Raw genomic sequence first — 134,532 nt, 5'->3', positions numbered from 1 at the left:
AAGGTTTCCCATCTTTGTGTACCCATCACTGTGACTTTTGTAAGGGGGTGGGCATATCCACCAAATTGCTCTTAGTCCTAGGACAAACCTTACGAGTGTATTAATGATATCGAATCCTTGCGGAGAATGTCCCACTTCTCCAGCTTCAGCATCGCTCGGCACAAGCTAAACTTTGTGAATTATTAAAGCAGATAGATAGATATAAAGAAGCAAACCACCGGAAGAGATCTGATGATAATGAACATCGCATTTACAACATGTCATTTTACAGTTCACAAACCACATGCATATTAACACAAAAAAGAAATCAACATACCGTTGTATCTTATTTATGAACAGACATAAGACATTTTAATTCCACCACTCTCTCTACACAAAGCCGCATCAGCTTTTTTTACGGGGTTCCTCGGTAGTCTGCAACGACAAAAAAGTTGGTGTGAGAGTTGATCACAGCCGAGTCATGTCCAATTCCCGAATTATATTACTTATTTGCTCCTTGATCACACCTTACAGTATTAGCCATGACCACAGTTATCGGAATCGAACTGGGCGATTCAGTTTTGGTTCTATTTTTGGGAAATCGGAACCAGCGATTTCAAACCGATGGTTTCGATTTCAAACCAACTAAATATAATAAAATATAAAAATAAAATATAAATTGGATCTATGTTATGATGATTAAATTCTTAAGCTTAGAACTAATAAACCTATGTTATTAAAAATTTTATAATTTTATTCTTCTTTATATCAACTTTTTTTATGTTGTTATTATACTCTTTACAGTTAGTAATACATCTATTTTTCTTTAAAATTTTAAATTATTTTTAAATTAAAACTAATAAAAAAAATTGACAATTCGAACCAGAACCGTCCGAACCGCAACCAGAACCAGAATTCCAGAACCGGTCCTGGTTTTGGGAAACCGGAACCGTTCTCGAACGGAAACTGGTGCCGCGGTCCGGCCTACCTATATAGTAGAACTATGATCCGATACCACAAGATTCTAACACGTATTTCTTGAACGAGACAAGAATCACAAACACACATAAAGAACCAAACCCTAAAGAATCGAGACGATTCGCAACCCAAGAAACAAATGAACCCTAATGATTTGAGAAGAACCGAATCAGCAAAAAAAAAGGGCGAAGAATCAATCGCAAACGAAAAAGAAAGGAACCCTAAGGAGGATGATTTGCTTACTTTCTCGGACTCGGCCTTCCCGGCTTCCAGCCTCTCCTTCTCTGCCTTCCGCCTCAGCGTCTCCATCCGCTCCCTCTCCATTTTCTACACACAAAACCCGTCTCAGTCGAACACCAAAAGAATCAAGATCGAAAGAGAGAAAGGTAAAGGCTGTTTACCTGGATGTAGACGTTCTCGGCGGCTCTCCCCTCCTCGCTGAGGACCCGACCCTTGCCGTCGCCGAAGTAACGGGGGGTTCTACGAGCCGTTCCCTCCATCGCGTTGGCCTCCACTAGCGAGCGATGCGCGCCGTCGCGGATCTTATCGCCATACGTGACTTGCTTCGCAAGAAGCGATGACGTCATTCCGGCGTCAAGTCCATCCAATTATACGCTTTACAAAACCGTCCTAAGATTCTGGAATATTCTAGAAGAGGCCAGGATTCAAGTGATTTATTACATAATTACTCGACAATTGTCCTTAAAATTATATCTCTCTCTTTTCTTTTCTTTTTTTCTTTTTTCATCCCTCAAAACCATCATTATGATTAGTTTTGGTGTAAACAACCTTAAGCCGTGGCCACGAGGCCGACGCGACTGGGTTCGGGTATGAATGATTGGGATCTTCCTGAGACGGCCTTCGAGTCCGCTGTGGTGGTCGAGATGGTGTCGTCGTCTCCTCCTGGCAAGAACTCCTCGCCTTCGCGTCCCGCGGGAACCCTCGGCCTCGGACCTGCACCAAGGTCGGGTCGGGGTTCTCGACCCGACCCCTCCGACGATCAAGTTAGTTTATGGCGAAGGGGGTTTCAGATGAAGTCTTTTTGTGTGTCTAATTTTTTTCTCCCCCTTTCCGTTCAGAATGCGAGGGTATTTATAGGGAGGTCTATTGTTTCCTGATGTGCCCGCTTGCAGGGGGCAGGCGAGTAACGTCCGACACTAGTGTTGGCGTAGCGTGAGGAACCGAACTTGAGCAGGCGTTAATGCGCCTCGGCCGACGTTCTGGTCCGTTTGACCAGGTGCTGTCGCATCGATCGAGGCGTGAGGCGTCATCTAACGTCAGTCGAGTCTTATCATAATTACTATTCTCATCATATTCCCCCCCCCCCGGAAAGAAGCTATGCGTCGGCCGTTGAGAGTCCGAGGCATGGCTTCAGCTTTCAGGTGGGCTGGCCGCGCAAGCGCGGTCTCGGGGAGCATGGAACCGAGGAGCACGACGCGGGCGGGCAGGCCGTGCAGGTGTGGTCTTGGGCATCATGCGGCCGAGGAGCACGACGCAGGCGGGCAGGCCGCACAGGTGCGTCTCGTGCATCATGCGGCCGAGGAGCACGATGCGGGCGGGCAGGCCGCGCAGGTGTGTCTCGGGCATTCGGCAATCGAGGTACATGCTCAGGGAGGCAGGCTGTGCATGGCGTACTCGGGCAGTCGGCAGCCGAGATACATGCTCAGGGAGGCAGGCTGCGTAGAGGCGTACTCGGGCAGTCGGCAGCTGAGATACATGCTCAGGGAGGTAGGCTGCGCAGAGGCGTACTCGGGCAGTCTGCAGCCGAGATACGTGCTCAAGGAGGCAGGCTGCGCAGAGGCGTACTCGGGCAGTCGGCAGCCGAGATACGTGCTCAGGCAGGTGGGCTACGCGAAGGCGTACTCGGGCAGTCGGTAGCCGAGGTACATGGGGCCGAGGAGCACGACACAGGCGGGCAGGCCGCGCAGGTGTGTCTCGTGCATCATGCGGTCGAGGAGCACGACGCGGGCGGGTAGGCCGCGCAGGTGTGTCTCGGGCAGTCAAGTAGGTACTTGTCATACCAATTTACCCATGGTGGGGGGTTGGGGACTCCTTTGCCTTGTGAGTCCTTGGGTGCCGGCTCTTTACGTCAGCAACGTGCTTTTAGGCGTCAAGATCGAGGCGCCAGGGCTCCGCCGTTTGCTTAGCTTGCCCTTGAGCTGCTGCGTCATTTATGGCGGGACATCCTTTGGCCTCCCTGACGCGACGTGGTGGGCAGGCAGGCACGTGAGTGGGCTGTCGCCCACTTTTGGGAGGTGAAGAGACGTTGGCTTCGGCGGGATCTCTCCCTTAAATAGGGTGTTTCCGGCTTCGTTCCCATCCCTCGCTGCTGAGTCTTCTTCTCCGGATCTCGCCATCCCCTTTCCAATTGTTCTCCTCGCTTCCAGCGCCGCCTCTCTTTCCCAAGTAGCCCCTTCCTGTTTACCATTAAGGTCAGTGAGGATGACCTCTTCTTCTTCTTCCTCCTCTTCATCTTCCCATAGAGCTAGGGAGAGACCTCTTCCGCCGTACCCCGTCCAGTCCTTTGATGGGGAAGCGACGCGGGCCCTTGAGGCCTTAATGTGGCCGCACGACCTCGACTCCACCGTGAGCGGGTCATCGCTGAGGAGACTCCAGGCACGCTATAGTATCCCGGAGGATTATATCCTCAGCGCCCCCCGAACCGAGGTAACGGGCCTATGACCCGATTCCGAAGGGCTTCGCGCTAACCCTGGACGCCCTAGAGGCGGGTCTGTGCCTTCCCCTTCACCCCTTCACCCCCTCATTGTCTCCTGTATCTCTTTGTGGCGAATCTCGCCATCCCAGTTGGCGCCGAACTCTTGACGCTACCTAGTGGCATTCCTGGGGGAATGCCACTACGCCAATATCAACCCCACCCTCAACCTTCTCCTTTCATGCTATCGACTTTCCAAGGGATTGGGGGGTTATTTCTTATAAGCCTGAGCGGGTTTTCGAGTCGGGGGCGCCCCTTCCAGTAACAAAGGTTGGAAGGGGAGATTTTTTTATGTAAGTTGTGCGAGAGATTGGGGCTCTGGGGTCCGGTGGTCCGCTAGAGTGATCGATAACACCACCCCGAGTCTGAGCGACGAAGAGCGCCGGGATCTGGGGAGGCTCCGGGAGGTTCTCCCCAGCTCCCAGGCCATCCGGAACATGACCGAGCGGTGGCTAGTCGAGGCGGGTCTCAGTCCGGCACCTCGGGGTATGTCAATAGTGCCCGGTTCGAGTATTCTGTGGCTCGCCCTTGGTCCTAACTTTTGTCTGTCCTCTTGCAGAAATGGTGAACCTTCGATCCCTTCTACGCAATCGGGCGTCGTCAGCTCCTTCTCCCTGCCCATCGGCCGACCCGAAGCCCGGCTCGAAGGATGCCCCGTTGGAGATCGAGGTCGGGCGTCCTCAGAAGAAGACAAAGGTCACTGACTCCAAAGGAGCTAAGGCGGCCCCGGGACTGGTGGACCGAGCAAATGCGGACGCTCCTCGAGGTGCGGCGGGGCCCAATCGGGAGGCGACAGGGAAGGACCTACGCCCTCCCTCGGTGCGCGACCTGTGTCGACTACCCGCGGGCGACGACGAGCCGTTTTTGTCGTGGATGGTGGGTGAGATCCCGATGGGGGAGGCAAGCGACCCCCTGGTCGCACGCTGGGGAGGCCTGTCACGGGGTGACAGAGTGTGGGCCGAAGAGGATTCCTCCGTCGCATTCCTCCGGGGTGCGCTTCACCCCGACATGGCTCGGGATATATATACCCTGCCCTCGGAGGCTCTGCTTGGCAAGTCGGCCAAGTCCCTGACATTGGTAAGTGTTGCGCCTACTATTCCTAATTATACATTTGACGGTGTTCCTCCTACTAGTCATAGGTGCCCAGCAAGTCAATCACGTGAGTGATGGCACGTGTGACTTGATACAGAATCTTTTTGCTTATTATATTTTGGCGTATATCACTTTATAACTATTGCATAAATGCATATATATATTGTGATGTCCTTGGATTTATGCAATGGGAATCGGATCGTGATAAGATCATGATAATGAGATCGATTCACCTTTAAACACATATCCTAAATAATCCCGGTCATAGGTTACTCGAGAGAGACATCGTGATAACCGGACAGACTGGTGTGCTGTATACTCGTCCATATGATAGATGCAGCTGGTCTCATAGCTGCTCGTGTAGGGACACTAGGGATACAGTACAGGTGCTCATTGGAAAATGAGTTCACTGATTGATCCGCTTACGGAATGTTGGATGGTTGATGATGCCTTATTGTCAGACAGTGATTCCGTAGTCCTAGTGGTGTATCTGGTCCTTAGACTTGAGACACCAAGGATGTCTTGTATGAGTGCTCCACTCTTTGATACCAGACTTATAGGTTTGGCTGTCCTAGATCTAGTACAGCTAGTCATTTGGAGTGGTAGTCGACCTGACGAGGGCTATTGAGTGTCGATAGAGGATCATCCACTCTTGGCGTCATGAGAGGAATATCCCATGTGTTCTTGCTCAGACAAATCCCTAGCCAGGGTCATTCGGGTTGAGAGAGAAAGAGTTCTCCGGGAGAATCCGATTAGAGCGAGACTCGAGTAGAAACCGTATGGGCCTGACAACACCATGCTCGATATACGGTCTCTGCGATATTAGATGGATGAGGGACTATAGGTACACGATAACTGAGGACAAACATGTCCAATGGATTGGATTCCCCTGTATCGTCTGGGGATTACGGCGTAGTGGCCTAGTACGTCCGTAGTCGATGAGTCAAGTGAATTATTGCAGAGATAATAATTCACTGAGTTAGAAGGAGTTCTGATAGGTATGACTCACGGCCAGCTCGATATTGGGCCTAGAGGGTCACACACATATGGTAGGCATTGCGATGAGTAGAGGTTCGAATCTGAGATATCCGACGGAGCCCTTGTCTTATTGGATACAAATCCAATACCCACTAGGGGAGGACCCATTAGGGTTTGACAGGGGACCTCTATAAATAGGAGGGATTCAGAGCCTCATAAGCTAGATCCTTTGCTTGCCTCTCATATCCTCCTCCCCCTCTCCACCTCAAAGTAGGCCTGGAGTTTTGTGGAGCGTCGTCGCAGTCCTGCTGTGTGGATCACCGCTAGAGAGGAGGACGCTTGACCTCCTTCACCCTCTCTTAAGGATCTGCAAGGAAACAGGGATATACGATCTCCCTAGGTAACACAATCGACTCTATATGCTGTTTTAAGTTTCACGGATTTTGCGCACCAATCTTTGTACGACGACGAACATCTCTTTGGGAATCGGGGATTTTGTTTTCTTGTTCTTCCGCTGCGCATATGATGTCGCCCCCAAGATTTCCCAATAGTGGTATCAGAGCCAGGTTGTTCGTGTGAATGATTGGTTTTGAACTGTGTGTGTTGTGTTTAGGAAGAATTTTGACGTCAAAATCGTTGACGCAAAAACAAGGAAGGGCAGCAACAGTTGTTGCCCTCGATCTGTGTGCGTGTAGCGCAGCCGAAGGCGGGCAGCACAGGGGCTGCGTTTGCAACAGCCGGTCGGCGGCCTGCTTACAGCAGGCTTGCGTTCGGTGGGGCTGGCAGCCCGCGGGCAGAGGCGCCTGCCGCCGCTTCTCCCACGGGGTGAGGCACCGCTGGGCAGCGGCGCTTGCCGCCACTGCTCCCGCGGGCGAAACCCCCCCCCCCCCCCACAGGGGCAGTCGCCTGGCGGGACAGCACTGCCGGTAGAATCGCCCATGGGCGTTGCCCCGCCGGCAGAACCACCCGCGGAGGCGACGGCGCCCACACGGGCGCCCACCTGCAGCAGCAGCGCCGCCAGCGGGCGTGCCGCCTACAAGCGAGGGCAGCGCCCTCGCCCCGCCGCACAAACGGCAGCAGTAAGAGGGAATTAGGGTTTTGGGCAAAAAGATAGTTTTGCCCCAGTGAATTTGAGAAATTTCAATTTCTGTCTTTTATCTAAATTATGAAAATACCCTTAGGAATTGAGAAATTCCCTATATGTTCCTGATTTCAGAAAATATTAATTAATTAAAAGGTTTAATTGATTATTATTTTTATTATTATCTAGTAGTCCTACATGATGATGATTATTTATACATGTGATGTATGATGTGTGGACGGATGATCATGGACCGTGTGATATGTGTACTTGTGATTATTATTATTGAGGTCTGCGAGCCTCCATTATATTTCTCGTTTATTGTTGGGCCTGCATGCCTATGATTAAGTTTTAATCACATGAGGAGGCGTAGCGGGAGCGTGGATGCGATAGCTGCTAGTCATAGGTGCCCAGCAAGCCAATCACGTGAGTGATGGCACGTGTGACTTGATACATAATTTTTTTGCTTATTATATTTTGGCGTATATCACTTTATAACTATTGCATATGTGCATATATATATTGTGATGTCCTTGGATTTGTGCAATGAGAATCGGATCGTGATGAGATCACGATAATGAGATCGATTCACCTTTAAACACATATCCTAAATAATCCCGGTCATAGGTTACTCGAGAGGGACATCGTGATAACCGGACAGACTGGTATGCTATATACCCGTCCATATGATGGATGTAGTTGGTCTCATAGCTGCTCGTGTAGGGACACTAGAGATATAGTACAGGTGCTCATTGGAGAATGAGTTCACTAATTGATCCGCTTACGGAATACTGGATGGTTGATGATGCCTTATTGTCAGACAGCGATTCCGTAGTCATAGTGGTGTATCTGGTCCTTAAACTTGAGACACCAAGGATGTCCTGTATGAGTGCTCCACTCTTTGATACCAGACTTATAGGTTTGGCTGTCCCAGATCTAGTACAGCTGGTCATTGAGAGTGGTAGTCGACCTTACGAGGGCTATTGAGTGTCGATAGAGGATCATCCACTCTCGGCGTCACGAGAGGAATATCCCATGTGTTCTTGCTCAGACAAATCCCTGGCCAGGGTCATTCGGGTTGAGAGAGAAAGAGTTCTCCGGGAGAATCCGATTAGAGCGAGACTCGAGTAGAAACCGTATGGGCCTGACAACACCATCTCGATATACGGTCTCTGGGATATTAGATGGATGAGGGACTATAGGTACATGGTAACTGAGAACAGACAGGTCCAATGGATTGGATTCCCCTGTATCGTCTAGGGACTACGACGTAGTGGCCTAGTACGTCCGTAGTCGATGAGTCAAGTGAATTATTACAGAGATAATAATTTACTGAGTTAGAAGGTGTTCTGATAGGTATGACTCACGGCTAGCTCGATATTGGGCCTAGAGGGTCACACACATATGGTAGGCATTGCGATGAGTAGAGGTTCGGATATGAGATATCCGACGGAGCCCTTGTCTTATTGGATGCAGATCCAATACCCACTAGGGGAGGACCCATTAGGGTTTGACAGGGGACCTCTATAAATAGGAGGGATTCAAAGCCTCATAGGCTAGAGCCTTTGCTTGTCTTTCCTATTCTCCTCTCCCTCTCCACCTCAGAGTATGCCTGGAGTTTTGAGGAGCGTCGTCGCAACCCTGCTGTGTGGATCACCGCTAGAGAGGAGGACGCTTGACCTCCTTCACCCTTTCCTAAGGATCTGCAAGGAAATAGGGATATACGATCTCCCTAGGTAAGACAATCTACTCTATACACAGTTTTAAGTTTCGCGGATTTTGCGCACCAATCTTCGCACAACGACAAACATCTCTTTGGGAATTGGGGATTTTATTTTTTTGTTCTTCCGCTGCGCATATGATGTCGCCCCCAAGATTACCCAACAATAGCGGGACCCACGAGACGGACGATCGTGATGCATGAAGATGCATCAAGATGTCGACGGAACCGACGAGGACGAGATGGACAATCACAGGGCATGGAGATGCACCGTTGCACACATAGATCTTGATGTGAGTGATTAGGCCTACTGGCTCGGGCCTAATCATATTAGGTTGTGGTCCATGATCATCTGGTGTGATTGCTTATACACATACTAGATATGTATATATATTTGCATACGATGTAGATATATATTAAATATGTATATGTGTGACATGTCATATTAGGAGACCAAATCATAGAGACATCTCTCGATAATATTAAGTCGGTAAACGTGAGGCAATTAGATTGACCCACGTGGCCTTCCATCGTTATAAGTAGGAACCGATTCCCGGTGTAGGTTGAGTTGGTCGAGTCCCTCGAGACTCACCTATATCGCGATTCGCTATCTTGCTTACGACATAGAGATGTCACCGGTGACCTGAGGGCATGGTATGCTTGGTCGAGTCCCTCGAGGGTATATCATCAAATCAGACTCATCTTGTAACGAAGGTGTTGACTTAACCGAGCATCATGGTTGGTCGAGTCCCTCGAGGCCATGGTGATTCGGAGGCCGAACAGGACGGGAATCACAAGGAGTTGTGATCGGCAAGAGTTGCCTACCTTTTAGGTTTAGTGTGATTGGTCGAGTCCCTCGAGGTTACACTAAGACGCTGATTGGATCCTGATCCCCACTAGAAGTCTGCCGGAGACTTCCGTTTCACGTGCTCAGGGTGTCGCGTGACTCGTTAGTAAAATAGTGGGAGCATATTAAGATAGAAGTCAATATCTTGATAGTTTATTTCTTGCAAAATCTACATGTTATTCATTTCTGCTGCATCTTTATTTTCAGAAAATGCGCTTTCAAATCCCTTACGTATTATACTTGATGTCAACCGCCTTGTTGGTCCTAATTATACGGATTGGCTCCGTAACTTGAGAATTGTTCTCACATCGAAGAAAATCGTATACGTCCTTGATACAGTGATGCCTACGCCTGAAGAAGGGGCAAGCGAGGATGAGATTGCTCGCTACGTGAAGTACATTGATGACTCTACTCTTGCTCAGTGCTATATGTTGGGCTCTATGACTCCTGAGTTACAAAGACAACATGAAAAGATGGATGCCAGATCCATTCTCCTACATGTCCGTAAATTGTTTGAGGAACAGGGAAGGACTCAACGATATGAGATATCCAAGAGCCTCTTCCGCGCTAGGATGACTGAGGGGATACCGGTTCAGAACCATGTCCTAAAGATGATTGAGTGGATAGAGAAACTCATAGGTCTAGGAATGGTCCTAGAGGATAACTTGTGTGTGGACATTGTGCTTCAGTCCCTACCAGATTCCTTTTCACAGTTCATATTGAATTTTAATATGAACAAGCTTGAGGTGACTCTCCCAGAGCTCCTCAATATGTTGAGGGAGGCAGAGAGTACTATTAAGAAAGAGAAGCCAGTTCTCTACACTAGTGAGACCAGAAAGAAAAGGAAAGCAGAAAGGTCCCTTAAGAAGGGAAAGGGCAAGGGCAAACTAGGTAAAGCAAAGGTTGCTAAGAAAGACACAGCAAAGGACAAAGGCCAGTGCTTCCACTGTGGTAAAGATGGGCACTGGAAGAAAAACTATAAAGAGTACCTTGCAGAAAGGGCAAAACAAAAGTTTGATGAAGCTTTAGGTACATTCATGATCAGTCTCCATTTGTCAGACTCTTATGATAACACATGGGTATTGGATACCGGTAGTGCTTATCATATATGTAATTCATTGTAGGTTCTGGCAAGGCCTAGGAGACTAGAGAGAGGCGAGATGGACCTCAAGATGGGTAATGGAGCAAAAGTTGCTGTAGTAGCTGTTGGCGAGGTCGCCCTACATCTGCCTAGTGGAGCTTTTATTGCATTAGATGCATGTTATTTTGTTCCTTCTATTATCAAAAACATTATCTCCATTTCATGTTTAACAGTTAGTGGATATAAATTTGTTTTTGAGAATAATGGTTGTTCGATATTATTAGATGATAAGATCATCACGAAAGGAACATTGCATAATGGTTTATTTATGTTAGACACTACTTCACATATCATGAATGTAAATGTGTCCAAAAGGAAACGAGATGAGATGAACAGTGCATACCTGTGGCATTGTAGGCTAGGTCACATCCATGAAAGAAGAATTCAAAAGTTGCTAAATGATGGATATCTATATCCATTCGATTATGTGTCATATGCAACTTGTGAGCCTTGCATTCATGGAAAACTGACCAACTCTCCATTTAGTGGAACTGGAGAGAGAGCCACTGAGCTGTTGGAACTCATACATAGTGATGTATGTAGACCCATGTCAACTCATGCCATTGGAGGTTACTCCTACTTCATTACATTTACTGATGATTTCTCAAGGTATGGATATGTGTACTTAATGATGTACAAGTCCGAGGCCTTTGAGAAATTCAGAGAGTATAAGAATGAGGTGTAGAACCAGACTGGAAAGAGTATCAAAACTCTTCGATCAGATCGAGGAGGTGAGTACTTAAGTACAGAGTTTACTCAGTTCCTCAAGGACTATGGGATATTATCCCAATGGACACCTCCTTATGCACCTCAGCTCAATGGTGTCTCTGAAAGGAGAAATCGTACGTTATTAGACATGATACGGTCTATGATGAGTTTCGCTGACCTACCCATCTCATTCTGGGGATATGCCATAGAAACCGTAGCTTACCTTCTGAACAGAGTTTCAACTAAGTCGGTAGTGTCTACACCATATGAGATATGGAAAGGGAAGAAGCCTGATCTTAAGGTTGTTAAGATTTGGGGCTGCCTTGCCCACGTTAAAAGACACAACCCCGATAAGTTAGAATCAAGGACAGAGCGATGCAAATTTGTGGGATACCCCAAGGAAACTTGTGGGTATTATTTCTATCATCTCGAGGACCAAAAGATCTTTGTAGCTAAGAGAGTAGTGTTCCTTGAGAAGGAACACATTCTTGGCGGAGACAGTGGGAGAATGATAGAGTTGAGCGAGGTTGGAGAACCAAGCTCAAGCACCACTCTACAACCCGAGTCTATTCAGGTACCTAATACACAAGTTTCAACTTTATGCAGGTCTGATAGAGTATCCCATCCTCCTGAGAGATATGTGGGACATATTAGAGGAGAGGATATTGAGGATATTGATCCTCAGACCTACGAGGAGGCTATTATGAGTATAGACTCCGGGAAGTGGCAAGAAACCATGAATTCTGAGATGGATTCTATGTACTCCAATAAGGTTTGGAACCTAGTTGATGCACCCGAAGGTATTGTACCCATCGGTTGCAAGTGGATCTTTAAGAAAAAGATCGGAGTAGATGGAAAGGTAGAGACCTATAAAGCAAGGCTAGTGGCTAAGGGGTATCGTCAAAGGCAAGGTATTGACTACGACGAAACCTTCTCACTCGTAGCAATGCTAAAATCCATCAGAATTCTATTGGCTATTGCAGCACACTATGATTATGAGATCTGGCAGATGGATGTGAAAATCACATTCCTTAATGGGAACCTCGAGGAGGAGGTGTATATGATGCAACCTGAGGGATTCGTGTTCAAGAACTGCCCAGATAAGGTGTGTAGGTTGCTTAGATCCATTTATGGACTAAAGCAAGCTTCCCGAAGTTGGAACATAAGATTTGATGAGGCAATCGGATCTTATGACTTCGTTAAGAACGAAGATGAGCCTTGTGTGTATAGGAAGGTAAGTGGGAGTGCTATCACCTTTTTGGTGTTATATGTGGATGACATCCTGATCATTGGGAATGACGTAGGAATGCTATCCACAGTAAAGGCTTGGTTATCTAGACACTTCTTCATTAAGGACTTAAGGGAAGCATTCTATATCTTGGGGATTAGAATCTATAGAGATAGATCCAAAAGGATGCTTGGCTTGTCCCAGTCCAAGTACATAGAAACCATTGTCAAATAGTTTGGCATGGAAAATTCTAAGAGAGGTCTCATACCGATGAGACATGGGATATCGTTTTCTACGAGTATGTCCCCAAAGACTCCAAAAGAAAGGGCAAACATGGATATGATACCTTATGCCTCAGCAATAGGGTCTATCATGTATGCCATGCTATGTACTAGGCCTGATATAGCGCATGCTTTGAGTGTCACGAGCAGGTATTAGGCGGATCCAAGCTTGGAGCACTGGAAAGTAGTAAAGTGTATCCTTAAGTACTTGAGAAGAACTAAGGATCTTTTACTAGTATATGGAGGTAATAGCCTTAAGGTTGAAGGCTACACAGACTCAAGTTTTCAGTCTGATGTCGATGATAGCAAGTCGAATTCAGGGTATGTGTACACATTGAATGGAGGAGTAGTGTGCTGGAAGAGTTCCAAGCAAGATACCACTGCTGACTCGACCACAGAGGCGGAGTACATTGCTGCATCAGATGTAGCAAAGGAGGGAGTCTAGTTGAAGAAGTTCATTACAGATTTAGGAGTCGTGCCGGGTAGCGAGGAGCCGATCTCCCTATATTGCGACAACAACGGGGCGATTGCTCAAGCAAAGGAACCTAGGTCTCATCAGAAATCTAAGCATGTTCTGAAGAGGTTCCACCTTATCAGAGAGATGTAACCCGAGGAGATGTAGCAGTGGAAAGAGTTCCATCCGCAGATAACATTGCAGATCCACTGACAAAGTCGTTGTCTCAGATTGTCTTTGAGAGTCACAGGGGTCTGATGGGGATCAGACATATAGGTGATTGGCTTTAGGTCAAGTGGGAGATTGCTAGTCATAGGTGCCCAGCAAGCCAATCACGTGAGTGATGACACGTGTGAATTGATACAGAATCTTTTTGCTTATTATATTTTGGCATATATCACTTTATATATATATATATATATATATATATATATATATATATATATATATATATATATATATATATATATATATATATATATATATATATATATATATTGTGATGTCCTTGGATTTGTGCAATGGGAATCGGATCGTGATGAGATCATGATAATGAGATCGATTCACCTTTAAACGCATTTCCTAAATAATCCCGGTCATAGGTTACTCGAGAGGGACATCGTGATAACCAAACAGACTTGTGTGCTGTATACCCGTCCATATGATGGATGCAGTTGGTCTCATAGCTGCTCGTGTAGGGACACTAGAGATATAGTACAGGTGCTCATTGGAGAATGAGTTCACTGATTGATCCGCTTACGGAATGTTGGATGGTTGATGATGCCTTATTGTCAGACAATGATTCCGTAGTCCTAGTGGTGTATCTGGTCCTTAGACTTGAGACACCAAGGATGTCCTGTATGAGTGCTCCACTCTTTGATACCAGACTTATAGGTTTGGCTATCCCAGATCTAGTACAGTTGGTCATTGGGAGTGGTAGTCGACCTTACGAGGGCTATTGAGTGTCGATAGAGGATCATCCACTCTCGACATCATGAGAGGAATATCCAATGTGTTCTTGCTCAGACAAATCCCTGGCTAGGGTCATTCGGGTTGAGAGAGAAAGAGTTCTCCGGGAGAATCCGATTAGAGCGAGACTCGAGTAGAAACCGTATGGGTCTGACAGCACCATGCTCGATATACGGTCTCTACGATATTAGATGGATGAGGGACTATAGATACACGGTAACTGAGGACAAACAGGTCCAATGGATTGGATTCCCCTGTATCGTCTGGGGACTACGGCGTAGTGGCCTAGTACGTCCGTAGTTGATGAGTCGAGTGAATTATTATAGAGATAATAATTCACTGAGTTAGAAGGAGTTCTGATAGGTATGACTCACGGCCAGCTCGATATTGGGCCTAGAGGGTCACACACATATGGTAGGCATTGCGATGAGTAGAGGTTCGAATCTGAGACATCCGACGGAGCCCTTGTCTTATTGGATGCAAATCCAATATCCACTAGGGGAGGACCCATTAGGGTTTGACAGGGGACCTCTATAAATAGGAAGGATTCAGAGCCTCATAGGCTAGAGCCTTTGCTTGCCTCTCCTATTCTCCTCCCCCTCTCCACCTCAGAGTAGGCCTAGAGTTTTGAGGAGCGTCGTCGCAACCCTGCTGTGTGGATCACCGCTAGAGAGGAGGACACTTGACCTCCTTCACCCTCTCCTAAGGATCTGCAAGGAAACAGGGATATACGATCTACCTAGGTAACACAATCTACTCTATATGCTGTTTTAAGTTTCGCGGATTTTGCACACCAATATTCGCACGACGACGAACATCTCTTTGGGAATCGGAGATTTTGTTTTCTTGTTCTTTCGCTGCGCATATGATGTCGCCCCCAAGATTTCCCAACACCTCCTGACCTCTCCTCTCTCTTACAGAGCCTCCACTACGCGACGGCCCTGATGGATCGGGTGTATGACGTTGGCCGGATTATCGGGGGCCTCAGCGAGCGCAACGCTGAGCTGCGCCGCCAAGTGGAGGAGGTCAGAGTCGGGGCGAGCCTGGAAGCCGTGGCGGCCGCCGAGAAGCGCACGACGGATTCAGAGGCGGAGGTGGCTCGTGTCAAATCGGATCTCCAGATATCCGAAAATTCGAATAAGGAGCTCCAGAAAACTTTGCGGATAGATCGAACCGAGCTCCGCTTGATAAAGACAGAGGCATGCACCCACAGCAAGAAACTGAGGGAGGTGAAGGCAGAGACGAGAGCAGCTTCCGATGCACTCGCCGAGGAGGCACGCCTCCGATCGGACAAGGACAAGGAGCTGCTCGAGGCTTACAAGAAGTCCGAGGGGTTTGAACTCGGGCTGACATGGATGGGGTAGGTTTCCTACGAATATGGATACCATATCACCCTGGCTCGTTTCCGTGCGCGCTACCCCGGCCTCGAGGTGGAGGAAGATCCTTTCGCCTCCCATCCCGAAGACCTAGAGGTGGACATGTCCGAGGACATCCCCTTCGACGATCGCCTGGAGGTCTCGAAGGAATAAAAAGGGTCCTGTAATTTTGTAGTTTAGGGGTTGGTTGGTCTGTAAGTCATGGTCGAGTCTTGTAGTCCTAGTTTTTCTTAAATAAAAAAAAATTTTGTTCTCTTGCATATTGCCAATCTTTTGCTTTCTCACACGTAAAACTTTTTAAGGTTTTGGACGTTCAATGTTGTTGACAAAGAACCGCCAGCCATCGTCGCGAGCCGATACATGCTCGGTTGGACAATCTCGATGACCCGATAAGGTCCTTCCCATTTGGGAGTGAGTTTACCATGCATTCGGGTCGGATTACTTACCTCGGCCCTGTGCAGCACTAGGTCGTCCAACTTGATAGGTCAGGGGCGGACCCTTCTGTTGTAAATCCTAGCGAAGGCTCTTTTGTACGACAGGTCCTTCAGGTGCACTTCGGCTCGCCTTTCCTCGAGCAAGTCCAATCTGGCTCGGAGTCCTTCGGCCGACGTCCCTTCGTCATAAGATTCCGTGCATGGGGTGGTAATTTCTACCTCAGCAGGTAGGACGACCTCGGCGCCGAAGGCTAAGCTGTAAGGGGATTCCCCTGTCATGGTCTTAGGCATGGTCCGCAAAGACCATAAGACTCTCGGGAGTTCGTCAACTCAAGCGGATCTGGCCGCGAGCGTCCTTCTCCTGAGTCCGCCCAGGATGGCTCGGTTGGTTACCTCAGCCAGCCCGTTCGTTTGGGGGTGCACGACCGAGCTGAACCTCAGTTGTATCCCATAGGTCGCGCAAAACTCCTTGAACCGGGCACTGGCGAACTGCGTTCCATTGTCAGTGACGATGACTCTAGGTATACCGAACTGAGTAACAATGTTCCTCCACACGAACCTCTCCACCTGACGCTCCGTGATCGATGCCAGCGGTTCGGCCTCGACCCATTTGGTGAAGTAGTCTATCCCGACAATAATATATCTTTGTTGCCTCGAAGCTGGGGGGAAAGGGCCGAGAAGGTCCATTCCCCACTGCGCGAAAGGCCACGCGCCGTCCATGGGCGTCAGCGGTACCGTCGGCTGCCGGGGGGTTGGTGCATGCCTTTGGCACGCATCGCACTTCTGCACATACGAACTCGCGTCTCGGCACATAGTGGGCCAGTAGTACCCTTGACGGAGCACCTTGAATGCCAGGGTATGCCCACCTATGTGCTTCCCGCAAATACCGTCATGGACTTCGGCAAGAACCGACTGAGCCTCTTCGGGCTCTAGGCAGCGTAGTAGGGGACGTGAATACGACTTCATGTATAACCGTCTACCGATTTCACAATACCAGGCTTGGGCTCGGCGCAGGCGCCGAGCCGCAACTTCATCCTCGGGAAGCATCCCGTGACGGTTGAACTGCAACATCTCCTACATCCATGTTGTCGGCAAGCCGACGGTGGCCACCGCTGCGACCGCGATGGCTCGGGTGGGGAGTTCCTCCACGTCGGACTCGCCCTTGGGACCCGATCCAGAGGCCAGTTTAGCCAAGGTGTTCGCCCGATTGTTCTGGCGTCTCGGCACCCTGGATATTGTGAAGCGGGAAAAGCGGGCGGCGAGAGCTCTTAATTCCGCTAGATACTTCGACATGATTGGGTCCCGGGCCTCGTACCCGCCGGAGAGCTGCTCGGCTACCAGCTGCGCGTCGGTGAAGATGCGTATGTCGCCGACCTGCATTTCGACGACTAGCCTGAGCCCCGCTAGTAGTGCCTCGTGCTCTGCCTCATTGTTGGTGGCCTTGAATCTGAAGCGAAGGGAGCGCTCGAACGAGCGCCTGTCGGGGGCTTCTAGCACCAGCCCGACCCCCACGCCTTTTAGGCCGGATGATCCGTCGACGCGGAGGAGCCATTTCGTCTTCACACTTTTGGGCTGTTCGACCTCAGGCTGAGTTAGTTCGGAGATGAAGTCGGCCACCGCTTGTGCTTTGATGGTGGTCCTCCGGATGTACTGAATATCGAACTCATCGAGCTCTACTGACCACTTGAGGAGGCGACCTGCAAGGTCAAATTTAGACAAAATCTACCGGAGCGGCTGGTCGGTGATTACCTCGATCGGATGAGCTTGGAAGTAGGGGCGCAGCTTTCGGGCGGTCAATACGAGCACCAGCGCCAACTTCTCGATCAGAGGGTATTGCTCCTCGGGTCCGTTAAGGACATGGCTAGTGTAGTAAATCGGTAACTACTCTCCAGAAGCCTCCTTGATCAAGACAGAACTTACTGCATGCCGAGAGGCGGCTAGGTAGACACCCAGCTTTTCCCAAGGGGACACCGAAGCGAGGCTAGGGAGGGACGCCAGATGCTCTTTCACGTGGGTGAAAGCCTTCTCGCATTCCGTCGTCCACGCGAAGTCCTTAGGGTCCTTCAGAGCCCAAAAGAAGGGGAGGCACCGGTCGCCCGATCGGGACAGGAACCTTGACATGGCGGCGAGCCTCCCGTTCAGGCGCTGCAACTCCTTAATTGTCCGAGGGGCCTACATGTCGACGATTGCCCATACCTTTTCGGGGTTCACATCGATTCCCCTTTCATGTATGATAAACCCTAGGAATCTGCCCGAGTTGACACCGAAGGCGCACTTGGCGGGGTTAAGCCGCATGTTGTACCTTCGTAATGTGTCGAAGGTCTCGGCCAAGTCGGATAAGTGAGTCGCAGTCACGCGACTTTTCACAATCATATCGTCGACGTAAACCTCCATGTTTCTCCCGATCTGGTGAGCAAACATTTTGTTCATGGTCCTTTGATACGTAGCCCCCGCGTTCTTTAGCCCAAATGGCATGACCTTGTAGAAATATACCCCTTGGTTGGTGAGGAACGTGGTGTGCTGCTGATCCTCGGGTGCCATCTTGATCTAGTTGTAGCCGGAGAAGGCGTCCATGAAAGAAAGGCGGGCGTGACTAGCCGTTGCGTCGACCAGCTGGTCGATCCGTGGGAGGGGGTAGCAATCCTTCGGACAAGCACGATTAAGATCGGTGTAGTCAACGCACATCCTCCAGCTTCCATTGGATTTTTTGCACGAGAACTACATTGGATAACCAGCGCGGGTACTTGGCCTCTTCAATGAAACATGCCACCAGAAGTCGCTCTACTTCTCCTCGAACGGCCTGCTGGCGTTCGGGAGCAAGACGTCGGGGCTTCTGTTTTACCGGCCGCACGTCGGGAGAGATGCACAGGTGGTGCTGAGATACCTCAGGGTTGATGCCTGGCATGTCAGCGAGTGACCAGGCGAAGACATCCACATTCTCCTGTAGAAGATTGATGAGCTAGGCTCGCTCCCGCTCAGGGAGCTCTGACCCGATCTTCACCGTTCGATCTGGGCGTCCCTCATGTAGTGGCACATCCACTGTAGGCTCGGTTGGCTCGGGGTGCTGGGATGACCTTTTTGCTTCTCGGGGGTCCTCGAGGGGCGGTTCATCCCTCCTCCTCTTGTGTAGGGAGACCGCGGTCAGGTAGCACCGCCTTGATTCGCGGGGGCTCCCGCTGACTTCCCCGACCCTCGCATGGGTCGAGAACTTCACGATCTAGTGGTAGGTGGAGATAACCGCTCTGAACTTATTGAGGGTGGGGCATCCCAGAATTGCATTGTAAGCGGTAGGGAGGTCGACTACCAAGAAGGTTGCCATTACCGTCCTTGTCCTCGGTACTTCCCCGAGGGTTAAGGGTAGGGTGATCGCGCCCAATGGTGAAATTGACTCGCTGGTGAACCCGGTGAGCACTGAGCTCATAGGCTCCAGGGCGTCGCGGAGGAGTCCGAGCTTCTGGAAAGCTTCCAGATAAAGGATGTCGGCCGAGCTTCCAATGTCGACCATGATTCTTTTTACTCGGGCATTGGCGACCCTGGCGGTCACCGCCAACGCGTCATCGTGTTCGGGTTGCTCGACTTTCTCCGCGGGAAAAGTGACCTCAGGCCCAGGCTCGTTCCCATAGTCTTCCGCTGCGGCCACGCGGGCATACGCTTTCCGCCCAGACATACTGTTTCCCCCATACGTCGGGCCGTCCGTGATCACGTCGATCTGCCTTTCAATGGGGCCCTCGGGGCGTGGGGAACGTTCTTTATCCTGCCGTAGATAGCGACCGAGGTGCCCTCTTCGAATCAATTCCTCGATCTGTCGCTTCAACTCGCGGTACTCCTCCGTGTCATGCCCGTTTTGTCGGTGGAAACGACAATACCGTGTCTGGTCCGCGAGCTCCCGTGGGTTTCTCATCAGGTTGGGGGTTCGGAGTAGCCCCTTCTCCTTTATCTGGAGAAATATTTACGTATGGGACGTTCCCAAGGCGGGGAGGGGCGGTCTTGGCATAGGCGGGTCAGACCGGTCCGACCTGTGCCTCGACGGGTCGGGTAGCTACCCTCACGGTTGCTCCGTCCGAGGCCTTTTGTGTTCCTCTCGCCTCCCTGACATCCAGGCTTCGGCTGCAACATACTGGTTGGCTCTCTGAAGCATTTTTGAAACTACGGTGGGAGGCCGTTCCATGAGGGACCAGAAAAACATAGGGGGACGGAGACCCGCCATGAATACTTGCATCAACAGGGAGGGGTGGGCATCCGATAAACTTTGGATTTCCGTGGCGAATCGATTTACATAATGGGAGAGGGGTTCATCCTCTTTCTGGTTTAGCCCAAGGAGTAGGGCGACGGATGGCTTCGGTCGGGCCAAAGCTAGGAAGTTGAGCTCGAACTCCCTGGCGAGCTGATCGAAGGAGCCGATTCCACCGGTCTTCAGGCTGTTGTACCATGCGCGAGCAGGCCCCCTTAGAGTTGTAGGAAACGCCCTGCACATCAGAGCGTCAGAAGTTCCGTACAGCACCATTTGAGCCCAAAATGCGGACACATGGTCCGCCGGGTCGGTGGTGTCGTCGTAAGCGTCCAGGGAGGGGAGTCGAAAGTTCGTAGGCACTGGTTGGTCCCGTATTTCAACCGCGAACGGCGACCCCCCGTGCGGATTGTCCCCTAGCTCTCCCTTTGAGGTACGGACCTCCCTCTGTACTTCATCGAGCCGTTGGCCGAGAAGGCGTAGTTGGGCCCGTAGGGAACCCGCCGAGCCCGAGGATATCGTCTCCTGCTCGGGTTGGCCGGCAGGGTTTCCCACTGCTTGATCCCCAAAGGAAAACGCCTGGGTCTGTGGTGAGCCAGGGAGTTCCGGGGTGGTTACGTGCGTAGGCGCAGATGGCTCCAGTCGATGTGCGGGTTGGGCCGCTGACGGGTTTGCTGATTGGGAAATGAGCGGAATGACGATCTGCACCATTCCCGTCAAAGCTCGGCCCTGGTGGGCAAGGTCCTGGAAGGCCTCGGTTGACGTGAGTGAAGGGACGCTAGGAGTGCCTTCCGACGGAAGCAGACCCGGATCGTTGAACAAATGCCAGTAGCGTTTTGAAGTCGCGGCGAGGTCGTCTGCCCGTGGCCCTTCACGCGGGGGGCGCACTATTGGCGCCCCAGTTAAGAACGACCCCTCGGCTGGGGGCTCATTGGTGTCGGTTTGTGGATCCCTCGACATTGGGGCCCTCCTTCTAGCGCCAAAAATATTGGTGTAAACAACCTTAAGCCGTGGCCTCGGGGCCGACGCGGCTGGGTTCGGGTCCGAATGATGGGGATCTTCTTGAGACGGCCTTCGAGTCGGGTGTGGTGGTCGGGATGGTGTCGTCGTCTCCTCTTGGCAAACTCCTCACCTTCGCGTCCCGCGGGAACCCTCGGCCTCGGACCTGCACCAAGGTCGGGTCGGGGTTCTCGGCCCGACCCCTCCGATGATCAAGTTAGTTTATGGCGAAGGGGGTTTCAGATGAAGTCTTTTTGTGTGTCTGTTTTTTTTCTCCCCCTTTCCATTCGGAATGCGAGGGTATTTATAGGGAGGTCTACTGTTTCCTGATGTGCCCGCTTGTAGGGGGCAAGCGGGTAACGTCCGACACTGGTGTTGGCGTGGCGTGAGGAACCGAACCTGAGCAAGCATTAATGCGCCTCGACCGGTGTTCTGATCCGTTTGACCAGGTGTTGTCGCGTCGATCGAGGCGTGAGGCGTCATCTGACGTTAGCCGAGTCTTATCATAATTACTATCCTCATCAATTAGTTTAGGAAAAATTCCTAAAAATAGATATTATTATTATTTTGAAAATTATCCTTATTTCCAAAATTTTCTAATGACATTTTTTTTAACCTAATATATGATTTTTTTTTCATTTTCCTATGCACCAAGGTGAACTAGTCCAGTTAACTATTTTTATATTTATGTTAAAATATTTTTAATAATAAAAATATTATAATATAATATAAAAAAAAACTATATTATAATATTTCAGTATAAATTGTATACAAAAATTTATCTGTAATATTTTTGTATTGTGTCATGGTGTTTTCGACAATACTAAAAAAAATACTATAATGTAATATAAAAATATAGTTTAGGGCAAACTTCTAAAAATATTTTTTTATTTTTTGAAAGGTATCATTATTTCCAAAATTTTCTAACAAAGTTCTTTTTTTTTTAACCTAATATATGAAATTTTTGTTCTTCATTTTTCAATAGACCAGTTCTAGGGTGAACTAGTCCAGTTATAATATTTTTATATTATGTTAAAATAATTTTAATACAAAATATAATATAAACATATTATATTATAATATTTCTGTACAAATTTTATTTAAAAAATAGATGCGTAATATTTTTATATTGTGTTATAGTGTTTATGACAATACTAAAAAAAAAAAACTATAACGTAATACAAAAAGACTATAATCTAATAGGAATAATATTCATTGTCCTAAAAAGATACAACACGAACCAACGATGCAAAAAAAAAAAAAAAAAGACAAAATAAGTTTATCAATTATATTATATCAGTACCAACCAAAATATATCAAAAAATATTTTTCTAACCAAAAACATGGGCAATAACTCAAGTTCTTCGCTCGAGAATTTCGTCTCTTACAATAATATTTAATTATACGCTCAATGCATATGAAAATTCACAGTTCAGACTGAAGAATGAGCAGATTCTTAATTAGTAAGAGCAATATGGTGATGTAAGCCAATGAGCAGAAACATTCCACCAGGAGCTTAACAGTACTCCCTTTCATTCATGCATCTGTCATGACAGTCATTCATGGGTCATGCAGATAAAAGTTGAGGAACATGCAGGTTTGGCAAGAACATATCTCGGCATGAACTTGGCTAAGCAAGAATCCTAAGCAAACAATCATGTAGACTCTGCTGTTTATTACAAGTTTTCGGTTCCTCAGATGAACAAGAAAACAAGCACATTTTGATCACTCAAAATTTCAAGTTACCAGAAACCAAAAAACATGTTCCAAACAGTACGAAACATCGAAAGACCGAAAGCAAATTCACAGTAAATCAACCGATGCCTACCATCAGATACGAGTTAGAAGGAACAGGTTTCACCTCCATGCCTCTACAAGCTCAACCTTTGAATTTATACGACTTGCGATACTGGCCCCCCTTGACTTCTCAGCTGACAAGGAAGCTCGACTGGTAGACTTCCCCTTTGCCTTTCTGCCCTTCCAATGATTTTGATTGTTTGACTGGCCTGTCTTTTTCTTATGCGAATTTGTATGAACTGCGTTAGAACAATTAGCTGCTGATTCCTGGCAACCGGATGAACCATCGGGGCATGCTGAATTCTCAGAGAAGAGTTCATGAGTTGAATGTTGCACTGCAGTCCCTTCAGAGGCAGCATTGTCATGAGAGGTCTGAGGTGGTCCATCAGCTTCCTCATCTTTTGTTGGCCTTTCTTCAGGAACTCCAGCAAGATTGTCCACAACAGGTTCCTCGATAACACAAACATCTTCAGTTGCCTCTTTAAGACGAGCTTCAAGATGAAGCTGAGGGCTATGATGGCCATTCTCATCAGATGGATCTGCATTAGAAAGTGAAGCATCCTCTAGAGTAGATTCTTGTCTCTCTTTAAGTGTCTTTAAGATCAGCATCCTAAGAAAATTCATCACTTGCACCGCATACATCAAAGCAGTCAAAGGATCTGCCATCTAAAATTATGATAGAAATTAGGTATAATTGTGTTAATTTGAATGGTAAGCTGTAAGTTCTCTACAGGAAAAGGCCATGACGAAAGATAGAGGAATTATTGATTAGGCTACGTGAAGGAACACGGTTGGATGTATAAGTGCCATGCATTTACCATTAGATACCTGAGTCATGTTTGGAGCAAACACTGTTGCAACATTGCGTGCATTCATCTTGTTTTGTTGTTCTTCTTGGACAACATCAGCCATCAAATTGATAGCCCAATCCAATAAAGCAGCCTCTGTTGGTGGTAGCAATCTAGCAAGCCAAGAACATTCTTCTTCTGTCTGGCATTGCATCACCTGCTCAAACGAAAGAGAGTCCAGCAACCCAGTAGGAAGTTCTCTAAACCAGGCCTGTAGAAGCATCAAAATAATGAAAACGAAAACATGCAGAAGGTAATATTTTCAGGAAGATCAACTTTTCTGTGGAAATTGTTCTCGGCATATGTTTAATGTATTGAATTTTAGTTCAAAATCAAGAGTGCATAAAGAAGTATCTATTAGAAGATCGTATGATAAAATTAGACAAAGTGCAATGGCATGAATTAACTAGTAAAGAAGACTTCTGCAATGGTTTCATTTCCAAAATATGATATTGCTTCTGTCTCCATATTCCCATTATATAGATAACTGTTACATCAAATATTTACAGAATGAGTTAGAGAACAACGAAACAAGACGCGATTGGTTCCACAAGTGTGAACATATATTTCCACGAAATTTATGACCAACCTCCAGAAACGAAATCTGACTACATTTCAAATAAAGGTTCTTAGTTTATTGTGCATTATCCATCACATATAAAAAGTCAACAGAAGCACGAGACATCCACCAAAAAAAAAAAGTGAACTGTTTGCAGTATGTTATCTATCATCAGCGAGAAGGCCCAACCATTTGGTGTCGGCTAAACTACTGGCGTAGTACACTAGCAAACAGGACTGTATCATCATAATTATAATAACAAAGAAAAGGTAACTAGAATATACCAAATATGATAAAAGAATTTAAAATTTTGACACAAGAATCAACAAACTCATCCATTCTAATTCTCCAAACTAACATCTAATTTAATGAACTTTTATTGAAAGATTGTAGTAATCTAGCGAACAGACAGTAACACAGAACATGCAGAATACACAGACCATAGGTGTTCTGCCTTGAAACAAGCTTTATACCTTTAAAGGGTGTATGCATTTAGTATATACATGTGCGGCAACAGGAAAAAATTTGTAGGCATACCTTTATTAAACCAGCCAGACAGTGCACATCAACACCCTCCGGCACTATTCCATTATTTAGCTGATCTCTCACATATTCCTCTTGGCCATTTTCAGCATTAATTCTGAAGATTCCTTCTGTCTGTTCAGTTTAAATAGCATCAAATATTAGGGATCTAAAAATTACTACAAAGTCTATTAAGAATCAGCAAATATACCCAAAGGCCGCCTTGCTCATAAAGACGTCTTTGCATCAGCAAGAGTATGGTCGGAACACTATTGCCTCTAGAATCATATGAACATTGCATAGATTCAGTGGAAACACCAAAGACAGTTGCACTGCAGCAGAAATTTAGCATGTTACATAAAATAAAAGAAAGGGTGAAAACACAAAACCCAGAATTAGTCGATCCTCAACACAATCAAGAATCAACCAATTCCAACCAGTTTGGCCAATTTGTATTTAAGTTCCAGATGTTTAGAAGGCAGTCATAATTAGTAGTCTGGTAGGCATGTTTCTTAAATGGGTACATGTTAACGTTCAGGCAGCTCATCGTCGATGAGATATTAAGACCAGCTATAATCAAAATCCCGCATTCCTTATCAGAGATATTACGATGTGGCTCGCTGAATAGTCAGGTCATTGAAAAGTGATACAAATGGACTCAAAAGGCATCGTCAGTTCACCTGATAGCAAGAAGGCCATAAAATTGTTCGGTGAAGGATAACAAAAGATGAAATTTTGTGCTGATGAAAATAGATCAACATCTTTAACAAAGATGTTTCAAACAAGCTTGCGATTATAAGCATGAAACATGATATTGTAAGTCACGCAACATGCTTCCTGAGGGTGTGCATGATTAGCACTTCAAAGTTCCGACCTACTTAATCGACCGGTTCTTCCAAATAATCAGCATCCAAAATTTTCTATTCCTCACAACAAGCAATGACAATTTCCATAACACACACCAGAACTAGAAAGAAAAATTAGAGACAAAGAGCGCAGTTAAATTCTGCTAATTAAGAATTTATAAATCTATCTATAAACTGGAAAAGAATATTTTTGTTAAGAAATAAGAATTTAAATGTAAAGTTTCAACTGTAATATCTCATGAAATTTAGAGGCTTCGAATTCATGATAATTATTCCATTTAAAGAACATGAAGTTGTCCGCAAGTCAAAGAGTCAACCAAAAGCTCACGCTTTTTTCCCAACAAGAACACAATCTAAGCAGGAAAAGCAAGTGATTTCAGACCTTGCGCTGGGGGCTCTGCAGGGGACCTCCGGCTCGAACTCGACAGGCAGCCCGAGAAATCCATGGAACCGGTCGAAGGTGACGTGTGCGACGTGCTGCACCTCAGTGGGGCACCCGATTTCCATGGAGCCGAAATCCTCGTCGTCGACTCCCTCCGGCTTGCACCCCAGCAGCGACTTCCGGAACAACGTCAGCAGCAGTGCCAACACAGACAGCTGCTGCTCCTCAACTCCTTCCCCTCTCCTCGTTTCCCTCTTCCTCTCTATCGCGCCGCCAGCACCACGCCTTTCATTCTCCTCCTCCTCTCCGCCCCCTCGAATGCCATTGGAAGGGTTTAAAAGGCCATTCGAGCCATCATTCGGGTCGCAAGAAAGGGTGCGTCTGGGAGACGAGGCGAAGTGGGAAGGGGACCGGAGCACTTCAGCCATAGCTTGGTATTATGAGGATTAAAAGTGGAGGAGGTTGGGGTGGGCCGAACAGCAAGTTCCAGTATTAAGAAAACAAGATCAACAAAAAGGAAAGGTTGGATTTTCAGAACAGTGTCTGGGTGAAAATTGGATTTTTAGAACAATGTCTGGGTAAAGATTGGGTTTTTAGAACAACGGCTGGAAAAAGATTGTACTTGTACAACACGAGCACTTCTGCTCCTTCTCCAACATGGAAAAAAGGCATGGATTTGGAGGGGGCCTAAGGACTGTTCTCGAATGGAGTTGGATTGAAGGAAGGTTGAAGTGGTGGGACGTGAGAAGCATCACTTTAGATATGTATTTTTCTTCTTCCCCTTCACGGCCGGCTCTGTCTCTGCTTCTGGCTTCGTTTGTCCTTAGCTTTGTGCGCTTCTGGAGACGGAAAAGGCATGGTAATAGTGGAAGGGAACGTGGATGGAAGCAATAGAAGATAGGGTGAGGAGGGACGGCTTCAGAACTGCTCTCTTCCTCTTTCTTGTGCTGATTAATTGCTTGAAGAATGGATGAATCGTGTTTAGAGACACTAAATACACCAAAAATCGGAGGAGAGAGAGAGAGAGAGAGAGGGAGGGAGGGGGGGAGGGGTGGTGGTGGTTTTGGATTGACGACCACTTTTTTGTCCTGGGACTTGGTGATTGGTTTTTGTGTGGCAGGGGGACCAAGAGCTTCTTTTGGACTTGGTAGAAGCATTTATTATGATGTACTGGGATCAGAGTAAAACAACTCGGGTTTCAAGAACTCAGAATTAAAACAGTGTTGATTTGGATGGACAAATGCTTATTATGCTGATTGATTCGAGGTCAAGAACAAGATCAGATTTCCCAAGTCAGCAAAATGAAGCCTCTCTTACAGGTGAAGCTCAATTTGATTTTGATTCAGTTCAAAATCTCAAAAAGGTGTCTTTTGGAGAGATATTGTTTGCGAAGACACATTACGTCTTGAGAGCAACACAGCAAATAATACAAGAAGTCGAACAGGGGGTTGGCTTCACAATCTAAACAATAGTTTAGCTTGCAACTTGCATCTTAGATTTATCCCAACATGGAAACCCAATCAGAGTCTTGCCTTCCTGGCTTGTTGTTCATCATATATCCTGAGCTTACAGAGTAGCTTATGGAGACGAGGCCTGAGAGCAGCTCATTCATGTGCCTTCTTCACTTGCAGGTGCAGTTGCGAGGAAGAAGAATGGTGGGTCCAAAAAGAGTTGAATAAAGAGGGGGAAAGAGATATGGTCTAACAAGTAGCTAGCTTAATGATCCAACCATTGTAGCTGGTTGGCTGCAAAAGGAGAAAAAGAGGATGAAACTAGTGAAGCTTTTTGTTCATAGTGGAGGTTTCTTGCAAGGGACATTCTTCTCTAGTGCTTGTGAAGGAAGCTACTGCCAAAGAGGAGAGGCAGCAGACAGCTGAGGCCCAGACAGCAATTCATAAACAAGAGTCTTTGTTTGATTGTTTCTATCCCAATCACAACAGTTGTATGATTCGGATTTGTGGTCATGATCCCCACAATTCCAGTGCAACAATCACAATCAGATGGGTGCGGACACTTGTCCAACTTTGTTGTGTTGTGTGATTCATGCATGATATGTTGTTGTTCATGAATGTAGGATTGTCTTGACTGAGTATAAGATTTCTCACTAGTACAGTGATATAGTTAGGTTTGCTTCACTTTTTATTCACATTGGACCATTCAACATGATGGTTCTTCAAATGTTTCAACAAAAAAAATAATCTCCTTCCATTACATTAAATGATGTACAAGTCAAACTTAAACTTGACACCTTCATGATTGTCTAGATAGAAGACACATGTAGCCAAGCTATTTGTACAAAGGATAGATACATCATTAAACATGCATTCTTTGATGCAGAGATATCCCATTGCTTCTTGTCAACAGTCTTCTTTTAGCTGGAGATTCCTTCTTTGTATAGGATCCATGTCAAAATTGACATATATCAATTTCTTCTTCTAAATTTACCACTTAGGAAATCATGATTTGAGTCATTGTATGCATATTGATGGTATATCCTTTATATCCATATCGAGATAAGGAGGAGGGGATAACTCTAGCAATTAGTCAGTTTATGTGGATGTCCATCCCATTCCTGTTTCTGTAGATCCAATCTTGTCACACTTGTTACTGATCTCCTCCCTGCTTCCATCAGTGATGTCCAACATTAAAATAAACACTGCAGCTTTCCTGCATCTCAAAGCAGAGAAATTAGAAGAGAACGTCCCCAAACTTTTCTCCTCTGCTTGCTGGTACAGAGTTATATAGTAAAGAAAAGGATGCTGCAGCCCATGATGGAAACAAGGAAGGAATTCAAATTCAAATGCTGGAAGAGCAACCTGAGGACAGCATGGAAATCCTCAAGAACTGAGATCAGAATGCTAATGTTAAAGCCAGTTGTTGGTAGATCTATGTCAGCCACAAAACATATATTAAATCAAACAAACAACGGATCAAGTCACTTGCTCTGATCCAGAGAACGCTGTGCAAAGGTGTAAAATATAGCACTGCATAATCTCCTGTAGTACCAAATACATTTCCACTCGGAAATCCTACCGCAAGATATCAGAATCAGATGAGACTCTATCAGGAACCATTCACCTACTCATTCTGATTCTTCAGGCTGAAGGATGAATGGTTGTAAACATTATTGAGGTTGATAGAATACAATATTAGGAGTTTGTACACCACCAATGCCCAATAATTGGATTCCATCACTCACCAGAATAAAGAGCAGAAGCCAACAAGATGCAAAGCAAATCTGTTAATCTTAATCCGGTTCAATGCCCTTCTCTGACACGTACATGTTCCATTTCTATGTGCAGTAGGCATCCCTTCCATTTACATTTGCAAGAGAACACCTCCCATCCTCTTGCTGCTGGTGTTGTCAGGCCATGGGGAACTGTGATTGCACCAATCACTTTGTTTGAAGGGCAATGGAGGACAGGAGGTGTCCAGAATGTAAACACTGTAATGATTCAGTCACTGTAATTTAATCAAACAACTACAGATCTCCCCGCAAACAACCAAATGCGCTTCCAAGAGGTAGTCAAGCCATGAAAAATGGTGTCACATGTTCTGCCAATAGGATTTTGTTGTCGCATCCTCTGAAGAATGAGAAATGAGAGAGTTATTTGTTGTAGAGTGCATAGGGGAAGTTAAAAGAGACTGAAAAGGGAATACATACTTTGATATTTTGTTCTCATAAAAGCAAAAGGTAGCATTCTTGCTTGCAACCTTAGATGATATTTTGACTGAATCAAAAGCACGAATTCGACGTGCAAACAGAAGGCACACCAAGCTGCAGAAGTGAGCATCTTCAGAAATGTAACCAAGAACAATTGGTAAAAATATGTATTTTTATCAACTAGATCCCAATGTCTTTAATATTTAGCACTCGTAGGCTAACAGTAAGTTGAAATATTTATATAAGATTGAGCATGGAAAAAAATGAGATCACTCAACAAGCACACCTAGAAAATAATAACATTCAAATTCCTGGTAGAAGGAAAAAGAATTAACATGCGATAATTCAAAAACAGCTCCACCGGATAAGAACCATAGCTAAATTTAGTAAAGAATCCAAAGTCTCGACTGCCTATTTGGAAATTGGACATGTACATTGTAACATCCCAGATTTATTTCCAAATCGAAAGTGAGCTAAGACTTAGATTGACATCTAATGAGTATACTACTATAGGCTCGGCATTAAACATTTTATGTCAGAGGTTCAGGCTTAACAAAATCATTAGACCGACCGAGTAGGAAGGAACTACTCGTAGGCGGGGCCAAAGAGGACCAACTCATAAGGGTTTGATGAGTATATAACTGTTAAATTAGACTTTAAGCATCTTGGGCCAGTGGTTCGAACTCAATCAAGTTATCTAAAAGCTTGATACCATGTCATCAGATAATGACATACTAGGTTGATACCATGTCAAGCATTCAACTACACGGGTTATCTATCTATAAAATAAACTAAACAAGAATAGAGTAGCAAACAAATTAAAAAGATGCTAATTTATAACCAATTTCATCGCCAAATCATGGGAAGAAACCTCAGAAGAGAGTGATGCAATAACTTGAGTTCAAAACCAAGTGCTAAATTTCACTATACCTTTACCAACCATGGAAAAGGAGGTAAAAAAGGGATTATTTATAAGATCGAAAGAAATCGAAAGAAAAACAAATCCCATTTTTCCCAGGAGAGGTAGTAGAGAGACCTATGAGATCTCTGCTCGAAACAAGAAAGGTGATCTGACTGCATTCGCTTTAACTAGGTATGTTTTCCGACCCAAATAGCTGCGACATCACGCCAAATTGATGTAGTTTTTATTAGCCAAAATGTACAATTCCAATCAAATCCTCTATTCATGATGGCCACGGATTACAAACCCTGAACGGAATCCCACAAATAAATGAGGTAGAAACACAAGAGAGACGACAACCGCACGAGGGTTCTTCAGCTCTTACCACCGTCGCCGTGGGAGAAGAAGGGGAAGACAACCCTAATCGCGGCCGGTTAATATGTATCGTCGTGCAATAACTTCTCCCACTTTAGCGTTTCCTCAGTTATATACCCGAGCAGAGATTGGACGGACATTTACACGTCACCACTATTAAATCATGGCTATTACGTGGACAGTTCCGTAAAAGAAAATATTAGATTACTTTTTAGTCCCCTTCATTAAATAATAAGAATCGGGGTAAGACTGTAATTTTGTTGCAGACGCGGTGATGTGGCGCTGCTCGGCTGATCTGTTACCCTCAGGCCTCCGGCCTCCATTCCATCCCTCTCGACGAGGAAGAGATACAACGAGGTACTCCTGCAGCCGGACGAGATAACCCTTGTATTTTTTTATTATGTTATTTGTGGCGTATTTTTCTTTTGTTTCTCGGCTATTCGACGAGTATTTCTGGCGAAAATGTTGCTTCTTGAGCATGGTGTGATGAGAGTCGTCAGGAGGATGGAAGATTGGGTTTTGACAGGGAGGGAAGCGTGCTGGGGCGGAAGCAATCGGATGGTTGGCGGCTTTGTGCCGATAAAGGATTGCTTTGGATGACCTTAATATAGAAAAAGATGATTAGAATCTTCGAAGACAGTCAGGTATGTGAGAAGGTTGCATAGTATGTGAGAGTCTTTTATGAGAATTTTGAGTGAAAAAGAATATTGGGAACGACTAAATACTATGTAGTTGAAATCTAAAAAAAGAATAAAGAATCTCTTGTTTTTTCTTTTTATTTAAATTTACAGTAGATTATTATGCCTCCATTCTTGCTCCATTGATTCTTTTGATGGATGTTGAGACCTATATATGTGTGTATATGTATAATATGTAGCAGAAGAAGAAGGGTTAGCCTTGGATTATCTTGGATTGATCATAATCCATATATACATATATATGTATGTGTGTGTATATATATATATATATATATTTATTTATTTATTTATTTATTTATGGCATAACTGATTTCAATTGCGTAAGCTCATTATTGTAATTGATTATTTCTAATATGAAGCTTGTGAAATGTTTTCCATTTGGTTTTGAAGGCCAAATATTTGGCTTGTCACAGGTCTATGAAGAAAACATGGAGATTCAGGTGTTTGATGAAATGTACGACCATTCTATACATATTTATTCCTAGAATACAGGAAACAATTTCACAATTCGATGATCATTTATGTATAGTGCAATTGTCAGTGAAAAACTCCTTAATATTATGGTTTATGCAGAACCTATTAATTTTCTGAAGCAAATTGTGCTACTAATACACCTTGAATTGGGTCTATTTACCATCATGATAATCTTTACAACTCACTTGTTGATCCACTTAGGATTACAGTTGGCGCATGCCTTGGATGTATCAGTCTTTGAGAGAAAAGCTTTGCAGTCCATTACTGTCCGTTAACAACTTATCACTTTTCCTTTTTCTCTTGGATGTATAAAATGGAAACTTAAGTTGAGTAATAGGGTATATTTTTGCAGTGAATTTGGTCATAACTTTCTCTTTAGATTATTTAGAATGGTTAGGATTTTTTTTTTCATTTTGTCTATCTCCACATAACATTTGGTCAATTTGACGATGGCTGTTCTTTCCCGTTTGACACTTCTTTCCCTTGTAGAGAAACATTGGTAAGAACAAAGTCAAAGCTGCCATTAGAGCTCATCAAGGCCAGCAGATTGACAAAGTAATACTGCTGCACACTTAGAGTTCTGCTGCAGAGTAAGACACATGTTGCGATAGTCATTCCTTTTATTTTCCTTTACAGATTATGCAAGGACATTGAAATCTGTTCAAATGCTCAGTAAATATATCTATTGCATTCAATTAGTGACTGTAAGTACTCCTAAAATTTGAGTAATAATGAGTGAGCTTGCCGGTTGTCCTCAGTCCAATCACATATCAACGATAAAAGACAATCTGTGAGTCTGTCCCTTAATGTAATCCGTAGAAGTCCATCCACAGTTTATATTTGATCTCATATTTATGTTTAGCAAAAGAATTCACTGGTATATCTTAGAGGAAGGAAATATATATTGTTAGATTGAGAAATGGCAACATTGCTATCTTGAAGCTTATATTTTAGACTCAACGTATTAATGTTAGATAATTTTTTTTAAAATATGACAGGCTTTTTAGTCATACTTTTATGTTCTTGATTAGTATGACAAACATCTTACTTCGTTACTCTTCTTTTGCTGTCAGCTCTGTTGAAATGATGATTTCTTCTGTCTTTATTCATCTGCACCTTCCTCTACTTATTCTGACTTTTTATTTAGCTTCAAAAGTGAGTCTCATGGTGGCTAGGCACAGTGCTTCTTTGGAAGGAAGCTCCTGTTCGTAAAAATTTGTTCACTTCATTCTTCAGTTTTGATTACTAACTTTTACGATCTTTTAATTTATCATCCAGATATTTTAGATGTTGGCCCCTATTTCCTCTTTTGATGAGCTGATCATTTGCCTTCATGAAGGAGATAAATTACTGTGTGAGAGGACAATCAAAAGTTGTGCACCCTTCTGCAGAAGTTTTGCCACCCTGTCAGACCATTTCAATGTGAAACTAGGATCCTCTTTCACAATTAGGTAAACAACCAAGCTAACAGAGTCCCCAATTATATTAAGCTCAGGATGTTATGTGGGTTTCTAAGCCATCTTTTTCCATCTGAGTTGGACTAACATTGACTATCTTATATGTAGAACAGGCAAGAATCTTAAATTTGTGACTTTTGTATCTCAAGTATGATGTTTATGCAGATGTAATTTATTGATCTACATGAGCTACATCTTTTGTGACCAATGAAGTTAGGGAATCAGGATTGCCAACCGAGCCCTGGATATACGTAGCGTGTTTCAACATGGTTCCAGTGTCCTGACTACTACATGTTTGCAACATTGGAAATGTAGCACAGTGGAGCATTTTTCCATGATCCATTGCCTTGAAATATTGGCATTATTGGAGGCACTTATAGTTTTCACTGTGATCTTGAATTAACAGAAGGAAATTTGAGTAGTTGGGTGATGGAAGCTTCATGGGTTGAACATCTAAGAACCAAGGAGAAGTTAAAACAGTGTCCTTCATTAGGAGACTCTTCCATGTGTCACGCAGAAGCATCATCCTCTGTGACAATTGAGTCCCTCCAGAATCTATTTGTACTAATATTGAAGTTTAAATGCACAATCTTTTGTTTGTTCATGATTGAAAGCCCATTGGTCTCTTTAGTAGGATTGGGCTGATGGCATTCTGTCAGACGATAGTGATGAGGCATTATTGCCTGAGATGGTATATATGGGTTTCATCTACATGCAGGTCACTGAAGCATACACTATCTAAGATCTGCTACCGGCTGGAGATGCCTACACCTGTCGTCAGGAATAGGGGCATTCATATTGGACGAAAGAAGCCTCTGTTTTCCATCTCTACTATGGAGTTAAACCATGTGAAGAGCATCAGTGTGCTGCTGAATATATCATCATATAACACTTGTTTCTTCCTCGTACTAGTAGAAAAACATCTGTAGAAGATGAAATGGATTCGCCAGAGGAGGTCATTTTATCATATAGTGTCTGTTTTGCTTAATGGCTAAGCTTAAATGACCATAATTTTGTTTCTTTGTCATTGCAGGAATATGATTTCAGGAGCTGTCAAAAAATGATGTCCATCTGAAGCCACAGACAGCTCTTTGAATACGGTATTTTCCTCTCCCTTTGTGTGTTTATCATTCGATGCCCTGCACTCGAGAGATTTTATTGATCAAACTAATCATGTTCAGGTATCAATCAATCAATCCAGAGCCATCAACGAATGCTGGCCTGCACATGGCTCACCTGGTCATCATCCGACATGATATCTTCCTGATGATACGGGGAGGATTGCTAGTCCTGAAAACTCGATCATGCTTGCCCTGTAATTGTGAGCTTCCTACAGGTGAACCTTGCATGACTCCTTTTATATGGAAAAGCTCATCCTTTCATCTCCTCCTTTATGTTATTTTACTGCCTGGTGATGTGTAAAGTTTTGGATGTTGCAGGCAGCTCGTCATCTAAAAGCCATCCTATCCTATCCTTCGCAGCCCAAGTTAAAACACTCGAAGAAGATTAGCACTACTGGGGAAGAGAGAGAATCTAGCTTATTTTTCCTGGAACTTGTGATCTTTTTATGGAGCTTATAGTTTGCTGTTTCCGGTGCAGCCCCACTCGCTGATACAACTCTTCTTTCTTCCCCGGAGAACAAAAGGAGGAGACCGACTGTTCTGGTAGAATAAAAGCCGCATGGCCCGAGTCACATCATATGACTGTCGTCGTCTTCACTTCACTGCCTTCCCTTCATTCATGCGCTTCGACTTGAGGTACTTCCAAAAGGTCGTACGTTCGACGTCGAGACTTCCAATTTCATTTATAGTTCGAATTTATGACAATTATTGTATTCGAATCGATGGCCGATAGTGGGTGGTATTCGCATCTATTCACATCGTCCACTTCATGCGTGAAGATTCTCATTATCATGTTGATCTATAATCAAATGTGTTTTTTTATTGATTAGTTAACTCGTCCGTAATCATCGGTGGTTGTCTACAAAGACTGCTGCTATAGAAGTAAGATCACAAATCTAATATAATAAGGGATAGTTTTCGGATAATTTTTTAAGCCAGTTTATTCATAGATTTCTTTCCCAAGACTTCATATTTTGATTGAGAAAGGAAATTTAGTTCTTCCATCAACACATCAAAGACTGGAGTCAACTCCCTCACACCCTTTCATTCAAGAGAAGGATACAGAAATCTCGGTTTAACTCTCATTACTATGAGACCCTTTCCGGAAGACCAGGGAAACTTGTTCTCTCTCTCTCTCTCTCTCTCTCTCTCTCTCTCTCTCTCTCTCTCTCGCTCGCTCGGCTTCCCTTTTTTTTTTCTTGGATTTAAGAAAGAGCGGATGCTTGAAGAAAAAAAGAGCAAAAACAACATCTTGAACAGATGAGACAGCAGCAGCGTGCAATTAATTCCATCTGCTCGAAATATGAGCTCTAGCTTTCTTGTTCACCATAATGTACAAGCTTGATCGACCGCTGACGTTGCTGAGAGCTGGAGGCAATGGCATGGCGGCGATGGAGCAGTGTGCGGAGTCTGGACCTCAGTTCAAGTTCACGCCGAACAATCTCAGCCGCTTCGAGTTAGCCGGTGCTTCCGCCGTGTTCTTCGCTGCTTCTTCCTCGCGATCGCCTGAACACGAACGCGAGGTTGAGAATTGTAGCGATTTAGTTCGGTTTCCAGGTCGCAGAAACATACCGAGACATGAGTGGTTGCGACTGGGGCGCGCAGGCGGCGCGCCGGGCGCCGGAGGGCTCTCCTCCCGACCTTGGCGCCTGCACCCGATGTAGAGGCGGTCGCCGCCCGCTCGGAGGCGCTCGAAGAGAACGACGTCGCCAGCGTCGAGCTTCTTCTCCTTGACGAAGCGGCTCCAGCCTTTGGTGAGCACGTAGCTCTGGCTGCTGCTCCAGTAGGAGTAGCGGAACATCCACGGCTTGCCGGCCTCGTCCTCGAAGTTCAGCAACAGGTCCTTCTCGCCCGAGTCGCCGGCGAGTGGGAAGTACTTCTCCGCCTGCTGCTTCGGGATCACCAGCCTGTTGAGCTTCCCCACGTCGCTTGGGGTAAGAGACTTCTCGAACATGTGCTCCCGCTGACGACGGGGTTCGATCTGCTCTCCTCGGTAGGGATGGTGGCGGTAGTGCTGGTGGAGATTCACGGGTGGCTCCCAAGACCATGCTTCATGGTGATGGTCTGACACAGGATCCATGGTCACGTTCAGAAAGGCACAAAAGCTTGGGGATATGTGGAGACTGTTGCTAAGAACTTATAGCCTTACGAGGAAAGATTGCAGCAAAAGATACACAGATATATGCAGTTGGTATTGTGAGCATAGAGTTCCCAAATCTAAAATATTCTATTAAGCTAAGGAGATGAAGAATGATGACAGTGTGATGGTTCAGATGTGAGTGCCATCACTGTGTCCTCATCTCAACCATCTCCAGCGAGATCCAGGTAATGACATTCCATGTGGTATGTTGGGTCCGGTAAACTCCTGTGTTGCACCCTTTTATTGGTACATCTGCTACAATAAAAAAACCAGGTTTGTTTTCTGTGTGTGTGTGTGTGTGTTGTGTTGGAAGACATTATTTGTCTCAGGTATCTTACTGTTTGAATCGAAGCATTTGTGTTGGAACACACAGTATTTATCTTCAGTTGCATGTCAAAAATATCAAACGTCAAGAGACCACAAATGTGAGAAACGAACAGCTTCCAATACAATATAATGACTCTTCTCTTCACCATTTTCCAAAGGAGAAGCATTTCTTTGTCCCATCCTATTGATCCTGCATGCTGCGCTTCCACCATGGGCATCTGAGGTCCCGCACACCGACTCTTACATGCACATGCATGAATCGAGTAGTATCTTAGTATCTCTTGTAGTTTAGTCTGCAGGATATCGATGCTTGTGTGTGTCAGTGATCGGATGAGAGAAGGCTTGGAAATATTATTACTTTATCAGAGTTCATGGAAGTGTGAGGGACTCTGTTGGCTTTTCTTTGAGTGGTGGCTCAAGATGCATGAACTTGAACTATACTGTGTTCTTGTTTGTTTCTCTGTGTAATAAGGATTGGAGAGAAGGACTAGATGAGATGATAAAGATGACAAGGAGTGTTCATGGGCTTTTGTACCTTAGAGTTTTAGCCGCCACCTCTTTCTTTTGTCCTTCTCTTTCTCTCACATGCTAATACAACTACTGTTCTTGCCAGAGTCAGGTTATGATTGAGATTCGAATGCTCATCATCTGTTTTTATTTTGAGGGAAAATGAGCTACAGAAAAGATAAGCATGTTTACAACTTTGAGTCTGCATAAAACTGGTTGGTCCATCCGGCTATGATGTTGATCTCTTTCCTCCTCACATTCTGTAGCCACATAGGGTCTTCCTTTGTGGAGTATCTGAGGTCCACATGGTGTGCCCCTGCCAAGGAACACAAACAGAGTCACATGTTAGGCTATTTAGAAAAGGGATGGAGATCAAAAGGAAGCATACCTTGAGGTACAACCATGGCTTTAAGGCTTGGGTTAAGAGACTTCAGCACGCTGCACGTAGCGTACACCGTTTCAGTCCATCGACAGAGACAAAAAGGATGGATTGTGTTCTTACCCTCCACCGCTCCATGGATCCCTTAGCCCGTTGAAGAATATGATGTTGCTCCCGAACCTTTTCAACACCCTTGTGATGTCCTACGAGAGGCAACAAAAGGATTCAGATGTGAAGATTAGCAGCAGGAAATCGACAGTGATTGCATGTGTGGTGGTGGCGTCACGGTGGACTTACATGGCCACCGAACTCTGTGGTGATCCAGTGTGGCCTTGGAGCTACACCGTAGTATGATTCGCAGAACCCAGCGTTGTCGTCGTAACTATATTTGTTCGCTGGAAACATGCTCTCCTCTGATCTCCCCCCTGTTGGAAGAATCATCTCTGTGCATGACTGCGAAAAAGAGATGGGATATCAGCAGACCTAGACAGTGGAAAGACGAGAATTGCCCATCACCTGCCAATTCCATCCATCCGTGCCAACAGTATCATCCAACGAATCGGTGTTGACATCGAAGCATGTCGCTTTTCCAGTGTAGTTGTAGTATATGTTCATGGCCCCATATAATCTAGCAAAGGTATCGTTACCAGATATCGGATCGTCGATGGCCTTGCACATCTGCAACAGTTTGAATCAGTAGAGAGAGCTGGAGGTTTAGAGGAAAGGTTTTACTGCAGATTCGGATGACCTGTTTCACGGGGTAAGCTGGGAGAGGGGTGAGGAAGTCTGAAACAGTGGGGTAATCCGTCATGGCGCCGTAAACTAAAGCCTCTTCGATCCATTGAGGCAAGTTTGAGACTTCATCACTGTGGAAGAAGAAGAAGATGATGATGATGATGAAGTCGTCGACTTAGCTCAGAATAATTAAGCCCAATGGCATCAAACTGGAGATGTGACAATGTATCATCCAGCTCCTTACGAGCATGTCTTGAATGCCTTGGCGAGCTTCTTAGGTCCTCCTGGTCGTGACAAGGTATCATCCAACTCCTTCCATGAACTCTTTATCGTTCTGTAGCAGCTTTCACTTTCACTCTGATATCATAGCACACAACTCATCACCAGAGAGAGAGAGAGAGAGAGAGAGAGAGAGAGAAACAGACCCTGAAGTCATTGGTGACGATGTTGTAGAAGGTGTAAGGGGAGACGAGGTCATCGAACTGGAGAAGAGGAGCAGAAGATGCCAAGGCTCCAAGAACAACGTGCGGGTACTTCAACCTAAACCATGCAGCCAACACTGTGTGCATCATCAAAGATAAGTATGAGCTGTTGAATCCTCCCAACGCCCACAAGAAAAAGGAAGAAGATGATGTCAGACTCTTACTTCCTCCATAGGAGCCTCCGAACGCTACAACCGGAGAGTCTTCTGACGTCAGGTTCTTCTTCAGATCAATGATCAGCATCGCGAAGTCCGCAATCGCCTGCGTGACGCACAAGTAACCGAGAGTGCTAGCGTTGCTGTAAGCCACATCTTCGCCGCCGAAAGGAATGGATTCCCCATAGTACCGATGCTGCGTTTGCCAGAAACTGATCAGACCATTCGATGCATCGATGACCAGCGTCGTCCTACAAAATGGTACTGACCTCGATGAAGACCAATAGGGCCTTAAACGACGGCGCGATATCAAACATGAAGCCAGTGTTCTTGGCGAACAGCTCGATGCCGCCTTCGTTGCCGGTGTAGACGAAGATGGGCGACCCCTTGCCGCCCCAGTAGGTGTGGTTCACCAGGTACCTCTGCTGGAACTTGGCGTAGCTCTGCGGGTTGAAGTTGAAGTGATCCAGCGTCTGCGTGAAGTACCTCGTCTCGTACAGGCCGCTGCCGGAATACGTTTCCAACTCTCTTCGCCACTTGGGTTGACGAAGGCCGGCCGCCGTCGCATTACAGGCATGGAAGAAGGGTGGAAGAAAGAAGAGGAAGAGAAGGGCGGCCCTGTTGGTGTCCATCTCGGACCTTGGAGGGATTACAGTGAAGACTAAGAAGCTTCCTCGATCATGGTGGTGGGCGAGAAAAGTTTATAGAGATGACGAGAACCGGTGCATGGGATTTCAAAGAGGCCATGACGACGACGTGATCATGCAGTCGTGGGTTGTTCAGCGGACGGAGATCTTCTTTGGTTAAGGAGATGGTAGATGAGAAACGGAGAATATATATATATATATATATAGCTTAATAAGAAATATTATGAATTCAAAGAATGGAGTTTAGAGATAAATTTTACTACAACATTAAAATTATTATTTTTACAATCCTCATAATTTTATACTTTAAATAAATATAATTAATAAAAATTATAACTAATTCAATTGATAATGGTTTAACTAACTGACTCAATGATGTGAGACTTAATTAGATCGATGTCCGATCTTGTTCTAATAAATTACAATTTATTACTCTGCCATCTTCCTCAATCAAAATCATATTTACGTTAACTTGTTTCGGCAGTGAAGTTTCAGTAGGTTAGAAGGTACGAAGAACATTTTGCACCTATTGCTTAATGAAGCTTTGGAACTCAAAATCCTGCAAATACCATTGAATATTTCCTTACGATAAGTACTTTTTAATTATATTAGATAAAAACCATAGTAATAGATTCTATTGTAAAGAAAACGTAGTATTTTTAGTAAGTAATTTCATAATCACGGTAAATTCAACGTTCAAGTATTATCTTTATATACAAATCCCAAACAAGACTAATCTCTACAACTTTTATCATAATAAAATATCATCAAAATATTATATAACTAATTCATCCTTCACTCCTCTCAATATGCAATACCCACATCGAGTAAATAATGATATTAGATATATATATGGATATACTTTGCATGGAGAAGCAAGCATATGCACTTCTCTCGGAAGCCATGAAGTCTTCTCCCATTGAATGCCCACATAAATATGTTGCTTGCAAGTCCATGAGAAATGAAGCCCTGGTCGTCCACCTTTAAATTTTGTTGCCTTTGGGCCATCAATACCACCGCATCCCTATCATCTCTCCATGGACTTGCCTTGGCATCAAAGACGTGCACATGGAGCTTCCCCCCATCACTCATCTAATCACACCAAGCCGCATAAAATATATGACCCATTCTACCTCAACTCACCTTAGTGCTCGAGTAATGTGACCACTCCCAAGTCAGTACTGGATTTTGTAATCCCCCATTCCTGCTCTTTGGGATTGGCTTGGGATGTGGAATCCATCAACTGTTCCACCACAGTACCTCCATCTCCATTAGAATACAAGCCCTACAAATATTTAGTGCATGGCCAATAACCTGCATGAGCTCTGCATGTCTACTATCTGGGCATGGAGATGATGAATTTTGACTGGAGATATATTTAGCCAAATCCCATTACAAGGTTCTGAAGAGGACGGTTTGTTTATGTTTCCTCGCTTGCATCAAACAAAGTACATTAATGGATTCTCATCACTTAGTCGCCAAGAGAAGACAACTATGTTTAATTGGCAGTAAATGCCCATTTGCTTAGGACGCTATATTTTAAGATCCATGCGTTAAGATCACCCTACACTTCGATGCCATATCGCACCAAATTGTAGGCTCCTCTTCTTCGCCCTTCCCGACAAGAAGAAGAAGAAGAAATAGAACTGATATGTGGAGTGCGAGGAGGAGGAGGAGGAGGAGGAGGAGGATGCGTACATAACAACATTGGGGTTTTGCTTGATTGATGATTGCAATTAATGTTCATTATCGAGTAAAGTTTGCAAGCTTAATGTAGTGCAATTATGTCTCCAATGCTAAACCCTGCAATCTTTATCTCAGTACTGAGAAGATGACAGTGAGTGAGCGGAAATAAACTAGTTTGTTGTTTTGTATTGAAGACGACCCTTTTGACCCCCTCGACTAGTCTATAAAATGGCATGGGAAGCTCATGGTGGTGTAGGTTCCATAGAAGGCTCTCTTCTGCTTCTGGCCTCGTTGAGCCCCGCCGCGAAAGGTTGGTGCTTCCTGCAGCTCTTCGAGGTGTCCTGTATCGGTAACTCACGGTGGTAGTGTTGCTACTCGTGGGCTGTTTCTGCCATAGGAGGAGGAGGAGGAGGAGGAGGATGAGCAGGCGCAGCGGCCACGGGGAGAGCCAGAATCTGGACCTGAAGCTGAACCTGGCGTTGCCGTCGAGGGGGGACACCTCGAGAAGGATGGCTACCACCGGCGGCGACGACTCCCCTCGTGGATCGTCCTCCCCCAGCTCCTGCCTGTCGTCGGAGGCAGACAGCCCCGAGGGGCCGTCGATGGTGCTCGCCGGCTGTCCACGCTGCCTCATGTACGTCATGCTCCCCGGGGATGATCCCAAGTGCCCCAAGTGCAAGAGCGCCGTCCTCCTCGACTTCCTCCATGACACCACCACCACCACCACCACCACCAAGAAGTCCAGGAAGACCTGAGTCCCCCCTGCACCTGCTACCGTTCCTTCCATGAGAAAGATTATCTTCTCTATTCTCCCTCCTAGCTTTCCTTCTCTTTTTGCTTCAGCTGATGTAAGATGTGCTAATCTTCTCCATATCATGCATCTAATCCAAGTCGCGTGTTGTTTCTCATGAGGCAAATACTTGCTTGATTTAGAGAGAGAGAGAGAGAGAGAAACGGTGGGCTATTTTGGAACGCAAGACAATAAAAATCAAATAAATGCAACAGTAATTGAGACGGTTGAGAATAATGGGGAAGAATTACGTCAGATGATAAATACCATTTAATTCCACCCTCACCTCTTCCTCTTCCTTCTTCAACCTTTACTTCCTCCCTTTGAATACATACAAAGGGAACATAATTGCACCACTTCAGTTCGAGCCCCGTGAGGGTCTTATCCCACCACCACCACCACCACCACCATCACAATACAATAATACTCTTACCGCCCCTCAAGGAGCAATGACTACTTCTCTTGGCCACATCACGTCACCCCCCATAAAGAACAAACCCTCATGCTTCCCAAACGAAGTGGAGAAGACACTCATCTATAGCATATTAATTAAATACGCCAAACAAATATCACATACAACATTAAATCCCTAATTATCATTTTTTTTTTCAAAAGATAAATAAATAACGAAGATGTAAATTCGAGTCCAAAATCTTATGACCGAATTTTTGTTAAAAGAATATATTATCTAAAAAAACATTTGAAAGATTAGTTACATATAATAAATGAAGATCGTTGCATTTAAAAATTTATGTGTGTGTTTAAAAGAGGTATAATATTAATTTATATTTGTAATGTTCTCCATATAATATAATATAATATTTATATTTGTAATGTCATCACTTTCTTTAGCTCTTTAGCAAGTTACATGTTGGTCATACAAGTAATAACAATATGATTGATTATTCAGTGAATCAAAATCCATAACATACATAAAATACAATTCAAAATTTAAAAGGTTCGTATATCTTAACATACAAACTTTTTCTTCACGAATAATTAAATATAATTTCGATATGTGATATAATAATAACTTTATTTAAGATGGTATAAGCATGTGCTTAAGGAGACATATAGATGTTATAATTAAATGATATGAAATAATTACTATTAGTGATAAAACTATATTAGAAACTATAAATAAAATTTAAAAATACTCTTAGTCTATTTAAGAATATGATTATTTACAAATCGATCCCAAATATCTTAGATATTATTTGATATTATTATTGTTGTCTCATAATTGTTGGGGGTAAATACAATTTATATCCTAAATCACATAAAAAGAAACATAATCTACTCCTCGCCATCGTCCCCCCAAGAGAGAGAGAGAGAGACGGATTACAGTATGACTTACGTTAACATTCACAGACATAAACAAATAAACCTATTTAAGAAAAAGCTACATAAACCACGCCATAACTATTCTCGAATTCTAATAAAGTTGAATCCGATATTTCAATTAGAAATATATAAAATGTAGATCGAGATGGATCATCTGATCATGGTGATGTGGAGGCTAACTACTCTAAAATCCTACTAAGAACAAAGAATACCTGAGACGAAGCTGGTCTTCATGAATCAATCATACTGTGAACGGGTGTGAATGCATGTTCTATCTTTTGACATATCCACATATTATATACATATATATATATATATATATATATATATATATATATATATATATATATATATATATATATATATATATATATATATATATATATATATATATATATATATATATATATATATATATGTTTGTGGAAATGAGTGATGTTCAAGCATGAAGCCTTATCTATGATGGATTGGATTAAATATTCTGAGATGCCAACGAGTGAGTATTACGAGATCTCAACAACACAAGTCTATGATTGATGGGTTGATGAATAGTTCATCCGGCTATCCTTGAGAGATAAAATAAAAGAAAAAAAACACCAAAAATATCCTTTAATAATCAAGTCAGTTTTCGAGTGTCGACAACTCAAAGATGATAGTATTCGTTCAATAAGTTCAGAATAAAAATGAACATGAGACTGCTGCTTGCTATATGTAGTATTAGTCTTATGAGTAATTATCAATTTAATGAAAAAAAATATTCTAAGTGTAATTAATGCTACTATAGCATATTCAGCAGATTCTCTATCATCCATTATGTCTAGTAGTAGGGGTTGAATGAACTTTTGATAAAAAAAATAATTATTATTATATCAATATGTTTAAGAAAAAAAGTTTAAGGATGATATTGAAATGAGCAAAATATATTTGTTACCAATTGTGTGATTTCTTGGAAAACGCTCTTGGTTTAGTGTTTTTCAAATAATATCTCAAGAAATTCTCGAAGTCACATTGTTAAAAATCGGGTTATTTATCGGAAAAAGCGATTATACTTTTTTTTACCCAAAAAAAGGTATCATTTCATGTTCTATTCTCGAACTTATCTTTATAGTGGTTTTTCCATTGGTCTGATTCAATAAGTTAAGAATAGTTCAATGAAATAAAGTAAACCAAAGCAACAATAAAAAAATACATTTACATTATATTGAAATTGAAAAATTAGAACATATTCTGGAAAACATAAAAAATGCATACCCAAGTCTCTATTTTTAAATAATATTTAATTTTATATAGATATTAAAATATGTGAAAAATAAGAAAAAAATTATTCTAGAATTGTATTTGAAAGTATAAATGTGTCAATGAAATGTATGTTGAATGTGTCTAAGTTATTTTTGTAATTTTGTATTATTATTGTGCTTAAATTTGAATATGTATATATGTATATATATGTGTGTGTGTATATATACATATATGTATATATATAAATATGTATATATTTATGTATATATGAATGAATGAACGAACGTATTGAATGAATAGGGCATAGAAAGATGTGAAAGAGTGTATTGATATTGAATGGCGTATATATGACAGTAATATACATTTGTTTGGGTAGATTCATATCCAAAGAAGACATTAAGAGCAGAAATGCTGATGCCAATCAAGTATATCTTGACAACAAATAGGAATGGAGGCAAGGAGAGTCCTTCCACACCCCAGAGTGCAACCTAAGAACCAACCTCGCCTTCTCCTTCACGGAGTCTGGGCAGTTTGCTTGGAGAACTAAGCACAGCTTGGAGACAGCCCCCAGACTCATCATCTCCTGCAGCACCTCGGTGGTGGCGGAGTACCTGCACAGCGACCACAGAATCCTGACCCCTTGATCGTCGGCCAGCGACGAGACACGGAGGATCCTCTTCGAGACAGTCGCGATGCTGGCGGCATGGCCCACGAGCTCAGCCCTTCCGTCTGCGGTTGTGCACAGTTGATTCAGTAACCCCAGGTTGATCTCCGTCGTCCTCTTGTCCGGCGCCGTCAGCTCAAGCTCCACGATCTCCTTCACTCCGCCGGCCTCTACTATCTTGATCCGATTCCTTCCCCATGCGGCAGCATGTAGCAGGACCTGCAGCGCGGCTTTGGTTCCTCGCTGCGAGATCCGATCGCGGACGAGGGATAACACAGCTTGGAAGAAATCGGGCGTCAGTTGCTCTAACACTCTCGAATCTGCAGCCTCGATCACGGACTTCAAGACGACAATTGCCGTCGATCTAACGTCGCGGTCGTCGCCCGCTCCATGATGCAGGATCCATGTCATCGAGTCGATGATGCGGCGATCGCCGTCGACAATGGGTTTCAAGTCATCAGGAGATGCTCGTAGGGAGTCGAGGACACCGAGAGCTACGTCGATCCGATCCATCTGTTTCCGCTCGGTGCATGTATTGATCACGTCCACCATCGCACCGGCGACGCCATACTGCAGCATGCACCGGCGGTTGCTCTCGTTCTCACGAGCAAGCGCAGCGATCAGATTCAGGGAGTCGAGCTGCAGCCGAGGGGCGGAGAGGCCGTGGACGAGCTTGCGGATGCCGGGTCCGTCGACCGGGGCTCTCGGCGTGGGGATCCGCTCCACCCCACGGGAGGCATTGACGACGCACCAGGCCTGGATGAGTCGGCGAAGGGTGTGGTTGGGTGTGAGGTCGGAGTCTCTCGGTAGTGGCTGCTTCGTCACCGGGCACATCGGATGGTCATCGACGAGGAGCCACCGCTCGATGCTCTCGCGGTCGTACGTGATGCCGGTGATGGTGGTGACGGGGTCCTTCATGATCTGAAGCGATATAGGGCAGGTGAAGTATTGAGGGACTTCCACGGAATCCATGCTTTCTTCCCTTCTTCCTTCCTTCCTTGGAGATGATAGAGAGAAGGAAGCCTATATCTAAGACCACAGAAAAGGAGATGAGCGGAGAAAATTCCACGAGGCGACTTTAATTCGGTCATAGAATGGAACTCCCGCTTTTAATACCTTTGACCGGAGGAACATGCCGTCTGAATTCATTGACACGTAGTAAATTTACAGTTTCTAATAGAATCAAGCCGTATGAATTCATATAAGGAGTCAAAGTCCGCAATGGGTAGCTGTCAGTAGCCGTCTCCTTCTCTCCATCCCTGCATTCAATAGCAGCCAACTCGTTGTCTCTTCTCGTCACGGTCATGGCTCTTCCAACCGCGCGAGGCGCCGTCTTTCCAACGCAGACTGCGGTGTCATCGTTCCCATTCCCTTCTTGGACCGGTCAAACCCTCCACGCCTACCTCATCTTTCTCCGACTGCTCGTGTTCATTGCTCGAGTCATATGTTTTAGCGGGTGCAGTTTCTCTAACTTTTGCTTGTTCATGAAGGCATGCCATCGTCTTCGGCAGAGTGAAGAAGGAAGCTGTTAGCTTTATCCCACCGCGTTCTGTCGCTCGTTTCGAGGAATCCACACACCTTTAGTGTAATTATCGTGGATTCGAGTTGGTCGGATCAAACCCGATAACGCCCGTCGGACGTGTTTCTTTCTATTTGTGATCACTATTTTTGTGCTTATGTGTGTCTCTTTAAAGAGTTAGGTTAGGCTTACAAGTTGGCTAATTACATAATATTATATGTAGTTACTTATTTTTAATGTCTCCATTCCTATACTTTATCTTTATAGTTACAAAAGTAAAATATTTAGGTCTATTTATCTTAACGATATTAGTTTTACCAAAGAAAACACGAGAACAAAAGACAAAAAAATAATTTTAACATTCGGTGACGGACGGTATCGATAGTGGCGAATGACGGCGTCGATGCTAATGTAGTTGCCTGGTCACTTCTAACGACGATAAGGATTGCTCTCACCACGGTGCCACCCACTTCCACAAGGAGTGCATCGTCCGCCCCACGCCGCATTGCATTTGCATCAACACTGACGTAGTTGTCGAGCGGCTACTATGTTGGCATTGATGCAGCTGGTGGTGGTCATTGTGGTGTCTACGACGAAGATGGTGGTTGCTTCATTGCTATCCCATTGGGTGGATCCATCTCATTGGCATTGTTGGCATTGACATTAATGCAGTTACTTGGCTACCTATGACGACGATAAGATCTGGTCTCACCGTGATGCCACCTGTCTCCATGAGGAGCGTGTCGTAGGCCTCATCGTTACCTGCCTTGCATCGCATTGCATCTGTGTGAACACTGACATAGTTGTCGCTCGACAATTGCATCGACATAAATGCAATGCGGCGCGATGTAGTTAGTAGCGGGGGGAGCGATAGGAGCTTTGGCAACCCCAGCTTTGGGTTGAGGCTGGGATCCACCCAACTAGTCAATAGCGAGATAGCTATCATTTTCACTATAGACACCACAACGACCAGCACTATCTGCATCGACATTGACACAATCGTCACTTAGCAACTACGTTAGTGTTGACGCAGATGCAGTGCGACACAATGTAGGCGGGTAGTAAGGGGGAGTGGTAGGAGCTCCGACGACCACAACTTCGAGTTGAGGTTGGGATCTATCTAACGAGTTAGCGGTGAGGTGGCTACCATCTTTATCGTAAACGTCGTTGCGACCACAACCATCTACATCGATGTCGACACAATTGCCACTTGACAACTGCCTCAACGTCGATGTAGATGTAGAACGATACGGGATGGGCAACGATGAGGTCGACAGTGCACTCCTCGTGGATGCAGGTGGCGTCGGAGGCAACCGGGCAATTGTGTCGGTGTCGACGCGACACTCTCATCCACCACTATCATCGTTGTTTACCACCAAATATTAAAATTATTATTTTATCTTTTATTTTCATATTTTGATGATAAAACTAATATGATTAAGATAAATGGACATAACTATTTCACTTTCATAATCATATGAATGTCAATATAATTTTTTAAAAATATAGGGACCGAAACATTAAAGATAACTAATTACAATCGATAATATGTAATTAGCCCCTATTAAGTATGTTAAATATTATGGGTCCTATCATTTGCCAAATGAACGGGACCACCCAACGAGTTCATTCTCTTCGGGCCTCATCCTAAATGGGGTCAGACAATTGGTCGTATTTTGGTCACAAATGCTTATATATATATATATATATATATATATATATAACGTGGCATCAAAACTAAAGATTCAACATTACATGTAATGTAATTTTTCCATCCAATTACTAGTGCAACAAAATGATAGTTCTTTCTCATGATTTTGAGAAGATAATATTTTAGCCTAAACAAATTCAATAATGATCCAATAGAAAACTCTCCAACATCCAACGTGCAGTAAGAGCTGTCTTGTTGAAAAGGTCAGTGCATATCCTAACTTTAATATCCTTTTCATTTTCATGGTTGGGAATATTCTGATTCGTGTGATCATCTATTCATCTCCTTCATCACATCATTCATGTGATTTATGGTCATCAACTCTTTCACAACTTCAAGCACAACAAAATATAATTGAATTGATTTATAGATTCGAACCGAACTATTATTATTAAATTGAATTTAATCACTTTGAATTATTTGTTCAGATCTATCAGGTTTTATAATCTAATTTTATTACTAGAATGACCATTATAATCTATAGTATCATTACTATATTAAATTGCTTGATTCTAGTATCGGAGTCATTTAATGATACGGGCCCAACCTGTCAGTGAAGAAGAGGATCCGATCACAATGATCCCTACAGAATCAACGGACAAGATCCCGAACCGGGAAAAGAGGAGGAGTTGGTCGGAAGCCGAATGAGCCGAGCCGAGCCGAAGGAACGTGTGAGTCTCGGCTAACTGCCAGCGATGCATGAGCGGTGGACGGGTTGGCGTGGGCGCACGCCAAAACCCACCTCCTGCGCCCACTGCACGTTATGCGCCGGGCCCACCGTCCCATGTCTCATCGGACGGCCATCTTTTCCAAATCTTATTCGATCCGACGGTCAAAATCGTCGCAAGACAGCTCACTTCCGTCCGCCTCATCCATTTCTTTTAACAAAATTATTTCACGTACTAATTTTTACGTCACCCGCCTCATACCCTCCTTTTTTATTGGACAAAGTAAACGAGCCCACAGAATTCTCGCGATAGATAGTGCCGCGAGTGCAACGGAGCGTGCCCTTTCTTTAATCTCGCGGACACCGCACAACTTTGGTGGAAAAGAAGAAAAAGAAACGGAATAATTAGCCATTCTCTCTCTCTCTCTCTCTCTCTCTGTGTTTGAAACTTTTAGTGTACTATATAAAACCCCTCGCCCTCGCACCTCCCTTTCGTCCCCCGTTTCCTTCCCTCCAGAGAGCACCGCGCCTTCGGCCGCCGTCCGATCGCCTCCCCTCCGCCATCACTAAGGTTCGTGGATCTACTCTTGTCTTCCGATAGTCTGTTGTTTCTATATATATTCCTCATTGAAGACCGATCTCAGCAGTTGTCAAGTCTTGAAGTGTGAAAGTTCTCTGTTTTTTCGTGTCGTGATCTGTAAGTAGCATCTCGGTCAAAAATCATTTGCAATTTGAGGTTTTATTTTGTTCTTAGGGCGATCTGCGGTAAGATCTTGAGGGGGGTTGTATAAGGATTGCGAGTGATTGTTGTGCCCAAGCATCTGGCTCCTGTTTTCATGATTCATCTGCTTCTTTCAAGTCTTTGTATGCGCTATGTATATGACGACATATTTATAGAGTGTACCTGGAATTTACTGGATTAGATACTGGCAAAATCATTGATCAACCATATCCTGAGAAATGTGATAGCCCCTTGTTTAAATGGATTACCAAAAACGTGAGTTTGAGATTTATGGACATTGTGATATGTCTAATGATCGGAGATTGTTGTTCCATGAATTTGTTCTTGAAGGGAAATGGCTTTTAGATCGTTATATTAGCCATCGGTGTTGTTGCGTACTGACATCAGTTGGATGATTGGACTGTTAGCCTGTGACCTGTGATGTTCATATCATCTGTGCAATTTCTGAGCATACCATATTAGTTATTATGGTTTAGAAGTTTGAGCTGAAACATAATCTTGCTTGGAAGCTTTTATGAGTTCAAATTTTGTTGCTCCTTGGATGTGTCGGAAACATCTTTAGTTGCTCCTTTTGAGTAATCAATGTTTTGCTAAATCTGTAATTACTAATGAATAAAAAAGACAGGACAGTGGTAATAAGATTATCTACAAAATATGCAGACAAAAAGACTGTCAATAATATGTTTGAAAATTTGATCCTTCTCACAGCAACATATTTTTGCAGTTCATAAAGAAATGGCTGATTCTGAAGAAATCCAGCCTCTAGTCTGTGATAATGGTACTGGAATGGTCAAGGTCAGATATTCTGTCCAGATTCTATTTTTTTCCTGTATGCTCAGACAGGATAGTATACAAGTGTATAATGTTCATCATGCAGGCTGGTTTTGCTGGAGATGATGCCCCTAGGGCTGTGTTTCCTAGCATTGTAGGTCGGCCTCGGCACACCGGTGTCATGGTTGGGATGGGCCAGAAGGATGCCTATGTTGGTGATGAGGCACAGTCGAAGAGAGGTATCCTTACTTTGAAGTATCCAATCGAGCATGGTATAGTTAGCAATTGGGATGACATGGAGAAAATCTGGCATCACACCTTCTTCAATGAGCTCCGTGTTGCTCCGGAGGAACACCCTATATTGCTTACGGAAGCTCCTCTCAATCCCAAGGCCAACAGAGAGAAAATGACACAAATCATGTTTGAAACTTTCAATGTACCTGCCATGTATGTCGCAATTCAGGCTGTTCTTTCCCTATATGCCAGTGGTCGTACAACTGGTATGTGCTGCTTTGTTTATCATCGTCTCTGATATAATTCGACAGCTAATGTGTTGCATTTGTTCCATAAAAGGTATTGTGCTGGATTCTGGTGACGGGGTCAGCCACACCGTCCCAATTTATGAAGGCTATGCTCTCCCACATGCCATCCTTCGTCTAGATCTGGCTGGTCGTGATCTGACTGATGCTTTGATGAAGATCCTTACCGAGAGAGGCTATTCATTCACGACCACTGCCGAACGGGAAATTGTCAGGGACATTAAGGAGAAACTTGCTTATGTTGCCTTAGATTATGAACAGGAGCTGGAGACTGCCAAGAGCAGCTCCACTGTGGAAAAGAACTACGAGCTTCCTGATGGACAAGTGATTACAATTGGTGCTGAGAGATTCAGGTGTCCAGAAGTTCTCTTCCAGCCATCCATGATAGGTATGGAAGCTGCTGGCATCCATGAGACCACTTACAACTCTATTATGAAGTGTGACGTGGATATTAGGAAGGACCTGTACGGAAATATAGTTCTCAGTGGTGGTTCCACAATGTTCTCTGGAATTGCTGATCGAATGAGCAAAGAAATCACGGCCCTTGCCCCAAGCAGCATGAAGATTAAGGTGGTAGCCCCACCTGAGCGGAAGTACAGTGTCTGGATTGGAGGCTCTATTCTTGCCTCACTTAGCACTTTTCAACAGGTAGTTCGATACTTGCATCTTTTTAATGTTCAATGGCAGTTGTCTCTATGGACCGATTTCTTCTTTTTATATTGCAACTTGTTCTGACACTGAATGTTTGCATTTTGATGCAACAGATGTGGATTTCCAAGCAGGAGTATGAAGAATCTGGCCCCTCTATTGTTCACAGGAAGTGCTTCTGAGTTTCTTGGTTCAATTCCTCTTTTTTTTTTGGTTGAGGCAGTTTATTGGTGTTGGTATGGTAATGTTTGGGGTTATGTTGGATTTGCTTGAGATGTGTATGCGTAAGATCATAATAATTATATTCATGGGCTGCCATAAGATGAGTACTCAGTGGTTCTTTGTTCCCACCTTCTTCCAGCAAATTAGGCTGTTAAATTCTGGCAGCAGTAATACTAGAGTATACAACGATACGGCCTGGTTTGTTTGTGCCTTTTTGTTTTGTCTCGAGTAACTTGATTGTAGTCTTGATCATTCAATTGGTTGATTGTATATTGTATGCCGAAGTTTAAGAGGGCTTCATCATGTGGATTTTGTGGTTCTTGTCACCCAATTTGATCATGTAGTGCATTTAAATCCATCAAAGAATGTTGAAGAGCGATCATTCAAATGGTTCAGCTTGTTCAGCCTTGTGAATGCTTGTACAGATGAACTGAACTGGTTTGTGCCATAGAGTCATGATCATGGGCTAAGGTGACACTTGACAGGTCATCATCATGTGGATTTTGTGGTTCTTGTGACCCAATTTGATCATGCAGTGCATTTAAATCCATCAAAGAATGTTGAAGAGCAATCATTCAAATGATTCAGCTTGTTCAGCCTTGTGAATGCTTGTCCAGATGAACTGAACTGGTTTGTGCCATAGAGTCATGATCATGGGCTAAGGTGACACTTGAGAGGGCATCATGGCCCGCTGGTGCAACTGGGTCTTGGGTCAATACAAACTCAAAATCTGTTGATGGATAGACTTGGCCTTGAGTCAAATAAAAATTCCCAAATTTGTAGGAGATCAGATGTGGACTTGACCTGAATGTTTAATATGCTCAGAATGCCACTAATGGTGCCACTCCTATGTAATCATCAGCAATGAAATCAGTCCTATGTATTCGCCAGCCAGATTACAGATGTCCAGTGCAAGTATTCCGCTACTCTACAGCCCTCAATGACGTGATCTCCTCCTGCTTCCCCTAAACATATACCCATGGCTTGCATAGTCATAGATGCAATCCGAGTAACTAAGAGGAGATCCTTCCCTGGAGCGACGGGAGGGAGAGACTGGAAGGAGGTGGCGCAAGGGTTGAAACCGCCTGTCATGATTCTGGTGTTGTTTGCCGGATTGAACAGACTCTACAATCTGGCCTCGAACGATGGCACGAACGCCAGCATCCTCGTCGCCGTCGCCAACCGATATCTCTTCGCCGCCACCTTCATCGGCCCTCTCGCCTGCTTCATAGAAAGGTCTGTGCAGTGCATCCAGTCTTCCCAATTTACACACCGATCAAGTACGAGATTGATCACAGTCCTTTACGCTGTAATAACCCTTCTCCATGTCTTCTGCATGTTAAAGATGCTATGCTGTGGCACTACAGCGATAGCCTTCACACTGCTGGGATGGTGCATCAACAAGTGTTACAAAGAGAGCAGTAGAAGAAATTAGGAGTGAAATCAATTCAATCTACAGTATTTTAGATTAATCCAAAGAGTACTTATTTATATTGACTAGAAGATAGAGTATAATTTTTTTTTAAAAAAAATTATCATATCATAATAAATCTTTCACCCTCATCTATTTATTTAAATCTAATTTTTTTATCTTTTATTTTATCAAATCTTAACTATTTGAATTAATCTTAACAGATCCTCTTAATTCAAACAGTTGCAACTTGAAGTTATCTTTGGAATAAAATTTTTTTTCGCCAAAGCTTTTGTGAAGATATCGATAAGCTAATTTTTGGTATAGCATCTACTATTTTTGTATCTTTAACCTTCTTCCAAGTGGTTGCTCATATTCACTTTTCTCATAAGACTCATCAAAACTACTATTGTGTTTTTTATGCTTGAAACTCTCTTTTGAATGTTCATCATCAAAACTTTCTTCAAAACTGTCCTCCATATCTTTATCAGGTGCTCTCTTTTTGGCAGTTTTTATAACAAATTTACTAGTGATAGATGGAACAAAATCAGAAAATTTTCGCTTCTTGAATTGTGACTCCTGATCGCTCTTATCATAACTTTTCATCAACTTTAATTTTGTTTTGAGGTATTTTCTTATCAATTTAAATTTTATAGAATTTATCATTTAAGATAAATGAGATAGTTTGTATAGATCCACAAAAATTCAAATGATGATAGCTTTTATGCCATAATATCGATTCATCATTAACAGTAGCATGAAATGAGAAATCCAAAAATAATAAGAGAAACACTTTATTTTTTGTCATCCTCACAATCGTTATCAATTTTTTTATTTTCTTATTATAAATCGAGTATTTTTTATCATAAAAAATAGCATAATATTTTTTTCTCATTAATTGCTCTATACTAATGAGATTTTATTTTAAATCAGAAATAAAAATCATATGATCAATAAATTTTTTACTAGATTTGATGTTCATAACAACTGATCCTTTACCTTCTATTTGAACCTTATTTTTATTTTCTATCTACACTAAAAATCTGATTGAATCATTAAATATTTGGAATAAACTTTTATCCTATGTCACGTGATTGTTATGTAGAATATTTTTCATCAGATGCTATAAAGAAATTATTTTATTCATCCTTTATTATTATTATTTTTCTCATGATAATTTATTTAATTTTTATTCTAATAATCTTTTTTAAGATGATCATATTTTTTTTATAATAAAAGCAATGAGAAACATTTAGATTTTTTTTATTTTTTTTTACAAATAATCTTTTTCAATATGTTCCATTTTTTTGCAATGAAAACATTCATGAGTTTCTCTTACTCTTATTTGATTGATCTCATCTTTTGTCTTGAGCGTTAGATTGTTCACAGCCTCCACTATTTTGATCTTTCCCTTGAGATCTAATTTTTGAATTTTTTTTATTTTTTTATCTATCAGAACATGTTCTAAAGTTTCATGTGAAAATCTGTTTACTTATTTTCATTAATTAAAAAGGAGTCAATTAATTCATCAATAAATAATATACTTGTATCTTTAGCTTCTTCGATAATGATATAAATCATATCTAATTTTAGAGATAAACTTTGTAAAATCTTTTTTACTACAATTTGATCATTTAGATTTTCATCATAAAATCTCACTTGGTTCACAATAGAAAAAACTTTTAAGAAGAAATCAATAATAGATTTAGAATATTTCATTATAAGAGTTTTGAATTCATGTCAAAAAATTTGAAGTTTTAAAAATTTTACATTTTTTCAGTGGCTCCAAATATTTTTTTTTAATATTTTTAAGTTTTTATTAATGTTGATGCCATCATGATTAAGGAAATAGGGAATCATCAATTGCTTGTTATAGCATATAGAGAGCTCTTGTATTTATTTGATTTTTTTATCTGTAGTAATATTAGGATCCTATAGATTATACTTAATAAAACCATATTCTATTAAATTCCATAATCCTTGTGAGATAAATAAAGTTATAATCTTAACAGCCTAAAATTGATAATTTTCACTCTTAAAAATAGGAAGAAGTTGATTAGCAACACTCACTCCAATGCTTACCATCTTCTTGCTTTTTTTTTTTTTTGATCTGCTAGTCTTTTCTTTTTAATCGATGTACTCATTTTGACCTTCTTCAAACCATGACTTTTCTATAGAACTTAGTGAGAATGAGAAAGGAATAATAGAAATAATTAGGAGTACATTCAATTTGCAATGATTTTGATTAATCCAAAGCACTTATTTATATTGACTAAAAAATAAAAATATATATATTTTTTTAAAAATAATAAGAAAATCTATCATATCCCAATAAATCTTTTACCTCATATATTTATTTAAATATAAATATAAATCTTTTTATTTTATCTAATTTCAACTATTTGACGAAAGGTCCGCTGCATGCCTCCGTCTTCAATCCTTTGATGCTTCTGCTTGTTGCCTTGTTGTGTTCGCTTCTCCTCTGTGAGAAGTTGTACATGGGATAGTAGGCTCAAACCTTTTCCGCTAGCAGAGTTGGGCACCTCAACTGATGCAAGTGATGGTTCTGTTCGCCATAGCGTTGTTAGCGATTGGACTCAGCACAAGAAACCATGGAGGTAGTAATCGTTCAAGAAACCACACTATATCTATATATTGAGTTGATTGCATCATTTCGAGCGTGGCAACAAATTGATTCATTTAATTGAGCTTCTTTAATTATGTTAGATTTTAGGTATTCTGTAATGAAGTGAAAATAATAATAAAAAAAACTAAGAGTTTTTTGGAAAAAAAATTCGTCCATATAATTCTCGGTAAGTAATGATGAAGGTGGGATTGCATGGTAAGAGGTTGACGTTACTTAGCGTAGACTAACCGCAGAAACATGCATACTGAAGGCCCCTCTTTTATTACTAGTACGTACCAAGGAGGAGGCCACTCGACGCCTATCGGCGGCTTACCATGCATGAACGCGGGCGATCACCAAACACAAACTTACACATACGTGGTAGATTGATGAAGCGATAAAGTAGGTAGCTCGCGCAGGGCCGACTCAGACACCGCTCGCTCCCGAATTCGAGTCGATTCGCGATTTGAGCGGGTAAATCCGGAGCTCGCCGGTGTCCAAGAGTGCAGCGATGAACCCCGTGGGCTGGACGGTCGTCACACCAGTGCCAAACACACGATGCCACACCGGATCTATGCCGTACTTCTCGGAGTTCACGGTGTAGAGTGCCGTAAGCAGCTCGCCTTCGGGCGTCAGCTTAACCTCGCAGGTGGTGGTGCTGTCTCTGGTCGTCTGAACTCGGTTCACCACCTTCAGGTGGTGGGGACGGCTCTCCTCGTTGATGACGCTGAGGTCGCAGTCGCTGGAGTCTAGGATCAGCCTGTACTTGTCGTTCTTGAGCAACGTCCCCGATTCCGGGACATCGATGGAACGGTCTGACGAGTATAAGATGTAGCCCGGGTCGGCTTCGGAACCCAGCCTGCTGCAATGGTAGGGTGCGGAGGTGGCGGCGGTGGCTGTAAGATCACCGGCCCAGATGGTGGGGCCGAATGTTTTGAGATGGCCTTCGGGGGTGAGGACGAGGGCGTAGCTCCCAACATCCCCCACGTCGCCGAGCACGTCGACGACCCGGCCGTCCTCAGTTCTAATGATCACCTCCCCCCTCTTATTGATCCGGGCGTTGCATTTGGTGTTGGCCTCGCGTCGCATCGACGTCCACCTCGAGCCATCGGCGCATCTCAGGTCAAGCTGACAGTCATTGTTTACTGTCACCCTGTTTTCGCCGTTCGCCAGAATTTGGCCGGTGGAGAGTGTGGCTTGGCCATCAGAGAAGAGGGCGACGTCGGTGTCTGAGAAGGCTGGGAGGAAGACGAGGAAGAGGAGCAGGAGGAGCAAGGAAGTCATGACAAGAGTTGGCGTTGCCATTGATCGAGCACGTAAAGATGGCTCAAAACCTTTGTGCTTCTTAGTTCAACACTTGCCACCCCCAAATCTCTCTCTATATATGGGCATCTTCTTCCTTCTTGGCTCCGGTTTGAATGTTCCAGTACGATAAGGATGGTTCTCTGTTCACTGTCACTATGACTGTCTTCTCTCTGCTTTTATTTTCGGACGGCGTGCATTTGTTTACTTGTCATATCTCTTGTCCCTCTGATATCCGAACCCAAAACATCATATCTGAATTCTGGAGTGGAAAAGACATCAATTAATATTGACGGCTGTGAATATTTTGTAGACACTGCACTGGTCTTGGTTTCATATTGATCATCCTCTTCCTCTCTCATTACAATCTTCTCAGTTCCTCCGCTCATTCTGTATTCTGTCACTGCAAACTCAATGCTTCGAGAATATGCGAGACTCGTTTCATCCAGATCAGTTTGTAGTGACGATAAGTAACACGTATTCATGTGATGCGTCCTTGCCTATGATGCCAGCCAAAATCATAGGGACATGGATATGACGAGTAAACAAATGCATGACCGTCCGAGGAGGAGTAATAGTCTTTCTCTTTCATGTTGTTGCTTTGGAATGAAAACCTAGGAATCTTATTAGTGATGATATGGTTCCTTACGGATATCAAGACTTTTAAGGACACGTAATTTGTCATGCATGCAAGTTAGCGGTCGCCATTTTCTTGCTCGTCAAATTCATCTTTTATGGTTTCGGTGAGGCAGACAGTAAAAGAATGAGTCGCATATAAAAGGATCAGCAATGGGGAAGACAGACCGCCGCAAGGCAAGCTGAGAACACAGACGGCAAGAATCAACTCACCCCAATGGCCCATCTCCTCCCCCTCTTCTTCTCCACATTCGGCCTCCTACTCCTCCTCCACAGCCCGGCAGTATGGGGCTACGTGAACTCCATCTACTCCGAACCGTCGCCGCAGGGCATGTGGAGCGGCCATCATCTCAACGACGGCGCAAACGACTTGTCACTGGGAGCCAACTGCAGCATACTCCTTGACCTTCGTCACTCAAGAAACCCTGAAACCATATACGGTGGTGTGCCCCATACGAGCTCCCAATCTTGCGTGCTCTGGGTGGACAACAGGGGAACCATCAACGTGTGGCCGGCCGGATTCCCCAGCAACGTCGGAAACGTCACATCCATGCCCACACCCATGGGCCGCTACGCCTTGGCAGTCGCCAATGAGTTCGCTAACATCTACGGCCCGGCGATGTTCTCCTCGACCGGAGGTCTGACGCCGACCGAGCGAGGGAAGCTCCATGGCACTGAAACGGTCAAAGGAGGCGACGCCGTCGGCTTGAGAACCTACACCCATAATGGTAACATGAACATGAACATCCTGCAGTACGGGGAACACAGGCTGGTCCTCGAGAACAAGTGCAACCTCAAAATAGTGGGTGGCAATAATCAGGTCATGTGGGAGACGCAAACAGAGATGCCATCGGACGCCATCTGCATGGCGGAGCTGAGGAAGGACGGGGAACTCTACCTCGGCTACGTGGTTAACAACATCAAACACCGGCTCTTTGGCTCCGGTTACTTCTCTACTCAGAAGAAGTACATCATGGCTCTCCGCCATGACGGCGATCTGGTCATCTACCCCCTGAAGCCCTGGGCCGGATCCAGCTCGGCGGCGAAGATAAGGATGGTGCTTAACAGCATGTAAGGTTGAGCTCGCAAGTGCCGCCGGCCGGCCACCGCGTAGCAAAGCATGCTTGCTCTTCTCTCTGTACGCGGTGCTTCTAAGTAGCACATCCTATCGTACCCGTGGTTGTCCTTTGTTCAGTCCGGTCTTCTTCTACCTTGTTCTGCGTCCTTTCTGCTTATCGTCTGTCTTGAAGTGAATAAAGAGAAGGGCTTAGACAAAATCTATTTCCACGTGAGAGACACTGTTGCTTTATTTATCTATACAAATGCTTCTTATCTCTTGAATTAATTTTGTGATTTTTTTGGTATCTTCTGTGAGTGTTTCCTTGGACTATATATATATATATATATATATATAGAGGAGGAAAAATTAAACCTCTAATCACAAAATTAATCCTTCTTTATCTTAATATGTGCAATTGATAGTAGTTTAATAAGTTTGACAAAATTCCTTCAGAAAGGCAAAAAAATGGGAAGCATCAGATCAGATGAAACTGCATACATTAGCAAAATAGCCGAGATTGTGCTGTTTTACATGTGTTTCAGGGTTCATCAATTTCACTTTCAAACAGTAATTCTAATCACGAGAAATAATCAAATCAGTAGGAATTCTTAAATCACATCAAATTACAAGTTCTTCAGGGAACTCAAAATACAAGCCTTGTTTTCATCTAGTATCCTAGCAAAAATTGAAACACCAATAGCTTATTATGCTTCTCCTTTTGTTCTCGCTTGAATGTTGCTAGGGAAGTATAAGAATACATTACTACATACAAACAAATAAATCCAGCTTGAGCTATGCATCTTTGCATTCCTCAGTGAGATAACAACTGCTCAATTGCTTCCACATACAGAGACTTGGGCATTGTACCAGTTAAACTCTTCAGCTTCTCCCCATTCTTGAACAGCAGAACTGTGGGGACTCGATCGATGCCTTCAAAATCTGCAATTTGTGGATAGTCATCTGCATCCAGCTTGTAAATTTTGATTCTTCCAGCGTAGTCTCGTGCTATTTCGTCGAGCAAGCGGTCGACCATCTTGCACGGTCCACACCATGATGCCCAAAATTCGACGAGAACAGGCAAACCGTTTTGAAGAACAGTGACGTCCCAGGCAGATGCAGTGATTGTTTCAGCTATTAAAACGAACGAGATAAATCAATTATTAGAAATGCCAACTGAAAGGTGGTAGCATTGTCATTGAAAACACTTGCTAATTATAAACCAAAACAAATGACCTTTGACTTATAGGTGTCGGCAATAATGGTCACAGCGACGCTAAAAAGTTCGACAGCATCAGCTTCATAAAATGAATAGGAATTTGCTAGTTAAGCCGGTGTATGATGCCTCATTGGAGCATCCTATAAGATGTACAAGAACACATTGGTTCCCAACATTTTAATACTATTATTAATTTTCCCTTTTTGCTCCTTCCATGTCATGACGATTACTGAGAAAGCTAAATAGACAGCCAGTATTGTTCAATCAGCTCACATTTAGCAGTCAAATCATCTTTAGTAGGCAAATTTATTATAGGGTTGTCAATAGTAAGACGATAACAATACACCCCAAGTGTAGATGCAAAGAAAATCAAATTGAATATACCTATCCGGGTATCACAGGGGTGTATCATAAGACAAAGGAAAGCTGTCCATATATGAAAGACCTATGTTTTCTAAAACATTGGAAGAAATAAGAAGTGATAAATCATCCATGACATAAAGTAACTTAAGGATGGGGAGGACAAAGGTAAAGACAGAGGCCTAAGTAGGTCGATTAAATTACTTAAGCAATTGAAAACAAAAATATCCAAAAATAGGAAAGGAGCACTAGATATGCAGGTGTTAATAGTGATGACAAAGAAATTTGACCTAAAAAGAGGCACTTCTCATGTGAACACATTAGGTCAGATGAACTCAGGGGAAGGAAACAATAGGTTCATAGCAGCTTTGATCACAGAAATGTCAAGTTGTGCAAACTCTTCCGGTGCTATGATATGTATGGAAACTACCGGGTGAAAGATGGTAACCATTTCTGACTTGCAATACAGATAACAACACCAACTCTAATGCCAGTTATTGGTTTACATATGCTTACCTATGTCCTCTGATCCTATCCCGGGTATACCAGGTACAGCAGGTCATATGTAGTTACAGCATTCAAAATCTGAAGATAGTTCAAGTGTAAACTGAATTAATTTTTCTTGTATTTCGACCACGATTTATAGTAAACTAGCAAAAATATAAACCTGCAAATACAAATGTTTTCTCCAATCAATGTGAGTGCCTCCAAGATAGTAAATTAAAATAGAACATAATAACACCAACAACAAAGAAAAGGGTAGCATTTCAAAATGATCTTTCATCATATGATGGTTAATGTCTGTTCCAATTATAGCAACATGATTTTCCAATCAACTAATATCAAAACAAAAAAGTTGGTACCCAATTACATCTTCATTGATGGGATACGAGGTGGAGCATATGAAATGTTCTTCAGTTCATACAAAGCTCTCACTTGAGGATCTTAGCAACACCATGGGTGGAAAAAAAATGGATTTTCCTTGAACATAGTGCAAGCTAATAATTTTTTATTTCTTTCAAATACGAGATTTACTAAATCACAGAAATTCAATTTGGCCTTGTCCCCTCAAGATGTGATAAATGTTCAACTCTTCTATTTTAGCATTTCCTAGTTATCAATCCTTTGCCTATATACATCCCAGTTCTACCGCCTTTGTTGGTTCTGTCTCTAAACAGCTCGGTTACGTTCTGGACAAGAAAGCAAAGATGGTTGTCATCAACCACATCCAATACAGCGGCTTCCAATTCCCTTTTCCGACCTTGTGCATCCATCAGCTTCCCACCCAGATGATGATGCCAACTCTGGTTCACAACTTCTAATGCATCAAATTGACAATGCATTCCAAAATTGTGATGGCATGCAGCCATATCTTTGCATTTCCCCCCAAAACAAAATTATGGGAAACCCTAATTATAAAAAAAAGATCAACTTTCGAATTCCATATACTACAGAAACTGAAACTTAAAAGAATACAGCCAATACCATCTCGAACTCGCACGAAAAAAAGCATGTAAACCATCACCATTATATGTCTACTAATGATCACAACAAAGAACGAATTTTTTAAGCGGGGGTGCAGAGCTTACGAGCATCCCGCCTTCTTGCTACAGAGACCGAGGAAAAGCTCGAGGGGGTTCGAATCCCCGGACCACGAAGCCCGTGTGGAAACGAATTCCGGAGGCGGAACGGCGGAACGGAGGCCACCGTCCCCCTTGCCGCGGGAGCGGGGCACGCTAAGCAGGGCGGCGGAGCACGATACGCGGCGGCCATCTTGGAGAGGAAGACGGAGGGGAGGGGAGGGAAGATGAAGGACGGAGAATAGAACCGGCCGCGCGTGCTTTAAAAATAGCGCAACGTGATCCTGCGGAGCATTTAATTTAACGTAGTCAACTGACAAGACAAGAGACTCGGCGTGTTTTAATTGGGTGAAACAGAGTTATCTCACAATGTTAAAGAGTACTCGAGGAGTAGTATATACGAGCAAATCAGGATCATCCGGAAGTCAGAAATAAATAACATACCCTATAATTATATACCCACGATCGTACCTGCTTTGTAATCGCATGGGCTCCAACGACGCGTGATAACCCGGGCGGCTTCTTCCATAAAACCCCAAGGAGGAACCCTAAAAGCCCTCGAACTGCTCTCTGCTACGACATCTGCTATGGGCGGACCGGAATCCCCTCCAAACTCTAACCCTAAAAGTTCCTCTCTCTGCGTGGAGTGTGGCTCGAATCCATGGAAGTACCGTTGCCCCGGTTGCTCGATCCTTACTTGCAGCCTTCCCTGCGTCAAGTCTCACAAGGAGCGCACCAGCTGCACCGGAAAGCGGAATCGAACCGAGTTCGTGCCCCTCTCCCAATTCGATGACAAGCTCCTATTCTCCGGTCGATGCCTCTTCTCTGATTCGGTTCTGATTCTTCTGTAACCTTTCCTTTCATCGCTAACTTGGTCTCTATTCCCTTTTCGATTTGCCTGGGTGAGTAAAGATTACGACTTGTTGGAGGAGACGAAGAGGGTGACGGAATCGGCTCATCGGTTGATTACTGGGTTCGGGAGCAATTACAGATTTCATCTGCCAACGAGGCTTCGGATGTTAAGGAATGCGGCAAATCGACGGAGGACTCGGCTGCTGAGCCTCCCACTTGGCATGTCCAAGAGAGACAAAAACCAGTCCCGCTACAATCAGAAGTAAGTATATTATATGCATTAATCTACGCCTATTCATGGCTTAGGACATGATTGTTTAGACTAACAGGAGAGGGAGTTAAAGTTATCAGCTGGCATAAAGAATAGGAATTATACTGTAAGTAGTGATATAGTTCCTCAGAGAATGATAGTGGCTGAAAGTTTTAATTTCAGTTTGGTTATGCATCTTATGGAGTCTATGATTGTTGTCCTTGTTTGCATAACTGAGATGGTAAATTATATATTTGCTTACCTTTGTTTCCTTTACATATACCATGTGGGGAATGAATTATTGGTCAAATAAGTGACTCTTAGTATGGCTATTTGATTTGATTTTTTTTGTTATTTATAAATGATCTTTTGAAGTATGTTAGTCCTTTGCATGTCTTGGATAATTATCTACTGGAATTTTCTATCAGAATCTGAATTTACTAGCTGATATTGGAATTGCACCATAATTTTCCAATTTCTTTTTTGTTCAGGAATAATTGTATTTATTGGACTGTGGAGTGGAGATTTCATTCGACGGATGTTGTCTTATTTGACCATGGGTGAGTTCAACATTTTTTTTGTTTTGTTTTTGATTGATTAGGGCCATCAGGGTCTTCTTGGATCCAAAGAGGAGTCTCTTTAGTTGGTAGTATCTGCAAATTTTCAGATGGCATCAATGGAACAACAATTTTTGGATATCATATTGAGTCATGATTGCTTTACTTTGGGATTTTAACTTCCATGCTCTAATATTTCTTAAAAATTGTAAACTGAGACTTAATGTTTTTTTTCAGTGTAGATGAATATGGAAGCATTTCTTCTGTAATTGAGAAACATCTAGCACCTAGCCCATGGAATAATCAGCTGAGGCAATTTTGTGATATAAGTTTGGATGATTTGAGTTTTTTCATTCGGAAGAATGCAAAGGTATTGCAATCTCAGATTCTCAGTGCTGTGATCAGTGATGGTAATTCTTAACCAATATGTGAAAGTTTTATCTTTTTTTTGTTTGTTCTTCTTCACAGGGAACCAAGTCACCATACCGTAAGCTGAACATCAGAGCTCCCATAGGTCAACAATTGCAGAACACTGTGATTGTGGAGTACCCTGTGATTTATGTTTTTCTTCCTTCACATAAGTATGATTTTGAAGTTGAGAAAGATGCAAAGTCGATTTCTAGGAGTGAAGAAGCTCCAGTTTCTGCCAGTGGTATCCCAAGCCCAAAGGGTATTTTGTTCAGGGAAGAGAAATTTGAAGAGGGTGAGATGCCTTTGGACACGCAGGTTATGGATCTTAAGCATTGCAGAACTTCTCAGTCTTCCCATCATTCTCAGATTAATAAGGATGATATTACATCTGCGGAAGAAGGTTATCACCAAGATAGGTCAATGCAAGTGGTAGCAACCAAAACTTTAGAACCTTTTCCTACTGAGAAGCATCAGGCTGCTAGTGCAGAAACCAAGGACCATCCGACTGATGTAATTCCAGAGAATCTTTCTCAGGATGATAAATTTGATTTCCAGCAGGAAATCAAAGATGCATATTTGGACCTTATGGGGGAAATAGATCCTGATGATTTTCTGTGTTTGGATGGTGTTTATAGTGGAGGGAATGAAGTAGTAACAGATAATCCCCCATATTTTGGTGATAACTTCTTGATAGACGAGGAATTAGAGGAAGGGGAAATCCCAGGTTACTGAAGATAAGTATTGTCACTTAAGACAGCAGGCATTTCGGAAGTAGACCAAAACTGTCAATATTTGAGATTGAATGAAAATCATCCTCTTTTTGGGTTAAACTAAACTAATTTTATGGGGCTGTCATGGCAAGAACAAAGTCTGGGTAAGATCACTATAATTTGAAAGAAAACATTGCCAACTCTAATTCGTGTGAAGATCCCTATCCCTGGAAGGAGATATAACCTCATATTTCAATTTGTGTCTGATGGTCGATTCCTTCTTTTGAAGTGATATGAGATATGTTGTTCTAAATCTGCTTCTTCTGTTTTCTTTTACAGTTTTGGGAATTTAAGTTAGTGAATATGAGCATGAGCATGAGCATGAGCTTGAGCATGTTTATCTTCGATTATTTCATTGGTGGATTCAGTGATTTCTAGAGATATGACTACTTGTTTCTTGTGCCGTCTTCCAGTGTCACAACTTACGTTGTTTCCTTCATCAAGGGATCTTCTAGTAATTCTATTTTTTTGTGGAGACAGCTAAAACCTTATTTAGGAATTTTTTTCTTGGTATTAGTCTAGTCCTGGCTTTAATTAGTTTTTAGTTTGCTTGATATGCTGACCTATGTTTAGTTAAATGTGAGTTTTCAAAGTATTTAGTTTATCCACTGTCATATTAATCTGTTACTATTTACTACTTTTTTTACATGAGATAAAATGTCTATCAGTTCGAATGTAGTATATTTTGGTCAATGCCATATATATATATATATGTATATATATATATGTATATACATATACATATATATACATATATATATATATATATATATTATAGATTAATCAAAACAACTATTTTCCTACTCATATCCTTCATTTAATGTGTAATATTCAGTATTACATAATCTTTAAATGGGTTAATTATGTATTATATTTTTTAGTTAGTTATCTTTACTATTTGGATTCTTATAGGTTGAAAAGTTATCTTGACATTTTTATTAGTTACGAAAGAAAAATATATAGATCTATTTATCTTAATGTCATTGATTTTATTAATAGAAACATAAAAATAAAAAAAATAAAAGATAAATTTTATATTTATTCTAATTGCGTCGTTGGTTGGTGGTGATAGACGACATCGATGGTGACGCATGATAGTGTCACTATGAGTCGCAGGTGGTTATTGTAGATGTGAAGAGTAACGACGAGTGATGAGAGTTGCTTATATGACAATGCATTGAACGTTGAATTTTGGGATTTATAATTTTTTTTACCATCTCAATTAGGATATTGGTAATCGCTCTCCCATTAGCTTTCCAAAGCTTTCTTTCTCGATCGACGATAATTGTGATAAATAAAACTCATTCGATTAGTTTTCCATCTCTCGTTTTTTATACCCATGTCGAAATTAACATGGTAGTAAGGGGAGTGGCAAGAGCTCCGACGACCCTAGCTTCAGATCGAGCGATCCACCTAACGGATCAATAGCGGGTGACCACCATGTGTTGACGTTGATGTAGTCGTCGAGTGATAAAATAGTCACTCAGCATCTACATTATCCCTTCGTTACTCGACATCTATATTGGTATTGATGTAGATCTAAATGTTACGCTTTCGTAATTATAAGAATATCAATATAATTTTTTAAAATATAAGAATCCAAATAGTAAAAATAGCTAACTATAATTAGCTCTCTTCAAATAAATTCATATCAAATTTCCAAAATTTTCTTTGCGGAGAAAACCTTAATGTTCAACCATCTAATCATTTTTTGAAGGTGTGAACAAATACAAATAATCTTCCACTAAGAAATCAATGATCACTGCATAAATAAATTCTGAAATAAATAAAAGAAACGAAATCCTCAATCTTTAATTTGTCGGCAATCCACGCGAGGCGCACGTGATCGATACCATTTTGTTTGGGGCCCAGCGTGCAACCCCGATCAAGGTCGAAGGGGAGCGACCGAATCGCCCACCGCCGCACCCCCGATGCAGGTCGCCGCCGGCTCCCCCTCCTCATCCACCACCACCACCACCATCGCCTCGATCGCCGTCGCGGACCCCGACGATGACTGCATCTCTGGCTCTAACATAGGCGGCAGTGGCGGCGCCCCTGGGGGGACCGCGATCCAGTCGTGGTGGGAATCCATCTCCAAGGCTCGGTCACGGATCCTCTCCCTAGCCTCCCTCCTCTCCTCGCCGGACCTCGCCTTGATCGCCGACTCCGATGGCCCCGCCCGCTCCCTCCTCGATTCTCCCGCCGCCTCCGCCGCGATCTCCGCCGCACTCTCTGCCCCTTCCTCCGGCACCGGCGACGACCCCCTGTGCCACTGGCTCTACGACACCTTCCAGTCCTCTGACCCCGACCTCCGCCTCGTTGCGTTCTCTTTCCTCCCGCTCCTCTCCGGCCTGTACCTTTCCCGCGTTGTTGTCTCCTCCACCACCGCCGCCATCAACCCGCCGTCCTTCGCCGGGTTCGAGGCCGTCCTACTCGCCGTCTACGCCGCCGAAGTCAAAGCCCGCGGTGGAAAGCCGGTACTCGTCTCCGTCCCCGACCTTTCCCTCCCTTCCCTCTACCATTACCCTCGCCAACCCACCGCCTCCTCCGCCCGGACGCCGCCACGGCCCTCCGTTGGCGTTCTCTCGCCTCCTCTCGAGCCCCAGATCGCCGTCAAGTCCACCAAGCGTGCTTGCGTTGTAGCCGTGGCACTTGATTCCTACTACAAGAACATCTCCTCCATGCCCAGCCGCTCAAAGATTGATCTGTGCGAGTTCGTCGCGGCATGGGCTGGCCAGGATTGCCCTTGTCGCCACGAGTTCGATGATGAGGATGCGAATCCATCCGCCCTCTCTTCCTCCCCCGCAGTCTCTGCCTCCTCATGGCCCCATATTAGGATCTCTTCACAGGAAAACAGAGAAATTGGAGGCACTGCAGAGGAGATGCAGAAATTAGCAATCCGTGAGGGACCAAATGGCAATCACTGTAATGGGAAGGAGGAAGGGAGCAGAGTTCTGAGGAGGGGGTCAAGGGTTCCCCTTCCTTGGGAGCTCTTGCAGCCGGTGCTGAGGATCTTGGGGCACTGTCTTCTTGCACCTTTGAATCCCCAGGAGGTGAAGGACTCGGCATCCATGGCAGTGCGATGTGTCTACGCCCGGGCATTGCATGATCTGATGCCACAGGCTATCTTGGCCTCTCACAGCTTGATTAAGCTGGATAGGAGTTCCAGGAAGGTGGCAAAACCCAAAACAACCTCGGCCGATGCTTCAACACTCAACACTCCAAGCAAGCTGAAGAAGCCAGGAGTTTTCTTGGTCTCAAGGTGATTGGTTGGTACGTAGACGATCTGTTTACCAAAACAAACTGTGGTTATATTATCGTTGAAAATAAGTTACATAGTTGCTTTGAGTGCTTTTGCAAGCTTTTTGAAACTACTAATGGTGGTAGCACCGGATGCATTTTACGTTCTATTTCTTGTGAGATTATTGTTAGTAGATGCAGTTAACAAATATTTTCTGGCTTTTCATCGAGTTATAGTGTTCTGTTTCATGATAGTTTGTATCTATAAGGAGATTATAGTATGATATGTAGATCTGTCCTCCTTGACTAAATTCATTGGTTCGTCAACTTCAAGGAGATAGAACCTCCTTGAATAAATTCAATGATCTTAGGCTGTAATTTATTTTACCAAAATAAAACTTTAGATAGGTTTAGGTTTACTTACTAGATTCTCTATCATTTACTCAACAATAAGCTGATTAATCCTGTCATGCTATAGCAATTGCATTGGAGTTTTACAAATTGTTTTCTTGGATTAATTCATGTTTAGATTCAACTTCATCTTTCCTGTAAAAATTATTATCTTTGTCTGATCATTCAGGAATGTCCTTGAATGTCTTATTGCATGCATTAATGAATCCAAGCACAGGAGTTGATAGATGTTGATATATAAGTATCAATGCTATGTGGAATGGTACACGCTTGGCCCAAGTTGATAACCTGCATGATAACTCTTTATCAATGACACAAGTTATCATGCACTGAGTTATAAATGACACGAGTTATTAAGTTACCTCATAACATTGTACTAATGAATCCAAGCACAGATATAAGCTCTTAATTGTTTTTCTACTTATTAAAGAATGGAGATATTTTTTGATAACTCTTCATCAATGGCACAAGTTATCATGTACCTAGTTATAAACCACACGAGTTATTAAGTTACCTCAGGGATATCCGTGTATACCTGATAAGGTTGTACTAACAAATCCAAGCACGAACATAAGTCTTAACCCTTTTTCTAGTTACCATTAGATGGGAGATGTTTTATTGGGGGGGCTGTACAGGAGCTTATTGCCAGATGTCTATAACCTACTTGTGAATTGTGGCAGTGGATGGTATCATGTAAATTTTACCAACACAACATGGTGTTGGGTGGGCAGGGTTGTAGAAAACCAATTAGGAATAGAACTATCATGATGTAGGTTTCTTTCAAAGAGCTATATCTTGTCATGCCTAATTTTGTATTTATATATTTGAATGTGTACACATATATATGTCCCATGTACAGATATGAAATAAAAAATTTAAACGATTGAAATTAATCTTTTTTATGACGCATCCCCATAATAAAAAAGAATTTAAAAGTTTCCATCAATTAACTTTGTCCAAGAACAAATAATCTATGTACGGTTGATTAAACATGCAGATTTGAAATGAGAAGTAAAACCTTTGAGATTGATCTATGCCATAAAGTATCCCCATATTGATGAGGAAGAATTTTGTTCAATCAACTTGTCCAAGAACAATTAATGTATGCACTTATAAAAAAATTTGAAATCTAATGGTGTCGGATATTGGGATATTTAGCGTATGACCACAATCCATTTTTGGGTTGATGATTTGCAAACTGTTGATAAGCTCTTGAAATATGAATTCACTTTTGGATCCATACAAACTTACCATAGCTCATCTCTGTCTCCATGTTCATATGAACTTATGTTTATAAAATTTATTCTTTGCTGGTCATATATGAGTAACTAAGATTCAAACCACAAAGCAACCTCTTTGCTTCGTGGAGTAAGGCTGCATAAATTGATGGGAGCCTCATGCAATAGGTTGCTCTAAAAATTAGTTCTTTGCAGTCATGTGCCTTACCTGGGCTATTGGCTACAAGAGGATGGGGTCCTGCTCACAACAAAATAGCATGTCTTGCCTTATCAACCATTGACCTGCCTCGCATGTGATTTTTACGATGGACCATCCACCTTTTTACTAATCATCATTACTTCACTGTTACTCTTCTGTTCATTCCATAAGATTCTTCTAGGAACAAATCTGTCAAAGAGTTTTTCACTTATTTGGATGGCATGCTATTATGACATTTCATGACTTGATTCGGATTTTGTGTGTATGGTGGAGCTTCATGAAACTACTAAATTGTCCTATTGCAAATATCTACACTGGGTACTATTCTCCAGTTTGCATGACTTCTTATCCATGCAGCTACAGCTACCCTATTTTTTTTCAAAGCTTCTTTCGACAACAGACTCAGAATTGGACTATGTATCTTCCAGATATGCAAGCAAAAAAAAAAAAAAAATCATAAAATTGAATTTGAATAATATACAAACACAGATTTAGTCTAAGTTTGCTTGTTTGATTTGGCTTGCAGTTGGCATCCACTATTTAGCATCTCCCTTAACCTCTATACTAAATATACCATCCATTAACCAGTCCAAGGCAGCAGTTGATAATTTTTTAATTTTCTCTTGAGTTTTTGTAAGTATTACTCCATTATAAAGCTTACGTGTTTTACAAACAATAAAATGAGATTTGGTTATAGTGCGACTAGTGATGTTTCCTTAATCAGAGTTCATGTGGCTGACCTAAATAATATGTCGTATTATGCATATTCATACATACGGCAGATTTTTGAGGTGAACAGGTTTCTATTTTATTTTTCTTTGGTACTGTGAAGTCTATTATTTTCCCTTTCATGTAAGCGATCATCAGCGTTGCATATATCATGATTGATTCATAATGTTTTGTAATTTCAGAGAATATACTGGAGTGCCACTCTTTTCTTCTAACCGTCATGCTGTACGGACATGCTAATTTTATATCTTCCATTCAAGTATTACTTAATATGCCGACTAATGGCAGAATTCCAACATCATCTCCTATACATAGTCTTCTGATCCACACTCTTTATTTACTTTTGTAAGTTTCAGTAATTAGTTAATTTCTGTTGATATGATTCACTAAATGTCATTTTGGATTCTTAATCTAGAATTACATAATATGCCGACTGACAGCAGAATTCGAACATCACCTCCTATACATGGTCTGAGCCACACCGTTTATTTACTTTTTATAAGTTTCGGTAATTAGTTAATTTCTCTTGATATGATACACCAGATGTCATTTTGAGTTCTTAATATAGTATTACATAATACATGGCAGAATTCGAACAACTTCTCTTGTACATAGTCTTAATCCAGTGTTTTTACTGGATGCAGGAACTGCTGAAGCAATCAATTGTGATGGATTTATCCACATTTGACAAGGGAAAGACGACGCGGATATGCATACATGCATCGACCAATTTACCTATGACAACCTTGGGATATGAATGGTTCGAGTTCTTTGTGTTGTTATCGGACACGGTGAACAAATTTTTTTTTGCATGTATGTAGATGACTTACTGACTGCCATGTAAAAAAAAGAAGTCTGAGCCAAAACAAAGCATTGTGCTAATCACACAAGTCATTAGTAGAACTATGGATGGGAAAAGGTTGTGACTGTGAGAAAGAAGAGAGATCTGAATCCGCATTGTGAACTTGCCATTATTGCCAAATTGAATCCCTCGAAGGTGTAAATGGTTGCCCTAAACACATTCCTTTTTGACCCTCGTAAGCGTTCATCAAGAAATCATATAAAAAATGGAAGAATCAGAAAAGTCAAACGACGGTATGAATTGGAAGCAGCCGTGAAGTCAACAGTGACGCTGCGAGTGGAAGTTAGGATACGATCGGTACTGCTTGAGAAGTACCGATTGTAAGATGCAATCGCTACTGGATGAGGAAAGAAAGTGAAGGTAATGAAAAATGGAATGGGTGAGGACACAGTCGGTGCCGGTCGAGAAAGACAAATGAAATGAAATGAAATGAAAAATTAGGTTGGAAGAAAGGAAAGCAAGGCGCATCCCCCCCTCCCCCCATCCAAGCGAGACGACTCTATTAGGTTAGGTTGTGTAGTGTGGTCGACCCTCCTAAGACAAGCAAGCGGTGGGCTCTCTCTCATCAGCGAGGGGTAAAAGAAGAGCGGGAGAAATCAAATTTTTAAAAAATCGTGTTCTTTTTCTCCCCCCAAATAGTTTCAACAAATAAAATACCTCACAAAATTTAAAATTTTCAAATCATTGAACAACCAAATAGATAAATAAATATATAATAGAATGTTTGTGAACCTCAGTATTAATCTGACAAGAGAACAAAAAGGACACAGATATTTATTAAATTTTATAATCAACAATTTTCTCATATAATCACTCAGTATAATACAATTCACAATATAAATATAGTTGATTAGAGCATCGAAGGTCGCAGGTTCGAAACCTATAGAGGCTTACTAATTTAAATATTTTAAAATTTTCATAATTATGACAAATTCCATAAATTAATTATTTTAATATTTAAAAAGATATCATCATTAATTCAACATAAGGGACTCATGCACGGTAATTTTCAACTTTTTTTCCAAAAAAAAGGATTGAAAGAAATTATAAAGGGCCACGATTATTATAATTATTAAAAAAATTATCTTATATATTGTTTAAAGATTTCATAATCATGATGAGTCCCATAAATTATTTTTTCTTTTACAAGTCCAAATAGACATCGTGAGACTCACCCATCATTAAAACAATTCTAATCATTTCTTAAAAAAGAATGAAAATTAATGATAATAAATCTCAAATCTAAAAATCATAATTATTAGATTTATAATAATTTATTTAAGGGTTATATATATATATATATATATATATATATATATATATATATATATATATATATATATATATATATATATATATATATATATATATATATATATATATATATATATATATATATATATATATATATATAAGAACTATAAAAGATTCAACATTATAGTAATCTTTTAGTCGACCTATTCACTCGATTGGTTAGAGCATCTTTGTCGTAAATTTAAGATTTGTAGGTGACCTATTAGTTTAGTCGATTAGAGCATCGTTCTAATAATGTGAAGGTCGCAGGTTTGAGACCTACATGCGTCAAATCTCATGAATTATTTATTTATTTATAAGACCAAATAAATATCGTGGGACTCACCCAACATTAATATAATTTTTCAGTTCTTAAAAAGAACCAAAATTAATGGTAACAAACCTCAAATATAAAACCATGATTATTATATTTTTTATAATTTATTTAAGGGTTTTATGTAATTTTTTTCTATAACTATAAAAGATTCAACATCATAGTAATTCTTTGGTTGACCTATTAGCTTAGTTGGTTATAGAATCTTGATCACAAATTTAAGACTTGTAGGTAGCTTATTAGCTTAGTTGTTTAAAGTGTTGAACTAATAATGCAAAGGACGCAAGATCAAGACCATCATGGCCAAATCCTATTAATTATTTTTTCTTTTATAAGACCAAATGAACATTGTGGGACCAAGCCATCATTAATATAATTTTAATAATTTATTTAAGAGGTTTATATAATTTTTTTATAGAACTATAAAAGATTCAATATCATAATAATTTTTTGACCGACCTACCAGTTGGTTAGAGTATTTTTGTCACATATTTAAAATTTGTAGGTGGCTTATTAGCCTAATTATTTAGAGCATCGTGTTGATAACGTAAAGGTCACATGTTCAAGATCTACAAGAGCCAAATCTTATAAATTATTATTTTTTCCAAGACCAAATGGATTTCGTGCGACTCACCTATCATTAATACAATTTTAGTTATTTCTTAAAATAAAATCAAAATTAATGATAACAAATCTAAAATCTAAAAACCATGATTATTATATTTTTAATAATTTATTTAAAGATTTCATATAATTTTTTTTGTAAAAATATAAAAAATTTAACATCATAATAAACTTTTGGCCGACCTATTAGCTCAATTGGTTAGATCATCTTCATCATAGATTTTAGACAAGTAGGTGGCTTATTAGCTTAGTTGGTAATAACATCGTGATATGCGAACTCACCCATCATTAATACAATTTGTCAGTTCTTAAAAGAACCAAAATTAATGGTAACAAACATCAAATCTAAAAACCATGATTATTATATTTTTATAATTTATTTAAGGGTTTTATGTAATTTTTTTGTATAACTATACAAGATTTGACATCATAGTAAATTTTTGGCTGACCTATTAGCTTAGTTGGTTATAGTATCTTGGTCACAAATTTAAGATTTATAGGTGACTTGTTAGCTTAGTTATTTAGAGTGTTAAACTAAGAATGCAAAAGTCATAAGATCAAAACCTTCATGGGTCAAATCTTATTAATTATTTTTTTTTACAAGACCAAATGGACATCGTAGGACTCAACCATCATTAATACAATTTTAATTATTTCTTTAAAAAGAATCAAAATTAATGGTAACAAATCTCAAATCTAAAAACCATGATTTTTATATTTTTAATAATTTATTTAAGAGGTTTATATAATTTCTTTTTGTAGAACTATAAAAGATTCAATATCATAATAATTTTTTGACCAAATTACTTGGTTAGAGTCTCTTTGTCATATATTTAAAATTTATAGGTGGCTTATTAGCCTAATTATTTAGAGCGTTGTGTTAATAACGTGAAGATCGCAGGTTCAAGATCTCCAAGAGCCAAATCCTATAAATTATTTTTTTTTCAAGGTCAAATGGATATCGTGAGATTCACCCATCATTAATACAATTTTAGGTATTTCTTAAAAAATCAAAATTAATGGCAACAAACCTCAAATCTAAAACCCATGATTATTATATTTTTAATAATTTGTTTAAGGCTTTCATATAATTTTTTTTTGTAAAACTATGAAAGATTCAACATTATAGTAATCTTTTGGCCGACCTATTAGCTCAGTTGGTTAGAGCATCTATGCCACAAATTTTAGAAAAGTAGGTGGCCTATTAGCTTAGTTGGTTAGAGCATCGTGTTAAAATGCAAAGATCGCAGGTTCGAGATCTGCATGGGCTAAATTCAATAAACCATTTATTTTTTACAAGTCCAAATGGATATCATAGGACTCACCCATCATTAATACAATTATAATCATTTCTTAAAAGGATCAAGATTAATGGTAACAAACCTCAAATCTAAAAATCATGATTATTATATTTTAATAATTTATTTAAGAGTTTTATGTAATTTTTTTAATAAAACTATAAAAGATTCGACATAATAGTAATTTTTTGGTTGGCTTATTTTCTCATTTGGTTAGAATATCTTGGTCACAAATTTGAGACTTGTAGGTGGCCTATTAATTTAGTTGTTTAGAGTGTTGAGCTAATAAGACAGAGGTTGTAAGCTCAAGACTTACATGTGCCAAATCAAATTAATTATTATTATTATTACAAGACCAAATGGATATCGTGGGACCCACCTATCATTAATACAATTTTAGTCATTTATTTAAAAAATAAAAATTAATGGTAACAAACCTCAAATCTAAAAACGATCATTATTATATTTTTAATAATTTATTTAATGGGTTTATATAATTTGTTTTGTAGAACTATAAAAGATTCAACATCATAATAATTTTTTGGTTGACCTATTAGCTTAGTTGATTAGAGCATCTTTGTTACATATTTAAAACTTATAGGTTGCTTATTAGCTCAGTTAGTTAGAGCGTCATGTTAATGCGAAGGTCGCAGGTTTGAGACCTACATGGGCCAAATCTTATAAATTATTATTTTTTTACAAGACCAAATGGACATTATAGAACTCACCCATCATTAATACAATTTGTCATTTCTTAAAAATAATCAAAATTAATGGTAAGAAACCTCAAATTTAAAAACCATAATTATTATATTTTAATAATTTTTAAGGGTTTTATGTAATTTTTTTTGTAAACCTATAAAAGATTCGACATTATAGTAATCTTTTGACTAACCTATTAGCTTAGTTAGTTATAGGATCTTGGTCACAAAAATAATACATGTACATGACTTGTTAGCTTAGTTATTTAAAGTGTTGAGCTAATAATACAAAGGACACAAGTTAGAAACTTTCATGGTTCAAATACTATTAAATATTTATTCTTTTACAAGATGAATACTCAACCATCAATAATACAATTTTAATCATTTCTTCAAGAAGAATCAAAATTACTAGTAACAAACCTCAAATCTAAAAATCATGATTAGTATATTTTTACTAATTTATATAAGAGGTTTTTATATTTTTTTTTGTAGAAATATAAAGTATTCAATATCATAATAATTGGTTAGAGCATCTATGTCACAAATTAAAAAGTTGTAGGTGGCTTATTAGCTTAGTTGGTTAGAGCATCATGCTAATAACGTGAAGGTCATAGGTTTGAGACCTACATGGGCCAAATCCCAAAAGCTATTTATGTTTTGCATGACCAAATGGATATTATTTGCTAGTATCTATAAGTTCAGTTAGTTAGAGCATCGTGCTAAAAACACGAAGGTTATAGGTTCGGTCCGACTTGCATGGGCCAAATCCCATGAATTATTTTTTCTTTTATAAGACGAGGACTAAACCATCATTAATATAATTTTAATCATTTCTACAAAAACAATCAAAATTAATGGTAACAAACCTCAAATCTAAAAAAAAAATGATTATTATATTTTTATAATTTAATTAAGGGTTTTATGTAATTTTTTTGTATAACTATAAATGATTCGACATCATAGCAATTTTTTGGCTGACCTATTAGCTTAGTTGGCTATAGGATCTTGGTCGTAAAAAAAATAATCGTTGATGGCTAGTTAGCTTAGTTGTTTAAAGCGTTGAGCTAATAATGCAAAGGACGTAAGTTTGAGACCTTCATGGGCCAAATCCTATTAATTATTTTTTCTTTTATAAGACGAGGACTCAACCATCATTAATATAATTTTAATTATTTCTACAAAAAGAATCAAAATTAATGGTATCAAACCTCAAATCTAAAAACCATGATTATTATATTTTTACTAATTTATTTAAGAAGTTTATATAATTTCTTTTTGTAGAACTATAAAGTATTTAGTATTATAATAATTTTTGGACCGACTTATAAGCTCAGTTGGTTAGAGCACTAGTTGTAGTTGGACTATTAGCTCAGTTGGTTAGAGCGTCGTGCTAATACCGCGAATGTCGTTCTGTGTGGGCCAAATCCTATAAACTATCTGTGTTTTAATCCATGATCAAATTGATATGATGGGACTCACTCGACATTATAGTAATCTTTTGGTCAATCTATTCACTAAGTTGGAAGTTATAGGTTCGAGACTTGCATGGGTCAAATCCCATGAATTATTTATTTTTTATAAGACCAAATGGAAATTGTGAGACTTACTCATCATTAATACAATTTGTTAGTTCTTAAATCATAATAATTTGACGGATCTACAAGCACAATTGATTAGAGCACCATTGTCACAAATTTAAGAGTTTTAGTTGGTCTATTAGCTGAGTTGGTTAGAGCATCGTGCTAATAACACGAAGGTCGCAGGTTCGAGACCTGCATGGGCCAAATCCTATAATGTATCCATGATTAAATGGATACCGTGGGACTCACTCGACATTATAGTAATCTTTTGGTCGATCCATTTGGTAGGTTAGAGCGTCGTGCTAAAACACCATCGTCAATTGGTTAGAGCGTCGTGCTAATAACGTGAAGGACATAGGTTCGAGATCTACATGAGCCAAATCCCATAAAATGTATATCGTGGGATTTACTTGACATAATAGTGATCTTTTGGTCGATCCATTCGGTTGGTTAGAGCAGTGCCTATAAGTTCAATTATTTATAGCGTAGTGCTAATAATGCGAAAGTTATTGGTTCGAGACTTGCATGGGTCAAATCCCACGAATTATTTATTTTTTATAAGACCAAATGAAAATTGTGAGACTCACCCATCATTAATATAATTTGTTAGTTCTTAAATCATAAAAATTTGAGCTCAGTAGGTTAGAGCTCCATTGTCACAAATTTAATAGTTGTAGTCGGCCTATTAGCTCAGTTGGTTAGAGCATCGTGCTAATAACGCGAAGGTCGCAAGTTCCAGACTTGGATGCGCAAAATCCTATAATGTATACATGATCAAATGGATATCGTGGGACTCACTCGACATTATAGTAATCTTTTAATCGAGTTAGTTAGAGCGTCATGCTAATAACGTGAAAGTTATAAGTTCGAGACCTGCCTTGGTCAAATCCCAATAATTTTTTTTTATAAGACCAAATGAAAATTGTGAGACTCACCCATCATTAATATAATTTGTTAGTTCTTAAATCATAATAATTTGACCGACATATAAGCTCAGTAGATTAGAGCACAATTGTCACAAATTATAGAGTTGTAGTTGGCCTATTAGCTTATTTGGTTAGAGTGTCGTGCTAATAATGCGAAGATCGTAGGTTCGAGACCTGCATGGGCCAAATCCTATAATGTATCCATGATCAAATAGATATCGTGAGACTCACTTGACATTATAGTAGTCTTTTGATCGATCCATTCGGTTGGTTAGAGTAGTGCTGGTCGATCCATTCGGTTGGTTAGAGTAGTGCCTATAAGTTTAGTTAGTTAGAGAGTCATGCTAATAACGTGAAAGTTATAGGTTTGAGACCTGCTTTGGTCAAATCCCATGAATTGTGAGACTCACCCATCATTAATACAATTTGTTTTAATAATACGAAGGTCGTAAGTTCGAGACCTGCATGGGCCAAATCTTATAATGTATCCATTATTAAATGGATATCGTGGGACTCCCTCGATATTATAGAATCTTTTGGCCGATCCATTCGGTTGGTTAGAGCAGTTTGTATAATTTCAGCTAGTTAGAGCGTCATGCTAATAACGTGAAAGTTATGGGTTCGAGACCTGCTTTGGTCAAATCTCATGAATTATTTTTTTTATAAGACCAAATGGAAATTGTGAGACTCACCCATCATTAATACAATTTGTTAGTTCTTAAATCATAATAATTTGATCGACCTACAAGCTCAGTAGATTAGAGCACCATTGTCAAAAATTTAAGAGTTGTATTTAGCCTATTAGCTCAGTTGGTTAGAGCGTCGTGCTAATAACGCGAAGACATTATAGTAATCTTTTAGTCGATCCATTCGGTTGGTTAGAGCAGTGCCTATAAGTTCAGTTAGTTACAACGTCGTGCTAATAATACGAAAGTTATAGGTTCGAGAACTACATTCGCTCAATTAGTTAGAGCAGTGCCTATAAGTTTAGTTAGTTAGAGCATCATACTAATAACGCGAAAGTTATAGGTTCGAGACCTGCATGGGTCAAATCGCACGAATTATTTATTTTTTATAAGACCAAATAAAAATTGTGAGACTCACCCAATATTAAAACAATTTGTTAGTTCTTAAATCATAATAATTTGATCGACCTACAAGCTCAGTTGGTTATAGCACCATCATCACAAATTTAAGAGTTGTAATTGTCTTATTCGCTCATTTGGTTAGAGCCTTGTGTTAATAACACATTGGTCATAGATTCGAGACTTGCATGTGCCAAATCTCAAAAAGAATTTATGTTTTAATCCATGATCAAATGGATATCGTTGGACTCACTCAACATCCGATCCTTTCGGGTGGTTAGAGCTAATAACACGAAAGTTATAGTTATGAGACCTGCATGGGTCCAATCCATTCGGTTGTTTAGAGCAATGCCTATAAGTTCTTAGAGCGTTGTGCTAATAACTCAAATCCCTTGAATTATTTATTTTTTATAAGACCAAATGGAAAACCTAGAAGCCCAGTAGGTTAGAGCACCATTGTCACAAATTTAAGAGTTGTCGTTGGCCTATTAGCTCGGTTGGTTAGAGCATGGGCCAAATCCTATAATGTATCCATGATCAAATGGATATCATGGTACTCACTCGACATTATAGTAATCTTTTGGTCGATCCATTCGGTTGGTTAGAGCAATATCTATAAGTTCAGTTAGTTAGAGCGTCATGCTAATAACGTGAAAGTTATAGGTTCGAGACCTGCTTTAGTCAAATCCCATGAATTATTTTTTTTAATAAGACCAAATGAAAATTGTGAGACTCACCCATCATTAATACAATTTGTTTTAATGTATCTATGTTGAAATCCATGATCAAATGGATATTGTGGGACTCACTCGACATTATAGCAATCTTTTGGTCGATCCATTCGGTTGGTTAGAGCAGTGCCTATAAGTTCAGTTAGCTAGAGCGTCATGCTGTAAACGTAAAAGTTATAAGTTCGGGACCTGCTTTGGTCAAATCCCATGATTTTTTTTTATAAGACCAAATGAAAATTGTGAGATTCACCCATCATTAATATAATTTGTTAGTTCTTAAATCATAATAATTTGACCGACTTACAAACTCAGTAGGTTAGAGCACCATTGTCATAAATTGAATAGTTGTAGTTGGACTATTTGCTCAGTTGGTTAGAGCGTCGTGCTAATAACGTGAAGGTCGTAAGTTCAAGACCTACATGGGCCAAATCTTATAATATATCCATGATCAAATTGATATCGTGGGACTCACTCGACATTATAGTAGTCTCTTGGTCGATCCATTTGGTTGGTTAGATTAGTGCTTATAAGTTCATTTAGTTAGAGAGTCATGTTAATTACGTGAAAGTTATACGTTCGAGACTTGCTTTGGTCAAATCCCATGAATTATTATTATTTTTATAAGACCAAATGGAAATTATGAGGCTCACCCATCATTAATACAATTTGTTAGTTTTTAAATCAAAATAATTTGACCGACCTACAAGCTCAATAGGTTAGAGTACCAATGTCACAAATTAAAGACTTTAGTTGGCCTATTAGCTTAGTTGGTTAGAGAGTCGTGCTATTAACGCGAAGGTCGCAGGTTCGAGACCTGCATGGGCCAAATCTTATAATGTATCCATTATCAAATGGATATCGTGGGACTCCCTCGATATTATAGAATCTTTTGGTCGATCCATTTGGTTGGTTAGAGTAGTGCCTATATAAGTTAATTTAGTTAGAGAGTCATGTTAATTACGTGAAAGTTATAGGTTCTAGACTTGCTTTGGTCAAATTTCATGAATTATTTTTTTTTTATAAGACCAAATGGAAATTATGAGACTCACCCATCATTAATACAATTTGTTTTAATGTATCTATGTTGTAATCCATGATCAAATGAATATTGTGGGACTCACTCGAGATTATAGTAATCTTTTGATCGATCTATTTGGTTGGTTAGAGCAGTGCCTATAAGTTCAGTTAGTTAGAACGTCATGCTAATAATGTGAAAGTTATAGGTTCGAGTCCTGCTTTGGTCAAATCCCATGAATTTTTTTTTATAAGACCAAATGGAAATTGCGAGACTCACCCATCATTAATATAATTTGTTAGTTTTTAAATCAAAATAATTTGACCGACCTACAGGCTTAGTAGGTTAGAGCACCATTGTCACAAATTTAAAAATTGTAATTGGCTTACTATCTCAGTTGGTTAGAGTGTCGTGCTAATAATGCAAAGGTCGCAGGTTCGGCCGATCCATTTGGTTGGTTAGAGTAGTTTCTATAAGTTCAGCTAGTTAGAGCGTCATGCTAATAACGTGAAAGTTATGGGTTCGAGACTTGTTTGGTCAAATCTCATGAATTATTTTTTTTTCTAAGACCAAATGAAAATTATGAGACTCACCCATCATTAATACAATTTGTTAGTTCTTAAATCATAATAATTTGACCGACCTACAGGCTCAGTAGGTTAGACCACCAATATCAAAAATTTAAGAGTTGTGTTCGGCCTATTAACTTAGTTGGTAAGAGCGTTGTCTTAATAACGCGAACACATTATAGTAATCTTTTGGTCGATCCATTTGGTTGGTTAGAGCATTGCCTATAAGTTCAGTTAGTTAGAGCATCGTGCTTATAATGCGAAAGTTATATGTTCAAGAACTACATTCGCTCAGTTGGTTAGAGCAGTGCCTATAATTTCAGTTAGTTAGAGCATCGTACTAATAACGCGAAAGTTATAGGTTGGAGACCTGCATGGGTCAAATCCCATGAATTATTTATTTTTTATAAGAACAAATAAAAATTGTGAGACTCACCCATCATTAAAACAATTTGTTAGTTCTTAAATCATAATAATTTGACCGACCTACAAGCTCAGTTGGTTAGAGCACCATAATCACAAATTTAAGAGTTTTAATTGTCCTTCACTTAGTTGGTTAGAGAATCATTTTAATAACACATAAGTCCCAGGTTCGAGACCTGCATGCGCCAAATCTCAAAAAGAATTTATGTTTTAATCCATGATCAAATGGATATCGTTAGACTCACTCGACATTCGATCCTTTCGGTTGGTTAGAGCTAATAACACGAAAGTTATAGTTATGAGACCTGCATTCGAGACCTGCATGGGTCCAATCCATTCGGTTGGTTAGAGTGAATTATTTATTTTTATAAGATCAAATGGAAATTGTAAGACTCACCCATCATTAATACAATTTGTTAGTTGTTAAATCATAATAATATGACTGACCTACAAGCTCAAACTTGCATGGTCCAAATCCTATAATGTATCCATGATCAAATGGATATAGTGGGACTCACTCGACATTATAGAATATTTTGGTCGATCCATTCGGTTGGTTAGAGTAGTTTCTATAAGTTCAGTTAGTTAGAGCACCATTGTCACAAATTGAAGAGTTGTAGTTGGCCTATTAGCTCAGTTGGTTAGAGTCGTGCTAATAACGTGAAAGTTATAGGTTCGAGATCTGCATGGGTCAAATCCAACGAATTATTTATTTTTTATAAGACCAAATGGAAAACCTACAAGCGTTCGCAGGTTGAGTTAGAGCGTCATGCTAATAACGTGAAAGTTATAGGTTCAAGACCTGCTTTGGTCAAATCCCATGAATTTTTTTTTTATAAGACCAAATAGAAATTGTGAGACTCACCCATAATTAATACAATTTGTTAGTTCTTAAATCATAATAATTTGACCGACCTACAAGCTCAATAGGTTAGAGCACCATTGTCACAAATTGAAGAATTGTAGTTGGTCTATTAGTTTAGTTGGTTAGAGCATCATGCTAATAACGCGAAGGTCGCAAGTTCGAGACTTGCATGAGCCAAATCTTATAATGTATCCATGATCAATTGAATATTGTGGGACACATTAAAGAATATTTTTGGCCTAACCATTCGGTTGGTTAGAGCAGTTTCTATAAGTTCAGTTAGTTAGAGCATCATGCTAATAATGTGAAAGTTATATGTTCGAGACCTGCTTTGGTCAAGTCTCATGAATTTTTTTTTTACAAGATCAAATGGAAATTATGAGACTCACTCATCATTAATACAATTTGTTAGTTCTTAAATCATAATAATTTGACCGACCAACAAGCTTAGTAGGTTAGAGCACCATTATCAAAAATTTAAGAGTTGTGCTTGGCCTATTAACTCTGTTGGTTAGAGCGTCGTGCTAATAACGCGAAGACATATATTAATCTTTTGGTCGATCCATTCGGTTAGTTAGAGCAGTGCCTATAAGTTCAGTTAATTAGAGTGTGTGCTAATAATGCGAAAGTTATAGGTTGGAGACCGGCATTCACTCAGTTGGTTAGAGTAGTGCCTATAAGTTTAGTTAGTTAGAGCATTATACTAGTAACGCGAAAGTTATAGGTTCGAGACCTGGGTCAAATCCCACAAATTATTTATTTTTTATAAGACCAAATGGAAATTGTAAGACTCACCCATAATTAATATAATTTGTTATTTCTTAAATCATAATAATATGACCAACCTACAAGCTTAGTAGGTTAGAGCACCATTATCACAAATTGAATAGTTGTAGTTGGCTTATTAATTCAGTTGGTAGAGCGTCGTGCTAATAACGTGAAGGTCGTAGGTTCAAGACCTGCATGGGCCAAATCCTATAATGTTTCCCATTAGTAAATGGATATCGTGGGACTCACTCGACATTGTAGTAGTCTTTTGGTCGATTCATTCGTTTGATTAGTGCACCATACCATCATCACAAATTTAAGAGTTTTAATTGTCCTATTCGCTCAATTGTTTAGAGCTCTTATTTGCTCAGCTGGTTAGAGCTTCATGCTAATAACACATAGGTCATAGGTTCGAGATTTGCATGGGCCAAATCTTAAAAAGAATTTATGTTTTAATCCATGATCAAATGGATATCGCTCAATTAGTTATAGATAACGCGAAAGTTATAGGTTTGAGACCTGGGTCAAATACCACGTCTTATTTATTTTTTATAAGACCAAATGAAAATTGTAAGACTCACCCATAATTAATATAATTTGTTATTTCTTAAATCATAATAATATGACCAACCTACAAGCTTAGTAGGTTAGAGCACCATTATCACAAATTGAATAGTTGTAGTTGGCTTATTAATTCAGTTGGGTAGAGCGTCGTGCTAATAATGTGAAGGTCACAAGTTCATGGGCCAAATCCTATAATGTTTCCATGAGTAAATTGATGTCGTGGGACTCACTCGACATTGTAGTAGTCTTTTGGTCGATCCATTCGTTTAGAGCTCCTATTTGCTCAGCTGGTTAGAGCTTCATGCTAATAACACATAGGTCATAGGTTCGAGATTTGCATGGGCCAAATCTTAAAAAGAATTTATGTTTTAATCCATGATCAAATGGATATCGCTCAATTAGTTATAGTTACTATAAGTTAGTTAGAGCATAGTACAAATAACGCGAAAGTTATAGGTTTGAGACCTGGGTCAAATACCACGTCTTATTTATTTTTTATAAGACCAAATGAAAATTGTAAGACTCACCCATAATTAATATAATTTGTTATTTCTTAAATCATAATAATATGACCAACCTACAAGCTTAGTAGGTTAGAGCACCATTATCACAAATTGAATAGTTGTAGTTGGCTTATTAATTCAGTTGGGTAGAGCGTCGTGCTAATAATGTGAAGGTCACAAGTTCGAGACCTGCATGGGCCAAATCCTATAATGTTTCCATGAGTAAATGGATATCGTGGGACTCACTCGACATTGTAGTAGTCTTTTGGTCGATCCATTCGTTTGATTAGTGCACCATACCATCATCACAAATTTAAGAGTTTTAATTGTCCTATTCGCTCAACTATTTAGAGCTCTTATTTGCTCAGCTGGTTAGAGCTTCTTGCTAATAACACATAGGTCACAGGTTCGAGATTTGCATAGGCCAAATCTTAAAAAGAATTTATGTTTTAATCCATGATCAAATGGATATCACGCAGTTAGTTAGAGTAGTTACTATAAGTTAGTTAGAGCATAGTACTAATACACGAAAGTTATAGGTTCGAGACCTGGGTCAAATACCACGTCTTATTTATTTTTTATAAGACCAAATGAAAATTTTGAGACTAACCCATCATTAATATAATTTATTAATTCTTAAATCATAATAATTTGACCAACCTTCAAGCTCAGTTTGTTAGAACAAAATCGTCAATTGGCTAGAGCGTTATGCTAATAACGTGAAGGTCGTAGGCTCGAGATCTACATGGGCCAAATCCCATAAAATATCTATGTTTTAATCCATGATCAAATGGATATCGTGGGACTTACTCGACATAATAGTAATCTTTTGGTCGATCCATTCGGTTGGCTAGAGTAGTGCCTATAAGTTTAGTTAGTTAGAGCGTCATGCTAATAATGTGAAAGTTATAGGTTCGAGACCTGCTTTGGTCAAATCCCATGTATTGTTTTTTATAAGACAAAACGAAAATTATGAGACTCACCCATCATTAATACAAATTGTTAGTTCTTAAATCATAATAATATGACCGACCTACAAGCTCAGTAGGTTATAGCACCATTGTCACAAATTAAAGAGTTGTAGTTGGCCTCCAAATCCCATAAAATATCTGTGTTTTAATCCATGATCAAATGGATATCGTGGTTCTTACTAGACATAATTGTAATCTTTTGGTCAATCCATTCGGTTGGTTAGAGCAGTGCATTCTCTCAGTTGGTTAGAGCAATGCCTATAAGTTAAGTTAGTTAGAGCGTTGTGCTAATAACGCGAAAGTTATAGGTTCGAGACCTGCATGGGTCCAATCCCACGAATTATTTATTTTTTATAAGACCAAATGGAAAACCTACAAACTCAGTAGGTTACAGCACCATTGTCACAAATTTAAGAGTTGTAGTTGGCCTATTAGCTCAGTTGGTTACAGCATCATGCTAATAACGCGAAGGTCGCAGGTTTCAGACTTGCATGGGCCAAATCCTATAATGTATCCATGATCAAATGGATACCTTGGGACTCACTCGATATTATAGCAATCATTTGGTCGATCCATTCAGTTGGTTAGAGCGAGCGTCATGCTAATGACGTGAAAGTTATAGTTTCGAGACCTGCTTTGGTCAAATCCCATGAATTATTTTTTTTTATAAGACTAAATGAAAATTGTGAGACTCACTCATCATTAATACAATTTGTTTTAATGTATCTATGTTGTAATCCTTGATCAAATGGATATCGTAAGACTCACTAAACATTATAGTAATCTTTTGGTCGGTCCATTCGGTTGGTTAGAGCAGTGCCTATAAGTTCAGTTAGTTAGAGCGTCATGGTAATAACATGAAAGTTATAGGTTCGAGACCAGCTTTGGTCAAATCCCATGAAATTTTTTTTATAAGACCAAATTGAAATTGTGAGACTCACCCATCATTAATACAATTTGTTAATTCTTAAATCATAATAATTTGACCGACCTACAAGCTCAGTAGGTTAGAGCACCATTGTCAAAAATTGAAGAGTTGTAGTTGGCCTATTAGCTCAGTTGGTTAAAGCGTCGTGCTAATAACACGAAGACGTTATAGTAATCTTTTGGTCGATCCATTCGGTTGGTTAGAGCATTGCCTATAAATTCAGTTAGTTAGAGCATCGTGGAAATAATGCGAAAGGTATAAGTTCGAGACCTGCATTCACTCAGTTGGTTAGAGCAGTGCCTATAAGTTCAGTTAGTTAGAGTGTCGTACTAATAATGCGAAAGTTATAGGTTTGAGACCTACATGGGTTCAATCCCATGAATTATTTATTTTTTATAAGATCAAATGGAAAACCTACAAGTTCAGTAGGTTAGAGCACCATTGTCAAAAATTTAAGAGTTGTAGTTGGCCTATTAGCTCACTCATCATTAATACAATTTGTTTTAATGTATCTATGTTGTAATCCTTGATCAAATGGATATCGTAAGACTCACTAAACATTATAGTAATCTTTTGGTCGGTCCATTCGGTTGGTTAGAGCAGTGCCTATAAGTTCAGTTAGTTAGAGCGTCATGGTAATAACATGAAAGTTATAGGTTCGAGACCAGCTTTGGTCAAATCCCATGAAATTTTTTTTATAAGACCAAATTGAAATTGTGAGACTCACCCATCATTAATATAATTTGTTAATTCTTAAATCATAATAATTTGACCGACCTACAAGCTCAATAGGTTAGAGCACCATTGTCAAAAATTGAAGAGTTGTAGTTGGCCTATTAGCTCAGTTGGTTAAAGCGTCGTGCTAATAACACGAAGACGTTATAGTAATCTTTTGGTCGATCCATTCGGTTGGTTAGAGCATTGCCTATAAATTCAGTTAGTTAGAGCATCGTGGAAATAATGCGAAAGGTATAAGTTCGAGACCTGCATTCACTCAGTTGGTTAGAGCAGTGCCTATAAGTTCAGTTAGTTAGAGTGTCGTACTAATAATGCGAAAGTTATAGGTTTGAGACCTACATGGGTTCAATCCCATGAATTATTTATTTTTTATAAGATCAAATGGAAAACCTACAAGTTCAGTAGGTTAGAGCACCATTGTCAAAAATTTAAGAGTTGTAGTTGGCCTATTAGCTCACTCATCATTAATACAATTTGTTTTAATGTATCTATGTTGTAATCCTTGATCAAATGGATATCGTAAGACTCACTAAACATTATAGTAATCTTTTGGTCGGTCCATTCGGTTGGTTAGAGCAGTGCCTATAAGTTCAGTTAGTTAGAGCGTCATGGTAATAACATGAAAGTTATAGGTTCGAGACCAGCTTTGGTCAAATCCCATGAAATTTTTTTTATAAGACCAAATTGAAATTGTGAGACTCACCCATCATTAATACAATTTGTTAATTCTTAAATCATAATAATTTGACCGACCTACAAGCTCAGTAGGTTAGAGCACCATTGTCAAAAATTGAAGAGTTGTAGTTGGCCTATTAGCTCAGTTGGTTAAAGCGTCGTGCTAATAACACGAAGACGTTATAGTAATCTTTTGGTCGATCCATTCGGTTGGTTAGAGCATTGCCTATAAATTCAGTTAGTTAGAGCATCGTGGAAATAATGCGAAAGGTATAAGTTCGAGACCTGCATTCACTCAGTTGGTTAGAGCAGTGCCTATAAGTTCAGTTAGTTAGAGTGTCGTACTAATAATGCGAAAGTTATAGGTTTGAGACCTACATGGGTTCAATCCCATGAATTATTTATTTTTTATAAGATCAAATGGAAAACCTACAAGTTCAGTAGGTTAGAGCACCATTGTCAAAAATTTAAGAGTTGTAGTTGGCCTATTAGCTCACTCATCATTAATACAATTTGTTTTAATGTATCTATGTTGTAATCCTTGATCAAATGGATATCGTAAGACTCACTAAACATTATAGTAATCTTTTGGTCGGTCCATTCGGTTGGTTAGAGCAGTGCCTATAAGTTCAGTTAGTTAGAGCGTCATGGTAATAACATGAAAGTTATAGGTTCGAGACCAGCTTTGGTCAAATCCCATGAAATTTTTTTTATAAGACCAAATTGAAATTGTGAGACTCACCCATCATTAATACAATTTGTTAATTCTTAAATCATAATAATTTGACCGACCTACAAGCTCAGTAGGTTAGAGCACCATTGTCAAAAATTGAAGAGTTGTAGTTGGCCTATTAGCTCAGTTGGTTAAAGCGTCGTGCTAATAACACGAAGACGTTATAGTAATCTTTTGGTCGATCCATTCGGTTGGTTAGAGCATTGCCTATAAATTCAGTTAGTTAGAGCATCGTGGAAATAATGCGAAAGGTATAAGTTCGAGACCTGCATTCACTCAGTTGGTTAGAGCAGTGCCTATAAGTTCAGTTAGTTAGAGTGTCGTACTAATAATGCGAAAGTTATAGGTTTGAGACCTACATGGGTTCAATCCCATGAATTATTTATTTTTTATAAGATCAAATGGAAAACCTACAAGTTCAGTAGGTTAGAGCACCATTGTCAAAAATTTAAGAGTTGTAGTTGGCCTATTAGCTCAGTTGATTAGAGCGTCGTGCTAATAATGCGAAGGTTGTAGGTTCGAGACCTGCATGGGCCAAATCCTATGTTGTATCCAGGATCAAATGGATATCATGGGACTCACTCGACATTATGGTAGTCTTTTGGTCGATCCATTTGTTTGGTTAGAGTAGTGCCTATAAGTTCATTTAGTTAGAGAGTCATGTTAATAACGTGAATGTTATATGTATGAGACGTGCTTGGTTCAATCCCATGAATTATTTTTTTTTATAAGACCATTGAAATTACGAGACTCACCCATCATTAATACAATTTGTTAGTTCTTAAATCATAATAATTTGACCGACCTACAAAAATTTAAGAGTTGTGTTTGGCCTATTAGCTCAGTTGGTTAGATCGTCGTCTTAGTAACGCGAAGACATTATAGTAATCTTTTGGTCGATCCATTCGGTTGGTTAGAGCAGTGCATATAAGTTCAGTTAGTTAGAGCATCGTGCTAATAATGCGAATGTTATAAGTTCGAGACCTGCATTCGCTCAGTTGGTTAGAGCAGTGCCTATAAGTTTAGTTAGTTAGAGCGTCGTACTAATAACGCGAAAGTTTTAGGTTCGAGACCTGCATGGGTCAAATCCCACAAATTATTTATTTTTATAAGACCAAATGAAAATTGTATGACTCACCCATCATTAATACAATTTGTTAGTTGTTAAATCATAATAATATGACTAACCTATAAGCTCAGTAGGTTAGAGCACCATTGTCACAAATTAAAGAGTTATAATTGGCCTATTAGCTCAGTTGATTAAAGCATCGTGCTAATAACGCGAAGATCGCAGGTTTAAGGCCTGCATGGGCCAAAACCTATAATGTATCAATGATAAAATTGATATCGTGGGACTCACTCGACATCATAGTAATCATTTGGTCATTCGCTCTTGGTTAGAACACCATCGTCAATTGGTTAGAGCGTTTGTATTCTCTCAGTTGGTTAGAGCATTGCCTATAAGCTCAGTTAGTTAAAGCGTCTAGTTAGAGTGTCGTGCTAATAACGCGAAAGTTATTGGTTCGAGACCTGCATTGGTCTAATCCCATGAATTATTTATTTTTATAAGACCAAATGGAAAACCTACAAGTTCAATAGGTTAGAGCACCATTGTCACAAATTTAAGAGTTGTAGTTGGCCTATTAGCTCAGTTGGTTTATCGCGTCTTGCTAATAACGCAAAGGTCGTAGGTTCAAGACCTGCATTGGCTAAATCTTATAATGTATCAAGGATTAAATGGATATCGTGGGACTCACTCGACATTATAGTGTAGTAGTCTTTTGGTCGATCCATTCGGTTTGTTAGAGTAGTGCGTATAAGTTCAGTTAGTTCAAGCGTCATGCTAATGACGTGAAAGTTATAGGTTCGAGACCTGCTTTGGTCAAATCCCATGAATTATTTTTTTTTTATAAGACCAAATGGAAATTGTGAGACTCACCCATCATTAATACAATTTGTTTTAATGTATATATGTTGTAATCCATGATCAAATGGATATCGTGAGACTCACTCGACATTATAGTAATCTTTTTATCGATCCATTCGGTCAGTTAGACCAATGCCTATAAGGTCAGTTAGTTAGAGCGTTATGCTAATAACGTGAAAGTTATAGGTTCAAGACCTACTTTGGTCAAATCCCATGAATTTTTTTTATAAGACCAAATGGAAATTGTGAGACTCACCCATCATTAATAAAATTTGTTAGTTCTTAAATAATAATAATTTGATCGACCTACAAGCTCAGTAGGTTCGAGACCTGCATGGCCCAAACCCTATAATGTATCCATGATCAAATGGATATAGTGGGACTCACTTGACATTATAGAATATTTTGGCCGGACCATTCGGTTGGTTAGAGCAGTTTCTATAAGTTCAGTTAGTTAGAGTGTCATGCTAATAACGTGAAAGTTATAGGTTCGAGACCTGCTTTGGTCAAATCTCATGAATAACGTGAAGACATTATAGTAATCTTTTGGTCGATCCATTCAGTTAGTTAGAGCAGTGCCTATAAGTTCAGTTAGTTAGAGCGTCGTGCAATTAATGCAAAAGTTATATGTTTGAGACCTGCATTCGCATAGTTGGTTAGAATGTATCAAGGATTAAATGGATATCGTGGGACTCACTCGACATTATAGTAGTAGTCTTTTGGTCGATCCATTCGGTTGGTTAGAGTAGTGCGTATAAGTTCAGTTAGTTCAAGCGTCATGCTAATGACATGAAAGTTATAGGTTCGAGACCTACTTTGGTCAAATCCCATGAATTATTTTTTTTTATAAGACCATATGAAAATTGTGAGACTCACCCATCATTAATACAATTTGTTTTAATGTATATATGTCGTAATCCATCATCAAATGGATATCGTGAGACTCACTCGGCATTATAGTAATCTTTTTATCGATCCATTCGGTCAGTTAGACCAATGCCTATAAGGCCAGTTAGTTAGAGCGTTATGCTAATAACATAAAAGTTATAGGTTCAAGACCTGCTTTGGTCAAATACCATGAATTTTTTTTTTATAAGACCAAATGGAAATTGTGAGACTCACCCATCATTAATACAATTTGTTAGTTCTTAAATCATAATAATTTGACCGACCTACAAGCTCAGTAGGTTCGAGACCTGTATGGCCCAAATCCTATAATGTATCCATGATCAAATGGATATAGTGGGACTCACTTGACATTATAGAATATTTTGTCCGAACCATTTGGTTGGTTAGAGCAATTTCTATAAGTTCAGTTAGTTAAAGTGTAATGCTAATAACGTGAAAGTTATAGGTTCGAGACCTGCTTTGGTCGAATCTCATGAATAACGCGAAGACATTATAATAATCTTTTGATCGATCCATTCAGTTTGTTAGAGCAGTGCCTATAAGTTCAGTTAGTTAGAGCGTCGTGCAATTAATGCAAAAGTTATATGTTCGAGACCTGCATTCGCTCAGTTGGTTAGAGCAGTGCTTATAAGTTCAGTTAGTTAGAGCATTGTACTTGTAACGCAAAAGTTATAGGTTCGAGACCTACATTCGCTCAGTTGGTTAGAGTAGTGCCTATAAGTTCAGTTAGTTAGAGCGTCGTACTTGTAACGCGAAAGTTATAGGTTCGAGACTTGCATGGGTCAAATCCCACAAATTATTTATTTTTTATAAGACCAAATGAAAATTGTAAGACTCATCCATCATTAATAAAATTTGTTAGTTCTTAAATCATAATAATATGATCGACCTACAAGTTCAGTAGGTTAGAGCACCATTGTCACAAATTTAAGTGTTGCATTTGACCTATTATCTTAGTTGGTTAGAGCGTTGTGCTACTAAAGCGTAAGTCACAGGTTTGAGACCTACATGGGCCAAAACCTATAATTTATCTATGTTTTAATCCATGATCATATGGATCTACATGGGCCAAAACCTATAATTTATCTATGTTTTAATCCATGATCATATGGATATCGTGGGACTCACTCAACATTATAGTAATCTTTTGGTCGATCCATTTGGTTAGTTAGACAGTGCTTATAAGTTTTAGAGAGTCATGCTAATGGCGTGAAAGTTATAGGTTCGAGACCTGCTTTGGTCAAATCCCATGAATTATTTTTTTTATAAGACCAAATGGAAATTATGAGACTCACCCATCATTAAGACAATTTGTTAGTTCTTAAATCATAAAAATTTGACCGACCTACAAGCTCAGAAGGTTAGAGCACCATTGTCAAAAATTTAAGAGTTGTATTTGGCCTATTAGCTCTGTTTGTTATAACGTCGTGCTAATAACGCGAAGACATTATTATAATCTTTTGGTCGTCCATTCGGTTGGTTAGAGTAGTGCTTATAATTTCAGTTAGTTGGAGCGTCGTGCTAATATTACGAAAGTTATATGTTCGAGACTTGGATTCACTCAGTTTGTTAGAGCGGTGCGTATTAGTTCAGTTAGTTAGAGTGTCATACTAATAACGCGAAAGTTATAGGTTCGAGACCTGCATGGGTCAAATCCCATGAATTATTTATTTTTTATAAGACCAAATAAAAATTGTGAGACTCACCCATCATTAAAACAATTTATTAGTTCTTAAATCATAATAATTTGATCGACCTACAAGCTCAGTTGGTTAGAGCACCATCATCATAAATTTAAGACTTATAATTGTCCTATTCGCTCAGTTGGTTAGAGCGTAGTGCTAATAACATATAGGTCATAGGTTCGAGACTTGCATGCATCAAATCTCAAAAAGAATTTATGTTTTAATCCATGATCAAATGGATATCGTTGGACTCACTTGACATCATATTAATCTTTTGGTCGATCTGCATTCACTCAGTTAGTTAGAGTAGTTACTATAAGTTCAGTCGATCTGCATTCACTCAGTTAGTTAGAGTAGTTACTATAAGTTCAGTTTAGAGCATAGTACTAATAACGCGAAAATTATAGGTTTGAGACCTAGGTCAAATACCACATTTTGTTTATTTTTTATAAGACCAAATGAAAATTTTGAGACTAACCCATCATTAATATAATTTATTAATTCTTAAATCATAATAATTTGATCGACCTATAAGCTCAGTTGGTTAGAACAATATCGTCAATTGGTTAGAGCATTGTGCTAATAACGTGAAGGTCGTAGGTTCGAGATCTACATGGGCCAAATCCCATAAAATATCTGTGTTTTAATCCATGATCAAATGGATATCGTGGGACTTACTTGACATAATAATAATCGTTTGGTCGATCCATTCGGTTGGTTTGAGCGGTGCCTATAAGTTCAGTTAGTTAGAGCGTCGTAATATAACGTAAAAGTTATAGGTTCGAGACCTACATAGGTCTAATCCCATAAATTATTTATTTTTTATAAGACCAAATGGAAAACCTACAAGCTCAGTAGGTTAAAGCACCAATGTCATAAATTTAAGAGTTGTAGTTGGCCTATTAGCTCAGTTGGTTAGAGCATCATGCTAATAACGCAATGGTCATAGGTTCCAGATCAGCATGGGCCAAATCCTAAAATGTATCCATGATCAAACGGATATCATGGGACTCACTCGACAATATAATAATCTTTAGGTTGATCAAATCAGTTGTTTAGAGTAGTGTCTATAAGTTCAGTTAGTTAGAGCGTTATGCTAATAATGTGAAAGTTATAGGCTTGAGACCTGCTTTGGTCAAATCCCATGAATTATTTTTTTTATAAGACCAAATGAAAATTGTGAGACTCACCCATCATTAATACAATTTGTTTTAATGTAACTATATTGTAATCCTTGATCAAATGGATATCGTGGGACTCAATCGACATCATAGTAATCTTTTGGTCGATCCATTTGGTTGGTTAGAGCTAATAACGCGAAAGTTATAGTTATGAGACTTGCATTCGCTTAGTTGGTTAGAACACCATCATCAATTGGTTAGAGGGTCGTGCTAATAACAATATGGTCGAAGGTTCAAGATCCACATGGGCCAAATCCCATAAAATATCTATGTTTTAATCCATGATGAAATGAATATCGTGGGACTTACTATACATAATTGTAATCATTTGGTCGATCCATTCGGTTGGTTAGAGCAATGCCTATAAGTTTAGTTAGTTAGAGCATCGTGCTAATAACGTGAAAGTTATAGGTTCGAGACCTGCATGGGAATAATCCCACAAATTATTTATTTTTTATAAGACCAAATGGAAAACCTACAAGCTCAGTAGGTTAGAGCACCATTGTCACAAATTTAAGAGTTGTAGTTGGTCTATTAACTCAGTTGGTTAGAGCATCGTGTTAATAACGCGAAGGTCGTAAGTTCCAAACTTGCATGGGCCGAATCCTATAATGTATCCATGATCAAATGGATGTCGCTTTGGTCAAATCCCATTAATTATTTTTTTTTATAAGACCAAATGAAAATTGTGAGACTCACCCATCATTAATATAATTTTTTTTAATGTATCTATATTGTAATCCATGATCAAATGGATATCGTGAGACTCACTCGACATTATAGTAATCTTTTGGTCGATCCATTCGGTTGGTTAGAACAGTACCTATAAGTTTAGTTAGTTAGAGCATCATGGTAATAATGTGAAAGTTATAAGTTCGAGACCTGCTTTGGTCAAATCCGATGAAATTTTTTTTTTATAAGACCAAATGGAAATTGTGAGCCTCACCCATCATTAATACAATTTGTTAGTTCTTAAATCATCATAATTTGACCGACCTACAAGCTCAGTAGGTTAGAGCACCATTGTCACAAATTGAAGAGTTGTAGTTGGCCAATTAGCTCAGTTGGTTAGAGAGTCATGCTAATAACGCGAAGGTCGCAGGTTTGAGACCTACATAGGCCAAATCTTATAATGTATCAAGGATTAAAAGGATATCGTGGGACTCACTCGACATTATAGTAGTCTTTTGGTCGATCTATTCGATTAGAGCAGTGCGTATAAGTTCAGTTAATTAGAGCGTCATGCTAATGACGTGAAAGTTATAAGTTCGAGACCTGCTTTGGTCAAATCCCATGAATTATTTTTTTTTTATAAGACCAAATGAAAATTGTGAGACTCACCCATCATTAAAACAATTTGTTAGTTCTTAAATCATAATAATTTGACTGACCTACAAGCTCAGTAGGTTAGAGCACCATTGTCACAAATTGAAGAGTTGTAGTTGGCCTATTAGCTCAGTTGGTTAGAGCATCGTGCTAATAACGCTAAGACATTATAGTAATCTTTTGGTCGATCCATTCGGTTGGTTAGAGCAGTGCTTATAAGTTCAGTTTGTTAGAGCGTAGTTCAAATAATGCGAAAGGTATAAGTTCGAGACCTGCATTCGAGCAGTTGGTTAGAGTAGTGCTTATAAGTTCAATTAGTTAGAGCATTGTGCTAATAATGCGAAAGTTATAAGTTCGAGACCAGCATGGGACAAATCTTACGAAAAATTTATTTTTTATAAGACCAAATGGAAATAGTGAGACTCACCCATGATTAATACAATTTGTTAGTTCTTAAATTATAATAATATGACCGACCTACAAGCTCAGTAGGTTAGAGCATCATTGTCACAAATTAAAGAGTTAAAGTTGGCCTATTAGCTCAGTTGGTTAGAGCGTCGTCCTAATAACACGAAGGTCGCAGGTTTGAGGCCTGCATGGGCCAAAACCTATAATGTATCAATGATAAAATGGATACCGTGGGACTCAATCGACATCATAGTAATCATTTGGTCGTTCGCTCTTAGTTAGAACACCATCATCAATTGGTTAGAGCGTCTGCATTCTCTCAGTTGGTTAGAGCATTGCCTATAAGCTCAGTTAGTTAGAGCGTCGTGCTAATAACGCGAAAGTTATTGGTTCGAGACCTGCATTCACCCATCATTAATACAATTTGTTTTAATGTATCTATGTTGTAATCCATGATCAAATGGATATCGTGAGACTCACTCGACATTATAGTAATCTTTTGGTCGATCCATTCGTAAGATTAGAGCAGTGCCTATAAGTTCAGTTAGTTATAGCATCATGGTAATAATGTGAAAGTTATAGGTTCGAGACCTGCTTTCGTCACATCCCATGAAATTATTTTTTATAAGATCAAATGGAAATTGTGATCCTCACCCATCATTAAAACAATTTGTTAGTTCTTAAATCACAATAATTTGATGGACCTACAAGCTCAGTAGGTTAGAGCACCATTGTCACAAATTGAAGAGTTGTAGTTGGCCTATTATCTCAGTTGGTTAGAGCGTCGAGCTAATAACGTGAAAACATTATAGTAATCGTTTGGTCGATCCATTCGGTTGGTTAGAGTGCTTATAAGTTCAGTTAGTTATAGCGTCGAGCAAATAATGCGAAAGTTAATAGATCGAGACCTGCATTCGCGCAGTTGGTTAGAGTAGTGCATATAAGTTCAATTAGTTAGAGCGTTGTACTAATAATGCGAAAGTTATAGGTTCGAGACCTGCATGGGTCAAATCTCACGAATTATTTTTTCTTATAAGACCAAATGGAAATAGTAAGACTCACCGTCATTAATACAATTTGTTAGTTCTTAAATCATAATAATATGACCGAACAACAAGCTCAGCAGGAAAGTTTTTGCCTATAAGCTCAGTTAGTTAGAGCGTCTTGCTAATAACACCAAAGTTATTGGTTCGAGACCTGCATTAGTCTAATCCCACGAATTATTTATTTTTATAAGACCAAATGGAAAACCAACAAGTTCAATAGATTAGAGCACCATTGTCACAAATTTAAGTGTTGTAGTTGGCCTATTAGCACAATTGGTTAGAGCGTCGTGCTAATAACACGAAGGTCACAGGTTCGTGACCTGCATGGGCCAAATCTTATATTGTATCGAGGATTAAATGGATATCGTGGGACTCATTCGACATTATAGTAGTCTTTTGGTTGATCCATTCGGTGGGTTAGAGCAATGCGTGTAAGTTCAGTTAGTTCGAGCGTCATGCTAATGACGTGAAAGTAATAGGTTCGAGACCTGCTTTGGTCAAATCCCATGAATTATTATATTTTTTATAAGACCAAATGGAAATTGTGAGACTCACCCATCATTAATACAATTTGTTTTAATGTATCTATGTTGTAATCCATGATCAAATGGATATCGTGAGACTCACTCGACATTATAGTAATCTTTTGGTCGATCTATTCGTATGGTTAGAGCAGTGCCTATAAGTTCAGTTAGTTAGAGCATCATGGAAATAATGCGAAAGTTATAGGTTCGAGACCTGCTTTGGTCAAATCCCATGAAATTATTTTTTATAAGACCAAATGGAAATTGTGAGCCTCACCCATCATTAATACAATTTGTTAGTTCTTAAATCACAATAATTTGATGGACCTACAAGATCAGTAGGTTAGAGCACCATTGTCACAAATTGAAGAGTTGTAGTTGGCCTATTATTTCAGTTGGTTAGAGCGTCGAGCTAATAACGCGAAGACATTATAGTAATCTTTTGGTCGATCCATTCGGTTGGTTAGAGCAGTGCTTATAAGTTCAGTTAGTTAGAGTGTCGAGCAAATAATGCGAAAGTTATAAGATCGAGACCTGCATTCGCGCAGTTGGTAAAAGTAGTGCCTATAAGTTCAATTAGTTAGAGCGTCGTACTAATAATACGAAAGTTATAGGTTCGAGACCTGCATGGGTCAAATCCCACGAATTATTTTTTCTTATAAGACCAAATGGAAATAGTAAGACTCACCATCATTAATACAATTTGTCAGTTCTTAAATCATAATAATATGATCGACCTACAATCTCAGCAGGAAAGTTATTGCCTAAAAGCTCAGTTAGTTAGAGCGTCTTGCTAATAACACGAAAGTTATTGGTTCGAGACCTGCATTAGTCTAATCCCACGAATTATTTATTTTTATAAGACCAAATGGAAAACCTACAAGTTCAATAGGTTAGAGCACAATTGTCACAAATTTAAGAATAATAGTTGACCTATTATCTCAATTGGTTAGAGCGTCGTGTTAATAACGCAAAGGTCGCAGGTTCGAGACCTACATGGGCCAAAACTTATAATGTGTTGAGGATTAAATGGATATCGTGGGACTCATTCGATATTATAGTAGTCTTTTGGCCGATCCATTGGGTTGGTTAGAGCAATGCGTATAAGTTCAGTTAGTTCGAGCGTCATGCTAAAGACGTGAAAGATATAGGTTCGAGAACTACTTTGGTCAAATCCCGAATTATTATTTTTTATATAAGACCAAATGGAAATTGTGAGACTCACCCATCATTAATACAATTTGTTTTAATGTATCTATGTTGTAATCCATGATCAAATGGATATCGTGAGACTCACTCGACGTTATAGTAATCTTTTGGTCGATCCATTCGTATGGTTAGAGCAGTGCCTATAAGTTCAGTTAGTTAGAGCATCATGGTAATAATGCGAAAGTTATAGGTTCGAGACCTGCTTTGGTCAAATCCCATGAAATTATTTTTTATAAGACCAAATGGAAATTATGAGCCTCACCCATCATTAATACAATTTGTTAGTTCTTAAATCACAATAATTTGATGGACCTACAAGCTCAGTAGGTTAAAGCACCATTGTCACAAATTGAAGAGTTGTAATTGGCCTATTATCTCAGTTGGTTAGAGCGTCGAGCTAATAACGCAAAGACATTATAGTAACCTTTTGGTCGATCCATTCGGTTGGTTAGAGCAGTGCTTATAAGTTCAGTTAGTTAGAGCGTTGAGCAAATAATGCGAAAGTTATAAGATCGAGACCTGTATTCGCACAGTTGGGTAGAGTAGTGTCTATAAGTTCAATTAGTTAGAGCGTCGTACCGATAATGCGAAAGTTATAGATTCGAGACCTGCATGGGTCAAATCCATCGAATTATTTTTTCTTATAAGACCAAATGGAAATAGTAAGACTCACCATCATTAATAAAATTTGTTAGTTCTTAAATCATAATAATATGACCGACCTACAAGCTCAGTAGGAAAGTTATTGCCAATAAGCTCAGTTAGTTAGAGCGTCATGCTAATAACACGAAAGTTATTGGTTCGAGACCTGCATTAGTCTAATCCCACGAATTATTTATTTTTTATAAGACCAAATGGAAAACCTATAAGTTCAATAGGTTAGAGTACCATTGTCACAAATTTAAGATTTGTAGTTGGCTTATTAGCTCAGTTGGTTAGAGCGTTGTGCTAATAACGCGAAGGTCGCAGGTTCGAGAACTGCATGGGCCAAAACATATAACGTATCGAGGATTAAATGGATATCTTGGGACTCATTCGACATTTTAGTAGTCTTTTTGTCGATCCATTCGGTTGGTTAGAGCAATGCGTATAAGTTCAATTAGTTCGATCGTCATGCTAATGACGTGAAAGTTATAGGTTTGAGACCTGCTTTGGTCAAATCCCATGAATTATTTTTTTTTTATAAGACCAAATGGAAATTGTGAAACTCACCCATCATTAATACAATTTGTTTTAATGTATCTATGTTGTAATCCATGATCAAATGGATATCGTGAGACTCACTCGACATTATAGTAATCTTTTGGTCAATCCATTCGTATGGTTAGAGCAGTGCCTATAAGTTCAGTTAGTTAGAGCATCATGGTAATAATGCGAAAGTTATAGGTTCGAGACTTGCTTTGGTCATATCCCATGAAATTATTTTTTATAAGACCAAATGGAAATTGTGAAACTCACCCATCATTAATACAATTTGTTTTAATGTATCTATGTTGTAATCCATGATCAAATGGATATCGTGAGACTCACTCGACATTTTAGTAGTCTTTTGGTCGATCCATTCGGTTGGTTAGAGCAATGCGTATAAGTTCAATTAGTTCGATCGTCATGCTATTGACGTGAAAGTTATAGGTTTGAGACCTGCTTTGGTCAAATCCCATGAATTATTTTTTTTTTATAAGACCAAATGGAAATTGTGAAACTCACCCATCATTAATACAATTTGTTTTAATGTATCTATGTTGTAATCCATGATCAAATGGATATCGTGAGACTCACTCGACATTATAGTAATCTTTTGGTCGATCCATTCGTATGGTTAGAGCAGTGCCTATAAGTTCAGTTAGTTAGAGCATCATGGTAATAATGCGAAAGTTATAGGTTCGAGACCTGCTTTGGTCATATCCCATGAAATTATTTTTTATAAGACCAAATGGAAATTGTGAGCCTCACCCATCATTAATACAATTTGTTAGTTCTTAAATCACAATAATTTGATGGACCTACAAGATCAGTAGGTTAGAGCACCATTGTCACAAATTGAAGAGTTGTAGTAGGCCTATTATCTCAGTTGGTTAGAGCGTCGAGCTAATAACGCGAAGACATTATAGTAATCTTTTGGTCGATCCATTCGGTTGGTTAGAGTAGTGCTTATATGTTCAATTAGTTAGAGCGTCGAGCAAATAATGCGAAAGTAATAAGATCGAGACCTGCATTCGCGTAGTTGGTTAGAGTAGTGCCTATAATTTCAATTAGTTAGAGCGTGGTACTGATAATGCGAAAGTTATAGGTTCGAGACCTGCATGGGTCAAATCCCACGGATTATTTTTTCTTATACGACCAAATGGAAATAGTAAGACTAACCATCATTAATACAATTTGTTAGTTCTTAAATCATAATAATATGACCGACCTACAAGCTCAGCAGGAAAGTTGTTGCCTATAAGCTCAGTTAGTTAGAGCGTCATGCTAATAACATGAAAGTTATTGGTTCGAGACTTGCATTAGTCTAATCCCACGAATTATTTATTTTTTATAAGACCAAATGGAAAACCTACAAGTTCAATAGGTTAGAGCACCATTGTCACAAATTTAAGAGTTGTAGTTTGCTTATTAGCTTAGTTGGTTAGAGCGTCATGCTCATAACGCGAAGGTCGCAGGTTTGAGACCTGTTAGGATCGAGAGCACTAAGAGGGGGGGTGAATTAGTGCAGCGGAAATCTTACAGCGATTAAAAACGAAAGCTGCGTTCGTTCGATAAAAGATTATTATGATGCAAAAGCCGATTTACAGTTTGTATCTAAGTGCAGTTTGCGCAGTTTGCATCTAAATGCAGTTTTGCGTCTAAATGCAGTTTGCGTCTAAATGCAGATTGCGTCTAAGCGTAGTTTGCATCTAGGCGCAGTTTGCGTCTAAGCGCAGATTGCGTCTAAGCGCAGTTTGCGTCTAAACACAGTTTGCGTCTAAACACTGTTTGCGTCTAAGCGCAGTTTGCGTCTAAACACAGTTTGCGTCTAAGCGCAGTTGGCGTCTAAGCGCAGTTTGCGTCTAAGCGCAGTTTACGTCTAAACACAGTTTACGTCTAAACACAGTTTACGTCTAAACGCAGTTTGCGTCTAAACGCAGTTGGCGTCTAAGCGTAGATGACAATTTGCAGTTATAAATGGAATCAAGACGTAAACATAAACTGCACAGAAACTCGTTCGTAAAAGCGCAGAAGACAGTTTGCAGTTATAAATGGAATCAAGACGTAAACGTAAACTGCACAGAAACTCGTTCGTAAAAGCGCAGAAGACAGTTCACAGTTATAAACAGATTCAAGACGTAAATGTAAGCTGCAATGTAAAGATCGTACGAAAACACCTTTTTACGTCTGAATGCAGATTCGGAAAGATTAGAACTTAGAAACTTGTTCGTAAAAGCGCAGAGAGCAGTGGCTATGTAGGAGGTTTGCAGTAATGATAAAGTGCTCAAAATAAACGCAAACCAGAGATTTAGAGTGGTTCGGTCAGTCTTGACCTACTCCACTTTTGGCTTCCTCCACCGGCGAGGTCACCGACGTCAACTAGAGGCCTTCCTTCAATAGGCGAAGGCCAACTGCCCTTTTACAATTTCTCTCCTTTTGACGGGCTCAGGAGACAACCCTTACAGATCCTTTCTCTCCTCTCTTTACAACTCAAGACTTGAAGAACAGAAAAGAGGAGAACTTTTGGACTTTACACAAATTTGAGCTCTTAGAATCACTGAAAAGATCAAGAATTCGGTGTGGATCTGTATCTTTTCAGTGCTGAATGGGTGGGGTATTTATAGGCCCCAACCCAATTCAAATTTGGAGCTGAAAACGATCAAATCCCGGAATTCCGGGATCAGGCGGTTGCACCTCCTGACTGGAGAGGTTGCACCGCCTGGTAGAGCTCGAAGACTGAGCTCAGGCGGTTGCACCTCTCTGTCAGGGGCGGTTGCACCTCTTGAGTCTGGCTCGGAGACTGAGCCCCAGGCGGTGCCACGTCTTGACTGAGGCGGTTGCACCTCTCTGCCAGAGCTCGAAGACCGAGCTCAGGCGGTGCCACCTCTCTGTCAGGGAGGTTGCACCGCCCAGTCTAGCTCGAAGACTGAGCTCAGGCGGTGCCACCTCCTGGCTGGGGAGGTTGCACCGCCCAGTCTCGCTGGGAGGCTTAGCCCAGGCGGTGCCACCTCCTGGCTGGGGCGGTGCCACCTCTTTCACTATTTCAGCTCACTTGGTTTGGCTCCAAACTTGGCCCAAACCAGTCCGAACTTGGGCCTAATTTGCCCCTACTTGGGTTATAGGATTAACACATAATCCTAACCCTAATTAATGTGCTAACTATGATTTTAAAGACATTTTCTAAGCTATTACAAAGTTCGCAAGTCAAGACTTCTTCTGGCGAGCTTCCGGCAAACTTCCGGCGGTCTTCCGATGAACTCTCGGAAACCATTCTGCGGACTCCCGGCAAGCTCCTAGACTTCACGATTTGTTCTTAGCGAGTTCCAACGAGCTTCTTCGGCAAGCTCCGATCTTTCTCGGCGAGCTCCGCGAACTCCCAATGAACCTTCCGGCGAGCTTCCGAAAAACCCTTCGGCAAGCTCCCAACTCATTCTCGGCTAGTTCCGGTAGCATTCCCGACGAACCTTCGGACTTCCGTCGAACTCTCGAACTCGCAACAAATCGTTCGCGCTTGACTCCGACACTTTGTTTCGCTTTATGTCTTCATCGTTATCATAGTTAATCCTGCACAATTAAAACAAAACTTCGATCGAGACAATTAATCCTAAGCAATTAACCAAGTTGTCCGGCATGTCATTGGTCCCTCGACGCTTCGTCTGATTCTTCGGCGCATCGTCCTCTCCTACGGCCTATTGCCCAATCGGCCAGTTGACTCCGCAACTCCGATATCCTTGGCACAATAACCGCTCTTCTTGGCCCGATGCCCGAGTCCACTGCCCGAAGCCTTCTGTCGATACGTCGACCGATCTACCGGCCCGACGTCCAATCTTCTGACATGTTCCTCCGGCACAACATGATTTTCCTGCTTTAATTGTCTCATCCTGATCAAAGCATCCTGCGTCACTCAAAACGCATATTAAATCATAAACATATATCAAGTAGTTTCATTATCAAAATACGAGATTCAACAATCTCCCCCTTTTTGATGATGACAACTACTTGATGACGGAGTTAAACTTAACTCCCGGAGTTTAAACAAACTCCCCCTATCAATATGCCTTATTGATAGAAACTCTTTGATTAAAAAATCTAAGCAACATGTCATCATAAACGGAGTTAACCTTAACTCCCAGAGTTTAAACAAACTCCCCCTATCAATATGTCATATTGATAGAAACTCTTGGATTCAAAAATCCAAGCAACATGTCATCATAAACTTATGCATAACGTGTGATGTCATCAACATACTTCTCCCCCTTTGTCATCAACAAAAAGGAGAAGTACCACAATCAAGTATTTGTGATGTAAGTTTTAACTCATTGCATGAAAAACATAATATCAAGTTTTATCATCATGCAGTTTTGAAGCCAGAAAATTTAGCAAATGTTACATCATGCTTAGAACATTCAAGCTATCAAGTTTTAGATACGCAAGTTTTACAGCATACAAGATAGCACTTTTATGCAAGCTAGCAATGTTGCAACATTTTAGAACTTGCAAGCTAGCGATTTAGAGATGTTCAAGAAGGCAACTCTTGCTTCTTGAAATATGCAAGTTGTAAGCTAGCAACTTTTTACGATATGCAAGTTTTGCTTCTTGAGATAGGCAAGATAGCACTTTTGCAAATTTTTGTTTTTGCATTTTCTTGACATTTCAAGCTAGCAATTATCGGTGATGTTCAAGATAGCAATTTCTTCTCTTTTGTAATTTTTGCCCTTTTTTTTTTTTTTGAATTGTGCTAGCAAGTTATCTCCTCCTTAGTCATTGTCAAAAAGAAGGGAAAACCCTTTCTGTCAATTTCTAAATCATGACAAAGGTGAGTAATCATTCTTATTTCAAAATTCCATAATTGAGATAAACCTTGAATTCAAATCAAGGCAATTTTAATCAAGGTTCATATCATATGCAATACATTACGTAGAAAGCATAAGTATTGCATGCATCATTTTAGCAACAAATCGTAGCATTTCATCACATGGCAAGATATCATCAAGTAGAATTACGATGCAAGTTCTTGATATCTTAACATGATGAAAATTCAAATATGGCACTTATAGTATCAATTCATATATTTCTCCCCCTTTATCATCAACAAAAGGAGAAGTAGCTCTAGCTATTTTAAAATATATGCAAGTTTTTATAACATGAAGCTATATTTTCATCACAACATATAAGCACAAAAGCATAGCAAGATTCTTAGGTTCAATCATGGCAATTCAACACTTGCTTCATGTGCAAGATTGCACTTGCTTTTCTTTGCATGTTCTAACTAGCAAAAGCTTTCTCCCCTTTGTTTTTGTCGAAAAGAAGGGAGTAATCAATGGCCAAAAATTTTTAATTATTATACAGGCCATATTACAAAATCTTGTCATGATATCAAGAAAGTTCAAAAAGGACATGATCCATTCAACAAATCCTTTTAATAGGGCAAAGGAATTATATAACCAAGAATCATGATTAAAATATTTCAATATCATAGATCAAGTCATGATTCGTGATTCATCATAAAGCAAATTAATTTTCAGTCATCACATAAGGCATTTAAAGAATTTTTGAAACATAGAAGAATGATTAATTTAAGCATGTAATGTTTCAATCAAAATCAAGTCATGAATACCAATACTTTCATATTGTGAGTATCAATTCATGAATACCAAAAGATATTATTTGTGATTTCAATTTTGCAAGATCATGATTATGATTTAGACATAACTTATTCAAATCAAATCGTCAACTTGAAACTCATAATCAAGTCATTAAAATTAATTTCGAAATTCACAAAATATCATGAAATCAAAAGACAAGTTGCATTTCATTTGAAGAACTCCTTTTTGATAAATGTAGGGAGCATAATGAACGATCTTGAATTATAAAGAGCTTCATGTTATAATTATCAAGATCATGATTTTAATAATTATTCTCTTTAGCAAAAAATCACAAAAGTACTTTATTTTTGCATAAGAAATCTCATTGTATTATGATTAATAAATTCTTTTTCTGCACATGAATCATAGGAGATATGTATGTGAAACAAATCTTTGCAAGCAAAGACACTATCATTCATATTTCAAGATGAAATTTATAAGCAGGAATCATTTCATCAAATCCATTTTAGAAAAATATTTTTCATAAGTGTATGAGAAAATCCGATTGTTAGGATACCAATTGTTAAGTGAATCCGAAAATGAAATTAGTACTTTCATGCATTCAGATAAGATTTTGCTATAGATTTTCAAGTTCAATTATGAAGATAAAACATGCTTATGATCATAAAAATTTATGTATCCAAAACATATAATTTCCAACATGTTATAGTGTAAAATCATCATGGCAATTAAGTGTTTTGAACATTGAATCAAGAATGTCCGAAAAATAATCTTAACACGTTCATGCATTCGAGCACATTTTTGCCATAGTTTTTCAAATACACTCATGAGAATAACACATGCTTATCATCGGCTTAAAATCTCATGCATAAAATTGTTAATCGAAATATTTAATTTCATCATTATGCATTTCTTCAAATCAAACATGATCTTTAATCAAAATCGAGAAATAACAATGGAAATCAACGTAATGCACATTATTACTTCTTAACCATGATTTCATATTTTCAATCAAGATCATTTTATTTGTTCATCATGCAATATTATCATTTTCGAAATTACTTAGTATGATCATAATAATTTTTTTAACATGTAATTGTTAAGAAAATTAATTCTAAACTAAAAGAGAAAAATACATCATGAAAGCATCAAGTAATTTCAAAATAAATTAGGGGGATTTCGATTACCTCATCATTGTAGGCTGTTAAGGCGTAGTTTGCCGTCTTGCTTTTGTTGACTTTCTCTTCTTCGGAGGAGCTCGATTCATCCCAATTTTTGTTCTTCTTCTTGCGTTTAAAGCAAGTAGTTTGATTCTTTTTGCTTTTTAATTTTCGTTTCATTTGTAGTTTAAGTTCACCATCACTTGAGCTTATGCTCGAGTGGTCTTCAAATGTTCTATGTCCCAAATCCTTCCTGTTCTTTGGAAGGTTGTTTTGTTCATCATTGTCCTCATCACTTGAGTCATCGCTCAAGTGGCATTCATTTGTCCAGAGTTCCAAATCCTTCCTGTTCTTTGGAAGGTAATTGTGTTCAACATGTTCATCATGTGCATTGTGCACCATTTCATATGTGATCAATGAACCAATTAGTTCTTCAAGTGGAAATTGGTTCAAGTTTTTCGATTCTTGAATAGCAGTTACTTTTGAATCCCAAGTTTTAGAAAGTGAGCGCAAAGCTTTGTTAACGAGTTCAAAGTCCGAAAAGCTTTTACCAAGTAATTTTAAACCATTGACGACATCCGTAAAACGGGTGTACATGTCAACAACGGTTTCGCTTGGTTTCATATGAAAAAGCTCGAAATCATGCAGTAAAATATTAACTTTCGAGTCTTTGACTCTACTAGTTCCCTCGTGCGTGATTTCAAGAGTGCGCCAAATATCGAAAGCCGTTTCGCACAAAGAAACCCGATTGAACTCATTTTTGTCCAAAGCGCAAAATAAGACATTCATAGCCTTTGCGTTTAAAGAAAAATACTTCTTCTCTAAATCCGACCATTCGTTCATCGGTTTAGAGGGAAGTTGAAAACCATTTTCAACGATATTCCATAAATCCAAATTTAGAGAAATCAAGAAAACTCTCATTCGAGTTTTCCAATAAGTGTAGTCCAATCCGTTAAAGAACGGTGGACGAAAGACCGAAAAGCCCTCTTGAAGAGCCATTTCTCTCGGGTGTAAATCCGAAATGAGAAATACCCCGCTCTGATACCAATTGTTAGGATCGAGAGCACTAAGAGGGGGGGGGTGAATTAGTGCAGCGGAAATCTTACAGCGATTAAAAACGAAAGCTGCGTTCGTTCGATAAAAGATTATTATGATGCAAAAGCCGATTTACAGTTTGTATCTAAGTGCAGTTTGCGCAGTTTGCATCTAAATGCAGTTTTGCGTCTAAATGCAGTTTGCGTCTAAATGCAGATTGCGTCTAAGCGCAGTTTGCATCTAGGCGCAGTTTGCGTCTAAGCGCAGTTTGCGTCTAAACACAGTTTGCGTCTAAACATTGTTTGCGTCTAAGCGCAGTTTGCGTCTAAACACAGTTTGCGTCTAAGCGCAGTTGGCGTCTAAGCGCAGTTTGCGTCTAAGCGCAGTTTACGTCTAAACGCAGTTTGCGTCTAAACACAGTTTACGTCTAAACACAGTTTACGTCTAAACGCAGTTTACGTCTAAACGCAGTTGGCGTCTAAGCGCAGAAGACAGTTTGCAGTTATAAATGGAATCAAGACGTAAACGTAAACTGCACAGAAACTCGTTCGTAAAAGCGCAGAAGACAGTTCGCAGTTATAAACAGATTCAAGACGTAAATGTAAGCTGCAATGTAAAGATCGTACGAAAACACCTTTTTACGTCTGAATGCAGATTCGGAAAGATTAGAACTTAGAAACTTGTTCGTAAAAGCGCAGAGAGCAGTGGCTATGTAGGAGGTTTGCAGTAATGATAAAGTGCTCAAAATAAAAGCAAACCAGAGATTTAGAGTGGTTCGGTCAGTCTTGACCTACTCCACTTTTGGCTTCCTCCACCGGCGAGGTCACCAACGTCAACTAGAGGCCTTCCTTCAATAGGCGAAGGCCAACTGCCCTTTTACAGTTTCTCTCCTTTTGACGGGCTCAGGAGACAACCCTTACAGATCCTTTCTCTCCTCTCTTTACAACTCAAGACTTGAAGAACAGAAAAGAGGAGAACTTTTGGACTTTACACAAATTTGAGCTCTTAGAATCACTGAAAAGATCAAGAATTCGGTGTGGATCTGTATCTTTTCAGTGCTGAATGGGTGGGGTATTTATAGGCCCCAACCCAATTCAAATTTGGAGCTGAAAACGATCAAATCCCGGAATTCCGGGATCAGGCGGTTGCACCTCCTGACTGGAGAGGTTGCACCGCCTGGTAGAGCTCGAAGACTGAGCTCAGGCGGTTGCACCTCTCTGTCAGGGGCGGTTGCACCTCCTGAGTCTGGCTCGGAGACTGAGCCCCAGGCGGTGCCACCTCTTGACTGAGGCGGTTGCACCTCTTTGCCAGAGCTCGAAGACCGAGCTCAGGCGGTGCCACCTCTCTGTCAGGGAGGTTGCACCGCCCAGTCTAGCTCGAAGACTGAGCTCAGGCGGTGCCACCTCCTGGCTGGGGAGGTTGCACCGCCCAGTCTCGCTGGGAGGCTTAGCCCAGGCGGTGCCACCTCCTGGCTGGGGCGGTGCCACCTCTTTCACTATTTCAGCTCACTTGGTTTGGCTCCAAACTTGGCCCAAACCAGTCCGAACTTGGGCCTAATTTGCCCCTACTTGGGTTATAGGATTAACACCTAATCCTACCCCTAATTAATGTGCTAACTATGATTTTAAAGACATTTTCTAAGCTATTACAAAGTTCGCAAGTCAAGACTTCTTCTGGCGAGCTTCCGGCAAACTTCCGGCGGTCTTCCGATGAACTCTCGGAAACCATTCTGCGGACTCCCGGCAAGCTCCTAGACTTCACAATTTGTTCTTAGCGAGTTCCAACGAGCTTCTTCGGCAAGCTCCGATCTTTCTCGGCGAGCTTCGCGAACTCCCAACGAACCTTCCGGCGAGCTTCCGAAAAACCCTTCGGCAAGCTCCCAACTCATTCTCGGCTAGTTCCGGTAGCATTCCCGACGAACCTTCGGACTTCCGTCGAACTCTCGAACTCGCAACAAATCCTTCGCGCTTGACTCCGACACTTTGTTTCGCTTTATGTCTTCATCGTTATCATAGTTAATCCTGCACAATTAAATCAAAACTTCGATCGAGACAATTAATCCTAAGCAATTAACCAAGTTGTCCGGCATGTCATTGGTCCCTCGACGCTTCGTCTGATTCTTCGGCGCATCGTCCTCTCCTGCGGCCTATTGCCCAATCGGCCAGTTGACTCCGCAACTCCGATATCCTTGGCACAATAACCGCTCTTCTTGGCCCGATGCCCGAGTCCACTGCCCGAAGCCTTCTGTCGATACGTCGATCGATCTACCGGCCCGACGTCCAATCTTCTGACATGTTCCTCCGGCACAACATGATTTTCCTGCTTTAGATGTCTCATCCTGATCAAAGCATCCTGCGTCACTCAAAACGCATATTAAATCATAAACATATATCAAGTAGTTTCATTATCAAAATACGAGATTCAACAAGACCTACATGTGCCAAAACTTATAATGTATCAAGGATTAAATGGATATCGTGGGACTCACTCGACATTATAGTAGTCTTTTGGTCGATCCATTCGGTTGGTTAGAGCAATGCGTATAAGTTCAGTTAGTTCGAGCGTCATGCTAATGACGTGAAAGTTATAGGTTCGAGACTTTCTTTGGTCAAATCCCATGAATTTTTTTTTTTTATAAGACCAAATGGAAATTGTGAGACTCACCCATCATTAATACAATTTGTTTTAATGTATCTATGTTGTAATCCATGATCAAATGGATATCGTGAGACTCACTCGACATTATAGTAAACTTTTGGTCGATCCATTCGTATGGTTAGAGTAGTGCCTATAAGTTCAATTAGTTAGGGCATCATGGTAATAATGCGAAAGTTATAGGTTCGAGACCTGCTTTGGTCAAATCCCATGAAATTATTTTTAATAAGACTAAATGGAAATTGTGAGCCTCACCCATCATTAATACAATTTGTTAGTTCTTAAATCACAATAATTTGATGGACCTACAAGCTCAGCAGGTTAGAGCACCATTGTCACAAATTGAAGAGTTGTAGTTGGCATATTATCTCAGTTGGTAAGAGCGTCGAGCTAATAACGCGAAGACATTATAGTAATCTTTTGGTCGATCCATTCGGTTGGTTAGAGCAGTCCTTATAAGTTCAGTTAGTTAGAGTATCGAGCAAATAATGCGAAAGTTATAAGATCGAGACCTGCATTCGCGCAGTTGGTTAGAGTAGTGCCTATAAGTTCAATTATTTAGAGCGTCGTACTGATAATGCGAAAGTTATTGGTTCGAGGCCTGTATGGGTCAAATCCCACGAATTATTTTTTCGTATAAGACCAAATGGAACTAGTCAGACTCACCATCATTAATACAATTTGTTAGTTCTTAAATCATAATAATATGACCGACCTACAAGTTCAGCAGGAAAGTTATTGCCTTTAAGCTCAGTTAGTTAGAACGTCAGGCTAATAACACGAAAGTTATTGGTTCGAGACCAGCATTATTCTAATCCCACGTATTATTTATTTTTTATAAAACCAAATGGTAAACCTACAAGTTCAATAGGTTAGAGCACCATTGTCACAAATTTAAGAGTTGTAGTTGGCCTATTAGCTCAGTTGGTCAGAGCGTTGTGCTAATAACGCGAAAGTCGCAGGTTCGAGACCTGCATAGGCCAAAGCTTATAATGTATCGAGGATTAAATGGATATCGTGGGACTCACTCGACATTATAGTAGTCTTTTGGTCGATCCATTCGGTTGGTTAGAGCAATGCGTATAAGTTCAGTTAGTTCGAGCGTCATGCTAATGACGTGAAAGTTATAGGTTCGAGACTTGCTTTGGTCAAATCCCATGAATTTTTTTTTTATAAGACCAAATGGAAATTGTGAGACTCACCCATCATTAATACAATTTGTTTTAATGTATCTATGTTGTAATCCATGATCAAATGGGTATCGTGAGACTCACTCGACATTATAGTAAACTTTTGGTCGATCCATTCGTATGGTTAAAGTAGTGCCTATAAGTTCAGTTAGTTAGAACATCATGGTAATAATGCGAAAGTTATAGGTTCGAGACCTGCTTTGGTCAAATCCCATGAAATTATTTTTTATAAGACTAAATGGAAATTGTGAGCCTCACCCATCATTAATACAATTTGTTAGTTCTTAAATCATTATAATTTGATGGACCTACAAGCTCAGTAGGTTAGAGCACCATTGTCACAAATTGAAGAGTTGTAGTTGACATATTATCTCAGTTGGTAAGAGCGTCGAGCTAATAACGCGAAGACATTATAGTAATCTTTTGGTCGATCCATTCGGTTGGTTAGAGCAGTCCTTATAAGTTCAGTTAGTTAGAGCATCGAGCAAATAATGCGAAAGTTATAAGATCGAGACCTGCATTCGCGCAGTTGGTTAGAGTAGTGCCTATAAGTTCAATTATTTAGAGCGTCGTACTGATAATGCGAAAGTTATTGGTTCGAGACCTGCATGGGTCAAATCCCACGAATTATTTTTTCGTATAAGACCAAAAGGAACTAGTAAGACTCACTATCATTAATACAATTTGTTAGTTCTTAAATCATAATAATATGACCGACCTACAAGTTCAGTAGGAAAGTTATTGCCTATAAGCTCAGTTAGTTAGAACGTCATGCTAATAACACGAAAGTTATTGGTTCGAGACCAGCATTATTCTAATCCCACGAATTATTTATTTTTTATAAAACCAAATGGTAAACCTACAAGTTCAATAGGTTAGAGCACCATTATCACAAATTTAAGAGTTGTAGTTGGCCTATTAGCTCAGTTGGTTAGAGCGTCGTGCTAATAACGCGAAGGTCGCAGGTTCGAGACCTGCATGGGCCAAAACTTATAATGTATCGAGGATTAAATGGATATCGTGGGACTCACTCGACATTATAGTAGTCTTTTAGTCGATCCATTGAAAGTTATAGGTTCGAGACTTGCTTTGGTCAAATCCCATGAATTTTTTTTTTTATAAGACCAAATGGAAATTGTGAGACTCACCCATCATTAATACAATTTGTTTTAATGTATCAATGTTGTAATCCATGATCAAATGGATATCGTGAGACTCACTCGACATTATAGTAAACTTTTGGTCGATCCATTCGTATGGTTAGAGTAGTGCCTATAAGTTCAGTTAGTTAGAGCATCATGGTAATAATGCGAAAGTTATAGGTTCGAGACCTGCTTTGGTCAAATCCCATGAAATTATTTTTTATAAGACTAAATGGAAATTATGAGCCTCACCCATCATTAATAAAATTTGTTAGTTCTTAAATCACAATAATTTGATGGACTTACAAGCTCAGTAGGTTAGAGCACCATTGTCATAAATTGAAGAGTTGTAGTTGGCCTATTATATCAGTTGGTTAGAGCGTCGAGCTAATAACGCGAAGACATTATAGTAACCTTTTGGTCGATCCATTCGGTTGGTTAGAGCTGTTCTTATATGTTCAGTTAGTTAGAGCGTCGAGCAAATAATGCAAAAGTTATAAGATCGAGACCTGCATTCGCACAGTTGGTTAGAGTAGTGCCTATAAGTTCAATTAGTTAGAGCGTCGTATTGATAATGCGAAAGTTATAGGTTCGAGACCTCCATGGGTCAAATCCCACGAATTATTTTTTCTTATAAGACCAAATGGAAATAGTAAGACTCACCATCATTAATAGAATTTGTTAGTTCTTAAATCATAATAATATGACCGACCTACAAGCACAGCAGGAAAGTTATTGCCTATAAGCTCAGTTAGTTAGAGCGTCATGCTAATAACACGAAAGTTATTGGTTCGAGACCTGCATTAGTCTAATCCCACGAATTATTTATTTTTTATAAGACCAAATGGAAAACCTACAAGTTCAATAGGTTAGAGCACCAATGTCACAAATTTATGATTTGTAGTTGGCCTATTAGCTCAGTTGGTTAGAGCGTCGTGCTAATAACGCGAAGGTCGCAGGTTCGAGACCTGCATGGGCCAAATCTTATAATTTATCGGGGATTAAATGGATATCGTGGGACTCACTCAACATTATAGTACTCTTTTGGTCGATCCATTCGGTTGGTTAGAGCAATACATATAAGTTCAGTTAGTTCGAGCGTCATGCTAATGACGTGAAAGTTATAAGTTTGAGACCTGCTTTGGTCAAATCCCATGAATTGTTTTTTTTTTATAAGACCAAATGGTCATTGTGAGAATCACCCATCATTAATACAATTTGTTTTAGTGTATCTATGTTGTAATCCATGATCAAATGGATATCGTGAGACTCACTCGACATTATAGTAAACTTTTGGTCGATCCTTTCGTATGGTTAGAACAGTGCCTATAAGTTCAGTTAGTTAGAGCATCATGGTAATAATGCGAAAGTTATAGGTTCGAGACCTGCTTTGGTGAAATCCCATGAAATTATTTTTTATAAGACAAAAAGGAAATTGTGAGCCTCACCCATCATTAATACAATTTGTTAGTTCTTAAATCACAATAATTTGATGGACCTACAAGCTCAGTAGGTTAGAGCACCATTGTCATAAATTGAAGAGTTGTAGTTGGCCTATTATATCAGTTGTTTAGAGCATCGAGCTAATAACGTGACGACATTATAGTAATCTTTTGGTCGATCCATTCGGTTGGTTAGAGCAGTGCTTATATGTTCAGTTAGTTAGAGCGTCGAGCAAATAATGCGAAAGTTATAAGATCGAGACCTGCATTCGCGCAGTTGGTTAGAGTAGTGCCTATAAGTTCAATTAGTTAGAGCGTCGTACTGATAATGCGAAAGTTATAAGTTCGAGACCTGCATAGGTCAAATCCCACGAATTATTTTTTCTTATAAGACCAAATGGAAATAGTAAGACTCACCATCATTAATAGAATTTGTTAGTTCTTAAATCATAATAATATGACCGACCTACAAGTCTAGCAGGAAAGTTATTGCCTATAAGCTCAGTTAGTTAGAGCGTCATGCTAATAACACGAAAGTTATTTGTTCGAGACCTGCATTAGTCTAATCCCAAGAATTATTTATTTTTTATAAGTCCAAATGGAAAACCTACAAGTTCAATAGGTTAGAGTACCATTGTCACAAATTTGTGATTTCTAGTTGGCCTATTAGCTCAGTTGGTTAGAGCGTCATGCTAATAACGCGAAGGTCGCAGGTTTGAGACCTGCATGGGCCAAATCTTATAATGTATCGGGGATTAAATGGATATCGTGGGACTCACTCGACATTATAGTAGTCTTTTGGTCGATCCATTCGGTTTGTTAGAGCAATACATATAAGTTCGGTTAGTTCGAGCGTCATGCTAATGACGTGAAAGTTATAGGTTCGAGACCTGCTTTGGTCAAATCCCATGAATTATTTTTTTTTTGTAAGACCAAATGGACATTGTGAGAATCACCCATCATTAATACAATTTGTTTTAATGTATCTATGTTGTAATCCATGATCAAATGGATATCGTGAGACTCACTCGACATTATAGTAAACTTTTGGTCGATCCTTTCATATGGTTAGAACAGTGCCTATAAGTTCAGTTAGTTAGAGCATCATGGTAATAATGCGAAAGTTATAGGTTCGAGACCTGCTTTGGTCAAATCCCATGAAATTATTTTTTATAAGACTAAATGGAAATTGTGAGCCTCACCCATTATTAATACAATTTGTTAGTTCTTAAATCACAATAATTTGATGGACCTACAAGCTCAGTAGGTTAGAGCACCATTGTCATAAATTGAAGAGTTGTAGTTGGCCTATTATATCAGTTGTTTAGAGCGTCGAGCTAATAACGCAACGACATTATAGTAATCTTTTGGTCGATCCATTCGTTTGGTTAGAGCAGTGCTTATATGTTCAGTTAGTTAGAGCGTCGAGCAAATAATGCGAAAGTTATAAGATCGAGACTTTTATTCGCGCAGTTGGTTAGAGTAGTGCCTATAAGTTCAATTAGTTAGAGCGTCGTACTGATAATGCGAAAGTTATAGGTTCGAGACCTGCATAGGTCAAATCCCACGAATTATTTTTTCTTATAAGACCAAATGGAAATAGTAAGACTCACCATCATTAATAGAATTTGTTAGTTCTTAAATCATAATAATATGACCGACCTACAAGCCTAGCAGGAAAGTTATTGCCTATAAGCTCAGTTAGTTAGAGCGTCATGCTAATAACACGAAAGTTATTGGTTCGAGACATGCATTTGTCTAATCCCAAGAATTATTTATTTTTTATAAGTCCAAATGGAAAACCTACAAGTTCAATAGGTTAGAGCACCATTGTCACAAATTTATGATTTCTAGTTGGCCTATTAGCTCAGTTGGTTAGAGCGTCGTGCTAATAACGCGAAGGTCGCAGGTTCGAGACCTGCATGGGCCAAATCTTATAATGTATCGGGGATTAAATGGATATCGTGGGACTCACTCGACATTATAGTAGTCTTTTGGTCGATCCATTCGGTTTGTTAGAGCAATACATATAAGTTCGGTTAGTTCGAGCGTCATGCTAATGACGTGAAAGTTATAGGTTCGAGACCTGCTTTGGTCAAATCCCATGAATTATTTTTTTTTTGTAAGACCAAATGGATATTGTGAGAATCACCCATCATTAATACAATTTGTTTTAATGTATCTATGTTGTAATCCATGATCAAATGGATATCGTGATACTCACTCGACATTATAGTAAACTTTTGGTCGATCCTTTCGTATGGTTAGAACAGTGCCTATAAGTTCAGTTAGTTAGAGCATCATGGTAATAATGCGAAAGTTATAGGTTCGAGACCTGCTTTGGTCAAATCCCATGAAATTATTTTTTATAAGACTAAATGGAAATTGTGAGCCTCACCCATCATTAATACAATTTGTTAGTTCTTAAATCACAATAATTTGATGGACCTACAAGCTCAGTAGGTTAGAGCACCATTGTCATAAATTGAAGAGTTGTAGTTGGCCTATTATATCAGTTGTTTAGAGCGTCGAGCTAATAACGCGATGACATTATAGTAATCTTTTGTTCGATCCATTCGGTTGGTTAGAGCAGTGCTTATTATATGTTCAGTTAGTTAGAGCGTCGAGCAAATAATGCGAAAGTTATAAGATCGAGACCTGCATTCGCGCAGTTGGTTAGAGTAGTGCCTATAAGTTCAATTAGTTAGAGCGTCGTACTGATAATGCGAAAGTTATAGGTTCGAGACCTGCATAGGTCAAATCCCACGAATTATTTTTTCTTATCAGACCAAATGGAAATAGTAAGACTCACCATTATTAATACAATTTGTTAGTTCTTAAATCATAATAATATGACCGACCTACAAGCTTAGCAGGAAAGTTATTGCCTATAAGCTTAGTTAGAGCGTCATGCTAATAACACGAAAGTTATTGGTTCGAGACCTGTATTAGTCTAATCCCACGAATTATTTATTTTTTATAAGACCAAATGGAAAACCTACAAGTTCAAAAGGTTAGAGCACCATTGTCACAAATTTATGATTTGTAGTTGGCCTATTAGCTCAGTTGGTTAGAGCGTCATGCTAATAACGCGAAGGTCGCAGGTTCGAGACCTGCATGGGCCAAATCTTATAATTTATCGAGGATTAAATGGATATCGTGGGACTCACTCGACATTATAGTAGTCTTTTGGTCGATCCATTCGGTTGGTTAGAGTAATACATATAAGTTCAGTTAGTTCGAGCGTCATACTAATGACGTTAAAGTTATAGGTTCGAGACCTGCTTTGGTCAAATCCCATGAATTATTTTTTTTTTATAAGACCAAATGGACATTGTGAGAATCACCCATCATTAATACAATTTGTTTTAATGTATCTATGTTGTAATCCATGATCAAATGGATATCGTGAGACTCACTCGACATTATAGTAAACTTTTGGTCGATCCTTTCGTATGGATAGAACAGTGCCTATAAGTTCAGTTAGTTAGAGCATCATGGTAATAATGCGAAAGTTATAGGTTCGAGACCTGCTTTGGTAAAATCACATGAAATTATTTTTTATAAGACCAAATGAAAATTGTGAGCCTCACCCATCATTAATACAATTTGTTAGTTCTTAAATCACAATAATTTGATAGACCTACAAGCTCAGTAGGTTATAGCACCATTGTCACAAATTGAAGAGTTGTAGTTGGCATATTATCTCAGTTGGTTAGAGCGTCGAGCTAATAACGCGAAGACATTATAATAATCTTTTAGTCGATCCATTCGGTTGGTTAGAGCAATGCTTATAAGTTCAGTTAGTTAGAGCATCGAGCAAATAATGCGAAAGTTATAAGATCGAGACCTGCATTCGCGCAGTTGGTTAGAGTAGTGCCTATAAGTTCAATTAGTTAGAGCGTCGTACTAATAATGCGAAAGTTATAGGTTCGAGACCTGCATGGGTCAAATCCCACGAATTATTTTTTCTTATAAGACCAAATGGAACTAGTAAGACTCACCATCATTAATACAATTTGTTAGTTCTTAAATCATAATAATATGACCGACCTACAAGCTCAGCAGGAAAGTTATTGCCTATAAGCTCAGTTAGTTAGAGCGGCATGCTAATAACACGAAAGTTATTGGTTCGAGACCAACATTACTCTAATCCCACGAATTATTTATTTTTTATAAAACCAAATGGTAAACCTACAAGTTCAATAGGTTAGAGCACCATTGTCACAAATTTATCAGTTATGGTTGGCCTATTAGCTCAGTTGGTTAGAGCGTCGTGCTAATAACGCGAAGGTCACAGGTTCGAGACCTTATAATAGTCACTCGACATTATAATAGTCTTTTGGTCGATCCATTAGTTCGAGCGTCATGCTAATGACGTGAAAGGTATAGGTTCGAGACTTGCTTTGGTCAAATCCCATGAATTATATTTTTTTTTATAAGACCAAATGGACATTGTGAGAATCACCCATCATTAATACAATTTGTTTTAATGTATCTATGTTCTAATCCATGATCAAATGGATATCGTGAGACTCACTCGACATTATAGTAATCTTTTGGTCAATCCATTCGTATGGTTAGAGCAGTGCCTATAAGTTCAGTTAGTTAGAGCATCATGGTAATAATGCGAAAGTTATAGGTTCGAGACCTGCTTTAGTCAAATCCCATTAAATTATTTTTTATAAGACCAAATGGAAATTGTGAGCCTCACCCATCATTAATACAATTTGTTAGTTCTTAAATCACAATAATTTGATGGACCTACAAGCTCAGTAGGTTATAGCACCATTGTCACAAATTGAAGATTTGTAGTTGGCATATTATCTCAGTTGGTTAGAGCGTTGAGCTAATAACGCGAAGACATTATAGTAATCTTTTGGTCGATCCATTCGTATGATTAGAGCAGTGCCTATAAGTTCAGTTAGTTAGAGCATCATGGTAATAATGCGAAAGTTATAGGTTCGAGACCTGCTTTGGTAAAATCCCATGAAATTATTTTTTATAAGACCAAATGAAAATTGTGAGCCTCACCCATCATTAATACAATTTGTTAGTTCTTAAATCACAATAATTTGATGTACCTACAAGCTCAGTAGGTTAGAGCACCATTGTCACAAATTGAAGAGTTGTAGTTGGCCTATTATCTCAGTTGGTTAGAGCGTCGAGCTAATAACGTGAAGACATTATAGTAATCTTTTGGTCGATCCATTCGGTTGGTTAGAGCAGTGCTTATAAGTTCAGTTAGTTAAAGGATCGAGCAAATAATGCGAAAGTAATAAGATCGAGACCTACATTCGCGCAGTTGGTTAGAGTAGTGCCTATAAGTTAAATTAGTTAGAGCGTCGTACTAATAATGCGAAAGTTATAGGTTCGAGACCTGCATGGGTCAAATCCCACGAATTATTTTTTCTTATAAGACCAAATGGAACTAGTAACACTCACCATCATGAATATAATTTCTTAGTTCTTAAATCATTATAATATGACCGACCTACAAGCTCAGCAGGAAAGTTATTGCCTATAAGCTCAGTTAGTTAGAGCGTCATGCTAATAACACGAAAGTTATTGGTTCAAGACCAGCATTACTCTAATCCCACGAATTATTTATTTTTTATAAGACCAAATGGAAAACCTACAAGTTCAATAGGTTAGAGCACCATTGTCACAAATTTAAGAGATGTAGTTGGCCTATTAGCTCAGTTGGTTAGAGCATCGTGCTAATAACGCGAAGGTCGCAGGTTTGAGACCTGCATGGGCCAATTCTTATAATTTATCGGGGATCGTGGGACTCACTCGACATTATAGTAGTTTTTTGGTCGATCCATTCGGTTGGTTAGAGCAATGCGTATAAGTTCAGTTAGTTCGAGCGTCATGCTAATGACGTGAAAGTTATAGGTTCGAGACCTGCTTTGGTTAAATCCCATGAATTATTTTTTTTTTCTAAGACCAAATGGAAATTGTGAGACTCACCCATCATTAATACAATTTGTTTTAATGTATCTATGTTGTAATCCATGATCAAATGGATATCGTGAGACTCACTCGACGTTATAGTAATCTTTTGGTCGATCCATTCGTATGGTTAGAGCAGTGCCTATAAGTTCAGTTAGTTAGAGCATCATGGTAATAATGCGAAAGTTATAGGTTCGAGACCTGCTTTGGTCAAATCCCATGAAATTATTTTTTATAAGACCAAATGGAAATTGTGAGCCTCACCCATCATTAATACAATTTGTTAGTTCTTAAATCACAATAATTTGATGGACCTACAAGCTAAGTAGGTTAAAGCACCATTGTCACAAATTGAAGAGTTGTAATTGGCCTATTATCTCAGTTGGTTAGAGCGTCGAGCTAATAACGCAAAGACATTATAGTAACCTTTTGGTCGATCCATTCGGTTGGTTAGAGCAGTGCTTATAAGTTCAGTTAGTTAGAGCGTTGAGCAAATAATGCGAAAGTTATAAGATCGAGACCTGTATTCGCACAGTTGGGTAGAGTAGTGTCTATAAGTTCAATTAGTTAGAGCGTCGTACCGATAATGCGAATGTTATAGATTCGAGACCTGCATGGGTCAAATCCATCGAATTATTTTTTCTTATAAGACCAAATGGAAATAGTAAGACTCACCATCATTAATAAAATTTGTTAGTTCTTAAATCATAATAATATGACCGACCTACAAGCTCAGTAGGAAAGTTATTGCCAATAAGCTCAGTTAGTTAGAGCATCATGCTAATAACACGAAAGTTATTGGTTCGAGACCTGCATTAGTCTAATCCCACGAATTATTTATTTTTTATAAGACCAAATGGAAAACCTACAAGTTCAATAGGTTAGAGTACCATTGTCACAAATTTAAGATTTGTAGTTGGCTTATTAGCTCAGTTGGTTAGAGCGTTGTGCTAATAACGTGAAGGTCGTAGGTTCGAGAACTGCATGGGCCAAAACATATAACGTATCGAGGATTAAATGGATATCTTGGGACTCATTCGACATTTTAGTAGTCTTTTTGTCGATCCATTCAGTTGGTTAGAGCAATGCGTATAAGTTCAATTAGTTCGATCGTCATGCTAATGACGTGAAAGTTATAGGTTTGAGACCTGCTTTGGTCAAATCCCATGAATTATTTTTTTTTTATAAGACCAAATGGAAATTGTGAGACTCACCCATCATTAACACAATTTGTTTTAATGTATCTATGTTGTAATCCATGATCAAATGGATATCGTGAGACTCACTCGACATTATAGTAATCTTTTGGTCGATAAATTCGTATGGTTAGAGCAGTGCCTATAAGTTCAGTTAGTTAGAGCATCATGGTAATAATGTGAAAGTTATTGGTTCGAGACCTGCTTTGGTCAAATCCCATGAAATTAATTTTTATAAGACCAAATGGAAATTGTGAGCCTCACCCATCATTAATATAATTTATTAATTCTTAAATCATAATAATTTGATGGACCTACAAGCTCAGTAGGTTAGAGCACCATTGTCATAAATTGAAGAGTTGTAGTTGGCCTATTATCTCAGTTGGTTAGAGCGTCGAGCTAATAACGCGAAGACATTTTAGTAATCTTTTGGTTATTCCATTCGGTTGGTTAGAGCAGTGCTTATAAGTTCAGTTAGTTAGAGCGTCGAGCAAATAATGCGAAAGATATAAGTTCGAGACCTGCATTCCCGCAATTGGTTAGAGTAGTGCTTATAAGTTCAATTAGTTAGAGCGTCGTACTAATAATGCGAAAGTTATAGGTTTGAGACCTGCATGGGTCAAATCCCTCGAATTATTTATTTTTTATAAGACCGAATGGAAATAGTGAGACTCACCAATCATTAATACAATTTGTTAGTTCTTAAATCATAATAATATGACCAACCTACAAGCTCAGTAGGTTATAGCATCATTGTCACAAATTAAAGAGTTATAGTTGGCCTATTAGCTCAGTTAGTTAGAGCGTCGTCCTAATAACACAAAGGTCGCAGGTTTGAGGCCTGCAGTAGCCAAAACCTATAATGTATCCATGATTAAATGGATACCGTGGGACTCACTCGACATCTTGGTTAGAGCGTCTGCATTCTCTCAGTTGGTTAAAGCATTGCCTATAAGCTCAGTTAGTTAGAGCGTCGAGTTAGAGCGTCGTGCTAATAACGCGAAAGTTATTGGTTCGAGACCTGCATTGGTCCAATCCCACGAATTATTTATTTTTTATAAGACCAAATGGAAAACCTACATGTTCAGTAGGTTAGAGCTCCAATGTCACAAATTTAAGAGTTGTAGTTGGCCTATTAGCTCAGATGGTAAGAGCGTCGTGCTAATAACGCGAAGGTCGCAGGTTCGAGACCTACATGGGCTAAATCTTATAATGTATCGAGAATTAAATGGATATTGTGGACTCACTCGATATTATAAAAGTCTTTTGGTCGATCCATTCGATTGGTTAGAGTTGTGCGTATAAGTACGTGAAAGTTATAAATTCGAGACCTACTTTGGTCAAATCCCATGAATTATTTTTTTTATAAGACCAAATGAAAATTGTGAGACTCACCCGTTATTAATACAATTTGTTTTAATGTATCTATGTTGTAATCCATGATCAAATGGATATCGTGAGACTCACTCGACATTATAGTAATCTTTTGGTCGATAAATTCGTATGGTTAGAGCAGTGCCTTTAAGTTCAGTTAGTTAGAGCATCATGGTAATAATGTGAAAGTTATAGGTTCGAGACCTGCTTTGGTCAAATCCCATGAAATTATTTTTTATAAGACCAAATGGAAATTGTGAGCCTCACCCATCATTAATATAATTTATTAATTCTTAAATCATAATAATTTGATGGACCTACAAGCTCAGTAGGTTAGAGCACCATTGTCACAAATTGAAGAGTTGTAGTTGGCCTATTATCTCAGTTGGTTAGAGCGTCGAGCTAATAACGCGAAGACATTTTAGTAATCTTTTGGTTATTCCATTCGGTTGGTTAGAGCAGTGCTTATAAGTTCAGTTAGTTAGAGCGTCGAGCAAATAATGCGAAAGATATAAGTTCGAGACCTGCATTCCCGCAATTGGTTAGAGTAGTGCCTATAAGTTCAATTAGTTAGAGCGTCGTACTAATAATGCGAAAGTTATAGGTTTGAGACCTGCATGGGTCAAATCCCTCGAATTATTTATTTTTTATAAGACCGAATGGAAATAGTGAGACTCACCAATCATTAATACAATTTGTTAGTTCTTAAATCATAATAATATGACCAACCTACAAGCTCAGTAGGTTATAGCATCATTGTCACAAATTAAAGAGTTATAGTTGGCCTATTAGCTCAGTTGGTTAGAGCGTCGTCCTAATAACACGAAGGTCGCAGGTTTGAGGCCTGCAGTAGCCAAAACCTATAATGTATCCATGATTAAATGGATACCGTGGGACTCACTCGACATCTTGGTTAGAGCGTCTGCATTCTCTCAGTTGGTTAAAGCATTGCCTATAAGCTCAGTTAGTTAGAGCGTCGAGTTAGAGCGTCGTGCTAATAACGCGAAAGTTATTGGTTCGAGACCTGCATTGGTCCAATCCCACGAATTATTTATTTTTTATAAGACCAAATGGAAAACCTACATGTTCAGTAGGTTAGAGCTCCAATGTCACAAATTTAAGAGTTGTAGTTGGCCTATTAGCTCAGATGATAAGAGCGTCGTGCTAATAACGCGAAGGTCGCAGGTTCGAGACCTGCATGGGCCAAATCTTATAATGTATCGATGATTAAGTGGATATCGTGGGACTCACTCGACATTATAGTAATCTTTTGGTCGATCCATTCGTATGGTTAGAGCAGTGCCTATAAGTTCAGTTAGTTAGAGCATCATGGTAATAATGTGAAAGTTATAGGTTCGAGACCTGCTTTGGTCAAATCCCATGAAATTATTTTTTATAAGATCAAATGGAAATTGTGAGACTCACCCATCATTAATACAATTTGTTAGTTCTTAAATCACAATAATTTGATGGACCTACAAACTCAGTAGGTTAGAGCACCATTGTCACAAATTGAAGAGTTGTAGTTGGCCTATTAGCTCAATTGGTTAGAGCGTCGTGCAAATAACGAGAAGCCATTATAGTAATCTTTTGGTCGATCCATTCAGTAGGTTAGAACAGTGCTTATAAGTTCAGTTAGTTAGAGCATCGTGCAAATAATGCGAAAGGTATAAGTTCGAGACCTGCATTCGCGTAGTTAGTTAGAGTAGTGCCTATAAGTTCAATTAGTTAAAGCGTCGTACTAATAATGCGAAAGTTATAGATTCGAGACCTGCATGAGTCAAATCCCTCGAATTATTTATTTTTTATAAGACCAAATGGAAATAGTGAGACTCACCCATCATTAATACAATTTGTTAGTTCTTAAATCATAATAATATGACCAACCTACAAGCTCAGTAGGTTAGAGCATCATTGTCACAAATTAAAGAGTTATAGTTGGCCTATTAGCTCAGTTGGTTATAGCGTCGATCTAATAATGCGAAGGTCGCAGGTTTGAGGCCTACATGGGCCAAAACCTATAATGTTTCCATGATGAAATGGATATCGTGGGACTCACTCGACATCATAGTAATCTTTTTGCGTTCGCTCTTGGTTAGAACACCATCGTCAATTGGTTAGAGCGTCTGCATTCTCTCAGTTGGTTAAAGCATTGCCTATATGCTCAGTTAGTTAGAGCGTCTAGTTAGAGCGTCGTGCTAATAACGCGAAAGTTAATGGTTCGAGACCTGCATTGGTCCAATCCCACGAATTATTTATTTTTTATAAGACCAAATGGAAAACCTACATATTCAGTAGGTTAGAGCACCATTGTCACAAATTTAAGAGTTTTAGTTGGCCTATTAGCTCAGTTGGTTTGAGCGTCGTGCTAATAACGCGAAGGTCGTAGGTTCGAGACCTGCATGGGACAAATCTTATAATGTATCGAGGATTAAGTGTACGACCCGAGATCTGCATGGGACAAATCTTATAATGTATCGAGGATTAAGTGGATATCGTGGGACTCACTCAACATTATAGTAGTCTTTTGGTCGATCCATTTGGTTGGTTAGAGCAGCGCGTATAAGTTCAGTTAGTTCAAGCATCATGCTAATGACGTGAAAGTTATAGGTTCGAGACCTGCTTAGGTCAAATCCCATTAATTATTTTTTTTTATAAGACCAAATGGAAATAGTGAGACTTACCCATCATTAATACAATTTATTTTAATTAATCTATGTTGTAATCCATGATCAAATGGATATCGTAGGACTCACTCGACATTATAGTAGTCTTTTGGTCGATCCATTTGGTTGGTTAGCCTATAAGTTCAGTTAGTTAGAGCATCATAGTAATAATGTGAAAGTTATAGGTTCGAGACCTACTTTGGTCAAATCCCATGAAATTTTTTTTTTATAAGACCAAATGGAAATTGTGAGCCTCACACATCATTAATACAATTTGTTAGTTCTTAAAACATAATAATTTGACCGACCTACAAGCTCAGTAGGTTAGAGCACCATTGTCACAAATTGAAGAGTTGTAGTTGGCCTATTAGCTCAGTTGGTTAGAGCGTCGTGCTAATAACGCGAAGCCATTATAGTAATCTTTTGGTCGATCCATTCGGTTGGTTAGAGCAGTGCTTATAAGTTCAGTTAGTTAGAGCGTCGAGCAAATAATGCGAAAGATATAAGTTCGAGACCTGCATTCGCGCAGTTGGTTAGAGTAGTTCCTATAAGTTCAATTAGTTTGAGCGTCGTACTAATAATGCGAAAGTTATAGGTTCGAGACCTGCATGGGTCAAATCCCACGAATTATTTATTTCTTATAACACCAAATGGAAATAGTAAGACTCACCATCATTAATACAATTTGTTAGTTCTTAAATCATAATAATATGACCGACCTACAAGCTCAACAGGAAAGTTATTGCCTATAAGCTCAGTTAGTTAGAGCGACGTGCTAATAACGCGAAAGTTATTGGTTCGAGACCTGCATTAGTCCAATCCCACGAATTATTTATTTTTTATAAGACCAAATGGAAAACCTACAAGTTCAATAGGTTAGAGCACCATTGTCACAAATTTAATAGTTGTAGTTGGCCTATTAGTTCAGTTGGTTAGAGCGTTGTTCTAATAATGCGAAGGTTGTAAGTTCGAGACCTACATGGGCCAAATCTTATAATGTATCGAGGGTTACATGGATATCGTGGGTCTCACTCAACATTATAGTAGTCTTTTGGTCGATCCATTCGATTGGTTAGAGCTATGCGTATAAGTTCAGTTAGTTCGAGCGTCATACTAATGACGTGAAAGTTATAAATTCGAGACCTACTTTGGTCAAATCCCATGAATTATTTTTTTTATAAGACCAAATGAAAATTGTGAGACTCACCCGTTATTAATACAATTTGTATTAATGTATCTATGTTGTAATCCATGATCAAATGGATATCGTGAGACTCACTCGACATTATAGTAATCTTTTGGTCGATCCATTCGGTTGGTTAGAGCAGTACCTATAAGTTCAGTTAGTTAGAGCATCATGGTAATAATATGAAAGTTATAGGTTCGAGACCTGCTTTGGTCAAATCCCACAAAATTTTTTTTTTATAAGACCAAATGGAAATTGTGAGCCTCACCCATCATTAATACAATTTGTTAGTTCTTAAATCATAATAATTTGACCGACCTACATGCTCAGTAGGTTAGAGCACCATTGTCATAAATTGAAGAGTTGTAGTTGGTCTATTAGCTCAGTTGGTTAGAGCGTCGTGCTAATAACGCGAAGACACTATAGTAGTCTTTTGGTTGATCTATTCGGTTGGTTAGAGCAGTGCGTATAAGTTTAGTTAGTTCGAGCATCATGCTAATGACGTGAAAGTTATAAATTCGAGACCTGCTTTGGTCAAATCCCATGAATTATTTTTTTTTATAAGACCAAATGAAAATTGTGAGACTCACCCATCATTAATACAATTTGTTTTAATGTATCTATGTTGTAATCCATGATCAAATGGATATCATGAGACTCACTCGACATTATAGTAATCTTTTGGTCGATCCACTCGGTTTGTTAGAGCAGTGCCTATAAGTTCAATTAGTTAGAGCATCATGGTAATAACGTGAAAGTTATAGGTTCGAGACCTGCTTTGTTCAAATCCCATGAAATTTTTTTTTTATAAGACCAAATGGAAATTGTGAGCCTCACCCATCATTAATATAATTTGTTAGTTCTTAAATCATAATAATTTGATCGACCTACATGCTCAGTAGGTTAGAGCACCATTGTCATAAATTTAAGAGTTGTAGTTGGCCTATTAGCTCAGTTGGTTAGAGCGTCGTGCTAATAACGCGAAGACATTATAGTAATCTTTTGGTCGATCCATTCGGCTGGTTAGAGCAGTGCTTATAAGTTCAGTTAGTTAGAGCGTCGTGCAAATAATGCGAAAGGTATAAGTTCGAGACCTACATTCGCTTAGTTGGTTAGATTAGTTACTATAAGTTTAGTTAGTTAGAGCATAGTGCTAATAACGCGAAAGTTATAGGTTCGAAACCTACATGGGTCCAATCCCACGAATTATTTATTTTTTATAAGACCAAATGAAAATTGTGAGACTCACCTATCATTAATACAATTTGTTAGTTCTTAAATCATAATAGTTTGACCGACCTATAAGCTCAGTAGGTTAGAGCACCATTGTCACAAATTGAAGAGTTGTAATTGGCCTATTAGCTCAGTTGGTTAGAGTATTGTGCTAATAACGTGAAGACATTATAGTAATCTTTTGGTCAATCCATTCGGTTCGTTAGAGCAGTGCTTATAAGTTCAGTTAGTTAGAGCATCGTGCAAATAATGCGAAAGTTATAGTTTCGAGACCTACATTCGCTTAGTTGGTTAGAATAGTTACTATAAGTTCAGTTAGTTAGAGCGTCATGCTAGTAATGCGAGCTTGTAATGCGAAAGTTATTGGTTCGAGACCTGCATTCGCTCAGTTGGTTAGAGTAGTGCTTATAAGTTCAGTTAGTTAAAGCATCATACTAATAACGTGAAAGTTATAGGTTCGAGACCTGCATTCGCTAAGTTGGTTAGAGCAGTGCTTATAAGTTCAGTTAGTTAGTGCGTCGTACTAATAATGCGAAAGTTATAGGTTCGAGACCTGCATTCGCTCAGTTGGTTAGAGCAGTGCTTATAAGTTCAGTTAGTTAGAGCATCGTACTAATAACGCCAAAGTTATAGGTTCGAGACCTACATGGGTCAAATCCCACAAATTATTTATTTTTTATAAGATCAAATAAAAATTATGAGACTCACCCATCATTAAAACAATTTGTTAGAGCTAATAACAAATGGATATCGTGGGACTCACTCGATATCATAGTAATCTTTTGGTCGATCCTTTCGGTTGGTTAGAGCTAATAACGCGAAAGTTATTGTTTCCATTCGCTTAGTTGGTTAGAATAGTTACTATAAGTTTAGTTAGTTAGAGCATAATGCTAATTGATCGACCTATAAGTTCAGTTAGTTAGAGCATCGTACTAATAACGCGAAAGTTATTGGTTCGAGACCTGCATTCGCTCAGCTGGTTAGAGCAGTGCTTATAAGTTCAGTTAGTTAGAGCGTCGTACTAATAACGTGAAAGTTATAGGTTCGAGACCTGCATTCGCTCAGTTGGTTAGAGCAGTGCTTATAAGTTCAGTTAGTTAGAGTGTCGTACTAATAACGTAAAAGTTATAGGTTTGAGACCTGCATGGGTCAAATCCCATAAATTATTTATTTTTTATAAGATCAAATAAAAATTATGAGACTCACCCATCATTAAAACAATTTGTTAGTTCTTAAATCATAATAATTTGACCGACCTACAAGCTCCGTTGGTTTATATTCGCTTAGTTGGTTGAGACCTGCATGGGTCAAATACCACATCTTATTTATTTTTTATAAGACGAAATTGAAAATTTGAGACTAACCCATCATTAATATAATTTTTTAATTCTTAAATCATAATAATTTGATCGACCTACAAGCTCAGTTGGTTAAAGCGTTGTGCTAATAACGTGAAGGGTCAAATCCCACGAATTATTTATTTTTTATAAGACCAAATAAAAATTATGAGACTCACCCATCATTAAAATAATTTGTTAGTTCATAAATCATAATAATTTAACTGACCTACAAGCTCAGTTGGTTAGAGCACCATCATATCAAATATAAGAGTTATAATTGCTTTATTCACTCAGCTGGTTAGAGTGTCATACTAATTACACGCAAGTCACAAGTTCAAAACCTGTATGGGTCGTATACCATATTTTATTTATTTTTTATAAGACCAAATAGAAATTTTGAGACTAACCCATCATTAATATAATTTGTTAATTTTTAAATCATAATAATTTGACCGACCTACAAGCTCAATTGGTTAGAACACCATCGTCAATTGGTTAGAGCATCGTGCTAATAATGTGAAAGTTATAGGTTTGAGACCTGCATTCGCTTAGTTGGTTATAGCAGTGCTTATAAGTTTAGTTAGTTAGAGCATAGTGCTAATAACGCTAAAGTTATAGGTTCGAGACCTGTATGGGTCAAATCCCATGAATTATTTATTTTTTATAAGACCAAATGGAAATTGTGAGACTCACTCATCATTAATACAATTTATCAGTTCTAAAATTATAATAATTTGACCGACCTACAAGCTTAGTTGGTCAGAGTACATTTGTCACAAATTTAAAAGTAGTTGTTTGCTTATTATTAGCTCAGTTGGTTACAATGTTGTGCTAATAATGTGAAGGTCGTAGAAGACCTACATGGGCCAAATCCCTTTTACATGATCAAATGGATATCGCATGGGTCAAATCCCACAAATTATTTATTTTCTAAATACCAAATGGATATCATGAGACTCACCCATCATTAATATAATTTATCAATTTTTAAAAAGAACCAAAATTAATGGTAACAAACCTCAAATCTAAAAACTATGATTATTATATTTTTATAATTTATTTAAGGATTTTATTTAATTTTTTTGTATAACTATAAAATATTCGACATCATAGTAATTTTTTAACTGACCTATTAGCTTAGTTGGTTATAGGATATTGGTCACAAATTTAATACTCATAGGTGGCTTATTAGCTTAGTTGTTTAAAGTGTTGAGCTAATAATACAAAGGTCGCAGGTTTGAGACCTTCATGAGCCAAATCATATTAATTATTTCTTCTTTTACAAGACGAGGGCTCACCCATCATTAATACAATTTGTCAATTCTAAAAAAGAATCAAAATTAATGGTAACAAACCTCAAATCTAAAAACCATGATTATTATATTTTTATAATTTGAAGGGTTTTATTTTTTATATAACTATAAAATATTCGAAATCATAATAAAATTTAGGCTAACCTATTCGCTCAGTTTGTTAAAGCATCGTGTTGAAACACGAAGGTCGTAGGTTCGAGACTTGCATGGGCCAAATCCTATAATGTATTTATGTTTTAATCCATGATCAAATAGATATCGTGGGACTCACTCGACATTATAGTAATCTTTTGGTCAATCCATTTGGTTAGTTAGAGCAATGCCTATAAGTTCCAATTAGTTAGAGCGTCATTCTAATAATGTGAAAGTTATAGGTTGCTTTGATCAAATTCCATGAATTAATTTTTTTTATAAGACCAAATAGAAATTATGAGACTCACCCATCATTAATACAATTTGTTAGTTTTTAAATCATAATAATTTGTTAGTTGGTTAGAGTACCATCGTCACAAATTTAGAAGTTGTAGTTGGTATATTAGCTTAGTTGGTTAGAGACTTGCATGGGCCAAATATCATATAGTATTTGTGTTTTAATCCATGATCAAATGAATATCATGGGATTCACTTGACAGAATAGTAATCTTGGTCGATCCATTTGGTCGCAGACTTTCATGGGTCAAATCCTATTAATTATTTTTTCTTTTACAAGACGAGGTCTCAGCCATCATTAATACAATCTTAATCATTTCTTCAAGAAGAATCAAAATTAATAATAACAAGCCTCAAATCTAAAAACCATGATTATTATATTTTTACTAATTTATTTAAGAAGTTTATATAATTTCTTTTTTAGAACTATCAAGTATTCAATATCATAATAATTTTATAACCAACCTACAAGCTCGGTTGGTTAGACCATCATCGTCATGAATTTAAGAGTTGTAGATGGTCTATTAGCTCAGTTGGTTAGACTGTTGTGTTAATAATGCAAAGGTTGCAAGTTCGAGACCTGCATGGGTAAATCTCATAAATTATATGTGTTTTACATGATCAAATGGATATCGTGGGACTCACGACATCATAGTAATTTTTTGGTCGACCTATTCGCTCAGTAGGTTAGAGCAGGGCCTATAAGTTCAGTTAGTTAAAGCATCGTACTAATAACACGAAAGTTATAGGTTCGAGACTTGCATGGGCTAAATCCCATAAACTATCTATGTTTTACATGATCAAATGGATATCATGGGACTTTCTCGACATCATAGTAATTTTTTGGTCAACCTATTCGCTTAGTTGGTTAGAGCATTACCTATAAGTTCAGTTAGTTAGAGCATGGGCCAAATCCTTTAATTTATTTATTTTTTATAAGACCAAATATATATCATGAGACTCACCCATCATTAATACAATTTGTTAGTTCTTAAAAAGAACCAAAATTAATGGTAACAAACCTCAAATCTAAAATCCATGATTATTATATTTTTATAATTTATTTAAGGGTTTTATGTAATTTTTTTGTATAACTATAAAATATTCAATATCATAGTGATTTTTTGGCTGACCTATTAGCTTAGTTGGTTATAGGATATTGGTTACAAATTTAAGATTCGTCGGTAGCTTGTTAGCTTAGTTGTTTGCGTTGAGCTAATAATACGAAGGTCGTAAGTTTGAGACCTTTTTGGGTCAAATCCTGTTAATTATTTTTTGTTTTACAAGATGAGGACTCAATCATTATTAATACAAATTTAATCATTTCTTCAAGAAGAATCAAAATTAATGATAACAAGCCTCAAATATAAAAACCATGATTATTATATTTTTACTAATTTATTTAAGAAGTTTATATAATTTCTTTTTGTAGAACTATCAAGTATTCAATATCATACAAATTTTATGACCAACCTACAAGCACAGTTGGTTAGAGCATCGTTGTCACAAATTTAAGAGTTGTAGGTGACATATTAGCTTAGTTGGTTAGAGTGTTGTACTAATAACACGAAGGTTGTAGGTTTGAGACCTGCATGGGCCAAATCCCATAAACTATTTATGTTTTACCTGATCAAATGGATATCGTGGGACTTACTCGACATCATAGTAATCTTTTGGTCGACCTATTCGCTTAATAGGTTAGAGCAGGGCCTATAAGTTTAGTTAGTTAGAGCATCGTGCTAATAACGCGAAAGTTATAAGTTCGAGACTTACATGGGTCAAATCCCATGAATTATTTATTTTTTAAAGACCAAATAGATATCGTGGGACTCACCCATTATTAATACAATTTGTCAGTTTAAGAACCAAAATTAATGGTAACAAACCTCAAATCTAAAAACCATGATTATTATATTTTTAATAATTTATTTAAGAGGTTTATATAATTTTTTTTAGAACTATAAAGAATTCAATATCATAATAATATTTTGACCGGACTACAAGCTCAGTCGGTTTAAGACCTACATGGGAGAAATCCCATGAATTATTTGTGTTTTACAAGATCAAATATATATCGTGGGACTCACTCGACATCATAGTAATCTTTTGGTTGACCTATTCACTCATTGGGTAGAGCAACTTCGTTACAGATTTAAGACCTCTGAGTGGCCTTTTTGTTCAGTTGGTTAGTGCGTCATATGGTTTTAGGTTCGAAACTTGCATGGTCAAATCTCCTGAATTATTTATTTTTTACAAGACAAAATGGATATCATGGGATTCACCCATCATTAATACAATTATAGCCATTTCTTAAAAAGAATCAAAATTAATGGTAACAAACCTCTAGTCTAAAAACCATGATTATTATATTTTAATAATTTATTTATGG

The 134,532-nt window shown here is 39.6% G+C and overlaps 9 protein-coding genes, 2 long non-coding RNA genes and 21 other non-coding genes across 37 annotated transcripts; 26 read left to right on the top strand and 6 right to left on the bottom strand.

The window, feature by feature from the left end:
• Positions 1-22,821: 22,821 nt before the first annotated feature.
• Positions 22,822-27,191, bottom strand: LOC135653420 (rho GTPase-activating protein 5-like). The gene is made up of 5 exons (XM_065175383.1): positions 26,181-27,191; positions 25,144-25,264; positions 24,948-25,067; positions 23,832-24,062; positions 22,822-23,669 (listed from the first exon to the last, which is right to left on the bottom strand). The coding sequence occupies exons 1-5, from the start codon at positions 26,606-26,608 to the stop codon at positions 23,064-23,066; spliced, it is 1,506 nt and encodes a 501-aa protein (XP_065031455.1). The 5' UTR covers positions 26,609-27,191; the 3' UTR covers positions 22,822-23,063.
• Positions 27,192-29,150: 1,959 nt separating this feature from the next.
• Positions 29,151-31,149, bottom strand: LOC135652894 (uncharacterized). Of its 2 annotated transcripts, XR_010502249.1 has the most exons (4): positions 31,053-31,141; positions 30,881-30,959; positions 29,845-29,958; positions 29,151-29,764 (listed from the first exon to the last, which is right to left on the bottom strand). It is a non-coding gene; the product is annotated as an uncharacterized LOC135652894 (long non-coding RNA). The 2 variants fall into 2 exon arrangements; XR_010502248.1 differs by having other exon boundaries at positions 30,881-31,149.
• Positions 31,150-32,132: 983 nt separating this feature from the next.
• LOC135652869 (uncharacterized) lies at positions 32,133-35,755 on the top strand. Of its 4 annotated transcripts, none has more exons than XR_010502234.1 (4): positions 32,133-33,743; positions 33,915-34,849; positions 34,931-35,085; positions 35,189-35,755. It is a non-coding gene; the product is annotated as an uncharacterized LOC135652869 (long non-coding RNA). The 4 variants fall into 4 exon arrangements; XR_010502233.1 differs by having other exon boundaries at positions 32,133-34,704; positions 34,783-34,849; XR_010502232.1 differs by having other exon boundaries at positions 32,207-32,272; positions 32,782-34,849.
• Positions 35,756-36,040: 285 nt separating this feature from the next.
• On the bottom strand, positions 36,041-37,225 carry LOC103971216 (B3 domain-containing protein Os11g0156000-like). Its single transcript, XM_009385182.3, has 2 exons — positions 36,443-37,225; positions 36,041-36,376 (listed from the first exon to the last, which is right to left on the bottom strand). Exons 1-2 carry the CDS (start codon positions 36,948-36,950, stop codon positions 36,288-36,290), a joined length of 597 nt encoding a protein of 198 aa, XP_009383457.1. The 5' UTR covers positions 36,951-37,225; the 3' UTR covers positions 36,041-36,287.
• Positions 37,226-37,457: 232 nt separating this feature from the next.
• LOC103971287 (uncharacterized) lies at positions 37,458-40,236 on the bottom strand. Its single transcript, XM_009385281.3, has 10 exons — positions 39,865-40,236; positions 39,605-39,791; positions 39,384-39,517; positions 39,203-39,315; positions 38,972-39,089; positions 38,740-38,901; positions 38,521-38,676; positions 38,347-38,426; positions 38,233-38,282; positions 37,458-38,160 (listed from the first exon to the last, which is right to left on the bottom strand). The coding sequence occupies exons 1-10, from the start codon at positions 40,225-40,227 to the stop codon at positions 38,033-38,035; spliced, it is 1,491 nt and encodes a 496-aa protein (XP_009383556.2). The 5' UTR covers positions 40,228-40,236; the 3' UTR covers positions 37,458-38,032.
• A 5,370-nt stretch (positions 40,237-45,606) lies between these two features.
• LOC135652363 (E3 ubiquitin-protein ligase PUB23-like) lies at positions 45,607-46,993 on the bottom strand. Its single transcript, XM_065173213.1, has one exon. The coding sequence runs from the start codon at positions 46,935-46,937 to the stop codon at positions 45,723-45,725; it is 1,215 nt and encodes a 404-aa protein (XP_065029285.1). The 5' UTR covers positions 46,938-46,993; the 3' UTR covers positions 45,607-45,722.
• Positions 46,994-50,294: 3,301 nt separating this feature from the next.
• Positions 50,295-53,093, top strand: LOC135653401 (actin-7-like). Its single transcript, XM_065175341.1, has 5 exons — positions 50,295-50,433; positions 51,329-51,399; positions 51,482-51,875; positions 51,949-52,562; positions 52,679-53,093. Exons 2-5 carry the CDS (start codon positions 51,340-51,342, stop codon positions 52,742-52,744), a joined length of 1,134 nt encoding a protein of 377 aa, XP_065031413.1. The 5' UTR covers positions 50,295-50,433; positions 51,329-51,339; the 3' UTR covers positions 52,745-53,093.
• A 5,883-nt stretch (positions 53,094-58,976) lies between these two features.
• LOC135652369 (uncharacterized) lies at positions 58,977-59,834 on the top strand. Its single transcript, XM_065173224.1, has one exon. The coding sequence runs from the start codon at positions 58,977-58,979 to the stop codon at positions 59,832-59,834; it is 858 nt and encodes a 285-aa protein (XP_065029296.1).
• Positions 59,835-60,371: 537 nt separating this feature from the next.
• LOC135652613 (thioredoxin M3, chloroplastic-like) lies at positions 60,372-63,196 on the bottom strand. The gene is made up of 2 exons (XM_065173680.1): positions 62,985-63,196; positions 60,372-60,950 (listed from the first exon to the last, which is right to left on the bottom strand). The coding sequence occupies exons 1-2, from the start codon at positions 63,166-63,168 to the stop codon at positions 60,631-60,633; spliced, it is 504 nt and encodes a 167-aa protein (XP_065029752.1). The 5' UTR covers positions 63,169-63,196; the 3' UTR covers positions 60,372-60,630.
• A 326-nt stretch (positions 63,197-63,522) lies between these two features.
• Positions 63,523-66,068, top strand: LOC135652578 (uncharacterized). The gene is made up of 5 exons (XM_065173602.1): positions 63,523-63,785; positions 63,888-64,089; positions 64,569-64,637; positions 64,872-65,004; positions 65,103-66,068. The coding sequence occupies exons 1-5, from the start codon at positions 63,563-63,565 to the stop codon at positions 65,775-65,777; spliced, it is 1,302 nt and encodes a 433-aa protein (XP_065029674.1). The 5' UTR covers positions 63,523-63,562; the 3' UTR covers positions 65,778-66,068.
• Positions 66,069-67,640: 1,572 nt separating this feature from the next.
• LOC135652113 (uncharacterized) lies at positions 67,641-72,596 on the top strand. 2 transcript variants are annotated; one of them, XM_065172827.1, is made up of 2 exons: positions 67,641-69,077; positions 72,277-72,596. In XM_065172827.1, the coding sequence occupies exons 1-2, from the start codon at positions 67,747-67,749 to the stop codon at positions 72,284-72,286; spliced, it is 1,341 nt and encodes a 446-aa protein (XP_065028899.1). In that variant the 5' UTR covers positions 67,641-67,746; the 3' UTR covers positions 72,287-72,596. The 2 variants fall into 2 exon arrangements, with proteins under 2 accessions (XP_065028899.1, XP_065028900.1); XM_065172828.1 differs by having other exon boundaries at positions 67,641-69,088.
• Positions 72,597-77,308: 4,712 nt separating this feature from the next.
• Positions 77,309-77,382, top strand: TRNAI-AAU (transfer RNA isoleucine (anticodon AAU)). The gene has a single exon. It is a non-coding gene; the product is annotated as a tRNA-Ile (tRNA).
• Positions 77,383-78,457: 1,075 nt separating this feature from the next.
• Positions 78,458-78,531, top strand: TRNAI-AAU (transfer RNA isoleucine (anticodon AAU)). Its single transcript has one exon. It is a non-coding gene; the product is annotated as a tRNA-Ile (tRNA).
• Positions 78,532-79,365: 834 nt separating this feature from the next.
• On the top strand, positions 79,366-79,439 carry TRNAI-AAU (transfer RNA isoleucine (anticodon AAU)). The gene has a single exon. It is a non-coding gene; the product is annotated as a tRNA-Ile (tRNA).
• A 2,382-nt stretch (positions 79,440-81,821) lies between these two features.
• On the top strand, positions 81,822-81,895 carry TRNAN-AUU (transfer RNA asparagine (anticodon AUU)). Its single transcript has one exon. It is a non-coding gene; the product is annotated as a tRNA-Asn (tRNA).
• A 2,944-nt stretch (positions 81,896-84,839) lies between these two features.
• TRNAI-AAU (transfer RNA isoleucine (anticodon AAU)) lies at positions 84,840-84,912 on the top strand. Its single transcript has one exon. It is a non-coding gene; the product is annotated as a tRNA-Ile (tRNA).
• Positions 84,913-90,284: 5,372 nt separating this feature from the next.
• On the top strand, positions 90,285-90,358 carry TRNAI-AAU (transfer RNA isoleucine (anticodon AAU)). The gene has a single exon. It is a non-coding gene; the product is annotated as a tRNA-Ile (tRNA).
• A 704-nt stretch (positions 90,359-91,062) lies between these two features.
• Positions 91,063-91,136, top strand: TRNAI-AAU (transfer RNA isoleucine (anticodon AAU)). Its single transcript has one exon. It is a non-coding gene; the product is annotated as a tRNA-Ile (tRNA).
• A 6,243-nt stretch (positions 91,137-97,379) lies between these two features.
• TRNAI-AAU (transfer RNA isoleucine (anticodon AAU)) lies at positions 97,380-97,453 on the top strand. Its single transcript has one exon. It is a non-coding gene; the product is annotated as a tRNA-Ile (tRNA).
• A 3,499-nt stretch (positions 97,454-100,952) lies between these two features.
• Positions 100,953-101,026, top strand: TRNAI-AAU (transfer RNA isoleucine (anticodon AAU)). Its single transcript has one exon. It is a non-coding gene; the product is annotated as a tRNA-Ile (tRNA).
• An 11,560-nt stretch (positions 101,027-112,586) lies between these two features.
• Positions 112,587-112,660, top strand: TRNAI-AAU (transfer RNA isoleucine (anticodon AAU)). Its single transcript has one exon. It is a non-coding gene; the product is annotated as a tRNA-Ile (tRNA).
• A 1,119-nt stretch (positions 112,661-113,779) lies between these two features.
• On the top strand, positions 113,780-113,853 carry TRNAI-AAU (transfer RNA isoleucine (anticodon AAU)). Its single transcript has one exon. It is a non-coding gene; the product is annotated as a tRNA-Ile (tRNA).
• A 1,062-nt stretch (positions 113,854-114,915) lies between these two features.
• Positions 114,916-114,989, top strand: TRNAI-AAU (transfer RNA isoleucine (anticodon AAU)). Its single transcript has one exon. It is a non-coding gene; the product is annotated as a tRNA-Ile (tRNA).
• A 1,122-nt stretch (positions 114,990-116,111) lies between these two features.
• TRNAI-AAU (transfer RNA isoleucine (anticodon AAU)) lies at positions 116,112-116,185 on the top strand. The gene has a single exon. It is a non-coding gene; the product is annotated as a tRNA-Ile (tRNA).
• Positions 116,186-117,307: 1,122 nt separating this feature from the next.
• Positions 117,308-117,381, top strand: TRNAI-AAU (transfer RNA isoleucine (anticodon AAU)). The gene has a single exon. It is a non-coding gene; the product is annotated as a tRNA-Ile (tRNA).
• Positions 117,382-118,502: 1,121 nt separating this feature from the next.
• On the top strand, positions 118,503-118,576 carry TRNAI-AAU (transfer RNA isoleucine (anticodon AAU)). Its single transcript has one exon. It is a non-coding gene; the product is annotated as a tRNA-Ile (tRNA).
• Positions 118,577-121,139: 2,563 nt separating this feature from the next.
• TRNAI-AAU (transfer RNA isoleucine (anticodon AAU)) lies at positions 121,140-121,213 on the top strand. The gene has a single exon. It is a non-coding gene; the product is annotated as a tRNA-Ile (tRNA).
• A 1,111-nt stretch (positions 121,214-122,324) lies between these two features.
• TRNAI-AAU (transfer RNA isoleucine (anticodon AAU)) lies at positions 122,325-122,398 on the top strand. The gene has a single exon. It is a non-coding gene; the product is annotated as a tRNA-Ile (tRNA).
• Positions 122,399-123,731: 1,333 nt separating this feature from the next.
• Positions 123,732-123,805, top strand: TRNAI-AAU (transfer RNA isoleucine (anticodon AAU)). Its single transcript has one exon. It is a non-coding gene; the product is annotated as a tRNA-Ile (tRNA).
• Positions 123,806-125,108: 1,303 nt separating this feature from the next.
• TRNAI-AAU (transfer RNA isoleucine (anticodon AAU)) lies at positions 125,109-125,182 on the top strand. Its single transcript has one exon. It is a non-coding gene; the product is annotated as a tRNA-Ile (tRNA).
• Positions 125,183-126,312: 1,130 nt separating this feature from the next.
• Positions 126,313-126,386, top strand: TRNAI-AAU (transfer RNA isoleucine (anticodon AAU)). Its single transcript has one exon. It is a non-coding gene; the product is annotated as a tRNA-Ile (tRNA).
• Positions 126,387-127,555: 1,169 nt separating this feature from the next.
• TRNAI-AAU (transfer RNA isoleucine (anticodon AAU)) lies at positions 127,556-127,629 on the top strand. Its single transcript has one exon. It is a non-coding gene; the product is annotated as a tRNA-Ile (tRNA).
• The last annotated feature ends 6,903 nt before the right edge of the window (positions 127,630-134,532 follow it).

Source organism: Musa acuminata, chromosome BXJ3-11, assembly GCF_036884655.1.
Source record: "Musa acuminata AAA Group cultivar baxijiao chromosome BXJ3-11, Cavendish_Baxijiao_AAA, whole genome shotgun sequence".
NCBI classification, from domain to species: domain Eukaryota; kingdom Viridiplantae; phylum Streptophyta; class Magnoliopsida; order Zingiberales; family Musaceae; genus Musa; species Musa acuminata.
The sequence above is the reverse complement of the archived record's forward strand: the minus strand, read 5'-3'. Positions and strand labels throughout refer to the sequence as shown.

Bases quoted from the DNA above. Each gene is read 5' to 3' on its own strand.
- LOC135652363 (XM_065173213.1), bottom strand. From the start codon at position 46,937: ATGGATTCCGTGGAAGTCCCTCAATACTTCACCTGCCCTATATCGCTT.
- LOC103971287 (XM_009385281.3), bottom strand. From the start codon at position 40,227: ATGGACACCAACAGGGCCGCCCTTCTCTTCCTCTTCTTTCTTCCACCC. The intron at 38,902-38,971 runs GTCATCCGAATC...AAACTGTTGCAG, and splicing joins CAGCTTACCCCGTGAAACAG to ATGTGCAAGGCCATCGACGA. The intron at 38,161-38,232 runs GTATGCTTCCTT...GTTCCTTGGCAG, and splicing joins AGCCATGGTTGTACCTCAAG to GGGCACACCATGTGGACCTC.
- LOC135652613 (XM_065173680.1), bottom strand. From the start codon at position 63,168: ATGGCCGCCGCGTATCGTGCTCCGCCGCCCTGCTTAGCGTGCCCCGCT. The intron at 60,951-62,984 runs GTAAGCTCTGCA...TCGTTTTAATAG, and splicing joins AGCAAGAAGGCGGGATGCTC to CTGAAACAATCACTGCATCT.
- LOC135652369 (XM_065173224.1), top strand. From the start codon at position 58,977: ATGGCCCATCTCCTCCCCCTCTTCTTCTCCACATTCGGCCTCCTACTC.
- LOC135652578 (XM_065173602.1), top strand. From the start codon at position 63,563: ATGGGCGGACCGGAATCCCCTCCAAACTCTAACCCTAAAAGTTCCTCT. The intron at 63,786-63,887 runs GTCGATGCCTCT...GGGTGAGTAAAG, and splicing joins TGACAAGCTCCTATTCTCCG to ATTACGACTTGTTGGAGGAG. The intron at 64,090-64,568 runs GTAAGTATATTA...TTTTTTGTTCAG, and splicing joins CAGTCCCGCTACAATCAGAA to GAATAATTGTATTTATTGGA.
- LOC103971216 (XM_009385182.3), bottom strand. From the start codon at position 36,950: ATGGATCCTGTGTCAGACCATCACCATGAAGCATGGTCTTGGGAGCCA. The intron at 36,377-36,442 runs GTATGTTTCTGC...GTTCGTGTTCAG, and splicing joins TCGCAACCACTCATGTCTCG to GCGATCGCGAGGAAGAAGCA.
- LOC135653420 (XM_065175383.1), bottom strand. From the start codon at position 26,608: ATGGCTGAAGTGCTCCGGTCCCCTTCCCACTTCGCCTCGTCTCCCAGA. The intron at 25,068-25,143 runs GTATATTTGCTG...TAAACTGAACAG, and splicing joins ATGAGCAAGGCGGCCTTTGG to ACAGAAGGAATCTTCAGAAT. The intron at 23,670-23,831 runs GTATCTAATGGT...TCATAATTTTAG, and splicing joins TTGCTCCAAACATGACTCAG to ATGGCAGATCCTTTGACTGC.
- LOC135653401 (XM_065175341.1), top strand. From the start codon at position 51,340: ATGGCTGATTCTGAAGAAATCCAGCCTCTAGTCTGTGATAATGGTACT. The intron at 51,876-51,948 runs GTATGTGCTGCT...GTTCCATAAAAG, and splicing joins TGCCAGTGGTCGTACAACTG to GTATTGTGCTGGATTCTGGT. The intron at 52,563-52,678 runs GTAGTTCGATAC...TTGATGCAACAG, and splicing joins CACTTAGCACTTTTCAACAG to ATGTGGATTTCCAAGCAGGA.
- LOC135652113 (XM_065172827.1), top strand. From the start codon at position 67,747: ATGCAGGTCGCCGCCGGCTCCCCCTCCTCATCCACCACCACCACCACC.